Raw genomic sequence first — 136,950 nt, 5'->3', positions numbered from 1 at the left:
TTATAAGTTATCTAAATAGTAATCAAAGGTTAGACTTTATATATAAGCATCTAAGCTATAATTATCATATTTATCTTAAATCATATATTTGTATGAATGTTGATGTTTTGGATGAATGTGAGAGGTTGAACTTTAACCTAAGTAAGTAAAGTTCAATAGTATTTTTTAATATTATCTTGTATATATGCTAAGGTATATCTTCAATAATGGAAGTGCACAAACTACATGTATGCATTTTGATATATATAGCATTGCATTTAGTTTGCATAGTAATTGTTCTTCGCACTTGGTGATACTATTTTCTTGTTGCTCTAAGTATTTTCATATCACGTACATATTTTGCTTGAGTATTTATTCCTTCTCTTTCTTGTGCAGGACATATATCATGAGCGGTGACGGTAGAAGTGACAGGATATGTGTGCATTGTATTTTATTTCCTTATCTATGATACATGTAGAAGTACATCACACGTGTAACAATTTTATCCAATATGTAGTATAAGTCAGTTCTCTCATAACATCTATTAGTATTTGGTGGTAAGAAATGTAACAGAAATGATCGAATTGATTTGGTGATGATATGATACATATAATGTTTTAATATGCATACCTTTTATTATCTATTGTTTATTATTACAGGGTGTTTATTTCGTTCATTGACGAATTAATAGAAGCCTCACACCCTGTAGCCGTCTTTGGTGTCAGCCGTGTATATATTCGGGATAATGCCTCAGAAAACCAGGTTTCAGTAAGTGTAAAAATTACTGCAAACAGCTTCAGTAGCAGAGCCATTAGTGACGTCATTTGATTATGACGTCATGATCACCAATGACGTCACAATGGTCTGCAAAGCATTTTGATGCAATTTCTTTGCAGTGATATCTACACTGTAGATATCGCTTGATCTCACTGTTGGTGCCAGTTTTGGATGATAATAATAGTCAAACACATCCTTTCTATTTGTAAGAACACAGTGCAGCCTGATATAGAACGTTCCGTGCCTGTTATGACTTGAATTGTACATACTGGCCGTGTCATAATACTCGGTGACAAAATCTGATTTGACTTGTTTCATATATTCCCGTGTATTTGTTTGCGGTGAACATTTGACTAGCCTGTGCATGTGTTTGTGACTAAGGAAAGGGTTTTGTTTATCATTGTCAGGATTGTACTTTTGCCTCTTATCAGCAGATATGTGTTTTGATTATGAATATATTTTTTGATGTTTATATTTATCAATCGCATGCCGACATATCCATGCCAGTTTCTTTTTTAAAGAGACAATATCAAATGAAAAGTACTGTTTAATGTAAAGTGCCCAGTTCAGATAACCTCATACAACGAGAACAAAGGAAAAAATACAGGCTTTGTGTTCAAACCCAAAAGGTGTTCCTGCTAAATATGTATCGTGATGTTGTTAAAGACATTAGGTTTCAATACTCATTAAGATATTATATTCCTTCCCTTAAGGAAAATGAATGCAAAACAGAAAATGTTATTTCACATCAATGTCAATGGCGAGTTGACACATTGTGACAAAATTGCTTTGAAAAACAGAAATAATGTTCGGATGACAGTAACATACAAACACACATTGTAATCTAGATGCAATAAGCGACAGGAGACGAGTGACAAAGGTTTGTATTATTGCTCTCACGGAGATAATCTCTGAGTATGTCGCAAGAGGCTGGCATGGTTGATCAATCTACGTCGTTTAATCAAAATGATATAAATATACATTATAAATAAGTCATATATAAGAATAGTATAATGACACAATACCCTTTACTGAGGATATTTATCAAAGGGCCACCGCAACACTATTTTATGTTTGGAGATGCCAGTTAAATAATTGATTCCTGATGTTGATATATCAAATACTGTAATAATGAACGATTTCTCCGTGAGTGTTTTCAGGTGGAAGAGTATCGTGGAATGATCAGGAAATGATGCCATTTTTCCAATTTTTGTCGAGCATGATTATCCGTTATGTATGAAACAATTTATTCCTCTTTGTTTATACTACCGTCAAAACCTAAGGGAACTTATGAAATATTAGTGAAAATGCAATGACGATAAATGTCTATTTAATTAATATCGGGCGTGAAATATCTGGTGTGTCCACCATGTTGGGCGTTGCATCGCTGAAGATGATGTATATAATACTTTCATAATCAGCAATTTCTAATTAAAGGATATTTACAAATATGGGCAGGACACATCCATGTAATAATGTACGAGTACTCTTCTTTCTTGTATATTTAGTTTATGTAGTGAAGGTTTATATCTGTTATATTCTGGCTTACTATAAAAGAAAATCCGAATTAGTCCCTGTATGTGGACGATTTCGAATTCTTGAAACCCACAATGGGTAAGGTGTGTTGATGAAAAATTAAGGATAATAATCTGGAATTTAAACCCACGATCGTATGATTCAAAGTCATTTGCTGCGTCTGTGACGACAGGGATATATGTTTTCAGCATTAGATTTAAGATTGATAAAATATTCTTATATCGCAACATATGTGATTATATGTATTGTTTGGTGTACTTAAGTTGATCTTGATTTGGAATGACATTTACGCAACAACTGTGGATTAAATAAGTCTGGGGAATTTAGAAACAGAGCCGAGGATTGTTCTGATGGTTTATGAGACCGCCTCCGTGGTCTAGTGGTAGAGCGTCCGCCCAGAGTGCGGAAGGTCCGGGGTTCGATCCCCGGCCGCGTCATACCAAAAGACGTTAAAAAGTGGTACTTGTTATTACCCAGCCTGGCTCTCGGCATTTAGGGAATAAAACAAGGACTGGTTGGCTCGGATGTGTCTGAGGAGGGTATTCATGTCAAACGGCGGCATGGTATCTCAGTGAGCTAGCACTATAAATCGGCATCAGTCCGGACTACGTAGTACAAGCACACACACACACACACACACACACACACGCACACACACACACACACACACACACACACACACACGTGCATGCACCGCGCTATATAAGTGCAATTATGTTGGACGAGACGTTAAACCCCATTTCACCACCACCATCTGATGGTATATGAATATAAGTGTATTATTTAAAGGCAGTTGTTGTAAGGTTAATTATAAATTTCGTTTTCCGGTTGATTTGCATGAGAGCGTGTCACTGGCTGCTTATAAGGACACATTAACATCATACACACAAACCCAGATCTACACGCACTGTGTAGGGCTGCTTACAGCAACAACAAACTGTTTTCAGAACATGTTGTGTTTGTGATTAATAACACAAGATGGCACTGTTGAAGTTCATGTGTGTGGCATATCTGATATTGTTTTCTAAAGGTAAGATGACTTATAAATTATTGATTTCTCATGTATCTTCTTGTCATTTCTTGTTGATGTAATTCTCTTAATAGTAACATTTTCACACGTACTTTGGTGTCAATGGTTTATGCTCATAATATTTGCTGTTGAGATATGCGTTTATACAGGGTAGTAAAGCCATTTACAGGTCACAGAGTTTATTCTTTGTTGCAATAATACAACATAGTGCTCTTATTTTCAATTCAGGCGACCAGTGCAAGGACAACCAGCACTGTTCCGACTGTGACAGAACAGGACGTTGCCTAACAGACTGTGAGCCTGGGTATTTTGATCAGACCTGCAGCTCTGTTTGCAGCAAGAACTGCAAAAACCGCTCATGTCAGTTGTCAGGCTCTGGCTCAGGTGCTTGCACTGAGGGTTGTGTCCCTGGATATCAAGGTCCTGGGTGCAACGTACGCTGTGACAAGCCAGGAGGTACCTGTGCAACATGTCCAGGTGGTTGTGATGGAGGATATTGTCAGCTGGGCTCCTCCTGTGTGTCTGAATGTGTAGACTCCTACTACGGGACTGGCTGTAAGACGTGTTCAAGTAGATGTAAGTCCTGCAACAGGATGACTGGATTGTGCAAGGAGTGCCGCCCTGAATACTTTGGTCTCAACTGTGCGTATTCCTGTGATCACTGCCTAGGATCGTGTGAACATGGATGTGCAGAGGGCTGTCTACCTGGATTGCATGGCACTTTCTGTGACGAGAAATGCAGTGAAAAGTGTGGACCAGACCCCAACAAGCTTCTCCTTTCATCAAAGGCTGATTTACATGTTTGTCACAGGACGAGTGGAGATTGCATCCATGGATGTCGAGAGGGCTGGCATGGTCAACAGTGCTCTTCCCCATGCAGTCCTAACTGCGCCAAAAAACGATGCACGTCTACAGGTGACTGTGTAGATGGTTGTGTACCTGGACACTTCGGCAGAGACTGTAAACCCTGCCCTGTCAACTGCCTTCACAACATGTGTCACTCGGACAGCGGGAAGTGTACAGACGGATGTACACGTGGCGTCTATGGTGGACTCTGCCAGCACACGTGTGGAATGTGTGTTGATGGTGTCTGTGATCAAGATTGCAAACAAGGTAATACCCTGGAAGTAATAAGGCATCATCCTAAAATGCCTTGCTTTTCATTATGTAGTTATATTTAGGTCTCTGGTCAACTCTCATTCGTGTAATCTTGCATTTTAATAATATATAGTATTTTGCTATCAGGAAATATAATATGTAGTTCGAGTGTTAAGATGGTGGGGTGTTTCCAAACAAGTATGGCCGAGACCCTAAAACAGCCCCCACTGTGTTGCAAAACGATTATATTATCTAAACGTTACTTTTCGGCAGCATAATCCCTGGATTGTACACAGCAGACATGAGTTAAAATTAACATGTCGGTTTTATTAGTTTTATCAATATCAGTGAGTGTATGATGTCACTTGACTTTCTGGTCGATCGCTTTGTCTGGTTTGTTTACAGGCCGCTGTCGCATGGCTTGGGTACTGCCGTGCGGCGTCAGCCAATAAATACTTACTTGTTTCTGCAAATTGTGTGAATGGCGAGGACATGTTTACGCTGATCGAGAACAACTGGTGTCATCACTGATTTTCAGTGGTCCATTTATATAGTTGTCACAGATATTTTGCCCTCAATGTCAAATGGAATCTGTTTCCGTCGATGATCTACAGTGGTTATTCTCTTGCATTGACTATTTTTATATATTGCATTGACACATTGTGTTTTTTTGAAATGCTATACTATTTCAAGTTTAAATATTTGAATTATTCTACATTTCAGGTGATAGAGACAGCGGCATTGTCGACCTGAAGATTGGATTGTCAACTGCATTTTCACTTTTTGTTGTGATCATCCTGCTGGCCCTATCACTTTTTTACTGCAAACATTTAAGAACAATACGGTAAGTACATTAAACATATTTAAATAATTGAAATTTTTAAATCAATATCACATCCTCTTTAAAAAATGGTTCACATGACGTGTTATATAGCATGGCGTTACGTTTACAAGTGTATGTATATGGACTTAAACTTCAAGAATATATGTATGGTTCAAACAGCTATTCTATCACATATTATTTATACAGGTTTAAAGTTTGTTTTGTGCATGTCATCGTGTGGGACATCGCTCATAACAGATGGAAGAGATTGTATCATGTACTGGAGGTCATAATGTAGATTGACTTTTATTTAGCATGGCGTTAAACAGGAAACAAACAAACAAACCAATGCATATATTCTCTTCCACAGACAGCACAATGTACAAGGAATTATTCCACATGATGCACCAAGACATGACGACCAGGTATTGCCTGACTACTGTGACATCCTAGACGAAGATGTAGACATCATGTGTGAGCTGCCAGAGATGAACCAGAAAGAATCGGTACAAGGAACTGCCCCTTCCATGCCTGTTCTGGCTGAATGCTTTGCCCCAGCCTGTGACAGTGCAGACAACGATATTGCTACGTCATCTCGTTCTGCAGTTGACGATAACACATACTCCCACCTCACGCCACCGGTTGCTGTTGAAGGTCCAAAAATAGTAGTGAACTATGTATCTCCAATCGAGGACTGATACAATGTTGCCACGACATGCTTAGTTTACACCGGTTGGTTTATCAGATTAAAACTGCATGTGACTACAAAGATGACTTTGTGTTTTGATCTTTACACTGTGAAGGTCACGTGCTAGCTACAGTCGCAACGTGCTTGATGGACTACAGTCTCCCCGCCTCGGGATGAACGTTTTCCGCGAAACTTTTCTTTTGTGTATGCTGTGCCTCGCTGTTGATATAAATGTATTAATTTCCGGGTATGAGCAGTTGAATAACACTATTGATATGACCACGTGAGTACCTCGTCAACTGGTGCTGATTGATGTTTTGTCACGACAATAATGTGAGTGAGCAGTTGACATGTTTACCCTTTGCATTTTATTGTCGTCGCTATTTGCCAAATTTGTTACACAATGGATTTATTTGTTTTATTTTTAAATTGTTTTTGCTTCTTTGTTTGTGCTTTCATTTTATTTGTTGAGAACATTTCAACAGTGTAACTATCGTTTGATTTGTACAGGCTTTCTCTTTAAAACATGGACGAGACACGGACGGCATCAACAGTGACTATTAATTGTTAGTGAATGTCTTCATACTCCAGGTTAGTGAATGTCATCATAATGCAGGCTAGTGAATCTCATCATACTCCAGGCTAGTGAATGTCATCATACTCCAGGCTAGTGAATGTCATCATATTCCAGGCTAGTGAATGACATAATACTCCAGGCTAGTGAATGTTATTATACTCCAGGCTAGTGAATGTCATTATACTCCAGGCTACTGAATGTTATTATACTCCAGGCTAGTGAATGTTATTATACTCCAGGCTAGTGAATGTTATTATACTCCACTCTAGTGAATGTCATTATACTCCAGGCTAGTGAATGTCATCATATTCCAGGCTAGTGAATGACATAATACTCCAGGCTAGTGAATGACATAATACTCCAGGCTAGTGAATGTTATCATACTCCAGGCTAGTGAATGTTATTATACTCCAGGCTAGTGAATGACATAATACTCCAGGCTAGTGAATGTTATTATATTCCAGGCTAGTGAATATCATCATACTCCAGGCTAGTGAATGTCATTATACTCCAGGCTAGTGAATGTCATTATAACCCAAGGCAAAGCGAATGTCATTATACTCCAGGCTAGTGAATGTCATCATACTCCAGGCTAGTGAATGTCATCATAATCCAGGCTAGTGTATGTCATCATACTCCATGTTAGTGAATGTCATTATACTCCAGGCTAGTGAATGTCATTATACTCCAGGCTAGAGAATATCATCATACTCCGGGCTAGTGAATGTCATCATTCTCCTAGCTAGTGAATGTCATCATACTCTTGACAAGTCAATGTCATCATACTAACAGGCTAGTGAATGTCATTATCCTCCAGGCTAGTGTATGTCATCATACTCCTGGCTAGTACATGTCATCATACCCCAGGCTAATGAAAGTCATTATCCTCCAGGCTAGTTAATGTCATCATACACTATGCTAGTGAATGTCATCATACCCCAGGCAGGTGTATGTCATCATACTCCGGGCTAGTGAATGTCATCATACTCCAGGCTAGTGAATGTCATCATACTCCAGGCTAGTGAATATCATCATGCCCCAGGCTAGTGAATGTCATCATACTCCAGGTTAGTGAATGTCATCGTTCCCCAGGCTAGTGAATGTCATCATACTCAAGGCTAGTGTATGTCAGCATACTCCGGGCTAGTGAATGCCATCATACTCCAGGCTAGTGAATGTCATCATACTCCAGGCTAGTGAATGTCATCATACTCCGGGCTAGTGAATGTCATCATACTCCAGGCTAGTGAATGTCATCATACTCCAAGCTAGTGAATGTCATCATACTCCAGGCTAGTGAATGTCATCATACTCCATGCTAGTGAATGTCATCATACTCCAGCCTAGTGAATGTCATCATACTCCCGGCTAGTGAATGTCATCATACCCCAGGCTAGTGTATGTCATCATAATACAGGCTGGTGAATGTCATCATAATACAGCGTGGTGAATGTCATCATACTCCAGGCTAGGCTATGTCATCATACTCCAGGCTAGTGAATGTCATCATAATCAAGGTTAGTGAATGCCATGATACTCAAGGTCAGTGTATGTCATCATACTCCTTGCTAGTGAATGTCATCATACTCCAGGCTAGGCAATGTCATCATACTCCAGGCTAGTGAATGTCATCGTAATGCAACCTAGTGAATGTCATCATACTCCAGGCTACTGACTGTTATCATACTCCAGGTTAGTGAATGTCATCATACTCCAGGCTAGTGAATGTCATCATACTCCAGGCTAGTGTATGTCATCATACTCCATGCTAGTGAATGTCATTATACTCCAGGCTAGTGAATATCATCATACTCCAGGCTAGTGAATGTCATCATACTCCAAGCTAGTGAATGTCATCATACTCCGGGCTAGTGAATGTCACCATACTCCATGCTAGTGAATGTCATCATACTTCGGGCTAATAAATGTCATCATACTCCAGGCTAGTGAATGTCATCATACCCCAGGCTAGTGAATGTCATCATACGCCTGGCTTGTGAATGTAATCATACCCCAGGCTAGTGAATTTCAACATACTCCAGGCTAGTGAATATCATCATACTCCAGGCTAGTGAATGTCATCATACTCCAGGCTAGTGAATGTCATCATACTCCAGCTTAGGGAAAGTCATCATACTCCAGGGTAGTGAATGTCACCATACCCCAGGCAAGTGAATGTCATCATACTCCAAGCTAGTGAATGTCATCATACTCCGGGCTAGTGAATGTCATCATACTCCAGGCTAGTGAATGTCATCATACTCCAGGTTAGTGAACGTCATCATACTCCAGGCTACTGCATGTCATCATACTCCAGCATAGTGAATGTCATCATACTCCAGGCTAGTGAATGTCATCATACCCCAGGCTAGTGAATGTCATCATACTCCAGGCTAGTGTATGTCATCTTACTCCGGGCTAGTGGATATCACCATACCCAAGGCTAGTGTATGTCATCATACTCCAGGCTAGTGAATGTCATCATACTCCAGGCTAGTGAATGTCATCATACCCCAGGCTAGTGAATTTCATCATACGCCAGGCTTGTGAATGTAATCATACCCCAGGCTAGTGAATTTCAACATACTCCAGCCTAGTGAATATCATCATACTCCAGGCTAGTGAATGTCATCATACCCCAGGCTAGTGAATGTCATCATACTCCAGGCTAGTGTATGTCACCATACTCCGGGCTAGTGGATATCACCATACCCAAGGCTAGTATTTGTCATCATACTCCAGGCTAGTGAATGTCATCATACTCCAGGCTAGTGAATGTCATCCTACCCCAGGCTAGTGATTGTCATCATACGCCAGGCTTGTGAATGTAATCATACCCCAGGCTAGTGAATTTCAACATACTCCAGGCTAGTGAATGTCATCATACTCCAGGCTAGTGAATGTCATCATACTCCAGGCTAGTGAATGTCATCATACTCCAAACTAGTGAATGTTATCATACTCCAGGCTAGTGAATGTTATTATACTCCGGGCTAGTGAATGACATAATACTCCAGGCTAGTGAATGTTATTATATTCCAGGCTAGTGAATATCATCATACTCCAGGCTAGTGAATGTCATTATACTCCAGGCTAGTGAATGTCATTATAACCCAAGGCAAAGCGAATGTCATTATACTCCAGGCTAGTGAATGTCATCATACTCCAGGCTAGTGAATGTCATCATACTCCATGCTAGTGAATGTCATCATACTCCAGCCTAGTGAATGTCATCATACTCCAGGCTAGTGAATGTCATCATACTCATGCCTAATGAATATCATCATACTCTAGGCTAGTGAATGGCATCATACCCCAGGCTAGTGAATGTCATCATACTCCAGGCTAGTGAATGTCATCATACTCCAGGCTAGTATATGTCATCATACTCCATGCTAGTGAATGTCATTATACTCCAGGCTAGTGAATGTCATCATACTCCAGTCTAGTGAATGTCATCATACTCCAAGCTAGTGAATGTCATCATACTCCGGGCTAGTGAATGTCATCATACTTCAGGCTACTGAATGTCATCATACCCCAGGCAACTGAATGTCATCATACTCCAGGCTAGTGAATGTCTACATACACCATGCTAGTGAATGTCATCATACTCCAGGCTAGTGTATGTCATCATACTCCATGCTAGTGAATGTCATTATACTCCAGGCTAGTGAATGTCATCATACTCCAGTCTAGTGAATGTCATCATACTCCAAGCTAGTGAATGTCATCATACTCCGGGCTAGTGAATGTCACCATACTCCATGCTAGTGAATGTCATCATACTTCGGGCTAGTGAATGTCATCATACTCCAGCCTAGTGAATGTCATCATACTCCGGGCTAGTGGATATCACCATACCCAAGGCTAGTATTTGTCATCATACTCCAGGCTAGTGAATGTCATCATACTCCAGGCTAGTGAATGTCATCATACTCCAGCCTAGTGAATGTCATCATACTCCAGGCTAGTGAATGTCATCATACCCCAGGCTATTGAATGTCATCATACTCCAGACTAGTGAATGTCATCATAATGCAGGCTAGTAAATGTCATCATACTCCGGGCTAGTGAATGTAATCATACTCCAGGCTAGTGAATGTCATCATACTCCAGCCTAGTGAATGTCATCATACTCCAGGCTAGTGAATGTCATCATACTCCGGGCTAGTGAATGACATCATACTCCAGGCTAGTGAATAACATCCTACTCAAGGTAAGTGAATGTCATCATACTCCAGGCTAGTGTATGTCATCATACTCCATGCTAGTGAATGTCATCATACTCCAGCCTAGTGGATGTCATCATACTCCATGCTAGAGAATATCATCATAATGCACGCTAGTGAATGTCATCATAATTTAGGCTAGTGAATATCATGATGATGCAGGCTAGTGAATGTCATCATACTCAAGGCTAGTAAATGTCATGATACTCCTGGCTAGTGAATGTCATCATACTCCAGGTTAGTGAATGTCGTCATACTCAAGGTCAGCGTATGTCATCGTACTCCATGCTAGTGAATGTCATCATACTCCAGGCTAGTCAATGTCATCATACACTAGGCTAGTGAATGTCATCATAATGCAGGCTAGTGGATGTCATCATAATGCAGGCTAGTGAATGTCATCATAATGCAGGCAAGTGAATGTCTTCTCCATTAAGGCTTGTTTAATTCTCAAGTTTAAGTAGGAGGAGAGTATCAAGGATGTCTTTGTGGAAGGTGGTGCGGTAAGTCTGTGGTAAAGCAGTCCATGTATTTTCAAAGGCAAACCGTGAGCAGCAGTTTTAAGACGTCTCGATGCGCAAAAGGTTCATGTATTCAACACCACATGAAATGGTTTAAATCGTAATCAGAGCGGTGTTTTTATCACCTCAGTCACTGTGTCAGTGTGTGTGCTAATTTGCTATATCGTCGAGCTCGACAAGGAAAGACGTGCAGATGAGGTCACGCTGACTTTCAAATACCATCCTGCCAAATCCTAAAGTTGGTAGGTGACTAACATCGGTCACAAAAAGGTTTGTTGACAATATTTAGTGATGAATAAAGTTATTTTAGTATTTCTTATGTTTAATCTTAGTTGTTTTACTTGTTTGTTGTTTCAATGAGAGAATTGCCGAAGATAAGATATACCTTTTAACGCCATGGGCCTTCGTTAAGTATTGTCAACGCCTATGTCGACGGGGGATAAGGCCAGATTGAAGACGAAGAATAAGTTTAGATCAAGCTTTTTAGTCGGTAATAAGAGATACAAAAACAGTTGATAATAGAAATCAGTCAAGCGTAGATTCCAACTCAACTATTACAAGTCACGTCCAGCAAGCAGGCATAGCAGGCGCTGTCGGAATACCAGTCTGACTAACACTAAAGATGTAAACAATATATATACTCTACTATATATCCACACACTATTGGACAACAATGAACACACGGAGCGGGACAATGACGTGATGGATGTGATTACAGACACGAACCAGGATATACTTGATTAAGGCTATAGATGTCATAATATGAACTGCTGTGGCAATGGCGCAAACGGCCGATGTTACGCTTTGATTACAATGTCAAGATTTGCCTTAATGATATGTCGCTCAACACTGTACAAAATGTGACATAGTTCAGAAGCTATAATATATACATAAAAGAAAGTAAATTGTAAAGCCAGACTGCTATCAAGTAACTCTGTGACAGTATTGTCATCTCATAATCAAACCAGTCAGTGTTTAAAACCATCGTGCCAAAAGCAGATCTCGAACGATGTGGGTAATCGGCCGCCTTTCCTTATGTATCGATAGTAGGATTTCGATATACTAGTATTCATTTGCGCGGTTTTGTATCCGAAAAGATTCAATTTAAAAGAGGTATCAATCGGAACACTGATACCACGTTTTGGCAATCAGAATCAAGCATCAATCAATCAATGTCATAATGTAAGACCGTAACAGGCGACTATACTTGTAGTAAGAGGCGACTATGCATGTCGTAATAGGCGACTGACGCGATCGGGTGGTCAGGCTCGCTGACATGGTTGATGCATGTTATCAATCCCAATGGCGTGGATCGATGTTCCTGATGTCAATCACTGGATTGTCTGGTCCAGACTCGATTATTTACAGACTGCCGTCATATAGCTGGAATATTGCTGAGTGCGGCGTAAAACAACAAACCAACCATAATGTAAGATGTATCCCACCCCGCTACGTTCGCATTCCGACAGTAGCTGAGACCAAACACATATGAGTAGGTGTTTTGTAAGCGAGCCGTGCATAATAGTCAGTCAAGCCTCTCGCTACTTGAGAGCAAACATGAATGTATTATTAGAAGTGTATATCGAGTAATTCTTTGATCAACCATCTACCACATGTTTCAGGCATTGCTAACCTCGTTAATAAATACACAAAAGAACTATTACACTATCACTGAAGAGAATAGGGAAATATTTAAGAACATTTTCAATAAACTAATTCAGTGGCTGACGCTTAATACAGCAGACACAGGAACTGGTTGTTGTGTCAAGTTGTACTGTATCACCTGCATATATAATACAGAATACTAGAGACAAACCTACAAACCGACAAACCTAAGGTGTACAGTACCCATGATTTATGATTTCCCTATGCCTATTACAAAAACAGTAAGAGAAATAATATTTACCTCGCGTCCAGTCACGTCAGCTGTCAAATGTAAGTGGCAGTCCTCATATCCACACACACGTTATCAGGGACACACAACGTTCTGGAACGTTCTTTGTGTTACTTACAGCGTTACGAATTGACATAACTATACTTCTTCAGTCCGCTGATATAAATACCGTTTAGGAAAGGGGCGCAGGTGACATTCAATAGCCATGAATAAGCCTCGTCCTGTGTCACGACGATCTGGTTCACCTGACTTCCATACAACAACACGCAACACTAACAGGAGGTTATGGGAACACCCTTTATGATTTCCTTTCGTCATATATTTCTTTCTATTTTATTTAGACATATTGCATTCTGGTTTGGTGTGCTTCTGAGATTAATTAGAACAAAACAAATGAGCTGAGCATGAATGGGTGAGTATGGTTTTATGGCGCTTTTAGCAATATTACAGCAATATCACAGCGGGAGACACCAGAAATGGGCTTCACATATTGTACCCATGTCGGGAATCGAACCCGGGTCTTCGGCGTGACGAGCGAACGCTTTAACCACTAGGCTACCCGACCGCCTCAAGAGCTCAGCATGATGTGCCAGTAAGTCGGCTGTGGGAGACAAGAGTAGCTTCACACACATTTGAAACCCAGCTTGATGTGAAGGATGTCACTGCATTACAGAGTTGTGTACCAGGAACAAGACATGGGTGACTCACTTTGAGGAATATGTTATACGAATGTTTAACTGAGACTGAATCAAGCTGAAACTACATTTTTCTCCGATCTGTTTCCCTGTTTTTATGTTAATCTGTAACTGAAGATTGTAATATGTCCAACGTCGGACGACATACCAAGGGGCAATCCATCAATATTAACCTAAAACGCTTACCTAAATGTTTTATTTGACAATTAGGTTTTACCAGATTTTACAGACACTCAAACCCAAATAAATGTATGTTTTCTTCTCATAGCACGAATCCGGAGCACACACACGCTTGTATCATTATCTGTTATAAGTATACATAGGCATATGCCGGCATATTATTTACATGACAATTTCAACTGGTTATTATATAGTTCTTACAGGTGTCTGTCGACCTTCCACTTGAAAGTTCCTGCAATAAACGCAAGTCACCCATTCACACAGCCAATCAATCATTCAGGCTCAGCTAACTTAAGTGTACACTGTACATATCAACTTATATAATACCAATGTTGAATCTAAAGAAAGAAAAGTTGAGAGACAATATGATCAATCTCTGATCCATGACCAAGCTGAAGTAATTTCGTGTGAACTGAAGCTGAACGACTCCATTTACAGTGATACGCATATTTAATAAAATATACTCTTTGCGGTTTTGTGCTGTCGTTCCTAACGTCATATTAACACACATGAATAAACAGGTTGTTCATTGCCAAAGATTCCGTCACAGTTCCCGCATTCATCTCACACAAATGTTAATCGTGAGTAAGGACCGTCATAATGTATAGTGAGCAGTCAGCCTTTACATAACAGATTGCAAATCGAATACTACTTGTTAATGTTATGGTGTCCCTGTGCATTCTACTATGTACTGCTGACTCAAAATGACAGCTATATTCATTCCTTTGTCAAAAGTGAAATGTGTATGCCAAAGTGCGTGTGTGAATAGATGATTGTTAATAATAAAGAACGCACAATGGCTTTATATCTGGAAACATTTGTTATGGATTCTATATTTAACATACGCTGTGGTCACAACTTGGAGCCGAAATTGTTATATAACTGAAATACAAAAAAATCAAATTTATAATGGAATGAATACTCTTTCAGTTGATTTCTTTGTCCTTTGTTATTTTATTCTTTGCAGATGACTCACTGCTTGCGACCATATTGGGAAACATATGCAGTGTTGTTATAAAAACTGTTCAGTAGATGTTAGTGATATCTTAGATATTTATTCTAAACCCAGTCTGTCCCAGCCAGCTGTCCTCTAAAGTCTGGCTGCCCTACATGAACAGTTTGTAGTTATTCCCACTGACGAGGCCTCACATAACATAACCATTATATGTAAGCATCACTACATTAATTGTGATCAAACAACTTGGTATAAGTGACATATCAAATAATGCCACATATAAGGCCAGCATGGTAACTGAGGACAAAAATCTGTCAACACCCTGCACCGGTACCATAAATTGTTCACTTTCTCATCTATAAAGGATTCTGAAGTTACATAAAATCCGTACAACGTGTCTAGCAACTTGTTGTCAAAACATTTGCTTTCACAACTTTGTACACACGCTAGTCTGCATTTACTGGACTCGACTATTTACTAGTCAGATCATTATCATTCTGTCCTAACGTGTCAAAGAAAACTGAATCCTCACACAACTAAGGATCACAACTCTGAAGTAAGATTGCATCGCCAAGATCTCTAGATGTGGAACACGATTAATAAGATGAAAACATCTTGATCCAATAAGACAACAGTATCATGTGATGCAAACACCATGGTTTAAAAGATATTCCAACACATGTGACATGTATTTTGATAGTGTAGCATAGAGCATAAACATACTATCACTTCGGCCCATGCCGTTCACATCTGTTCATGCTGTGTGTGTTCCTACAGAAACACTATCACTGGGCCCGTCTCATTCATATCGATGTCTTGGTATGCCTGTTCCGATTCCTGGCCTGTCTCGGGTGCATCCATCTCTCCACGCCGTGGCTCCTGTTGACTTCCCAGCTCTCTCGCCTCGGTACTTTCTCTGAAGAAACAACGGGTACTTTGAGTTCACCACACACCTCAGTTATGTCTACATTTGTATGAACTGTACAACCTGTAAGTGTGAAACATACGAGATATATAAGTATTCTGTATTTAGGACGAGTCACACACAAAACATCTTCCAATTTCCTGGCCGTGGTAAGTGCTTGTTTTACTGATGTCCATATTTTAAGACATCCCGACTCTACACGGGTATGGTGCTAGAATAGTTAGGATCATCTTCAGAAACAATCGGAGATTCGAACTGAATAATTCCGGATCCTGACTCAAGAACTGTGATACAATGCAATATAACACCAATTTGTAACAAATTAACACAGGAAGAAAGACGGGGTGATGCTGGTCATTATGACAAACAAAGACACATGATAAGGCCTAATCCGGGATTCGAACCCGAGTTGCGGAGCCTCGACCGACTAGGTACACAATGTCATGCCTAACGAGATGCTAAAACTGGAAACTATAACGTCATGAATATGTACAGTACCTGTATCAACAGGAAGCTATGACGTCATGAATATATACAGTAGCTGTATCAACAGGAAGCTATGACATCATGATTATATGCAGTAGCTGTATCAACAGGAAGCTATGACATCATGAATATATACAGTAGCTGTATCAACAGGAAGCCATGACGTCATGAATATATACAGTAGCTATATCAACAGGAAGCTATGACGTCATGAATATATACAGTAACTGTATCACCAGGAAGCTATAACGTCATGAATACTCACTGTAGCTCTATCACAATGAAGCTATAATGACATGAATATATACAATAGCTGTAACCCTAGTAACCTTCAACGTCATGAATCTATACAGCACCTCTATCACTAGGCAGCCTTAACTTCATGAATATATACAGAAGCTACATAACTAGGAAGCTATAACGTCATGAATATATACAGTAGGAGTATCAAAAGGAACCCATAACTCCATGACTATCATGAAGGAGCTATAACGTCATCAATTTACACAGTAGTTATATCACCAGGAAGCTATGACGTCATGAATATATAGAGTAACTGTATCGACAGGAAGCTGTAACATCATGCATATATACAGTAGCAGTATCACAAGAAAGCCATAACTCCATGACTATCATGAAGGAGCTATAACGTCATCAATTTACACAGTAGTTATATCACCAGGAAGCTATGACGTCATGAATATATACAGTAACTGTATCACCATGAAGCTGTAACATCATAAATATAAACAGTAGCTATATCACCATGAAGCTATGACGTCATGAATATATACAGTAACTGTATCACCAGGAAGCTATAACGTCATGAATATATACAGTAACTGTATCACCATGAAGCTGTAACGTCATGAATACATACAGTAGCTATATCACGAGGAAGCTATGACGTCATGAATATATACAGTAACTGTATCACCTTGAAGCTGTAACATCATAAATATATACAGTAGCTATATCACCAGGAAGTTATAACGTCATGAATATATACAGTAGCAGTATCACAAGAAACCCATAACTCCATGACTATCATGAAGGAGCTATAACGTCATCAATTTACACAGTAGTTATATCACCAGGAAGCTATGACGTCATGAATATATACAGTAACTGTATCACCATGAAGCTGTAACATCATAAATATATATAGTAGCTATATCACCAGGAAGCTATAACGTCAGGAATATATACAGTAGCAGTATCACAAGGAATCAGTAACTCCATGACTATCATGAAGGAGCTATAACGTCATCAATTTACACAGCAGCTATATCACCATAAAGCTGTAACGTAATGAATATATACAGTAGATGTATCACAAGGAAGCTATAACGTCATTAATATATACATTAGCAGTATCAAAAGGAAGCTATAACGTCATAAATATATACAGTAACTGTATCACCAGGAAGCTGTAACGTCATGAATACACACAGTAGCAGTATCAAAAGGAAGCCATAACTCCATGACTATCATGGAGCTATAACGTCATCAATTTACACAGTAGTTATATCACCAGGAAGCTATGACGTCATGAATATATACAGTAACTGTATCACCAGGAAGCTGTAACGTCATGAATATATACAGTAGCAGTATCACCAGGAACCCATAACTCCATGACTACCATGAAGGAGCTATAACGTCATCAATTTACACAGTAGTTATATCACCATGAAGCTGTAACGTCATGAATATATACAGTAACTGTATCACCATGAAGCTGTAACTTAATGAATATATACAGTAGGTATATCACCAGGAAGCTATAACGTCATGAATATATACAGTAGGAGTATCACAAGGAAGCCATAACTCCATGACTATCATGAAGGAGCTATAACGTCATCAATTTACACAGTAGTTATATAACCAGGAAGCTATGACGTCCTGAATATATACAGTAACTTATCACCATGAAGCTGTAACGTCATGAATATATACAGTAGCAGTATCACAAGGAAGCCATAATTCCATGACTATCATGAAGGAGCTATAACGTCATCAATTTACACAGTAGTTATATCACCAGGAAGCTATGACGTCCTGAATATATACAGTAACTGTATCACCTTGAAGCTGTAACGTCATGAATATATACAGTAGCTATATCACCATGAAGCTCTGACGTCATGAATATATACAGTAACTGTATCACCATGAAGCTGTAACATCATAAATATATACAGTAGCTATATCACCAGGAAGCTATGACATCATGAATATATACAGTAACTGTATCACCATGAAGCTGTAACATCATAAATATATACAGTAGCTACATCACCAGGAAGCTATTACTATCATGAATATATACAGTAACTGTATCACCAGGTAGCTGTAACATCATAAATATATACAGTAGCCATATCACCAGGAAACTATGACGTCATGAATATATACAGCAGCTGTATCACCAGGACGTTCTAACGTCATGAATATACACTGCAACCGTATCACCAGGAAGCTATAACTTCACGAATATATACAGTAACTGTATCGCCAGGAAGCTATGACATCATGAATATATAGAGTAACTGTATCACCAGGAAACTATAACATCATGATTATATACAAGAACTATATCACCAGGAAGCTACAACGTTATGAATATATACAGTAGCTGTATCACAAGGAAACTATGACGTCATGAATATATACAGCAGCTGTATAACCAGGACGTTGTAACGTCATGAATATATACAGTAACTGTATCACCAGGAAGCTGTAACGTTATGAATATATACAGTAGCTGTGTCACCAGGAAACTATATCATCATGAATATATACAGCAACTGTATCACGAAAAAGCTATGACGTCATGAATTTTTACCAGTAAGTGTATCACCAGAAAGCTATGACGTCATGAATATAATCAGTAGCTTTTAAAAAGCAGGAGTATAACGTCATGAATATGTGTAATTTCTGTATCACTAAGAAGCTATAACGCCATGTATATAAAAAATAGCTGTATCACAAGGAAGCTATAATGTCACGAATAAATACAGTCACTTTATTAGTTGGAAGCTGTAACTTCATAAATATATACAGTAACTGGATGACCAGGAAGCTATAACGTCATGAATATATATAGTAGCTGTATCTCCAGGAACCTCTAACTTTATGAATATAAACAGTAACTGTTTCACCAAGAAGCTATAACATCATGAATATTGAGGCTATGAAGTTATGAACATACACAGTAGCTGTATCTCCAGGAAGCTATGACGTCATGAATATATACAGTAGCTGTATCTCGAGAAAGCTATGACATCATGAATATTTACAGTTACTGTAAAACCAAGAAGCTGTAATTTTATGAATATATACCAGTAAAAGTATCACCAAGAAGCTATGACGTCATGAATATATATAGTACCTATATCACCAGGAAGCTATGACGTCATTGATATGTACAGTAGCTATATCACCAGGAAACTATGACGTCAGAAAGACATACAGTAACTGTATCACAAGAAAGCTTTGACGTCATGAATATATACAGCAGCTGTATCACCGGGACGTTGAAACGTCATGGATATATACAGTAACTGTATCACAAGGAAGCTACGTCATGAATATATATGATAGCTGTGTCACCAGGAAGTTGTAACTTCAGGAATATAGAGAATATCAAGAGAAAGCTATGACGTCATGAATCTATACAGTAGCTCAATCAGCAGGAAGCTATGGCGTCATGAAATTATACAGTAACTGTATCACTAGGCAGCAATAACGTCATGAATATATACAGGAACTAATTCACCAGGAAGCTATGAGGTCATGAATATAATAAGTAGCTTTTTAAAGCAGGAGTATAACGTCATGAATATGTGTAATTTCTGTATCACTAAGGAGCTATAACGTCATGTATATATACAATAGCTGTATCACAAGGAAGCTATAATGTCACGAATAAATACAGTAACTCTATTAGTAGGAAGTTGTAACGTCATGAATATATATAGTAACTGTACCATCAAGAAGCTAAAACATGATCAATATATATAGTAATTGTTTCACAAGGAAGCTATGACGTCATCAATATTTGCAATAGCTGCATAACCAGAAAGCTATAACGTCATGAATATACACGACAACCGTATCACCAGGAAGCTATAACTTCATGAATACATACAGTAGCTGTATCAACAGGAAACTATGACGTCATGAATATATGCAGTAACTGTATCACCAGGAAGCTATTAACGTCATGAATATTTACAAGTAACTGTATCACCAGGAACCTACAACGTCATGAATATATACAGTAACTGTATCACCAGGAAGCTATAACGTCTTGAATATATACAGTAACTGTATCACCAGGAAGCTGTAACGTTATGAATAAATACAGCAGTTTTATCACCAGGAAACTATGACGTCATGAATACATACAGCAGCTGTATCACCAGGATGTTGTAACGTTATGAATATATACAGTCCCTTTATGAAGAGAAATCTATGACGTCATGAATACTTACCAGTAACTGTATCACCAGGAAGCTATAACATCATGAATATATACAGTAGAAGTATCACCAGCAAGCTATGGCGTCATGACTATACACAGTGGCTATATCACCAGGAAGCTATAACGTCATGAATATGTATAGTAGATTCATCACCAGGAAGCTATGACGTCTTGCATATATAGAGTAGCTATATCACCAGGAAGCTATGACGTCATGAATATATACAGTAGTTATATCACCAGCAAGCTATGGCGTCATGACTATACACAGTGGCTATATCACCAGGAAGCTATAACGTCATGAATATTTACAGTAACTGTATCAACAGGAAACTATGACGTCATGAATATATACAGCAGCTGTATCACAAGGACATTGTAACGTCATGAATATACACGGTAACTGTATCACCAGGAAGCAGTAACTTCATGAATATACTCAGTGACTGTATCAAGAGAAAGCTATGACATCATGAATATATAGAGTAACTGTATCACCAGTCAGCTGTCCCGTCATGACTATACACAGTGACTGTATCAAGAGAAAGCTATGACGTCATGAATATTTACCAGTAACTGTATCACCAGTCAGCTGTCACGTCATGAATATATAAAGTAGCAGTACCACCAGGAGGCTGTAACGTCGTGAATATACACAGTGGCTATATTACAGGTACTTTATCACCAGGAAACTATGACGTCATGGATGTACAAAGTAACTGTATCACCAGGGAACTATAACGTCATGAATATATACAGTAACTGTATCACTAGGAAACTATGAGGTCATGAATATATACAGTAACTGTATCACTTGGCAACTATAAAGTCATGAATATATACAGGAACTAATTCACCAGGGAACTTTAACGTCATGAATATATACAGTAACTGTATCACTAGGAAACTATAAGGTTATGAATATATACAGTAACTGTATCACTTGGCAACTATAAAGTCATGAATATATACAGGAACTAATTCACCAGGAAGCTATGACGTCATGAATATAATCAGAAGCTTTTTAAAACAGAAGTATACCGTCATGAATATATGTAATTTCTGTCTCACTAAGAAGCTATAACGTCATGTATATAAACAATAGTTGTATCAGAAGGAAGCTATAATGTCACGAATAAATACAGTAACTGTATTAGTAGGAAGCTGTAACGTCATGAATATATACAGCAGCTGTATCACAAGGAAGCTATAACTTCATGAATATATATAATAGCTGTATGACAACGAATCTCTGAGGTCATAAATACATACAGGAGATGTATCACCAGGAAAGTATAACGTCTTGAATTTCTATAGAAACTGTAAGCTCTAACTTCATGAATATATACAGTAATGTATCACCAAGAAGCTACAACATGCTGTATATATACAGTAATTGAATCACGAGAAAGCTATGACGTCATGAATATTTACAAGAAACTGTATCACCAGAAAGCTGTAACGTCATGAATATCTACAGTAGAAGTATCACCAGGAAGCTATGATGACATGAATATATAAGTAGCTATAATACCAGGAAGCTTTGACGTCATGAATATATACAGTAGCTATATCACCAGGAAGCTATGACGTTATGAATATATACAGTAACTGTATCGCCATGAAGCTATAACGTCATGACTATATACAGTAAAAGTATCACCAGGAAGCTATGACATCATGAATATATACCGTAATTTTATCACCAGCAAGCTATAACGTCATGAATATACACAGTAACTGAATCACCAGGAAACTATGACGTCATGAATATATACAGTAGGTGTATCACAAGGAAGCTATAACGTCATGATATATATGCAGTAGCTGTATCACCAGGAAGCCATGACGTCATGAATTTTATACAGTAACTGTATCAATAGGAAGCTGTAACTTCATGAATAAACACAGTAACTGTATCACTAAGAAGCTAAAACATCATGAATATACACAGTAACTGTATCACCAGGAAGCAATAACGTCATGAATATATGTAATTTCTGTATCAGGAGGACGCTATAACACCAGTATCACACAGTAGCTCTATTACCGGGAAAATATATCATATTTGCTCATACAAAAGAAAACATCTAAGACAACATTAAGTGAAATCATTCTTATCAAAGGATCCCTTAAAGTCCATTCCCTTGTGTGGGCGTTACACGGTTAGTTTACTACAAACCATTATATAACTGTGACGCTTACCCCTGTTGACGACCCATGCATATGTACTTAGACCACGTGTTACTGACCGTATTAGCTAGGATACAGAAAAGGTATACTGTGAATATCACTCACCTTAGCATCCTAACACGCCTGCGGCAATAGATCGTCACTGACACCACGCTGCCAACCACCAAAAACAACAGCGATGTCAGTAGGGTAGCTAGTTGTACGCCACTGTGTCTTCTACTGGTGTCCTCTGTAAGTTTTAAGAAAATGGTAGTAGTGGAGTTTCATATAGCATAATAACTGAACTGATTTTAGATTTAAACCACTGGTAAACCAGGAAGCATTGTAGTACTATAGTTACCTTGGTTGCAATGTTCCACTCTCAGACATTCCGCTATAGAGCAGTTGAACGTGCAGGTAGAATCACACGTTTGTCCAGTCAGGTGGCAGCCCATGGTACAGGTGCCAGTCTTCTGTTCACAGACACCATCAAGACAAACCTCACACGTGTGCTGGCAGAGTCCACCATACAAGCCACGTGTACATCCGTCTGTACACTTCCCGCTGTCCGAGTGGCACATGTTGTGAAGGCAGTTGACAGGGCAGGGTTTACACTCTCTGCCGAAGTGTCCAGGTACACAACCATCTACACAGTCACCTGTAGACTTGCATCGTCTGTTTACACAGTTAAGGCTGCATGGGGAAGAGCACTGTTGACCAAACCATCCTTCTTGACATCCATGGATGCAATCTCCACTCGCCCTGAGACAGACACGTAAATCAGCCTTTGGTGAAAGGGGAATGTTGTCAGTAGAACTGGCGGTGCTAGTAGAAATCTTGGGGTCTGGTCGACACTTTTCACTGCACTTCTTGTTGCAGAAAGTGCCATACAATCCAGGAAGACAGCCCTCTGCGCATCCATGTGCACAGGAGCCTAGGCAGTGATCACAGGAATACGCACAGTTCGGACCAAAATATTCAGGTCGGCACTCTTTGCACAATCCTCTCATCCTGTTGCAGGACTTACATCTACTTGAACACGACTTACAGTCAGTCCCGTAGTAGGAGTCTACACATCCAGACACACAGGAGGAGCCCAGCTGACAATATCCTCCATCACAACCACCTGGACATGCTGTACAGCCACCTCCTGGACTGCCACATGGTACGGTGCACTTTGAGCCTTGATATCCGGAGACACACCCCTTAATGCAAGCACCTGTGCCGGTGCTTGACAACTTGCATACCCGATTTCTACAGTTCTTGCTGCACACTGACATGCACCTCTGATCAAAATACCCAGGGTCACAGTCTGTGAGGCAACGTCCTGTACTGTCACAGTCGGAACAGTGATGGTTGTCCTTGCACTGATCGCCTAGAAATGATTTTAAAATAATATTATTTCTATATATTTGACATGTTAGCAAACATACTGTCATGTGACACTTTAATACACACATCATACATATACGACATGCCAAAAGAAGAAATGATGCTTTAAGGGCTGATATATCCTAGGTGTAGCAATAACATTCAAAGTACGTAGGTGTAGCAATAACATTCAAAGTATGTAAGTGTAGCAATAACATTCAAAGTACGTAGGTGTAGCAATAACATTCAAAGTACGTAGGTGTAGTAATAACATTCAAAGTACGTAGGTGTATACTGGTGTAGGTGTACACAGGTGTTGAACTACAGTTCACTGTACACAGATGTATCCTAGGTGTAGCAATAACATTTAAAGTGCGTAGGTGTAGCAATAACATTCAAAGTACGTAGGTGTAGCAATAACATTTAAAGTACGTAGGTGTAGTAATAACATTCAAAGTACGTAGGTGTAGCAATAACATTCAAAGTACGTAGGTGTAGCAATACCTTCCAAAGTACGTAGATGTAGCAATAACATTCAAAATACGTAGGTGTAGCAATAACTTTCAAAGTACGTAGGTGTAGCAATAACATTCAAAGTACATAGGTGTAGCAATACAATTCACTGTAAACAGGTGTAGCAAAACCATTCACTATAGCGGGTTTAGAAATACCATTCACTGTACACAGGTGTGGCAAAACCATTCAATATAGTGAGTATAGCAACACCATTCAGTGTACACAAGTGTAGCAAAACCATTCACTATAGCGGGAATAGAAATACCATTCACTGTACACAGGTGTAGCAAAAACCATTCAGTGTACACAGGTGTAGCAATATCATTCACTGTACACAGATGTAGCAACACCATTCATTTTACACACGTGTAGCAATCCAATTCACTGTACACAGGTGTAGCAATACCATTCACTGTACACAGATCTTGATCTACCATTCACTGTACACAGATCTAGCAATACCATTCACTGTACACAGATGTAGCAACACCATTCATTTTACACACGTGTAGCAATCCAATTCACTGTACACAGGTGTAGTAATACCATTCACTGTACACAGGTGTGGCAATACCACTCACTGTACCCAGGCGTATCAATACCATTCATTGTACACAGGTGTTGAACTATCATTCACTGTACACAGGTGTAGTAATACCATTCACTGTACACAGATGTGGCAATACCACTCACTGTACCCAGGCGTATCAATACCATTCATTGTACACAGGTGTTGAACTACCATTCATTGTACACAGGTGTAGCAATACCATTCATTGTACACAGGTGTAGTAATACCAATCACTGTACACAGTTGTAACAACACCATTCATTGTACACAGGTGTAGCAATACCATTCACTGTACACAGGTGTAGCAATACCATTCACTGTACACAGGTGTAGCAAAACCATTCACTATATAGCAGGTTTAGAAATACCATTCAAAGTACACAGGTGTGCAAAACAATTCACTATAGTGAGTGTAGCAATACCATTCAGTGTACACAGGTGTAGCACAACCATTCACTATAGTGAGTGTAGCAATAACATTCACTGTACACAGGTGTAGCACAACCATTCACTATAGTGGTTTAGAAATACCATTCAGTGTACACAGATCTGCAAAACCATTCACTATAGTGAGTGTAGCAATACCATTCACGGTACACAGGTATAGCAAAACCGTTCACTATAGCGGGAATAGCAATACCATTCACGGTACATAGGTCGGGCAAAACCATTCACTGTACACAGGTGTAGTAATACCATTCACTGTACAAAGGTTTAGTAATACCATTCACTGTATACACTTGTAGCAATACCATTCACTATATGCAGCTATAGCTATACCATTCTCTGTACGCAGGTGTACCAAAATCACTGTACACAGGTGTAGAAATACCATTCAATGTACAAAGGAGTAGCAATAACATTCACTGTACACGGGTATATCAATACCATTCACTGTTTATTAGTGTAGCATTACCATTCACTGTACACAGGCGTAGTAATACCATTCACGGTACACAGGTGTAGCAACACCATTCATTGTACACAGGAGTAGCAATACCATTCAGTGTACACAGGTGTTGAACTACCATTCAGTGTACACAGGTGTTGAACTACCATTCACTGTACACAGGCGTAACAATACCATTCAGTGTAGACGGATGTAGCAATACCATTCACTGTATACTGATGTAGCATTACCATTCACTGTACACAGGTGTAAAATTACCATTCAGTGTACACAGATGTTGAACTACCATTCATTGTACACAGGTGTAGCAAAACCATTCACTGTACCCAGGTATAGCAATACCATTCAGTGTACACAGGTGTAGCAATACATTTCACTCTACTCAGGTGTAGGAATACCATTCAGTGTACACAGGTGTAGCAATACCATTCAGTGTACACAGGTGTATTAATACCATTCATTGTACACATGTGTGGCAATACCATTCACTATAGTGGGATTAGAAATCCCATTCACTGTACACGGATCTAGCAACACCATTCACTGTACTCAGTTATAGCAATACCATTTGCTGTACACAGGTGTAGCAATACCATTCACTGTACACAGGTATAGCAATACCATTCACGGTACCCAGGTATAGCAATACCATACACTGTACACAGGTGTAGCAATACCATTTACAGTACACGGATGTAGCAATACCATTCACTATACCCAGGTATACCAATTCCATTCACTGTACACAGGTGTAGCAAAACTATTCACTATAGCGAGTGTAGCAATATCATTAAGTGTACACAAGTGTAGCAATACCATTCACTATACACAGGTGTATTAATACCATTCGCTGTACACAGGTGTACTAATAAAATTATCTGTATACAAGTGTAGCAAAACCATTAACTGTACACAGGTGTAGCAACACCATTCATTGTACACAGGTGTACCAATACAATTCACTGTACACAGATGTAGCAACACCATTCATTTTACACAGGTGTATCAATACCATTCACTGTACACAGGTGTAGCAATACCATTCACTGTACAAAGGTTTTGAACTACCATTCAACGTACACAGGAGTAGCAATACCATTCACTGTACACAGATGTAACAATGCCATTCGGTGTACACAGGTGTTGAACTACCATTCACTGTACACAGGTGTTGAACTACCATTCACTGTACACAAGCGTATCAAAACCATTCCGTGTAGACAGATGTAGTAATACCAATCACTGTATACAGGTGTAGCAATAACATTCACACTACACATATGTAGCAACACCATTCACTGCACACATGTAGCAATAAAGTTCACTATACAAAGGTGTAGCAATACCATTCACTGTACACAGGAGTAGCAATACCACTCACTGTATACTTGTGTAGCATTACCATTCACTCTATACAGGTGTAGCAATACCATGCACTGTACACAGTTTTTGAACTACCATCTACTGTATACATGTGTAGCAATACCATTCACTGCACACAGAAGTAGCAATACCATTCACGATACACAGGTGTGGTAAACCATTCACTTTACACAGGTGTAGCAGTACCAATTACTCCACACAGGTGTAGCAATACCAGTCACTGTACCCAGGTATTGCAAAACCAATCACTGTACACAGGTGTAGCAACACCATTCATTGTACACAGGTATAGCAATATCATTCACTGTACACAGATGTAGCAACACCATTCATTTTACACACGTGTAGCAATCCAATTCACTGTACACAGGTGTAGCAATACCATTCACTGTACACAGATCTTGATCTACCATTCACTGTACACAGATCTAGCAATACCATTCACTGTACACAGATCTTGAACTACCATTCACTGTACACAGATCTAGCAATACCATTCACTATAGCTAGTGTTCCAACACAATTCATTGTATACAGGTGTAGCAATACCATTCACTGTACGCAGATATAGCAATACCATTTACTGTACACAGGTGTAGCAATACCATTCACTGTACACATGAGTAGTAATACCATTCACTGTACACAGGTGTAGCAATACCATTCACTGTACACAGGTTTAACAACACCATTCATTGTACACAGGTGTAGCATTACCTTTCAGTGTACACAGGTGTTGAACTACCATTCATTATACACAGGTGTAGCAATACCATTCACTGTACACAGGTTTAACAACACCATTCATTGTACACAGGTGTAGCATTACCTTTCAGTGTACACAGGTGTAACAACACCATTCATTATACACAATTGTAGCAATACCATTCACTGTACACAGGTGCAGCAATACCATTCACTGTACACAGGTGTAGCAATACCATTCAGTTTACACAGGTGTTGAAAAATCATTCACTGTACACAGTTGTAGCAATACCATTGACAGTACACAGGTGTAGCTAATACCATTCACTGTACACAGGTGAAGCAATACCATTCAGTGTACACGGATGTAGCAATACCATTCAGTTTACACAGGTGTTCCAACTATTCACTGTACTAAGGTGTAGCAGTCATTCACTTTACAAATGGGTAGCAACACCATTCACTGTACACAGGTGTAGCAATACCATTCAAAGTGACACAGGTGTTCCTAAACCATTCAGTGTACACAGATTTAGCAATACCATTCAGTGTACACAGGTGTTGGACTACCATTCACTGTACACAGGTGTTGGACTACCATTTACTGTACACAGATGTAGCAATACCATTCACTGTACACAGGTGTAGCAATACCATTCACTGTACACAGATGTAGCAATACCATTCACTGTACACAGGTGTAGCAATACCATTCACAGTACACAGGTGTGGCAATACCACTCACTGTACACAGGCGTAGCAATACCATTCACTGTACCCAGGTATAGCAATACCATTCAGTGTACACATGTGTAGCAATACCATTCAATGTATACAGGTGTAGCAATACTATGCACTGTACACAGGTCTAGCAATACCATTCACTGTACATAGGTGTAGCAATACCATACACTGTACACAGATGTAGCAATACCATTCACTGTACACATGTGTAGCAATACCATTCACTGTACAAAGGTGTAGCAATACAATTCTTTGTAAACAGCTGTAGTAAAACCATTCACTGTACAAAGGTGTTGAACTACCATTCACCGTACATAATTGTAGCAATACCTATGTACACAGATGTACAAATACCATTCACTATGCACATGTGTAGCAATACCATTCACTGTACACAGATGTAGAAATATCATTTACTGTACACAGGTGTAGCAATACAATTCTTTGTAAACAGCTGTAGTAAAACCATTCACTGTATACAGGTGTTGAACTACCATTCACCGTACATAATTGTAGCAATACCTTTGTACACAGATGTACAAATACCATTCACTATGCACAGGTGTAGCAATACCATTCAGTGTACACAGGTGTAGCAATACCATTCACTGTACACAGGTGTAGCAATACCATAAACTGTACATAGGTGTAGCAATACCGTAAAATGTACACAGGTGTAGCAGTATTAGTCACAGTACACAGGTGTAGCAATACCATTCACTGTATACAGGTGTAACAATACCATTCACTGTACACAGTTGTAGCAATACCATTCAGTGTACACAGGTGTAGCAATACCATAAACTGTACAGAGGTTTAGCAATACCGTAAAAGGTACACAGGTGTAGCAGTATTAGTCACAGTACACAGGTGTAGCAATACCATTCACTGTATACAGGTGTAACAATACCATTCACAGTACACAGGTGTAGCAATACCATTCAGTGTACACAGGTGTAGCAAAACCATTCGCTGTACACAGTTGTAGCAATACCATTCAGTGTACACAGGTGTAGCAATAACGTTCACTCTACACAGGTGTAGCAAAACCATTCATTGTACACAGGTGTAGTAATGCCATTCACTGTACACAGGTCTTGAACTACTATTTGCGTACATAGGTGTAGCAATACCATTAAGTGTACACAGGTGTAACAGTGCCATTCACTGTACACAGGTGTAGCAATACCATTCACTGTACACAGATGTAGCAACACCATTCATTGTACACAGATGTAGCAATCCAATTCACTCTACACAGGTTTAACAATACCATTCACTGTACACAGGTGTTGAACTACCATTCATTGTACACATGTGTAGTAATACCATTCACTGCGCAAAGGTGTAGCAATACCATTCAGTGTACACGAACGTAGCAATATCATTCACTGTAGTAGTATAGGTAATGGGGGTTCTGGACCACTTCCACTGGAGCCAGATTCATATACCTATACTGCTACTACAGGTGGAATTTTTTATGCCAAAATGATTATGCGATTCAACGATAGTCATGAGATTCAGCTCTAGCTCACCAATACCTGGGGCCAATCATTGCTTTAGATGAGCCTAAATGGTAATAAAAATATTCTTCATTATTTTTATCGATAAAGCGATATTCAACATTTTTCAAGTTCTTCGTTCATTTTACTAGGAGACCAGGCTATATAACTACACTCTTCTCGTAAATTGATAAGAAACAATTGATTACCGTATTTGGTTGGTTTGACATCACTGATATAATAAAAACCTTGTGGTAATTCTCTCCATTTAATAGTTTTTTCCATTATTATATATATTTATGTAAGCATTTGTCTAAATGTAATCAAACGATAGTAAGCAATTTATTTTTAATCTCCAACCAGTTCTTTGGTTTTGGCACGGAATAATTGACGCGCTTGTTGCCTCCCCTGTTCTATGAACTTTTTTTTCTCATCCTCGCTAATACCATTGGTCTTACAAGATTTTGATCGAATCTCCTGCTTCATTTCATTGTATTTGGTGAGTTCTGACAGCACTAAATGAAACTCATCCTCGGATATCTTACAATCGGCCATTGCTGTCGAAATATGATCCTCAATGCTGTTCAACTTCGAGTATTCGAATCTTATCGTGTTTTAATGCTTTCTTTTGCAACCTACAAGAAATGAATTTTATCGCTATTCCTGCCAGTCCTGAGACTCCGGCGGTTATTTCCTTGCCGAGCACGATAGGCGCGGCGATTATTATTGATAGTAAACCGACACCGGCTACACCGAGTCCCATGCCAGCTACTACAAGAGCGGTGTCAACTCCGTCCAGAGCATTCACGGCTCTGCGATACTTTTTATACAATCCAAGTCTCAACTCTCTATCCTTTTCTATTCGATGTTTTATGTCGCTTATTTGATGTAATCGAAATCCGTCAACAGTTTCCATCTTTTCAATTGCTTCATCGAGCGCAGGATATAAACTCATAGTGTATATTACGAATATATAATAGTCTTTAATTGGTCTTGCTTAAATGTTTTGATAGTAAACATCAACCTTATCAAATGTATATTATACGGTAAGAATATCTTAGAAAGAGAAATTCTGTCACTTTTAATAATTTGAACCCCCTCGAGGGTTGCAACGGGTGATGCTCCGACATGAATAATACTGCAACGTTGACGCTCGTGTTTCTTGAGCCATTTAATCGATAGACCTGGTAATATTTCGAAGGCATCTACCTGTGCATCTCCGAACAAGACTTCAATAATAAGCGTAGAAATATTAGGTATTGCACTCAAGTTAACTCTAATATCATCGAATTCTGTAACCAAATTTAAACTAACATTTTGGATTGCCGGACGACTATATAACATATGACCTGGTTTTTCTGGCAGGGGAGTGACTAACACACTTTTTCGTTTTGACGGGATATAGGCCGCGATTACGATGCCACTATTTATTATCTTAGTTAAATTATGTCCCTTACCCATCATCGCATAAGGTGGGGTAATGACGATATTCAGTAGCCACTTGATGTTTGCTTCGACCATAGTCCATTTATTCTCACTGTTGTAAATAATATTGTACGGAGTGGTTTTAAGGAGTCTACTAACGTCGACATCACTTAAATCTTCTAGATTACCCGTGAATGTAACTTCTTTCCACTTGTATACATTATCGTGTAAGTGTAAAGCGTATAACTTACCATTGGTACCGGGTTTACCGAATCCTTCTGTGTCTCCGAGATTGTAAAGCGCAATTGTATTACATTGTCTTATCGTTCCAGGGCCTGATGCATCAACCATTATTTATAATATGGAGTGTTACACTTAAGTATCCTTTATGTACAGGTTGGTGTTTTACATCTAATACAGAAATTTTAAGGTCTGAAATAATACCCCGCTTTAATTTTTTATATTGTAATGTTGAAAAAGATTCCGTTCTACCGCTATTGTATTTTTCATCTTTCACTGGAACACTTGAGTAGAGTTGAAGGACTTTCTTGTTGAATATTATCCGTTGTACTGATTTCATCAAGATGGATGCAAAACTCTTTATAGGGAACTAAATCGGGTAAATTGAGTCCCTGATCTGATGTCTTGATTACTGTTATTTCTCCTACCCATCCAAGTGTGTATGCTAAGTTCTCGTAAAGCTTTACATCCTTTTTTCCAGCGTTTAAAATCAGAAACCCATTTGACTCATTTTGTGTTAGACTAATTCCATTAGGCTTAAAAAATTCATCATTGAGTGAGCATACGCTGTAATACCCATCAGGTATAATGTATTTTTGACCATTTATTTCTGTCTCATTATTATAACCCCTCGTAGCATTTATATTGGTCCACCATGGGTAATATGTTACATCGCATAGAGCGACTTCGAGTTGTCCATCCGAGTTATCGATAGTATGAAGCAGTTGAATAGACTGACCATTTGTTATTCCCAGGAGTGTAACATACATATCAAATATACAATGATACTATATCATAACTTAAATATGGAATCAATCATTATTTTTAATATGGAGTGTTACACTTAAGTATCCTATATGTACAGGTTGGTGTTTTACATCTAATACAGAAATTTTGAGGTCTGAAATAATACCACACTTCAATTTTTTATATTGTAATAACGAGAAAGATTCCGTTCTACTGCTGTTGTGTTTTTCATTTTTCACTGGAACAGATCTGAGCAGTGTTGAAGAACTTTCTAGTTGAATATTATCCGTCGTGCTTATTTGATCAAGATGGATGCACAACTCTTTATAGGGAACTAAATCGGGTAATGCATATATAGTTTTTTTTCCGTTTTGTGGTAATGTTTCTGATCGTCCAAATCCAAGTGTAATCCAAGTTCTCACCAATAATCATACCTATTTCTTCAGTGTATATATTCATTATCCCATTCGCCTCATTTTGTGTGAGCCTAATGGAATTAGACTTAAAAATTTCATCATTGAGTGAGCTTAAGCTGTAATACCCATCAGGTATAATAGTGTGGCCCCTAACAACATATTCGTTTTCAATTAACCTTATCTTATTAATACCTCTCGCAGCACTTATATTGGTCCACCACGGGTAATACGTTACATCGCATAGAGCTACTTCGAGTTGTGCATCCGAGTTATCGATTGTATGAAGCAGTTCAATAGACTGGCCATTTGTTATTCCCGGGAGTGTAACATACATATTAAATATACAATGATACTATATCATAACTTAAATATGAAATCGAGATACATTACTAATCAATCGATTATAGTAACTGCCTCTGGTGCTGAATTTTTAGTTAAATTCCCCGATATCTTTGAAAAGTACAGGGTCACGGCAACTAGCGATAAAATGGTGCACGATTGGTTTCACAATCCGATGCAGTTTTGGCAGAATCAGTTAAACTTTGCCATATGGTGTGCCACAACGGGATGTGGCGTATCTCTTTACGCTCCAGGATTTGAACTGAATAAGTCTATTATGTCATTTCACGTGTACTATCAGATTAGAAGTATACTTTTAGAAATTAGTGCTCCATTAACGCAGGATCGAGCATGGAATTCCACAAATAATAATTATGATAGGTCCGCGTATGAGCGTATTTGTCAGGAATTTAATGTTTCTACGAGTAAAGATTGGCGTATTAAAGGAGCAAACCATGGTCTAGGTGTTCCTTACACAGAGGAAAAAATATCTGTCAATGAAGAAAGCGATTATGTATATAGAGTACTTAATAAACTTCCAGTTAATTTTGGTAAGTTGTATAGTACCAGCAAACTTTACGCAAGAATATATGATCATTAGCACAAAACCGGTGATTGGTATAAAGGCTGGGAACTTTATAGTAACGATTGGAGAGGAGATATTATGAGTTTTAAGAGTGGTTTAATTTATATTGTTAAAAAATTTGTACAAATGAACGATGATGCATGGAATGAATTTCTTAATGATAAAACGGAAAATAATTTTACTAACCCAGGATTTGTAAGAGTTAATGAATCGATAAGAACTTATGTATGGGCAATTCTCGGAGCGCAATCGCAAACATGAACGTCCATTATCGGTTCTGGGACGGCGCTCGATGCGCAAAAACAGTTTGTCTCAAACGTGGAGGACGCCATTAATTCACCAGTTGACATACCATCGTCTATAAAGCGTTTTCAAGATGCATTACAGTACGCTCAATCCAAAGTGGACTTCGTTTATGCGCCGGGACTATACATGTCTCCGAGTAATATGGAACTTAAGATCGGTCAAGTGATAGGCTATAATAATAAAATTGTTATCGCTACCGATCAACAAAAACCAGGTATAAATTCAGATATGAACGTCGAATTAATAACGCAAACGATCACGGGTGAAAAGGGAATAGTCAAGCCACAAACACCATCTAATAACGCACAAACATCTACTGATGCACAAGTGTCACCGCATATTGCGGCTAAAAATCAACAACATATCGATGAAAAAACAGCGCTTGTAGTGGGTGGAGTCTCGGTTGGTTTACTCATGATTTGGTTAAATAGTCTTTAGCGAACACGTACAACAGCCCTGCAATTGCTACGATCAGCCCCCACAAGTTTTGACTAAGCCAAGTGGTGGTCTTAGCTAATAAATTCAATAGCCAGGAAACTATACTCCCTATTATACCGGGAAGTGCGGCCGTGGCTTTTTCAGGTAGCTTTCCCAGTGCTGAACCTAATGCTTTTAAATGCTTTTTTATCCACTTTTTTATCCCGTTTTTATCGTTAGGCGGTGATCCGCCACTACCACCTGTTAACGCGAGAGTCAAAGTCGATATAATAAATCCCAACGCGGTTAAAATACTGGTAATTGTTATTCCCTGTTCTCTGAACAATGTTTTAATTTTATCGGCCAGTGTAGTGTCATCGTTGAGGACTTGATCGATAGTTTCTCGAATACGACTGATTTGCGAACGAAGTGCCTTTCTATTACTGGAAGCTGCTTCAAGGCGGGCCGATCTTTCCTCTTCTAAGTTATGTAATCTTTCCGCTACGCGGCGTCTACTGAACTCATCGCCCGCCTGTTCGAGTTTTGTTTTCTCGTAAGCTATATGCTTGTCGATTTCGGATATCTTGGCCATATCATTTATCAGTTCTCCCCGCATTGGGATTGGGCTTTGTCAAGACCTCGTAATTCCCTATTACTAAACTCCGAGGATGGTACCTGTAACATGGAATTATCGTAATAGGTATCTAAGATTTCTCCGAGACCGTCCGAGGCCACCATCGAGGCTGCTTCCAAATCATCTGTATTAACGAGTTCTTTCCTCATAGTCTGAAGAGCCTTAGCAGTCTTCGCGGAAAGTTTTGGTCGTCGGTAGTAGTCCACAAACCCTAATTCATCACGAACAGTGCCGATGCCGTGTTTAGCAGCTATCGTAGACAAGGCTAGGGGCTTACGAGTACGAGAATGCATAAGATCAATATCCGGAGCGCCACGCAGTCGCAATATTCCTTTACTATCTATCGTAAACTTTGAATAGTCACGGCCTATTGGGTTAACATAATTTTTATCTTCTTTTAAGGTATCGTAATAATCATTGACGGTTGATTGTAAAAGTTCATCGTTAAGATTCGTGCCACCAAAGTTGGTTTCATCAGTATCTTCGATTGGGTTATCAAAGTCATCAAAGGTACTTAGATCAAAGTCATTAATATCAAAATCAGTCATTTTTATATTAAACATAGGGTACATGTTTTCAATATAACAATGTCTTCGCAATACGGACGCAAGTTAAACCCACAACGTAGACTTCGAGATCCATTAGGAGTCAAAGCAATTCGTCAGTCTGTTACTATAACTAATAACCCTAGTACCATCGATCAGAATCAAATGCTTCTGGTTCGCTTTCCTAATCTCGGCGCACACAATGTGTTAGTTCCGGGAACTGTCCGACTAGCATTTACGATTAGTTTGACTTCTACCGACATTAACAGGGAGCCTGTTCAGAACATAGGTCGTGCTATCGTTATGAAAATCGCTATTAAAATTAGCGGTAATGAGGTTTTGAGTATCGACGATAGCGATGTATATTAATGTTACATGGATCTCTGGAGAACGGATAAAGAGCGGGAAAACTTACAGTACCAAGGTATTTGTAATAAGAACACATTGAGACTGCGCATAGATGCTTCTAGTGGTGATGGTACTGTCGTAAAAGATCAGGCCGTTGCCGACGCATTAGGTAACCAATTCTATGTTCCCCTAGACTTTGAAGTACTAGATTCCCACATGCCTTTTTATCAAGCATCCTTAGGTGATAGGTTAGAATACGAACTCACTTTTAACGACTACGGTAGAGTAATCAGATCCGCTGAAGATGCTAGCTATTCCATTGACATTATCTCGCTCGAGTACGATATGATAACGGATCCCAAATTAGCCAGACAAATTTGTAACCAGTATTCGGGAAGTTTAGCCATTTTGTACGATCGCGTGCTGCGACACCGAAAGATCACGAGGGACAAAAAAGATACGATGTGGAATATCAATCTAAACGTCCCCACGCAGTCGTTGAAGGGTATTTTAATGTTGTTCGAGGACCCCTCCGATGCGTTTAAAAGAAATACCAAGAAGTTCTACAATCCCAAGATTACGAAAGTAGAATTGACTATCGAGGGCGTTCCTAATCAACTATATAGCCAAGGAATGCTAGCGTATCACCAGTGGGATGAGATTAAAAAACTTCCCTCTGTAAAACGTTCTCCGGAAGATAACGCGGTCATGAAAGATCTGTCTCTCGGAAGTGTATCGATGGGTGAATACCTCACCACGAAGTACGCGCTATGGCTCGACATGCGAACAACGGACGATGACCAACTACACGGCAGTGGGAGGAGAATAGAAAATGCTAGCGAGGGTGTCACCATACAGATAACGAAGCTCCAGGAATCAGCTGGTAAATTAAACATATATATGTACGTGATTATGGATGCGCAACTTAATATACAGAATGGCAATCTATTGATAATCTTTTACCTAAAGATCCGCACTGCGCTATCATATGCGGGCAAACGGGCTGCGGAAAAACAGCTTTTATTCTAGATATTTTAGAAAGTCATTATCGGGACGTTTTTGATCATATTATTATTCTGTGCCCAACTATAAGCGTTAATAAAACATACTTATCGAGAGATTGGGTAATGAATGACGACGGGGTACACAGAGTCGATCCGGGCGATCGTTTACAAGAATGTCTCCAAGTATGTCACGAAAAATACAAAGGAGAATCAACCCTTTTCGTAATAGACGACCGCAGCGCGAGTAAAGAATTAACAAAAAAGAAAGATATGCTTTCGTATTTAGCATTCTCCGGTCGGCATACTCAACATAGCGTTTGGGTACTTACTCAAAAATACAACTCTGTCCTGAAAGATCTCAGAGAGCAGACCAAAGTGGTAGCGCTGTTTCATTGCAAAGATAGAGATTCATTCGAGGAATGTTTACGCGAAAATGACGTCATTTATACCAAGGGTGAACGAGATAAAGTCAGAAAAGTGTTAGCGGCAACGAAGCACTGTAAACTCGTATTAAAAACCAATCAACCAGCTGCCTTTGCAATTGCTTAGCAAAATTGTAGCAAATTGTAGCAAAATATTAGCAAATATAGCAAAATTGTAGCAAATATAGCAAAATTATAGCAAAAATGTAGCAAAGTGAACATTAGCAGTTAATATGACATAATGTGGTTCGAAATCATCATTCTTTCTCAACAGTTCATTATTACGGGATGTATTGGATATGTCATATTATATTATGTTAGACTGAAATATCTCCTTAGGTATTACATTATGGAATGCGACGAACTCATCGAACAGATGCTCAAAGAATCTGATGTACATCAACATGCTGAAGTAGTTACAGATAAACATAGAGAAAGACTCGCGGCTTTGGTAGCCGGTGGAAAATGTTCCCAATATTTGGGGGAAAATTATACCATCGAAAAAATTGATAACATGACCGACGAAGAGATTAAAAAACTGTACGCGCGTTACGAGTCTAGACTGGGAGCTACCATGACTAAAACGATAGGGTCTTCTATATTACAACTATACACAGTCGTAGCTAGTACGTTTCTCCGCATCCCGGCAGAACATCGCATGTATTTATGCGAATCTCTAGAGAAAGACCCATTCATCGAACACGCTATAACCTCAGTGAGCTGTGAGTTTTATCATAGATTCGGAATGTTCTTAGCTCCGTTCACCACAGCTTTAATAACGGCTAGGTATTGTCAATTTAAACATACGTGCCCACTAAATAATAATGGAGACTCAACAGGTGACACCACAACAGATTGCGCAACCACAACAGATTGCGGAACAACAAGTGAATGAGGATGCATCACAAGTGAATGAGAAACAACCCAGAGTTACTAAGAATCCTTTGAAAATAGCTGCAGGAAGAAAGGGAGGGCTGGCGCGCAAAGCAAAATTAATAAATAATTCAAATCAGATTAAAACATGGGCACTAGTAGGAGTTGCTGGTATAGCGGCTGTATGGTTCTTTTATAAGACCGGAGAAGAGAAAACGTCACCCCCTATGCAACAACAAGTTCAATTAGAGGTTAGTCCTCATATAATGCTATAAGAAGCATGACTACTCCAGTTACAGACGGTAAAATGTTGGTAAACGCGACAAATCATTCAGCGGTGGTCACCGGCTTGGCCATTGGCTATGCTCGTATGGCTAAAATGATTACTAAAGCCACACCTCCCAAGCTAGATTTTAATGGATTTGATATAGGTATGATGGTTCTGGATATTGGATTGGCTATGGCAACGAAGGATATGCTCATCAAACAAGGACTTATCCCGGAAGACATAATGAAGTAATTCAACATTTGAATATTTTATATTATATGGCAACAATTGCGATGATGGTCGGTGGAGCTGTTGTTAATGCTCTAGCTTTTTCGGGGAGTAACTATTTATTTTCCAGTATGAGGGAATCAAACGCTAAAGAAGTTGAAGAGGAACATAAACGACATAACAAAGCTTTAGAACAACTCCAAGCAGCTCAGTTACAATATACGTATCATAGAAAGAAGAGATTAGACTTTATTAATGAAAAAATGATTAAGGAAGGACATTCAGTTCAAACGTTTAAGGATGTCGAATCCGCCATGCACGAATACTTCCTCGTTTATGGGAAAAAACTCGACCCAATACCGAGACCAACAATGAGTCAGTTTTATACACCGTCAGAGGAACAAAAGAACCGAGAGGTCACATTTGTGATTATGGGGTTCTCTGCTCTATTGATTTTCAGCTATACAATAGCTTCTCATAAATAACCACAGCTGTGGCTATGCATAAACCATGAGCGATCTATAAATAGCCTAATCAATAGTGTAGATGTGATTTACCTTTTAGACAAATGATATATGTGTATAACCATGAATCTATGCAAATATACACTCATGGGGAAATCGATTCAATGTCAGAAGCCATCGGTGGGTATTTACTGTGGCACTCACGCTTATAACATCAGAAAGGGTTTTAAAAATTACGTTTGTTCTGTATGTGGGATTGGAGTCAAATGTAGTTACAGTTTATGTAAGAGTCACGGTGCTGATAAGGTCAGGAAGAAGATTATTTATGCTAGGAAGAGAGATTACATCAATGAGAGGAACAGGTTGGGGAGAATACGTATTTATATATGAAAAACAACCATTTAGACAAATGAATCATTTTGTATATACCATTCAACCACAATGGTTTTTGTCAGAGAGTTGAAGGCTATGGCAAAGCAAAGTGGCCTACGTGGATATTCTTGTATGAGAAAAGCTGAATTGATTACCTTACTCGGTTTGGAATACAACAGACCACCCCAGACTGTTAGAGAACTCAAAGCTCGAGCGAGAAACAGTGGGCTGAGAGGTTATTCTCGAATGAGAAGAGCTGAATTGATCGCTTTACTAGATAATAATAATGATGATAATGATATCGATAATGATGATGTTGATATTGATAATAATCAACAACAACAAGAATTAATATTTGTACCCACATCCGCCGGCGTTGGTAAATATCTAAGAGGTTGGAAGATGGATATTCATTCCAACATGGATGTTAACGATATTAAGCCCATCATATCGAGTAAAATTAACGAGGAGTTAGATGATTTACATAGTATAAAATACCAGCTGACGATTAAAATGTCATTGAGTAAAAGTAACACAGACGATAGCGTCGAATATACCGAACCATATTTCCGTAGCAATCAAGAAGTTATAACCGAATCCGATACTATAAACGCATCATTAGATACATCAATTCAGAGGATACAGGAAACTTTAGAACGCTGGACTAATAGAGGTTCGGGTTGGGGTGTGGATAAAATCGATAGTTTATATTTAGATATAGCGAATTATATGCCTTTCAAAGGTGGATCTTATATAGATTTACCCCCGTATTATAAGAAGAAGAAAGCCATAATTAATGTAAAAAATAAATCCGATGACTGTTTAAGAATGATGATAAGATCTGCATTGTTCCCCGTAGACAAGCATCCGAATAGACCTTCTAGCTATCCCCAAAATGATGGACTCAACTTCGATGGTATAGACGAACCTACACTAATATCACAAATTGATAAGGTGGAAAAGCAAAATAATTTAGCTATAAATGTTTTCGGACATTCTAAAGGAATTGTTGTACGCAGGATAAGCTCCGCTCCAGAACATATTCCCAGAATCAATTCATTTCTGATCGAAAAAGATGGTAAATATCATTATACGTGGATAAAGAGTTTAAACAGGGTGCTATACGATCAAACAAAACATAAGGAAAAGAAATATTTCCTGCGAAAGATGCCTGCATGGGTACAGTAGACAAGATCTATTAGAAGCGCATAAAGAAGATTGTAGAGGTGTTGGACAGAATGCTATCAGGATCGATATGCCTAAAGAGGGAAAAAATATATTAAAATTTGAACATTATTGTAATCAAATGCCAGTACCGTACGCTGACTTCGAAGCGCTTATCAAACCCATAGAAAATACCAACCAAGATAATAATCAAAGTACGTACAAAACTCAAGAACATATTCCTTGTGGGTTTGGATATATAGTTGTAAGGTATGATGGGAAAACAAACACTCCCGTGATTTACAGAGGTCCCGATGCAGCAGGAAAGTTCCTAGAATATTTACAAAATGAAGAGAGAATAATCAGGGAAAAATTATCGTGTAAGAAACCCATGCGTATGACGATAGATGATTGGAGGGCCCACAAGAAGTCAACGAGTTGTCACGTTTGTAATAAACCTCTGGATGGGGATTCCGTAAGAGATCATTGTCACGTCACGGGTAATTATCGGGGAGCCGCTCATAACGACTGTAACTTGAAACTAAAAATGAATGCTCAAACAATACCCATCCCCGTTGTGTTTCATAACCTTAGAGGATACGATTCACATCTCATTATGCAAGCTATCTCAAAGACCGACGGCGGTTTAACGTGCATTCCTAATAATATGGAAAAATACATATCGTTCTCGTTGACTAAACCTATATATTATAGGGACAAGGATGGGAAATCTAGAATAAAGCAAAGTAATAGGCTTAGATTCATAGACTCCGTACAGTTTCTGTTATCTTCCCTGGACAATTTAGCTAATGCGAACAATCCCAATGACTTCGCGATAACAAATAAATATACCGATAAGATAACTCGTCATTTGTTGCTGAGAAAAGGTGTATATCCTTACGAATATATGGATGATTGGTCTAGATTCGAAGAAACTGAATTACCACCCGTCGAACGGAATCTAGAATAACAGATGCCGATTATGAACACGCTCTGATGGTCTGGGATAAATTAGGTTGTAAGAATTTAGGCGATTATCACGATCTGTACTTAAAAACCGATGTACTGTTACTCGCCGATATATTCGAGATATTTAGAAAGACGTGTTTAAAACAATACGGCTTGGACCAGGCATGGTACTATTCCAGTCCCAGACTATCATGGGATGCATTGTTGAAGAAGACCGGGGTAGAACTAAAACTACTCACAGATTATGATATGCACTTGTTTATTGAGAAAGAATTAAGAGGTGGTATATCGATGGCAGCAAAAAGGTATTCTAAGGCTAATAATAAATTAGTGGAAGGATACGATCCGAGTAAACCTGACACGCATATATCATATCTCGACGCTAACAATTTGTACGGATGGGCTATGAGTCAACCTTTACCCACTGGTGGTTTTGAATGGGCCAATGTGAATGATATCAATAATAATGATGAGAATAAAGGGTACATACTAGAAGTTGACTTGGAATATCCAAATTCCTTACATAAAGACCATAACAGTTATCCGCTAGCTCCCGAAAAATTAATGGTTAATAAAGATTGGATGTCGGAATATCAACGGTCCTTGATGGGTAATAGTAGGTTAGCTAACGTAGAAAAACTCGTACCAAATTTGATGGATAAGACAAAATATATAGTTCACTACAGAAATCTCCAGTTATATCTATCGTTAGGTATGAAACTTAAGAAAATACACAGAGTTCTAAAGTTTGATCAAAGCACTTGGATGGAGCCCTATATAAGGTTGAACACAGATTTAAGAAAGATAGCCACCAGCGATTTCGAAAAGAATCTATATAAGCTCATGAATAACTCGGTATTTGGTAAAACTATGGAAAATCTAAGGAAGCGTGTTGATGTTAAATTAGTCAGATCTAATGAGGAAGAAAGACTCAGGAAACTTATAGCCAGTCCGGCTTTTAACAGAAGTAAGATATTCGATAACGACTTAGCCGCGTTGCATATGCAGAAAAGTAATATAAAATTCAACAGACCGGTGTACGTCGGTATGAGTATTCTCGACTTGTCAAAACACTTAATGTATGACTTTTATTACAACGAACTTAAGAAGCAATACGGCGATAGATGCGAGGTACTATATACCGACACAGATTCTTTGTTGATGGAAATACAAACCGAGGATGTGTATAAAGATATGGCAGAAAAAAATAGATATGTACGACACGAGCGATTACCCAAAAGATAATCCACTGCACAGCGTAGTAAATAAAAAGGTGTTAGGTAAGATGAAGGATGAATGTGCTGGGACTCCTATAGCGGAGTATGTCGGATTAAGACCTAAGATGTATTCTATAAAAAGGTCCGATAATGGAAAGATAAGAAAAGCCAAGGGTGTTAAGAAGTATGTTGTAAAAAAGCATATCAAACACGAACAGTATAAAGAATCATTATTCAACGGTAGAACGTTCAAACACGAGATGAACTCTTCAAGAAGTTACGATCATAGGATATATGGATTAAGAATGAACAAGATATCATTATCCCCCTTAGATACAAAGAGATGGATTGATAATAATGGCGTAACTACCTATGCTTATGGTTATGGTGGTAATACCGTACCATCGGGAACTATGAACAACTCTTCTTGTACAAATGCCCTACCCGGTCCATCTTGAAGATAATAAAGAATAGGCTCTCCTTCTTTCGTAACCAGTCGACTAATGTTATACGTCTTAAGGGACCATATGGGATCGGTTGCGCGACGTAGGCCTCCTTCGAGTTCACCGGGCTGGTATAAATATCTTACCCTTACTCTATCCGGAAGTTTTAGTTCTTTGCCTCTCCTCGGTGCTGAAGATTCGGAAGTCACGGATTTCATTTTAATTGCATCGGATGGTTTCTTCCCTATTAATCTCGTTACTTCATTTTTCAGCGCTGATACAACGGCTGATAATCGTGTCACCCATTCGGTTGATCTCAATCACTCGGATTTCATTTCGATCCCATACTTATAGCCAAACAAACTTTCCGCTAGAGTCCGGTTAAATCTTTCAACGATAGCTTGACTACGGTGGGCCTCTCTTTCACCACGGACGATTTTGACGTTGTGCTTTGTTAACAGTTTAGTTATCGATCCCATAAACTCGCGACCGGGATCTACTTGAAATAGCTTAGGCCATTTTAGTGGTCCGCGTTTATATATGCGGCTCAGTGCATTAGCTACTTCTGTTGAAACTTTCGAGGTTAATGGCTCAGCCTCTTTGTATCGACTAGCCACATCCACTACTGTTAAAGCGTATTTATACGTTTTGCGTTTTACCTTATCGTGGGGAAGAAACAAGAGGTCAGCCTGATGAACTTCATTCGTTGTAGAAATATCAAACTTCTTCCTAGGTATATAACGTGGTGCCGGTAAATATATTTGCCACAACGCTTGTTTCTTTAACCAATCCTTGGCCACATCTTTAGATACCTTAGCCACGGTGGCTAATTTTTTTATTCCTCCTATACCTTTCCAATATCCTCGTGGGCTATAGTAAATTTTATTCATTATTAATTGATACTGATGTTTCGTTTAATACATCTCATGACTATCGTTAAATCGCATAATCATTTTGGCATAAAAAATTCCACCTGTAGTAGCAGTATAGGTATATGAATCTGGCTCCAGTGGAAGTGGTCCAGAACCCCAATTACCTATACTACTACTGTACACAGGTGTAGCATTACCATTCACTGTACACAGGAGTGGCATTACCATTCACTGCATGCAGGTGTAGCAATACCGTTCACTGTTCACAGGTGTAGTAATACCATTTATTGTACACAGGTTTAGAATACCATTCACTCTTCACAGGTGTAGCAATACAATTCACTTTACACAGGTGTTAAACTCCCATTCAGTGTACACAGGTGTTGAACTACCATTCACTGTACACAGGTGTAGCAACCATTCACTAAACAAATATGTAGCAATACCATTCACTGTACACAGGTTTAGCAATACCATTCCTTGTACACAGGTTTAGCAATACCGTTCACTGTACACAGGTGTAGCAATACCATTCATTGTACGCAGGATTAGAAATGACGTTCACTGTTCACAGTTGTAGCAATACCATTCACTCTAAAAAGGTGTAGCAATATCATTCTCTGTACACTGGTGTTTAACTACCATTTACTGTACACAGGTGCAGAAATACCATTCACTATAGACAGGTTTTGTAATACTGTTCACTGTACACAGGTGTAGCAATACCAATCACTGTACACAGGTGTAGCCATACCATTCATTCTATACAGTTGTAGCCATACCATTCACTGTTCATAGGTGTAGCAATACCATTCAGTGTACGCATGATTAGAAATGCCATTCACTGTTCACAGTAGTAGCAATACCATTCACTGTACACAGGTGTTAAACTACCATTCATTGTACACAGGTGTAACAATACCATTCACTGTACACAGGTGTAGCAATACCATTCACTATATACAGGTTTAACAATACCATTCACCGTTCACAGGTGTAGCAATACCATTTGCTTTATGCAGGTGTAGCAATACCATTCAATGTATACAGGTGTACCAATACCATTCACTGTACACAGGTGTAGCAATACCATTCACTGTACAGAGGTGTAGCAATACAATTCTTTGTAAACAGCTGTAGTAAAACCATTCACTGTACAAAGGTGTTGAACTACCATTCACGGTACATAGGTGTAGCAATACCTATGTACACAGATGTAGCAATATCATTCACTATACACAGGTGTAGCAATACCATTCAGTGTACAGAGGTGTAGCAATACCATAAACTGTACAGAGGTGTAGCAATATCGTAAAATGTACACAGGTGTAGCAGTATTAGTCACTGTACACAGGTGTAGCAATTCCGTTCACTGTATACAGGTGTAACAATACCATTCACTGTACACAGGTGTAGCAATACCATTCACTGTACAGAGGTGTAGCAATACAATTCTTTGTAAACAGCTGTAGTAAAACCATTCACTGTACAAAGGTGTTGAACTAACATTCACCGTACATAGGTGTAGCAATACCTATGTACACAGATGTAGCAATATCATTCACTATACACAGGTGTAGCAATACCATTCAGTGTACAGAGGTGTAGCAATACCATAAACTGTACAGAGGTGTAGCAATATCGTAAAATGTACACAGGTGTAGCAGTATTAGTCACTGTACACAGGTGTAGCAATTCCGTTCACTGTACACAGGTGCAGCAACACCATTCACTTTACACAGGTGTAGCAATACCATTCACTGTACACAGTTGTAGCAATAACATTCAGTGTACACAGGTGTAGCAATACCATAAACTGTACAGAGGTGTAGCAATACCATAAAATGTACACAGGTGTAACAATATAATTCAATGTACACAGTTATAGCAATACCATTCACTGTATACAGGTGTAACAATACCATTCACTCTACACAGTTGTGACAATACCATCCTCTTTACACAATTGTGGCAACACCATTCAGTGTACACAGGTGTAGCAATACCGTAAAATAAACACAGGTGTAGCAATATTACTCACTGTACACAGGTGTAGCAATACCATTCACTGTTTACAGGTGTAACAATACCATTCACTGTACACAGTTAGAGCAATACCATTCACTGTATACACGTGAAACAATACCATTCATTCTACACAGGTGTTGAACTATCATTCATCGTACACAGGTGTAGCAACACCATTCGCTGTACAAAGTTGTAGCAATACCATTCACTGTACACAGGTGTAGTAATACCATTCACTGTACACAGGTGTAGCAAAACCATTCGCTGTACACAGTTGTAGCAATACCATTTACTGTACACAGGTGTAGCAATACCGTTCACTGTGTAAAGGTGTAGCAATACCGTTCACTGTATACAGGTGTAGCAATATTAGTCACTGTACACAGGTGTAGCAATACCATTCACTGTTTACAGGTGTAGCAGTACCATTCACTGTTTACAGGTGTAACAATACCATTCACTGTACACAGTTAGAGCAATACCATTCACTGTATACAGGTGTAACAATACCATTCATTCTACACAGGTGTTGAACTATCATTCACCGTAAATAGGTGTAGCAATACCATTCAGTGTACACAGGTGTAGCAAATATATTCACTATAGCGAGTGTTGCAATATCATTCACTGTACACAGGTGTAACAATACCATTCACTGTACAGGGGTGTAGCACCACGATTCGCTGTACACAGGTGTAGCAATACCATTCACTGTACACAGGTGTAGCAATACCATTGACTGTACATATGTGTAAAAATACCATTAATTGTACACACGTGTAGTAAAACCATTCGCTTTACACTTGTGTAAAAATACCATTCAGTGTACACAGGTGTAGCAAAACCATCAACTGTACACAGGTGTAGCAATACCGTAAAATGAACACAGGTGTAGCAATATTAGTCAGTGTACACAGGTGTAGCAATACCATTCACTGTTTACAGGTGTAACAATACCATTCATTCTACACAGGTGTTGAACTATCATTCACCGTACATAGGTGTAGCAATACCATTCACTGTACACAGGTGTAGTAATACCATTCACTGTACACAGATGTTTAACAACCATTCACTGTACACAGGTGTAGCAATACCATTAAGTGTACACAGGTGTAACAGTGCCATTCCCTGTACACAGGTGTAGCAATCCAATTCATTCTACACAGGTGTAGCAATACCATTCACTGTACACAGGTGTTGAACTACCATTCAGTGTACACAGGTGTTAAACTGCCATTCAGTGTACACAGGTGTTGAACTACCATTCACTGTACACATGTGTAGCAATACCATTCACTGTACACAGATGTAGAAATATCATTTACTGTATACAGGTGTAGCAACACCATTCACTATACACAGGTGTAGCAAAACCATTCACTGTATACAGGTGGAGAAATACAAGTCACTGTATACAGGTGAAGCAATACCATTCAGTGTACACAGGTGTAACAATGCCATTCACTGTACACGGATATAGTAATACCATTCACTGTACACAGGTGTAGCAATACCATTCACTGTACACAGGTGTAGTAATACCATTCAGTGTACACGAATGTAGCAATATCATTCACTGTACACAGGTGTAGCATTACCATTCACTGTACACAGGTGTGGCATTACCATTCACTGCATACAGGTGTAGCAATACCGTTCACTGTTCACAGGTGTAGCAATACCATTCAGTGTGCACAAATTTAGCAATACCATTCACTGTACACAGGTTGAGGAAACCCATTCACTGTACACAGGTGTAACAATACCATTCAGAGTACACGAATGTAGCAAAACCAGTCACTGTATACAGGTGTAGCAATAACATTCACTGTTTACAGGTGTACCAATACCATTCAGTGTACTCGAATGTAGCAATACCATTAAATGTATATAGGTATAGCGATACCCTTCATTGTAGACAGGTGTAGCAATACAGTTCAATGTACACAGGTGTAGCATTACCATTCACTGTACACAGGTGTAGCAATACAATTCTTTGTAAACAGCTCTAGTAAAACCATTCACTGTACAAAGGTGTTGAACTACCATTCACCGTACATAAGTGTAGCAATACATATGTGCACAGATGTACACAGGTGTAGCAATACCATTCAGTGTACACAGGTGTAGCAATACCATAAACTGTACAAAGGTTTAGAAATACCGTAAAATGTACACAGGTGTAACAATATCATTCACTGTACACAGTTATAGCAATACCATTCACTGTAAACAGGTGTAACAATACCATTCACTGTACACAGTTGTAGCAATACCATTCAGTGTACACAGGTGTAGCAACACCATTCACTATACACAGGTGTAGCAAATCCATGAACTGTATACAGGTGTAGCAATACCGTAAAATGAACACAAGTGTAGCAATATTAGTCACTGTACACAGGTGTAGCAATACCATTCACTGTACATAGGTGTAACAATGCCATTCACTGTACACAGTTGTAGCAATACCATTCAGTGTAAGCAGGTGTAGCAATACCATAAACTGTACAGAGGTTTAGCAATACCGTAAAATGTACACAGGTGTAACAATATCATTCATTGTACACAGTTATAGCAATACCATTCACTGTATACAGGTGTAACTCTACCATTCACTCTCCACAGTTGTAGCAATACCATTCACTTTACACAATTGTGGCAACACCATTCCGTGTACACAGATGTAGCAATACCATTCAGTGTACACTGGTGTAACAATAGCATTCACTGTACCGAGATGTAGCAATACCATAAACTGTACAGAGGTGTAGTAATACCGTTTACTGTACACAGGTGTAGTAATACCATTTACTGTACACAGGTGTTTAACAACCATTCAATGTACACAGGTGTAGCAATACCATTCGCTGTACACAGTTGTAGCAATACCATTCACTGTACACAGATGTAGCAATACCATTCAGTGTACACAGGTGTAACAATAGCATTCACTGTACCGAGATGTAGCAATACCATAAACTGTACAGAGGTGTAGCAATACTGTTCACTGTGTAAAGGTGTAGCAATACCGTTCACTGTACACAGGTGCAGGAATTCCGTTCACTGTCCACAGGTGTAGCAATACCATTCATTGTACACAGGTGTAGTAATGCCATTCACTGTACACAGGTCTTGAACTACTTTTCACCGTACATAGGTGTAGCAATACCATTAAGTGTACACAGGTGTAACAGTGCCATTCACTGTACACAAGTGTAGAAATAACATTCACTGTACACAGATGTAGCAACACCATTCATTGTACACAGGTGTAGCAATCCAATTCACTCTACACAGGTGTAGCAATACCATTCACTGTACACAGGTGTAGCAATACCATTCACTGTACACTGATGTAGCAAAACCATTCATTGTACACAGGTGTAGCAATCCAATTCACTCTACACAGGTGTAGCAATACTATTCACTGCACATAGGTGTAGCCATACCACTCACAGGTGTAGCAATACCGTTCACTGTACACAGGTGTAGCAATACCATTCACTGTACACAGGTGTAGCAATACCATTCGCTGTACACAGGTATAGCAGTACCGTTCACTGTAAACAGGTGTAGCAATACCGTTCACTGTACACATATGGCTTCGAGTGACAAGTTGGAGGCAGAATACAGAATTTTTTTTGTCTTACCTTGTGCAGAAATTATCAAATATGCAAGACACAGAATCAGCCACACTGTCATCGTTATCCTGAAATGAAATAGATGACAGTAAACGAGTGCCTCGTAAGTGTGTCACTTGTGCCCAATCCATTGGATGGTTTCGCAGTATTTACTATAAATAGTGTATTTTGTAGAACTAGTACACAAGCTGTATGGTCTAACTGCTAACTTCACTTAAGATGCCTAACTTGTATTCTCTCGACAAGGAAGAAGACATCTCATGGCTGCATGGGCATTGTTAAAATAACGAACAGTTATCCTGAAACAAATATAGCAAGACCTTACGTGTAAAGATTTAAACAGTAGATGACACCCCAATTATCGAGACCCCCTCCGTGGTCTGGTCGTAGAGAGTGGAAAGTCCGGGGTTCGATTCCCGGCTGCATCATACCGAAAGACGTAAAGAGATGGTACTTGTTGTTACCCTGTCTGGTGCAAGGGATTAAGGGGCTATAACAACAGTCATAGCGACCTAGTGGCATCATGCGTTGTCTGTCGTCTGTCAATTGTTAAGTTTCAATACACTCCTCAGCAGTCGGCCTATGAAGTCGCACAGGAGCGGATAATGAGTTTTATTAATACTGGAAATTTGATTCATTTGTAGAATGGCCTTCACGGTGAAGATATGGAAAATGCCATTTCTGCCTAAATCTCTAAGAATGATTGTGTTTGTGCGCATCAGCAAAACATATTTCTAGAAGATTAGTGTAACACCTCAGAAATTAAATATGTTCAAATATTTGTATTGATTATTATTCTTTTTGTGACACTAACAATTTTACTCTGATATCTTAAAATCTTCTATTCTGACAAGTCCATGATCTAATGATGACCCGATCGACATGAACGGAAATATTTATTTGAATAAAGTGACAAAACGCTTTCAATACTCATAAGAAACCTCAGCCCGAAATAGATTTGATTGTCATGAGCATATGCTTATGGATCACGATCAAATAGTGATGCCACCAGGTGTTCGCGAAAAGGTGGGCGTATCCTGCTTGAGTGTATCTCAAAAGTTGTGAAATGTAAACAACAAAGACTGGCACCACAGGAATATTGCTCGACATGAAGGGACAGTTGATTATTGGACTACTTGATGGTCAATGAATGATATCAGACCATGCATGTACCCGAAGCTTTGTTAAACTTTTTGTTTTGATACCTTGTTTTGACAGAAATTCCGATACATATGCATAAAGAAACAGATCAGAAAAAGAGGAGCACAAATGGTGCCTTTGGGGATGCCTACTTCTTGTCCAAAAGTTATATAGATGTTATGAATGAGGGGGTCATGTATTGTCCTCTCAGTAAACCTCAGATGGCATTTGCTTTGTTTTTGAGAAACTGCCTCGAACCTCTGTAGATAAATATTAACTGTACCTATGATCACATTGGTTTGTAACAAAAGAACTATCGATCAAGGAATGCATTTAATACACACTGTCAGATTCTAGGTATCTACAAAATCATATTATATTCTATCACGTGAAAGAAAAGAAGGATAATTAGATTGAGAATCAAGAGCTTGAATATGTCCGTGTTAGATAATATGTTAGTCTGAAGAGTCCACTAAAGATTCAAACACCTTGCTTTTCATAATCTTTATACCATAGATATAGACCTTCAACAGTTTACTTTGTATTAATTTCGACATTAAAGCTTAATACTGAGGTAAGACCTACAGTTTAGGTTTGGGTTTGACAGACATGAAACTTAAATACATACCACTCGAGAAGAAATGTTTACACAGTGCTGTGGTGGTCACGACGATGTGTAAGTGTTCACGCATCGCCAACAAATCAAACTGTTTGACTACAGACCACAGGGCAAGGGGCGAAACAGAAACCAGCCAACGAATTTCAAATATGTTTGAGGAAATCTTTTTTTGTAAACATTGCCCTTAAAAGGCATTTTTGACTGGAGCAGGCTATGCTCTTACTCTGTTTTCATTTTCCTGCTGATGTTGTTGAACTGTTAGAGTCACGCATTACACTGTGTCTTTACATGGATAAGAAACTCCACCACACTGATCTGGCCACAGTCCGCCATTGTGCGATTGTCATAGACGAATCAGTGATGTGTATGTTAACCGACGGTGTTGATGTAAATATGATGAATATAAATAAATATGATAAATATAAAACTTGATGAGCAAAGTCTAACTTTTGCAAGATAAAACTCATAGTAGTAGTAGCAGTAGTAGTAGTAGTAGTAGTAGTAGAAGTAGTAGTAGTAGCTGTGATAGTGGTAGCGGAAGTAGAAGTAGAAGTGGTTGTAGTAGTTGTAATAGTAGTAGCAGTAATAGTAGTAGTAGAAGTAGTAGTAGAAGTAGAAGTAGTAGTAGTAGTAGTAGTAGTAGTAGTAGTAGTAGTAGTAGCAGGGTAGCAGTGGTGACACTGGTAGCTGTGTGGTGTGGGTGTGTTAGTGGCGTTTGTGTGTGTGTGTGTGTGTGTGTGTGTGTGTGTGTGTGTGTGTGTGTGTGTGTGTGTGTGTGTGTGTGTGTGTGCGTGCGTGCGTGCGTGCGTGCGTGCGTGCGTGCGTGCGTGCGTGCGTGCGTGCGTGCGTGCGTGCGTGCGTGCGTGCGTGCGTGCGTGTGTGTGTGTGTGTGTGTGGATGGAGAATTAGACGACCGGTCCTAAAATTAAAATGAATTTGGCAATCGAGGATTAACTGACAGTCCGATGAATTCAAATTTACAATCTGTAAATTTTTTTATTGGTGATTTTAACCTAGGGTGAGCGGAATGCTCCCGTCAAGACACGTCAATTGAGCGTAGGGAAACTGTGTTCACCTGCCAACAGTTATATATCAGTAAACTATGTGTTTTACTGAATATACCGTTAAAATATGCAGGGTATTCCAGTTTCATATAGAACATATAAGGACATAGGTGTATTCGCAAGAAGACTTGAGCAGAGCCCTTCGTCTTGCAATACAAGGTATAAAGTAGAGAGGTTGAACATGTAGAGGTCAAGAAGGCGGGGCACTGTTTACTGGAAGTGTTGTAAGGTTGGTTGTCCAACAACTATCAACACCTCATCAGCAGCTACAGAAACATCCATCATCTTCCTGCTGATAGTAATATCGTCGTCGAAACGTTCCTTGTCGCTATGAAGGAGACCATCGACTAGTACCGACAATCTTCCAAGGAGAACTAAACAGTAAGTTCTTAAACTGAATGTATTCTATTTCACAATAGAGCGCAAATGCGAAAATATAAATAACACTTTTCTGTAATAAGTATATTTATTTAACTGTCCTTTGTTTGCAGGTTTTCACATAATCTAAATGTATTTATACAATTTTATCTTAATTGTAGAGTTACCACGTGTGGGTATGTTAGCGGATCAGTGTGCACTTGATGGTGAGATGTCGAAAGGCCTTGAATGGAAGGTTGTCATTGATCCTTCAACTGGCCGCAGATGGTTTACTCAGAGCCAAGAAGAAAAATACCGCAGCTGGACGAGCGACTGAAAGAGGGCATCCTACCAGGTCTTCAATACGGGGATGCTGCCCCCCACCTTGTTGGGTTAAAATGACAAACTAAAACCCTTTACTGTGAACAGTTACTGTGATGTTTGTACCATTCATTCTGTTTATATTATGTGATGTTCTTTCTCTAACCTTATTGTACATATGCATCTGAATCTATGTGTCATTTCATAAAATGAATTAAGTGAATGTCAAAATATGCTTTATTTGTGTTACAGTTACAGTTATTGTCACACGAGTGAGTTCAGAAGTACATTGTGTCTCGAATGAGGCACGTGTTTCATTCTTGAATCCAGGAAACAGTTTTGGAAGCAGGCAGAAAAGTCGGTAAAAAGTATAAAAAATATACTGAATGCAAATATACAAATATTACAAATCATGTAACTATTGAAGAACAGTTGCAGCAGAATAATTTTCTAAACTTGTCGACCCTGTTGATATAGATATTATGGATGAGTAATTGGATGACATTTCTAATTTGTTTCTTATTTCAGTAAAGGACATAATACTGGTTATGTCATCTCTGTGTGGTATACCGGGTGGTATTCTAACTCTGAGTGACTGAGTTAGCCATCACCCCTATATTTTACATTTATACATAAAGAAAAAAGTTAAGCACCCCCTGTATATTTTACAATGACTGGTCCTACGAGCATTTGCATTGAAACCCTGATAACATAACAACATAAATACGAATGAGGTTTGCAAGAAGGCACCTCTGACAATAAGAAAACATAAAAAAATTCCACATCATGGTTCATGATAAAAATGTCATTTTCAGTCCAAAAATGACATTCATGACACAAATCACCAATAGTGGATAAACGTGCGACGTGCCCGGATGATAGCTACCAGCCTTCATACCATATCCCTCCAGTAAGTCGTCTGATCTGCATCAGTGTCGCCACACCATTATTCTGGAGAAGAGCTGTTACTGTTCGGGAACGATGTGGCCCAGCATTGTCATCCATGTTCACAGGTCGGGTGGCGAATGTCAAAAAGCGCCACAACAACTGGTTGCAGGGATTTATAGATATACCAATCAGCATTGAGGTTTCCTTGGATGGTGACAAGACCCAGCTAACAATCATGTGACAGGCAACCCAAAACCATTACCGAATCTCCAGCATATGGGGTTGTAGGTCCTATTGGACTTATTCGCCATGTCTTGAACTAAACACCATGTTATACGAATTCTCCAATGATGATCGGCAAGGAAGGGACGTTTTGGTGCCCTTCTAGACATCATTCCTGACAATTTCAGTGGATTGTTGTGTTTCAGGACAGGAGATTTTGCAAATGGTTGATGACGTAGAACATTCGTTTGCTCGTGTTTTCGTACTAGTCTGCTGGTTACCCTAGTTGACGTCCTATACGTGTGTAGCTCATGCCTGTCGAATGCATACCCATAATACCCAACTGTCGCGCCTCTGATTAAGTTAAATACCCACAATTGCAGTGTACAGATACGGCATTTTAAAAGACAGACAGACAGACAATCAGGCAGGTTTTTTGGCATTAAAGGCCACGTGACCTAAAGTACAAAACCTTTTACATCATAACTGGAGTTACCACATGAAGATATACAGGCTCAAATTAACAAAATTACTTATTAAGCGGAACCGTTCTTAAAAGATGTGACATTTTAATAGAAATGCATGTGTGGCATATCATGCTACGTTGTGACGTCACAGTTGCCATTGTACTGTCCTATCATTTCGACGATACACCCTTCTTGACATATTTCATCACGTAATTTGCAGTTGTTGCGAACGGGGAGATTTCAGTATTACATATTTCCAGAAGTGCTTAACTGTTGTCTTTGTGTGTATGCTACGTGTCTTCTGACTGGCCCTTTGGTCCTCTCTTTAAACTTCCTTTCTCACCTGCCCTCAACATGCATACTGCATGAACTGTTTATGGCGAGAGGACTCTTCCCCACAGGGCAGATCTATTTCAGTATTCTTTTTCCATCCCGTTAAAGAAATAAATACACTTTTTATTTAAGTAAATATAGTAGTTACATTATTATGTAATTTATTCTATGGAATGTATTAAAGAAATAGGTCAACTGGAGTATATCACCTACTTGCCGAATGTTATAGATCAGACGTAGACCTGCTATTGTATCATTTTACAGAAGAATTTGAATCTGGTACCTCCCCGGATATATGATATTTGATTCGAATAATACTAGGCTAGACATTGTTAAATCAGATGCGTTACCCGACTGGCATGGTACAGTTTGTTCAGCAGAAGGTGCAGCGCATAAACAACATTAATGAATAACTCACAGTGATTGATGGTAAACTCACCTTGCTGGAAAATATCCTGAAGCAGACCATCACAAGATTGAAAACGAAACTTTACTTGTCCAGAATTGTGTCTCAGCAAGCCTAGAACTTAAATCTGAAAGCACTAAAGAACGAAAGCGGCTGACAGCATACAGACTTCACTTTGTCAGAATGTGCTAGAATCAGTAGGGATGCGGATGATATATATTACGACGTAGACTCGCTGTACGAACAACAGAGGGATATGAAAGAGGTTGTAGTGGATCTCAAAGTGACATCAATGAGAGACAATCTCCTGTTTCATGGCTCACCGTAGATGATTGGTGAAGAGCCGAAAGGACTTCGTTAAGCGGGAGATGAAGTCTAACACAGAGATTAACCTTGTGACAGTTCATAGAAGAGGCCACGAAATGAAAACCACCCCGTACGATAGTGGCTAAGTTCTCTACGTCTGATCAGAGATGGAACGTTTTAACCAGTGTGAAAAACCTCAAGGACACAAAGTTTGTTGTTAGTGAACAGTTCCCACCTGAAATTGTTGAACGGCGACGAGAGTTTCTCCCTATGCTGAAAGAGGCTAAACGCAGAGGACTTAAGGCAAGTCTAACTGTTGAGAGACTGAATATTAACTATAGACGGTGTAACCCTGGTGATAATCCGTTTAAAGATTCGAGACAGTCGATGTGGTCACTCAGACCTTCGTATGCCAATGTTCTTGAACATTTCCTAGATAGACAACAACAAAAAACGCTACGAATCGAAGAGGATCATGACATTACACATCTCCAGGCATACAACGAACATAGGCCTAATACTGTCAATGCAAATGAAACTATAAATTTCTCGATAAATGTGCGTAGATAACACTGAGATGTGTATGTTACACATAACAATAATGTGTCATCCAACAACAAAAAAGCAAACGAATCTAACTGTGACCATATTCGTGTACATGCAGATAATGATATACCAACAGAGCAACCTGCGTGTGAGCCCTCGCCAACAGACGCTTTCATATCACGTAACAGTGATGGTTCTCATTTTAAACTGTGTGGTTGGAAATCTAGATTACTTTTATTCCTGAATTTACGAATTTTATTACAAAGTATGAAATGTTTTGTTTTGTTGAAACAAAACTAGATAAATGTGATTGTATTGACATTCCTGGATATGCAATGTTTTATAAAACCCAGAATTACAAGGACTGGAAGAAAATCAGGCGGTATAGCTGGCCATAAAGCATGAATACGTACAGCATTTCCATAGAATAGCCAAATCCTCGGAACGTGCTGTATGGTTTCTCGGTTCCCATGAAATGTTGAATGTATCTGGTAATGGAGATGTTTATATTGGAATCTCATATATCGCCCCAGAGGGGTTGCCATATTACTCTGGCGAAAAATTTCCAAAAATACACAATGAAATCGTGTGTAAGTTATCAGTAGATTGCTAAAATAGTATTTTTATTATTGGGAATTTCAATGCAAGTGTAGCCGGGTGGTGGTGCTAACTCTGAATGAGTTAGCCACATAAGTACCATCCACTTATAACCCCCTGGTATTCATTATATACATATATACATGTTCATCTATTATCACCATCACTTCATTGTGTGTTCATTATATGTTGTCCTTGTCTGCAGTTGAATGTCAGCCAACTAACATCAACCTTGATACCCTTTTGCAGCCTCTGTGATTTCTCCAGCTTAACCTGGACTTCCTTCTATCTATTTTTAGATATGTCCACCACTTCATGTCACTGTGAAGCATCTTGACTGCCTTTAATACCTGTCAGATGCTACCTTTCTTCTGATTGGCCCTTTGGTCCACTTCTTTAAACTTCCCTTCTCACCTGCCCTCCTCCTGCATTCTGCATGAACTCTTTATGGAGGGAGCACTCTTCATTACAGGTGAGAAACTTTTCAATACTCTTATCTCTTTCCATCCTGCTTTGGAAACAAATATATTCATAGAAAGGGTATCACAGCTTTTCATTAAAGTAAAATATAATTAATTGCACTACTATTTAATTTATAATTATATCTGAATATTTGCCAGTTCACACATTTTGTGTTACATTAATTGAGCACATGGTCTTCAACCATGTGCTTTAACCTTGTGCTTCCCCACTTATCCATATTAATTAATCTTTTTCCTTTTTGGCTTAAATTAAATTATAATATTCTTCATGAACTCTTTATGGAGGAAGGACTCTTCATTCCAGCTTCCCTCCCACCATCTGCTACACAGTAATAAACATCATCATCATCCAAGAACTGCCTCATACCAACATACCATGCCCGGCTACACAAGGACACGCACTTCATCAGATTTCATTACAACAAACACATTCTCTGTCAACGAAAATATATTCCCTAACGATTTTGTTGATTATGTGAATGATGTTGAAAGACTATCCAACCTCACATGGTTATAAGCTAGTTGATTTATGTAAAAACGATAATATATACATTGTCAGTGGCCGAGTTGGACATGGCAAAGGAGTTGGCAAAGTTACATGTGAAGGAGTAAGGTTGGTTGACTATATTGAAGCGAGCGCTTATATTTAATTCGAAGTCCTTGATTTTGAACCATTGTTCTCAGACATCCACTCACCTATCACTGTAACGCTAGCAAAAACATCGGTAAGCCTGTTTCACCCCAAGCGTTAAGGCCAGAGAACGACACAAGCCACCGCCTTAGACTATGGAATGGGACGCTTGCTGCTGAATATGTCGATTCCATTGACGAAGAGGTTATACAATCCATTGAATCTGGGCTACTTTGTGCTGATTATTGTAATCAAATCGATGTTATAACAAACGTAAATGACAAAATAAGTGATGTGCTTCTTCTTGCTGCTGGCAAAGTGTTCGGATTTGTTAAAAAGAGTAAGAGAAAATCAACATCCAACAAGCGCTCTAAAATTTGGTTTGGTAAACACTGTAAAATCGCCCTTGGAAAATTACTTTGAGGCCAAGAGATATTTCAAAATTACTCAAACATTCATAAAAAAAACCCGACTAGTTAATCAAGGTAAAAATTATAAAAACTGCATTCATAAATTTACAAATATGCATTTAAAAAGACTTCATGACAAATTTTGTAATGTTGAAAGAAATGATCACACACGTTCATTTTGGAAATTTCGTCAGCAAAGGCAGTCTGGCGATGAACACCTACCAGATAGTGAATCATTATTCAGCTTTTTTAAAACTTTAGATGAAGTTTCGGCAGATGACGACTTTGATATTGATTAACTACGTAAAGTAAACATGGAAGAAAGCACAATACTTGATGCAGCAAAAACAAGAGGTGAAATTATAAACTGTGCGCAGAATTTAACCAATAACAAAGCTGCTTGTCTTGATAATATGATTAATGAATATATTTGCTATCAAACCCAGTTTTAAGGGTTAAGTTGACCCACGAAACCCCGAAAATTACAGACCTAGGACCCTGCTGAGCTGTTTTGTTAAACTGTTTACAGTAGTTTTAAATAACTGTTTGCAAACATTCATCGAAACGAACTCCATACTGTCGGAAGCTCAGGCAGGTTTCAGAAAGGATTATTCTACCAATGATCAAATTTTTGCTCTATATGACCTCAGAGAATTATTAAAAGCTGGGGAAAAGAAAATATTTTGTGCGTTTGTAGATTTCAAAAACAATTTGCTATAGTTTGGCGATCAGGACTTTGGCAAAAACTATTACCAAATAACATATCTGGAAACTGTTTTAACGTTATTTATAATATGTACAAGAGTATCAAATCATGTGTTTCCTGCAATGATAATTCAACACGTTTCTTTTCATGTAAATCTGGAGTAAGACAAGGAGAAAACCTGTCGCCTGTCTTGTTTGCAATATTTTTAAATGACCTCGAAGCGGCACTTGTACAGTATTTATGTAAGGGTGTCAAATTGAAACCAGATGAATTCTATGATGAATCGAACATATTATCACACTATTTGTATTACTGTACGCAGATGATCCAGTGTTATTGTTCACAAATACTTATGATCTGAATCATACACTCTTCAAAAAAAGAAACGCACAGGTAGATATTTAGTAAATTTATTGTACCTCATAAAGTCAATATATTTAATTCAATATCATAGATCGGATATGCAATTTGGGAGCTCGATAGTCACATGTGGTCGGTGTACAAACGCATTGAAAACTGTTCATTATCATGTCACATAAGGCCACAAGGTTGCAACAAAATCAGTATCTCGTGTGACTGCCAGGGCAGCAATCACGGCTCTGCATGTCTTCGGAACTGACTGGACAAGTATACGAATTCTGCGCCATTCTGCTTGTAACGCGTTGGCCAGTTGTTGGGTGTCTGAGGCGTGTTCTGACGTTGACCTACACGTCGATTGAGTTCATCCCAGAGGTGTTCGATTGGGTTGAGATCTGGAAATCTCGACGGTCAGGGCAGGATGTTGATTTTGGCATTATAAAGATGATCTTTGGTGACACGAGCTGTGTGCAATTGAGTGTTGTCCAGCTGAAACAGCTCCCTCCGGCGGTCAATGATTGGAAAAAGGTGACGTTGAAGAATTTGATTCATGTAGCAGTTTGCTGTAAATTTGCTTGAACCACAACCAGGTCAGATCTCCTGGTTAAGGATATGGCCCCCTACACCATGACACTACCGGCACCGAAATTGTCTAATTCACGTACATAATGTGGGGCAAGATACTCATTTCAACGACGATAAACACGTTGTCTTCCATCTCGCTGGTGAAGAAGGAATCGTGATTCATCTCTAAACCACACTCGTCTCCAGTTTCTCAAATTCCAAGGCTGTAAGGCATGGCACCAACGCAAGCGTCGCTGTCGATGGATCTGTTGCATACAGCGACTATAACTGGTCTTCTAGGTCGGATTCCAGCCTCGCGAAGATGGTTCCTGACAGACTGGTCCGATATCCTCCTCAAACCAGGGATGCGTCCTGCATCCTCCGTAGCTGTGGCATTGCGGTGACGTAGGTGGAACAGTTGACTGTAGCGATCCTGTGCAGGGGCGGAAACTCTTGGTAGGTCGGTTCTCGGACGGTCTGCAGTGAAATTGAACTGTGTGCATGGTCACAACGGCGGCAAACGGTGCTGTGATGGACGTTTAAGTGGCGTGCAGCAGAAGACTGCGATTCCCCTCTTTGGATACGTCCTATGGCGATGTTCCGATCGGCAGCGCTGAGTCTCGGCATTTTCGAACTTGAAAACTGTTGACAATTGAATGACAAATTCATGGTTTATGCTTGCCTTATTATAGCTACTACCACGAGTTACGAATGCCATAACTTGCACGTGCATTTTGCTTTACTGTTTTCCTCCATGACATTTTTTGACAGATGGGAAATCAATGCCGTTTAAGACATTGCAAATCGACAATGGCTGCGTTTTGACGCACCGTTTGTCGAATATAAGACCACCAACATTATCCAATAACATACACTCAACAACAAACGTTCCTGTGACACCAATATTTGAGATATGAACATTATTCGTTGTATCAGCTTTTACTCAACTACTCCAGTGGAGATTTTGTCAGATATTGACTTAAAGCAAAAGTTTTAGTTTCGAATATTGAGGTGTAGAACTTTGGGGTTGGAAAATGTACTGCATTGGGCATGTGTATAACACACCGGAAGGGTTGTCATTAAGCTGGACTGAACGTGACTATGTGGTGATGTTAAATGTGAGGAGGTTGATCAAGAAACATTATATACACACAGAGAGAGAATCAATATGATATCAAACCTGGAAGCTAGTGAAATTCAGATTTGTAAAATGTCCTTCTTTGTATCACACTTCCTGGACGTTTTGTCTGTTGATCATTATGACGTCACAATAGCGGCGGAAATTTTTTACCCACCGACACGAAACCCTGAATTATAGATGATCTAAAGGGCCATTCTTTCACATATTGTTATAAACATATATATATTTCCCCAAAGCTCGCTGGTTATTTTTCTAAATATTGAATACCCTGTATCGTTTGTCCAGTAAAGTTGGCAATCGTGTTTGAAACCTACATATGTTGCTACTTCATTTAACTCGTATTAAGATATTTCATATAAAATGCTGGTGATAGTCTCTATATAATTGCTATCTGTATCTAACAAAGACAATAAATTCGTACTACAGTCAGCTACTGCTCTGTAATAAAAATAATATTTACGTTGCAATTTCCGATGTAATCATTAGCGAGGATCCAGTGTTGTTATGCTGATTGAAATGAAATATTGTCCGCGATTTGCTATAAAGCCATACCATGTAACAAATTAACGTCTTGCTGGTTGTGTTATGGTTTGACAGATTCACATTGCATTGATGGGTATCAAATAGAAATATAACACTCATAGTAAAAGCAATGCTTTATTAGGTAATGATGAAAATAAGCTCATTAAGAGGAACAGTAACATTTCATGGGGTGTAACAATACAACAATACAATTCAATACTCTGCATTAGGATGACATTCACTAGCCTGGAGTATGATGACATTTACTAGCCTGGAGTATGATGACATTCACTATCCTGTATTATGATGACATTCACTAGCCTCCATTATCATAACAATCACTAGGCTGCAGTATGATGACATTCACTAGCCTGCATTGTGATGACGTTCACTAGCCTGGATTATGTTGACATTTACCATCCTCCATTATGATGACATTTACTATCCTGGAGTATGATGACATTCACTATCCTGGAGCATGATGACATTCACTAACCTGCATTATGAGGACTTTAGCAATCCTGCATTATGATGACATTCACTACGCTGGAGTATGATGATTTTCACTATCCTGCATTAGGATGACATTCACTAGCCTAGAGTATGATGACATTCATTATCCTGCATTATGATGACATTCACTATCCTGCATTATAATCGCATTCATTTTCCTGCATTATAATTACATTCACTAGCCTGGAGTATGATGACATTCACTATCCTGCATTATGATGACACTCAATAGACTGGATTATGATGACATTCACTATCCTGGAGTCTGATGACATTCATCAAGCTGGAGTATTATGACATTCGCTATCCCGGAGTATGATGACATTAACTAGCCTGGGGTATGGTGGCATTCACTATCTTGCATTATGATGACATTCACCAGGCAGGAGTATCATGACAATCATTATCCTGACTTATGATGACATTCACTAGGCTGGAGTATGATGACATTAACTATCCTGTATTTTGATGACATTCACTAGCCTGCATTATGACGACATTCACTAAGCTGGAGTATGATGACATTCACTATCTTGCATGATAATGGCATTCATTAGGTTGGAGTATGGTGGCATTCACTATCCTGTATTATGATAACATTAACTATCCTGGCGAATGATGACATTCACTAGCCTGGAGTATGATGACATTCAATAGGCTGGTGTATGATGACATTCACTATCCTGGAGTCTGATGACATTCATTTGCTTGAAGTATTTTTGACATTAACTATCCTGGCGAATGATGACATTCGCTATCCCGGAGTATGATGACATTAACTAGCCTGGGGTATGGTGGCATTCACTATCTTGCATTATGATGACATTCACCAGGCAGGAGTATCATGACATTCATTATCCCGACTTATGATGACATTCACTAGGCTGGAGTATGATGACATTAACTATCCTGTGTTTTGATGACATTCACTAGCCTGCATTATGACGACATGCACTAACCTGCATTATGATGACATTCACTAAGCTGGAGTATGATGACATTCACTATCTTGCATGATAATGACATTCATTAGGTTGGAGTATGGTGGCATTCACTATCCTGTATTGTGATGACATTAACTATCCTGGCGAATGATGACATTCACTAGCCTGGATTATGATGACATTCATTTGCTTGAAGTATCATGACATTCACTATCCTGGAGTATGATGACATTCACTAGCCTGTAGTATGATGGCATTCACTATCTTGCATTATGATGACATTCACTAGGCTGGCGTATGTTGACATTCACTAGGCTGGAGTATAATGATATTGACTATCCTTCATTATGATTACATTCACTATCCTGCATTATGATGACATTCACTAGGCTGGCGTATGTTGACATTCACTAGGCTGGAGTATGATGATATTGACTATCCTTCATTATGATTACATTCACTATCCTGCATTATGATGACATACTCTAGGCTGGAGTATTATGGCATTTACTATCCTGCATTAAGATGATATTTACTAGCCTCGATGATGATGATGATATTCTCTAGATTAAATTATGTTGACATTCATTAGCATGTTTTATGATGTTATTCGCTAGCCAACATCATGCTGACATTCACCACTATGGATTATGATGACATTCACCAGACTGCATTATCATTAAACTCACTAGCCATTAGTAGTCCATAGAAAAACAATAGTCACTCTTGATGCTGTCTATGAATCGTCTGTTTAAAATAGAAAACTGTAAATCCTGTACAAGTCAAACGAGAGGTTAACTGTTGAGATGTTGTCATCCCTGGAACTTCAAAAACTAACAAACAAATGTAGCAATTAGAAAAATAAAACAAATAAATCCATTCTGTAACGTGTTTGGCACATAGCGACGACAATCAGTGGTGTAAAAATGCAAAGGATAAAACATGTCACATAATTGTCGTGACAAATCATCAGTCAGCACCAGCAGACGAGGTACTCACGTGGTCATATCAATAGCGTTATACAACTACTCATACCCGGAAATAATTATTAATATCAACGGCGAGGCAAAGTATACACAAAAGGAAACTGTTTTGGAAAACGTTCATCCCGAGGCGTGGAGACTGTAGTATATCAAGCAGGTTGCGACTGTAGCTAGCACGTGACCTTTACAGTGTAAAGATCAATAGACAAAGTCATCTTTGCAGCCACAGGCCGGATTGACTCTTCTTGTCAGTGACAATCAGTAATTAGGACTACAGGGGCTTGTATAGGGTATAGGAGGGAGGAGTTTGATGAACAATACCCAAAACGTCTGTCTAATGTTGATATATATGTTGATAATTATTGCATTTTGCTCAAGAAATGAAATGTCAAATAACAGTTTTAACAAAGTAACTGAACCAGCAAAGTAAAATGAAAATCATGACACGTAATTTTTCAGATTTTTCAAAAGGATTGACAGTATGATAAAATCAAACATTTCTTACTTGAAACATGGAACGCCCTTCTATATTGAACTGCTTCAAATAATCATGAGGAATAAATTATGATTGAGAGTTGTTTCTATACATGTTTGTTTTTTTCTATGTTGGGTTTTTGTCCAATTTTGATTAATTACTTCAGCTTTAACTTGATACCAAAATGCAAATCCGTTGTAAACTGAGCATGTAGTGGTTACATTGTATCACTCCTCGGTTGGAGGTTCATAGTTCACTACCGTTTCCGGAACATCAACAACAACCGGTCGCACGAGGTGAGTGTACGTGTTATCGTCAACACCTGGCTCCTCGGACGTAGCAGCATCATTGTCTGCACTATCGCAGTCTGGTGCAAAGCAATCAGGCAGAACAGGCATGACAGGGGCAGCTCCATTTACTGATTCGTCTCCTCTTATCCCTGGCACCTCACACACGATGTCAACATCTTCGTCTCTGATTTCACAGTAGTCTGGGGGTACCTGGACCTCATGACGTGGTGCTTCATGTGGAACTATTCCCTGTATTGTCTGCTGTCTGTGAAAGAGAACATATGCATAAGTTTGTTAGTATGTTTGCTGTTTAACGCCTTGGCCTTTCTCCGAAGAAACAAGGGATGCTTTGAGTTCACTATGCACCTCAGTTATATCTACATTTGTATAAACTGTACAACATGTAAGTGTCCAAGATACGGAAACAGGTAGTATCAAAACTACCAGAATTCTGTCTTTAGGGACACAAAACATCTTCCTGGCCGTGGGTGGTGCTTGTTTTACCAACGTCGATGTTGTAAGACATCCGGACTGTTAAGGGTATGGTATTGACATATATAGGATCATAAACAGAAACAATCGGGGATTCGAACAAACTAATTCCGGATCCTGATTCAACAACTGTGATAGTCAGACTTAGAACAATTTATCCATTGCAATATAGACTATATAATCAAAACGTAAATGTCAGTTTGCAATAGATACAAAGATGATGCTGGTCATTATGGAAACACCCAGATGATGCTGACAAACTAAGGCAAACCTGGGATTCGAACCGAGTTGCGGCGCCTCGAACGACTAGGGTACACAATGTCATGCCTAGCGAGATGTTACCAGGAAGTTATAACGCCATGACCATAAGCAGTATCAATATCACTAAGAAATTATAATGTTATGAATATGCACAGTAGCTATAACACTAGAAAGAATGTATCCATCAATATATACAGTTCCTGCATCACCAGGAAGCTATAACATCATGAATATGTACAGTAGCTATAATACTAGATGCTATAACGTCGTGACCATATACAGTTCCTATATCACCAGGACGTAAATATATACAATAGCTATAGCACCAGGAAGCTATGACGCAATGACAATATACAGTACCTATATCACCAGGAAACTGTAACGTCATGAATATATAATGTGATAAATATATACAGTAGCTATATCACTAAGAAGTTATCACATTGTACATATATAAATAAGCTATAACACCGGGAAGATTTTATATTATAAATATATACAGTTCCTGTATCACCAGAAAGCTATAACGTCATGAGTATGTCCGTCGCTACACCACCATGTATACAATAGCTATATCAACGGGAAATAATAACGTTCCTATATCACCAGCAAACTATAACGTCATCAATATATACCTTACCAATATGGCCAGAAAGTTATAACGTTGTGAATACATACAGTAGCTATAACACTATGAAGAATTTCTCCATCAATATATACAGTTCCTATATCACCAGGAAGCTATGTAATATTACATCAGGAGGCTATAACATCGTAAATATATACACTTACTATATAATGATCACCAGGAATGTTAAACGTCGTCACTTTATACACTATATATATCACTAAGAAGGTATCACGTCATGAATATATACAGAAGGTATATCACCAGAAACCTAGAATGTTGTGAATATATACAGCAGCTATAACACCAGGAAGTTATAACGTTAAGAATATATGCAGTATGTATAGCACCAGGGAGCTATAACGTTATGAATATATAGAGTAGGTGTATCACGAGGAAGCTATAACGTCATGAATATTTACAGTAGCTATATCACAAGGAAGCTATAAAGTCATGAATAAATACAGTAGCTATATCACCTGGAAGCTATTACGTCATGAATATTTACAGTAGCTATATCACAAGGAAGCTATAACGTCATGAATATATACAGTAACTGTATCACCAGGAAGCTATAACATCATGAATATATACAGTAACTGTATCACCAGGAAGCTATAACGTCATGAATATATACAGTAACTGTATCACCAGGAAGCTATAACGTCATGAATATATACAGTAGGTGTATCACCAGGAAGCTATTACGTTATGAATATTTACAGTAGCTATATCACAAGGAAGCTATAAAGTCATGAATATATACAGTAGATGTCACCAGGAGCTATAATGTCATGAATATATACAGTAACTGTATCACTTGGAAGCTATTACGTCATGAATATTTACATTAGCTATATCACAAGGAAGCTATAACGTCATGAATATATACTGTAGGTGTATCACCAGGAAGCTATAACGTCATGAATATATACAGTAACTGTATCACCAGGAAGCTATAACGTCATGAATATAAACAGTAGCTATATCACCAGGAAGCTATTACGTCATGAATATTTACAGTAGCTATATCACCAGGAAGCTATAACGTCATGAATATATACAGTAGCTATATCACCTGAAAGCTATTAAGTCATGAATATTTACAGTAGCTATATCACCAGGAAGCTATAACGTCATGAATATATACAGTATGTGTATCACCAGAAGCTATAATGTCATGAATATATACAGTAACTGTATCACTTGGAAGCTATTACGTCATGAATATTTACATTAGCTATATCACAAGGAAGCTATAACGTCATGAATATATACTGTAGGTGTATCACCAGGAATCTATAACGTCATGAATATATACAGTAACTGTATCACCAGGAAGCTATACATTCATGAATATATACAGTAGGTGTATCACCAGGAAGCTATAACGTCATGAATATATACAGTAGCTGAATTGCCAGGTGGATACAACGTCGGGAATATGAAAAGTAGCTTTTCAATCGGGGGGCTATAACGTCATGAACATAGAACATAGCTATATCACCAGAAAAGGTATAACGTCTTGAAAATATTAAGTAAATGCATCACCAGGAACCTTTTACATTATGAATATATAGAGTAGCTCTATCACCATGAAGATATAACGTCATGAATATAGTCAGAATATTTTGCATCGTGAAGATATAATGTCATGAATATATACAGTAGCTCTGTCACCATGAAGATATAACGTCATGACTATAATCAGAAGATTTTGCATCGTGGAGATATAATGTCATGAATATATACAGTAGCTCTGTCACCATGAAGATATAACGTCATGAAATATACAGTAACTGTTTCAAAAAGAATCTATAACGTCATGGATATATACAGTAGCTGTATCACCAGGAAGCTATGACGTCATGAATATATAGAGTACCTCTATCACTAGGAAGCCATAACGTCATAAATAAATACACTTTCTGTATCACCAGGAAGCCATAACGTCATATATATTTACAGTAGCTGTATCACAAGGAATTTATAACGTCATAAATATATACAGTAGCAGTATCCCCAGGGAGCTATAGCGTCTTGAACATATAAAGTAATTGCATCACCAGGAAGCTATAACGTCATGAATATATACAGTACGTATATTACCAGGAAGCTAAAACGTCATAAATATATACATCAGCTGTATCACAAGTAAGCTGTAACACCATTATTATACAGTAGCTCTATTACCATGAAGCAATATCATATTTGCTCATACAAAAGAAAACATCTAAGACGACTTTAGATGAAGCCCTTAAAATCCATTCTCTTGTGTGGCCATTATATCACTGTAACACTTACCCCTGTTGACGACCCATACATATCTACTAACACCGCGTGTTACTGTCCGTGTGAGCAAGGATACAGAAAAGGTATACTGTGAATATCACTCACCTTAGCATCCTAACACGCCCGCGGCAACAGATCGTCACTGACACCACGCTGCCAACCACCAAAAACAATAGCGATGTCTGTAGGGTAGCTAGTTGTATGCCACTGTGTCTTCTACTGGTATCCTCTGTAAGTTTTAAGAAAATGGTTTTATTGGAGTTTGATATAGCTTAATAACTAAACTGATTACAGATTTAAGGCACTCGTAAAACAGGAAGCATTGTAGTACTATAGTTACCTTGGTTGCAATGTTCCACTCTCAGACATTCCGCTATAGAACAGTTGAACGTGCAGGTAGAATCACACGTTTGTCCAGTCAGGTGGCAGCCTTTGGTGCAGGTACCAGTCTTCTGATCACAGACACCATCAAGACAAACTTCACACGTGTGCTGGCAGAGTCCACCATAGAAGCCACGTGTACATCCGTCTGTACACTTCCTGCTGTCCGAGTGACACATGTTGTGAAGGCAGTTGACAGGGCAGGGTTTACACTCTCTGCTGAAATGTCCAGGTACACAACCATCTACACAGTCACCTGTAGACTTGCATCGTCTGTTTACACAGTTAAGGCTGCATGGGGAAGAGCACTGTGGACCAAACCATCCTTTTTGACATCCATGGATGCAATCTCCACTCGCCCTGAGACAGACACGTAAATCAGCCTTTGGTGAAAGGAGAATGTTGTCAGTAGAACTGGCGGTGCTAGTAGAAATGTTGGGGTTTGGTCGACACTTTTCACTGCACTTCTTGTTGCAGAAAGTGCCATACAATCCAGGAAGACAGCCCTCTGCGCATCCATGTTCACAGGAGCCTAGGCAGTGATCACAGGAATACGCACAGTTCGAACCAAAGTATTCAGGTCGGCACTCTTTGCACAATCCTCTCATCCTGTTGCAGGACTTACATCTACTTGAACACGTCTTACAGTCAGTCCCGTAGTAGGAGTCTACACATCCAGACACACAGGAGGAGCCCAGCTGACAATATCCTCCATCACACTCACCTGGACATGCTGTACAGCCACCTCCTGGACTGCCACATGGTACGGTGCACTTTGAGCCTTGATATCCGGAGACACACCCCTTAATGCAAGCACCTGTGCCGGAGCTTGACAACTTGCATACCCGATTTCTACAGTTCTTGCTGCACACTGACATGCACCTCTGATCAAAATACCCAGGGTCACAGTCTGTGAGGCAACGTCCTGTACTGTCACAGTCGGAACAGTGATGGCTGTCCTTGCACTGATCGCCTAGAAATGATTGTAAAATAATATTATTTCTATATATTTGACATGTTAGCAAACATACTGTTATGTGACACTTTAATACACACATCATACATATTTTGAAGTGAAACATAACATACGACATGCCAACAGAAGAAATGATGCTTTAAGGGCTGATATATCCTAGGTGTAGCAATAACATTCAAAGTTCGTAGGTGTATACAGGTGTAGGTGTACACAGGTGTTGAACTACAATTCACTGTACACAGATGTATCCTAACATTCAGAGTGCGTAGGTGTAGCAAAAACATTCAAAGTACGTAGGTGTAGCAATAACATTCAAAGTGCGTAGGTGTAGCAATAACATTCAAAGTGCGTAGGTGTAGCAATAACATTCAAAGTACGTAGGTGTAGCAATAACATTCAAAGTACGTAGGTGTAGCAATAACATTCAAAGTGCGTAGGTGTAGCAATAACATTCAAAGTACGTAGGTGTAGCAATTACATTCAAAGTACGTAGGTGTAGCAATACCATTCAAAGTACGTAGGTGTAGCAATAACATTCAAAATACGTACGTGTAGCAATAACATTCAAAGTACGTAGGTGTAGCACTAACATTCAAAGTGCGTAGGTGTAGCAATACCATTCAAAGTACGTAGGTGTAGCAATACCATTCACTGTACACAGTTGTAGCAACACCATCAATTGTACACGTGTGTAGCAATACCATTCACTATACACAGGTGTAGCAGGCGTAGCAATAACATTCACTATGCAAAGGTGTTGCAATACCATTCACTGTACACAGGTGTAGCAAAACCATTCACTATAGCGGGTTTAGAAGTACCATTCCCTGTACACAGGTGTAGCAATACCATTCACTGTACACAGGTGTAGCAACACCATTCACTGTACACAGGTGTAGCAATACCATTCATTGTACACAGGTGTAGCAACACCATTCACTGTACACAGGTGTAGCAATACCATTCACTGTACACATGTGTAGCAATACCATTCACTGTACACATGTGTAGCAACACCATTCACTGTACACAGGTGTAGCAATACCATTCACTGTACACATGTGTAGCAACACCATCAACTGTACACATGTGTAGCAATACCATTCACTATACACAGGTGTAGCAGGCGTAGCAATACCATTCACTATACATAGGTGTAGCAATACAATTCACATGTGAAGCAACACCATTCACTGTACACATGTGTAGCAATACCATTCACTATACAGAGGTGTAGCAGTACCATTATCTGTACTCAGGTGTAGCAACACCCTTCACTGTACACAGGTGTAGCAATACCATTTACTGTATACAGGTGTAACAATACCATTCACTGTACACAGGTGTGGCAATACCTTTCACTGTACACAGGTGAAGTAATACCATTCACTGTACACATGTGTAACAATACCATTCATTGTACACGGGTGTAGCATTACCTTTCACTGTACACAGGTGAAGTAATACCATTCACTATACATAGGTGTAGCAATACCATTCACATGTGAAGCAATACCAATCAATGTGCACAGGTGTAGCAATACCATACACTGTACACAAGTGTAGCAATGCCATTTGCTGTACACAGGTGCAGCAATACAATTCACTCTACACAGGTGTAGCAATACCATTTACTGTACACAGGTGTAGCAATACCATTCACTGTTTGCAGATGTAGCAGTACCATTCACTGCAGACAGGTGTAGCAATACCATTCACTGTACATAGGTATAGCAATACCATTCACTGTACACATGTGTAGGAATACCTTTCACTGTACACAGGTGTAGCAATATCATTCACTGTACACATGTGTAGCAAAACCATTTACTGTACACAGGTGTAGCAATACCATTTACTGTACACAGGTATAGCAATACCATTCACTGTACACAGGTGTAGCAATAGTATTTAATGTACACAGGTGCAGCATTACCATTCAATGTACACAGGTGCAGCAATACCATTCACAGTACACAGGTTAAGCAATACAATTTACTGTACACATGTGTAGCAACACCATCAACTGTACACATGTGTAGCAATACCATTCACTGTACACAGGTGTAGCAATACCTTTCAATCTACACAGATGTAGCAATACCATTTACTTGAAACATGCATAGCAATACCATTCACTGTACACATGTGAAGCAATACCATTGACCGTACACAGGTGTAGTAATACCATTCGCTGTACACAGGTGCAGCAATACCGTTCACTGTATACAGGTGTAGCAATACCATAAACTGTAGAAAGGTGTAGCAATACCATTCACTGTAAATAGGTGCAGCAATACAATTCACTGTACATAGTTGCAGCAATACAATTTAGTGTACACAGGTGTAGCAACACCATTCACCGTACACAGGTGTAGCAATACCATCACTGTATACAGGTGTAGCAATACAATTTAGTGTACACAAGTGTAGCAATACCATTCACCGTACACAGGTGTAGCAATACCATTCACTGTACACAGGTGTAGCAATACCTTTCACTGTACACTGGTGTAGCAATACCATTCACTGTACACGGGTGTAGCAATACCTTTCACTGTACACAGGTGAAGTAATACCATTTACTCTACACAGTTGTAGCAACACCATTCATTGTACACAGGTGTAGCTGGTGTAGCAATACCGTTCACTGTACACAGGTGTAGTAATACCATTCACTGTACAATGGCATAGCGATACAAATTTAATCTACACAGGTGCAGCAACTCATTCACTGTACACAGGTGTAGCAATACCATTCAATGTACACAGGTGTAGCCATACCGTTCACTGTGCACAGGTGTAGCAATAAAATTCACTTTACAATGGCGTAGCAATGCAATTTAAACTACACAGGTGCAGCAACTCATTCACTGTACACAGGTGTAGCAATACCATTCAATGTACACAGGTGTATCCATACCGTTAACTGTACACAGGTGTAGCAATACCATTCACTTTACAATGGCGTAGCAATACAAATTTAATCTACACAGGTGCAGCACCTCATTCACTGTACACAGGTGTAGCAAAACCATTCACTGTACACAGGTGTAGCCATACCGTTCACTCTACACAGGTGTAGCAATACCGTTCACTGAACAGAGGTGTAACAATATCATTCACCTTAAACACGTGTACCAATATCATTCAACGTACACAGATGTAGCAATTCCATTCACTGTACACAGGTGTAGCAACACCATTCACTGTACACAGGTGTAGCAATACCATTCACTGTACACATGTGTAGTAATACCATTCACTGTACACAGGTGTAGCAATACCATTCACTGTACACAGATGTAGCAACACCATTCACTGTACACAGGTGTAGCAATACCATTCACTGTACACAGGTGTAGGAACACCATTCACTGTACACAGGTGAAGTAATACCATTCACTGTACACAGGTGTAGCAATACCATTCATTGTACATGGGTGTAGCATTACCTTCCACTGTACACAGGTGTAGCAATACCATTCACATGTGAAGCAATACCATTCAATGTACACAGGTGTAGCAATACCATACACTGTACACAGGTGTAGCAATGTCATTTGCTGTACACAGGTGCAGCAATACCATTCACTCTACACAGGTGTAGCAATACCATTCACAGTGCACAGGTGTAGCAATACAATTCACTGTTTGCAGATGTAGCAGTACCAATCACTGCAGACAGGTGTAGCAATACCATTCACTGTACACAGGTGTAGCAATACCATTTACTGTACACAGGTGTAGGAATACCATTCACAGTGCACAGGTGTAGCAATACCATTCACTGTACACAGGTGTAGCAATACTATTCAATGTACACAGGTGCAGCATTACATTTCACAGTACACAGGTTAAGCAATACCATTTACAGTACACAGGTGTAGAAATTCCATTTACTGTACACAAGTGCAGCATTACCTTTCACTGTACACAGTTGTAACAGAGACATTCACTGTACACAGACATAGCAATAAAATTCACTGTACAAAGGTGTAGCAACACCATTCACCCTACATAGGTGTAGCAATATCATAAACTGTACACAAATGTAGCAATACCATAAAATGTACACATGTGTCGCTATATTAGTCACTGTACACAGGTGTAGCAATACCATTCACTTTTTACAGGTTTAACAATACCATTCACTGTACACAGGTGTAGCAATGCCGTTCGCTGTACACAGGTGCAGCAATACAATTCACTCTACACAGGTGTACCAATACCATTCACTGTACACAGGTGTAGCCAAACCATTCACTGTTTGCAGATGTAGCAATAGCATTCACCGTATACAGGTGTAGTAATAACATAAATTGTACACATGTGTAGCAACACCATTCACTGTACACAGGTGTAGCAACACCATTCACTGTACACAGGTGTAGCAATACTATTTAATGTACACAGGTGCAGCATTACCATTCACTGTACACAGGTGTAGCAACACCATTCACTGTACACAGGTGTAGCAACACCATTCTCTGTACACAGGTGTAGGAACATCATTCACTGTACACATGTGTAGCAAAACCATTCACTGTTCACATTTGTTGCAATACCATTTACTATACACAGCCGTAGGAAAACCATTCACTGTACACAGGTGTAGCAATGCCGTTCGCTGTACACAGGTGCAGCAATACAATTCACTCTACACAGGTGTACCAATACCATTCACTGTACACAGGTGTAGCCAAACCATTCACTGTTTGCAGATGTAGCAATACCATTCACCGTATACAGGTGTAGTAATAACATACATTGTACACATGTGTAGCAACACCATTCACTGTACACAGGTGTAGCAACACCTTTCACTGTATACAGGTGTAGCAATACCGTTCACTGTATACAGGTGTAGCAATACCATTCACTGTACACAGGCGTAGCAATACCATTCACAGTGCACAGGTGTAGCAATACCATTCAATGTATACAAGTGTACCAATACCATTCACTGTACACAGGTGTTTAAAAACCATTCACTGTACACAGGTGTAGCTACACCATTCACTGTACACAGGTGTAGCAACACCATTCACTGTACACATGTGTAGCAACACCATTCACTGTACAAAGGTGTAGCAATAAAATTCACTGTACACATGTGTAGCAACACCATCAACTGTACACATGTGTAGCAATACCATTCACTATACCCAGGTGTAGCAGGCGTAGCAATACCATTCACTATGCAAAGGTGTAGCAATACCATTCATTGTACATAGGTGTAGCAATACCGTTCACTTTACATAGGTGTAGCAATACCATTCATATTACACAGGCGTAGCAATACCATTTACTGTACAAAGATGTAGCAATACAATTCACTGTACATAGGTGTAGGAAAACTATTTACTGTACACAGGTGCAGCATTACCATTCAGTGTACACAGGTGTAGGAATACCATTCAATGTTCACATTTGTAGCAATACCATTCACTATACACAGTCGTAGGAAAACCATTCACTGTACACAGTTGTTGAAGTACCAGTCACTATAAAAATCTGTAGCAATCCCATTTACTGTACACAGGTGTAGCAATACCACTCACTGTACACAGGTGTAGCAATACCGTTCATTGTACACAGGTGTAGCAATAACATTCACTATACACAGGTGTAGCAATACCATTCAGAGAACTTGAATGTAGCAATATCTTTCACTGCATACAGGTGTAGCAATACCGTTCACTGTATACAGGTGTAGCAATACCATTCACTGTACACCGGTTTACCAATACCATTCACAGTACAGAGGTGTAGCAATACCATTCAATGTACACAAGTGTACCAATACCATTCACTGTACACAGGTGTTTAAGAACCATTCACTGTGACATAGGTGTAGTAATACCATTCACTGTACATAGGTGTAGCAATATCATTTACTGTACACAGGTGTAGTATTAAAATTCACTGTACACAGGTGTATCAATACCATTCACTGTACACAGGTGTAGCAATACCATTCACTATTTACAGGTGTAGCAATACAGTTCATTGTACACAGGTGTAGCAATAACATTCACTGTACACAGGTGTACGAATACCATTCAGAGTACACGAATGTAGCAATACCTTTCACTGTATACAGGTCTAGCAATACAGTTCACTGTATACAGGTGTAGCAATACCATTCACTGTACACAGGTGTAGCAATAACATTCTCTGTACACAGGTGTAGCAATACCATTCAATGTACACAAGTGTAGCTATACCATTCACTGTATACAAGTTTAGCAATACCATTCACTGTACACAGGTGTAGCAATTCCGTTCACTGTACACAGGTGTAGCAATACCGTTCACTGTACACAGGTGTAGCAAATCCATGAACTGTATACAAGTTTAGCAATACCATTCACTGTACACAGGTGTAGCAACACCATTCACTGTACACAGGTGTAGCAATACCTTTCAATCTACACAGGTGTAGCAATACCATTCACTATACACAGGTGTAGCAGGCGTAGCAATACCATTCAATTTGCAAAGGTGTAGCAATACCATTCCCTGTACACAGGTGTAGCAAAACCATTCACTATAGCGGGTTTAGAAGTACCATTCACTGTACACAGGTGTAGCAATTCCGTTCACTGTACACAGGTGAAGTTACACCATTCACTGTACACAGGTGTAGCATTACCTTTCAATCTACACAGGTGTAGGAATACCATTCACTGTACACATGTGTAGCAACACCATCAACTGTACACATGTGTAGCATTACCTTTCAATCTACACAGGTGTAGCAATACCATTTACTTGAAACATGTATAGCAATACCATTCACTTGAAACATGTATAGCAATACCATTCACTGTACACATGTGAAGCAATACCATTTACCGTACACAGGTGTAGAAATACCATTCGCTGTACACAAGTGCAGCAATACCGTTCACTGTATACAGGTATAGCAATACCATAAACTGTAGAGAGGTGTAGCAATACAATTCACTGTAAATAGGTGCAGCAATACAATTCACTGTACATAGTTGCAGCAATACAATTTAGTGTACACAGGTGTAGCAATACCATTCACCGTACACAGGTGTAGCAATACCATTTACTTTACAATGGCGTAGCAATACAAATTTAATCTACACAGGGGCACCAACTCATTCACTGTACACAGGTGTAGCAATACCATTCAATGTACACAGGTGTAGCCATACCGTTCATTGTACACAGGTGTAGCAATACCGTTCACTGTACACAGGTGTAACAATATCATTCACCTTACACACGTGTACCAATATCATTCACTGTACACAGGTGTAGCAATACCATTCATTGTACACAGGTGTATCAATACCATTCACTCTACACAGATGTAGCAATACCATTCACTGTAAACGGACGTAGCATTACCTTTCACTGTACAAAGGTGTAGTAAGACCATTCACAGTACATAGGTGTAGCAATACCATTCACATGTGAAGCAATACCATTCACTGTACACAGGTGTAGCAATACCATACACTGTACACAGGTGTAGCAATGCCATTCGCTGTACACTGGTGCAGCAATACCATTCACTCTACACAGGTGTAGCAATACCATTCAATGTACACAGGTGTAGCAATACCATTCACTGTACATAGGTGTAGCAATACCATTCACTGTACACAGGAGTAGGAATACCATTCACAGTGCACAGGTGTAGCAATACCATTCACTGTACACAGGTGTAGCAATACCATTCATTGTACACAGGTGTAGCAATACCTTTCACTGTACACAGGTGTAGCAATACTGTTCACTGTACAAAGGTGTTGCATATGGCATGGAGTGACAAGTTCAATGCAGAATACACAATCTTTTCTTGTCTTACCTTGTGCAGAAATTATCAAATATGCAAGACACAGAATCAGCCAAACAGTCATCGTTATCCTGAAATGAAATAGATAACAGTAAACGAGTGCCTGGAAAATGTTTCACTTGTGCCCAATCCATTGGATGGTTTTGCAGTATTTACTGTTCAAACTATTAATAGTGTATTGCAGAACTAGTGCACAAGCTGCATGGTCTAAATGCTAACTTCACTTAAGATGCCTAACTTGAATTCTCTCGACAAGGAAGAAGACATCACATGGCTTTATGGGCATTGTTAAAATAACGAACAGTTATCCTGAAACAAACATAGCAAGAAGTTACATGTAAAGATTTAACAGGAGATGACACTCTAATTATCTGGACCGCCTCCGTGGTCTCGTGTAGAGAGTGGAAGGTCCGGGCTTCGATCCCCGGCTGCGTCATACCAAAAGACGTAAAGAAATGATACTTGTTGTTACCCTGTCTGGCGCACGAGATTAAGGGGCTAAAAGAAGAGTCATAGCGACCTAGTGGCATTATGCGTTGTCTGTCGTCTGACAATTGTTAAGTTTCAATACACTCCTCAGCAGTCGGCCTATGAAGTCGCACAGGAGCGGATAATGAGTTTCATTAATTCTGAAAATTTGATTCATTTGTAGAATGGCCTTCACGGTGAAGATATGGAAAATGCCATTTCTGCCTAAATCTCTAAGAATGATTATATTTGTGCGCATCAGCAAAAACATATTTCTAGAAGATATATTGTAACACCTCAGAAATTAAATTTGTTCAAATATATGTATTGATTATTATTCTTTTTGTGACACTAACAATTTTACTCTGATATCTTAAAATCTTCTATTCTGGCGAGTCCATGATCTAATGATGACCCGATCAACATGAAAGGATATATTTATTTGTATAAAGTGACAAAACGCTTTCGATATTCATAAGAAACCTCAGTCCGAAATAGATCCGATTGTCATGAGCATATGCTTATGGATCACGATCAAATAGTGATGACACCAGGTGTTAGCGAAAAGGTGAGCGTATCCTGCTTGAGTGTATCTCAAAAGTTGTGAAATGTAAACAACAAAGACTGGCACCACAGGAATATTGCTTGACATGAAGGGACAGTTAATTATTGGACTACTTAATGGTCATTGAATGATATCAGATCATGCATGTACCCGAAGCTTTGTTAAACTTTTTGTTTTGATACCTTGTTTTGACAGAAATTCCGATACATATGCATAAAGAAACAGATCAGAAAAAGAGGAGCACAACTGGTGCCTTTGGGGATGCCCACTTCTTGTCCAAAAGTTATATAGATGTTATGAATGAGGGGGTCATGTATTGTCCTCTCAGTAAACCTCAGATGGCATTTGCTTTGTTTTTGAGAAACTGCCTCGAACCTCTGTAGATAAATATTAACTGTATCTATGATCACATTGGTTTGTAACAAAAGAACTATCGATCAAGGAATACATTTAACACACACTGTCAGATTCTAGGTATCTACAAAATCATATTATATTCTATCACGTGAAAGAAAAGAAAGATAAATAGATTGAGAATCAAGAGTTTGAATATGTCCATGTTAGATTATATGTTAGTCTAAAGAGTCCACTAACGACTCAAACTCCTCGCTTGTCAGACACTTTAAAACATAAATACAGACCTACAACTGCTTACTTTGAATAAATTTCGACATTAAAGCTTAATACTGAGGTAAGACCTACAGTTTAGGTTTGGGTTTGACAGACATGAAACTTATATACATACCACTCGAGAAGAAATGTTCACACAGTGCTGTGGAGGTCACGACTAATGTAAGTCTTCACGTATCGCCAACAAATCAAACTGTTTGATTTCAGACCACAGGGCAAGGGGCGAAACAGAAACCAGCCAACGAATTTCAAATATGTTTGAGGAAATCTTTTTTTGTAAACATTGCCCTTAAAAGGCATTTTTGACTGGAGCAGGCTATGCTCTTACTCTGTTTTCATTTTCCTGCTGATGTTGAACTGTTAGAGTCATGCATTACACTGTGTCTATACATGGATCAGAAACTCCACCACACTGATCTGGCCACAGTCCGCCATTGTGCGATTGTCATACAAGAATCAGTGATGTGTATGTTAACCGACGGTGTTGATGTAAATATGATGAATATAAATAAATATTATAAATATAAAACTTGATGAGCAAAGTCTAACTTTTGCAAGATTAAACTCATAGTAGTAGTAGTAGTAGTAGTAGTAGCAGTAGTAGTAGCAGTAGTAGTAGCAGTAGTAGTAGTAGTAGGTAGTAGCAGCAGCAGCAGTAGTAGTAGTAGTAGTAGTAGTAGTAGTAGTAGCAGGGTGGTGGTAGTGACACTGGTAGCTGTGTGGTGTGAGTATGTGTTTGAGAATTGTCTTAAAATTAAAATGAATTCACTTATTGTCTGATGTGAAACGCCATTTCTTTGTCGTTATCTTTAGTGAATAATTACCAACATACATCAATAGACTGACTTACAGTCCCTAGAGTATTGCAGTAGCCACAAAGGCATGTCTGCACACCGTAACGTAAGGATCCTCTTGTAGAAGTGATTGTAACACTCACTCACAACTATCTCCGCTAAGCTGCCCTACATAACATACATAGCCCTCGTCGTACTCTACACCCGCACCTGGAGTGTTTGAATACAACTGGGTCACAGTGTTGGAGATTGTATTATGGGGACATGTTCGTGTTACACAAAACGCCTCCCTACCCAACGGTCTTTGTTCTGTTTTCTCGGCGTTGCTTGGATCAGAGACGGTTAAGGGAAGATTTGGGTGCTTGGTCGGCAAGCGGGGATAAACTAACAGTCCGGTGATTTCAAGTTTACAATCTGTAAATCTTTTGATTGGTTATTTTAACACAGGGTGAGCGGGATGCTCCTGTCCAGAAGGAAACTGTGTTCACCTGCCAACAGTTATATATCAGTAAACTATGTGTTTTACTAACTATGCTGTTAAAATATGCAGGGTATTTCAGTTTAATATAGAACATAAAAGGACATAGGTGTATTCACGAGAAGATGTGAGCAGAGCCCTTCGTCTTGCAATACAAGGTATAGAGTATAGAGGTTGAACATGTAGAGGTGAAGAAGGCGGGGCACTGTTTACTGGAAGTGTTGTAAGGTTGGTTGTCCTACAACTATCAACACCTCTTCAGCAGCTACAGAAACACCCATCATCTTCCTGCTGATAGTAATATCGCCGTCGAAACATTCCTTGTCGCTATGAAGGAGACAGTAAAAGTCAACCATCGACTAATACCGACAATCTACCAAGGAGAACTAAACAGTAAATTCTTAAACTGAATATATTCTATTTCACAATATAGCGCCTATGCGAATATATACATAATGTTTCTCTGTAATAAGTATATTTAGTTTACTGTCCTCTGTTTGCCGGTTTTCATATAGTCTAAATGTATTCATAGCCTTGATAGTTACGATATGGCTGAAATATTGCTGATGACAAAATTTTACCTAACTCACTCATACCTCATTTTACCTCATTAATAAATAATTAATATAAATAAATCAACAAATTATATGTCTTATGTATAATAATAATATTATGGTTTTCAGTTAGACGTTATAAAATGAGTGCATGTTATTGATTATTATCATCTTAATTGTAGAACTATAATCCTCCAAGGCAGATATCCAAACCGACACTGTACAGCTTTCATGTCATTCTGTAACTGATTCAGAACAAGGATCTGCTACCACTACCGCATCAACGACATCTACAACAAAACAACAAACAGGAAAGACTTCCTTCACCGTTTCGAAGACGAGAAAAGACTGTTTACCTTTTTCTGCTTTGATCTGAAGTGGTCGGGTACCTAGTGGTAAAAGCGTTCGCTCGTCATGCCAAATACCTGGGTTCGATTACCCTCTGGTACAATGTGTGAAGCTTATTTCTGGTGCCCCCTCCAGTGATATTGCTGGCATATTCCTAAAATGTGGTATGAGACAGTACTCACACATGCTACTAAGATCTTGTTTTCACTGACTTTGAGATCGCAGCTCAGAGCCGAGTTCCAGTGCCTGTCCAAGGGCCAGGTGACAGCTGTGGTCCCTCAACACTGCATTCCAAGACAACCAGCACCGCGTCCGTGGTCTAGTGGTAAAGCGTCCGCCCTGAGAGCGGAAGGTCGTTAAACGAAGACGTTAACAGATGGTACTTGTTTGTTGTCAGGCGCAAGGCATTAAGGGGCTAGAGCCTCGGAGTTAGTATACTGTGTCTGAGTGGGGTATTCATGTTAATCTGGTATCTCAGTGGGCAAGCAATCTAAATCTGCATCAGTCCGGACTAGTTCAACCAGCGACACCCCATTTCACCTCACCAAGACAACCCAAACATGAACCATTTGGTTACCCATGTTGCAGCTCTTTCACAATACAAGTCGGTAATATTGGAGACTTTCTGTAATCTGAATTAATAAACTCCATGATCGATAAAAAATAACAAGAAGAGGTTTTGGTGTGAATTATTATATAATCTAGGGAGGGGTAACAAATGATTGATCAACCACAGTTAGAATGAAGGTGTGCAATCACAGGTAATGTAAGCTCAAGGTAAACAATGGTGGGGTAAGAAATTTCATTTTTAAAATTTGTCTGAAATGTCACCAAACAATTGTCAGACACACTACAAGTTCATTGTCGATACAGTTGCCTTCAATAGCGTGTATGACCTCCAGCTGCCTCAGTGCATGCATGCATGCTCATCGATGACGTCAGTCTCCTGATGACGTGGACTGGAATCCGTTGCCACTTGTCTCTCAGGGCCTGCTGTAATTCTTGTCTGTTGATGGGAGGCTGATGGCGTGCTCTAATCTGTCTGTCAAAGATGGTCCCACAGATGTTCAATAGGATTCACATCGGGTGAGTGGGCAGGCCGGGGTAAAACGTCAACGTTCTGCTGGTTTAGAAAATTAAGAGTCAGTCTTGCAGTATGGGGCCTGGCATTGTCCTGTTGAAACAGTGTCCCCTGCTGTTGGTTTTGTAAGAACGGAAGCACAACTGGCTGCAACACTTGGTCTCTCTGTACTGCACAGCGTTCAGGTTTCCCTGTATAATCACCAAATCAGTCTTCTGATCTCCACAAATACCGCCCCACAGGTGTGCAATCACAGGTAATGTAAGCTCAAGGTAAACAATGGTGGGGTAAGAAATTTCATTTTTAAAATTTGTCTGAAATGTCACCAAACAATTGTCAGACACACTACAAGTTCATTGTCGATACAGTTGCCTTCAATAGTGTGTATGACCTCCAGCTGCCTCAGTGCATGCATGCATGCTCATCGATGACGTCAGTCTCCTGATGACGTGGACTGGAATCCGTTGCCACTTGTCTCTCAGGGCCTGCTGTAATTCTTGTCTGTTGATGGGAGGCTGATGGCGTGCTCTAATCTGTCTGTCAAAGATGGTCCCACAGATGTTCAATAGGATTCACATCGGGTGAGTGGGCAGGCCGGGGTAAAACGTCAACGTTCTGCTGGTTTAGAAAATTAAGAGTCAGTCTTGCAGTATGGGGCCTGGCATTGTCCTGTTGAAACAGTGTCCCCTGCTGTTGGTTTTGTAAGAACGGAAGCACAACTGGCTGCAACACTTGGTCTCTCTGTACTGCACAGCGTTCAGGTTTCCCTGTATAATCACCAAATCAGTCTTCTGATCTCCACAAATACCGCCCCACACCATGACACCTCCCCCTGCCGAATGAATGGACCTCTCGAATACGGAGCCAAACGTTCCCCTCTGCGTCGATAAACTCGTTCTCTGCCATCATTTCGAAACAAGTTAACCCGACTTTCATCAGTAAACAGCACTCGACGCCAATTTCTCACTTGCCAGCATCGAACCTGCCTTGCTGATCGCAGTCTCAGGCGTCGATGGTGAGCAGTCAGTACCATTCCTCGGAAAGGACGATACGCTCGGATTTCAGAAGCACCGTCGTAGTACTGTACGTTGGCTAATGGGATGTCCCAACGCTGTTGCTGCCGTCGCGGCTTCCGTTGCGAATCTGTTTTGCAGATGAATGAGCCGTATCTGACCGTCTTCCAGAGGTGTGGTCACTCGGAGTTGTCCGGTTCTAGGCCTGTCCTGTGTCCTCCCTGCCTGCCTGTACTGTTGAATCAACCTGGCTACTGTCAATGGTGTACAATCAAACCTTCTCGCAATTTGGACACCATTTCGGCCATACCGATGGCTCTCTCTCTCTCTCGCTGCTCCTGTGACAGTCGTGGCATTTCTTTTGTGTGCTTTCATCACGTGGGGTTATACCCTGCAGACGAACGCATTTATACAGCTAACATGCACGTGCAGTTTATGCCATAGGCAGGAGACCTGTTTCACCATGTTGTTGTCACTGCACGAGCGCCGTCAAAGGTGGCGCGTTCGGGTGGGGTGTTTTTTGGTACCTGTTCCTGGGCAGTCATATTGTCAATACCCACTTTCCACTAGTCATCTCTGTTATTTGAAAAATTACAAATTGCCAACCTATACTTTCCTTTGCTGCTTAGTTTATGTCATTTTATAAAATGAATAAATTGAATGTTAAAATATTCATTATTTGTGTTACAGTTACAGGTATTGTTACCTAGGTGAGTTCAGAAGTCCAGATTTTGTCATGGTGTCTCGAATGAGGCACGTCTTCTATTTCTGAATCCAAGGAAATAGTTTTGGAAAAAGCCAAAAAAATCGGTGTGTTCAGGTAGGTATCCCCTCTCATTGGGCAAATAGATAAATCACAAATCAGCCCGCAAAAGGTCTCGATTCGGCCTCGTCTCGTTCTTATATAGGGGAAAAGTGTGAAAAATGTACTGAATGCTATTATATAAATATTGTAAAATCATGTAAGTATTGGTGAACAGCAGAATCATTTTGTAAACGTGTTGACCCGGTTTGTATAGATGTCATGGATGAGCAATTGGATGTTTCATATTTCAGAAGGGGATATAATACTGGTCATATCATATCTGTGTACCGTATGGTATACTAGCTCTAACTGAGTTAGCCACGCAAGCGTAACCATCGCAGCACCCCTATAGACCTGTTACTGTATCATTTTACAGAAGAAGTTGACACCAGTAGCTCCCCGGATGTAAAGGATGTAGTATCCCAGTGGCTATACTAATCATAATAATTCCATTTTAATTATCAGTATTTTCTGAACATGAATTGAATTTGTTATTGGAAACAGTCTCCATGTGTGGACGGATATTTTTTATAAATTTTAGGATGGGTTTAGAAACGGTTATTCATTCATGGATAACCGTAATGCAGTTGTTCAGTCATGTCTAAATAAGACAAATGGTAAGCTTTATGTGGCGTTTAAAACGTTTTTGACACGATGGTTTTTTTCATTCCTGATGTCTCACCAGGGTGCTCATTTGTCCTCCTTGTTATTGGGCATGGGTTAACTCTGCAGAGTTGCGTACTTTGGGCACATCAAAAACCTATGTTTGTGGGTTCGAATCCAGGTTCGTCAGCATCATACCCGTGCTCGTGGGTTTCACCAAAGTGGTAAACGTCTTAGACCTGCATCACTTCAGGCTTTCCTCCCACATGAAGCTGATTTATGGGACGTCAATCAAAGGGCGGTGAAGTGTTCAGCAGAAGTTCATGTTATGTTAATTAGTTGTTAAGTGTATAGTGTCGTTAACCGGAAGTCTTGTTATGTGTATTGGACCTCGTTTTCACTTGTTTATCAAATGACCAGCTGGGAGTGTCGTATGGTGTCTTTGTTCATTGATGTCATAGTCCCGTCTTTCGTCCAGTACGGTCGCGTATTGTCCAAATAAAGAATACATTAATCTAAACACTACAGATAGAGAAATTCAATAATTCCGGAAATTCTCGTTGCTTCTTAGTGATAAGAGGTTGGAGAATTCGTATGCTGCAATTGGAAACAATATAATTGTTTTGTTTGTTCCCTGATCTGAAGTTCAAGTAAGCCTATGTCATTATTCAATGTTGCTCGCCTGTCCATCAGTCAACAGTAAATCTTCATGTTTGATGAAGCTGAAACTCTGCATGGGTGTCCCAATGATTATCTTCTATGACAAAGCATGAACGATTGCTGATTTGACTTGAAACATGGCCACCCGGACAACTAAGATGTTGAAATGTTGAATTTCACCATGTTGAAATATGTGGTATGTACAACATCATATAAAATGCGTGCGGGTTTTCTTTCTATTTCACTCTAATCCGGGTGTTGTTCCAAAAAAATGGCTGCAACAGAATTCCGATCCATTCTTAACATGTCCATCTGCCGGTGAAAGTGATAATCCCTTTTCTGCATTAATATCTAAGAGTAATTATATGAATAGTCTCCGTCGCAACAGCAAATTCTCGTCCTAGAAAACACTTGATTAGTGAAATAATGCCTTACTTACAGAATATGTCCTAATAGTGGTATGAATTATTCTTATTGTAACACTAACACGTTCACAATGATTAGTCCGAGTGTGATGTCTGATCTCCGTTTGACCACGATTTGACGGGTCACAATATCACCGCAAAAGTCAACAAGGCCCATTCCATATTCATAAGCAACATCTGAGTCGATTGTACGATTCCTGTATCTCATGAGCAGGTGTTTATGAATCAGTATCACATAGAGCTGATACCAGATGTTCACGAAATGGTGAGCTTATTCTGCCCCACCGGTGGCAGCCATCACAAACACATGCAAAGGCCAGTCAACTGTTCACCTAAAAAAACATGAACGTATGGTACAAGTCCACATAAACATTTGCATACGACATCATGTTTTGTCACTTAAGCATCAAATTGCACCCCCATTCTCTAGGTCTACCATAAATCTTTTTAAAAGCTTTACTAAGGCCTTCAATGTTGTAACCTTGATCAAACAACTTTTGAGCATGAGATGTATGACGCTGTTTCAAGTATTCATAGACGGAGCATGCTCGAGCTGCTTCTTTCACAAACCTAAGCCAAGTAGAAATACCGATTTGATTTTTTTTAAGTTGCAAGTTCTAGATTAAGCAAGACCAGTATTACCACATAATACAGAAAACTCGTACTGTGACGTTATATCTGACAAACCGGAATCACCACTGTCAGCTTCTAGGTCTCTATAAAGTCATACTATATTATAAGGGGCAAAAGAAAACAATTGAGGTACACAGCCAGAGCATCAAAAGTTTGAATGTGTTAGACTGTCAGAGGATCACACTGAGTATTTCACAATGAAATATTTCCTTCCTGAATAATTTGCAGAAACTAAACCAGACACCCGACTCATTACTCAGAGACTACAAATACAGACCTATAGCTGCTTACTTTGAATTAATTTCGACATTAAAGCTTAAAACTGAGGTAGTCCTTTAGTTTAGGTTTGGGTATGACAGACATGAAACTTTACAAATACCACTCGAGAGGAAATGTTCACACAGTGCTGTGGAGGTCACGATGATGCGTTGCTGTTCACGCATCGCCAGCAGATCAAACTGTTTGACTACAGACCACAGGGCAAGGGGCGAAACAGAAACCAGCCAATGAATTTCAAATATGTTTCAGGAAATCGTTCTTCTATCAATTTGTCAATAAAAGTTTTTTTGGACTGTACATTCCTGTTGTGTTTTCATCTTCCTCTTGTCTTTGTTAAACTGTTATAATCATGCATTAAAGAGACAGCTCGAGTCCCGTGTACTTTGTTCACAGAGCACTTTGAGGTTGTAGTGTACGCCTATGCAGAGTCACAATCTGTCCTGTTTTGTTCATCTCCTTCGTATACTACACACATATAATTAAGCAGCAAGACGTTGTAACTCCCACGCGGTGAGTGCATGCAAATACCCTACACGTTGCACTTCAATGTACCTCATACAAACCCCCCAGCCACTGCGATGATCATACAAGAATCAGTCCCGTGTTCTTGTTCACAGAGCACTTTGAGGTTGTAGTGTACTTCTATACAGAGTCACAATCTGGCCTGTGTTTTGTTCATCTCCTTTATATCCTACTCACATATAATTAAGCAGCCAGACGTTGCGTGCATGCAAACACCCTAACGTTGCACTTCAATGCACACCAGAATCAACAGATATCTTTAAACTCTTCGTGCGCACCATACAAACCCGCCACGCTGAAATAACAACAGCCACTGCGGTGATCATACAAGAATCAGTCACGTGTATGCCACCGGGGCGCTAATACAAGTGTGAATATGAAATGTTTATTTCTTTGTGAGGAGAAGGTATAACTCTAGGGAGCATCCATTTAATTTCTAGGGGAGGGTTGTGTGTTTGGTTTGGATTGGTTAGGTTTGTTGTTCAACGCCGCACTATTCCAGGTATAGTACGGCGGTCTGTAAATAATTGAGTTTGGGCCAGACAAACCAGTGATTAATATCATGTGCATCGATCCACCCAACTGGGATCCTTGACACGCATCAACCAAGTCAGCGAGCCAGACCACCCGATCACTGAGTGAGTGAGTGAGTATGGTTTTACGCCGCTTTTAGCAATATTCCAGCAATATCACGGCGGGGGACACCAGAAATGGGCTTCACACATTGTACCCATGTCGGAAATCGAACCCGGGTCTTCGGCGTGACGAGCGAACGCTTCAACCACTAGGCTACCCGACCGCCCCACACACAAAATAGGTAGACCTGACATTAACTCAACCAAATAAATCTGAATATATCAACTTATTCATCAACAAAAATATAATGGATTATGATACACCTACTTACAAATCACTGTCATTGGACCCAGGACTATCTCATCCAGATTACGGGGCGGTCGGGTAGCCTAAAGGTTAAAGCGTTCGCTCGTCACGCAGAAGACCCGGGTTCGATTCCCGACATGGGTACAATGTGTGAAGCCCATTTCTGGTGTCCCCCGCCGTGATATTGCTGGAATATTGCTAAAAGCGGCGTAAAACCATACTCACTCACTCACTCAGTCATCCAGATTACCTGATAACCGCTCTGTTTTCACAGCAGAAGTAAATGTCATAGTATCATCTCTAAAATATATCAGAAGTTTGTAATAGTCTCTTTGGTGCTCACAGGTTATACATAACATGGCATGTAAACATCCACTTTTAATCGAAGTTGTTGAACTGGATAATATTGCTACAGACCAATACGACATCATCAACTTCCTACTGGCCAATACATCATCTTTTGTTGGTTACCGTGCCATACTGGAATCACTGGTAACACAGCTGACAAGTCCGTGACACCACTTCTAATCCCATACAGCCACATCAACCCTGTAATTAGATGTTTCACCAGTGATCTAATGCAGAAGAGTGAGTGAGTGAGTTGGGTTTTTTTTACGCCGCTTTTAGCAGTATTCCAGCAATATCACCAGAAATGGACTTCACACATTGTACCCATGTCGGGAATCGAACCCGGGTCTTCGGCGTGACGAGCGAATTCTTTAACCACTGGGCTACCCGACCGCCCCTAATGCAGAAGAAGTGGGACACCCACGTAGGTATGAATAAATGACATCAAATCAAACCAACTATCGGTTACACCTACTTGGGTTGTCAGTCCAGATTCGAAGAGGTCATTTTACGACGATGTCATATTGGCCATTCTCGTTACACCAATGAGTATTTGTTGAAAGGTGAGGATCCTCCGTTCTGCATCCCTTGTGATGGGAGAATCACGGTCAAGCATGTCATGCTTGACTGCTTTCATTTGTTCATTAATAGGAACAACTATTTCAAATCATCATCTCATAAGGATCTTTTAAATAGTATTAGTTCTCATTTATTTATATTTTTTTAAAGCGTCGACGTTCGTGCTCGGGCGCTATTTTGTGGACTGAGGCGGTGAGGTGGTTCAAACAATGTATTCTCTGTACAAGATATTGATCTTCAAGATATTGATGTTCAATCGGGGGAGCAAGAACACCTTCCCTCGGTTGTGGCGTGACAAAAAGTGACATGTGAAAGTGTTCACGTCACACAGACCGCCTCCGTGGTCTAGTGGTAGAGCGTCCGCCCGGAGAGCGGAAGGTCCGGGGTTCCATCCCCGGCCGCGTCATACTAAAAGACGTTAATGAGATGGTTGATTGGGTGATTGACTCTCTCACTATATGGTTGATTGGTTGATTGACTTACTCACTAAGTGATTGATTGAGTGACTGACTGGCTGATTAAGTCATGGATTTGGTGTTTGACTGACTCACTAAGTGATTGATTGGGTGTTTGACTGACTCACTAAGTCGTTGATTGAGTGACTGACTGGCTGACTAAGTCATGGATTGTGTGTTTGACTGACTCACTAAGTGATTGATTGGGTGTTTGACTGACTCACTAAGTCGTTGATTGGGTGATTGACTGGGTCACTAAGTGGTTGAGTTGATGATTGACTCACTCACTAGTGAACCTTTGATATTGTCGGCACGTAGCAGTACCCGATGTTTAATGAGTCCATGAGATTCGAATCAGATCGAATGAATGACAATAATATTTGTTAGAATGTAAACGTAAGTTACTGTGTATTGATATTTTATGGACGTTTTATTTCCACTATTATATGCACGGGTGGCCCAGTCGTCTAAGGCGCCGCGATTCGCTGTGCAGAGTTGCGTCACTTGGGCACGCCAGAAACCTATGATTGTGGGTTCGAATCCCGGTTCGCCCCGATTATGTTTCTGGGTTTGTCAGCACCATACCCGTGCCCGTGGGTTTCACCGAAGTGGTAAACGTCTGAGACCTGCATCACTTCGGGCTTTCCTCCCACATTAAGCTGACACGCCGTGATATGACTGGAATAATGTTAAAAGCGGCGTTAAACCAAACTCGATCACTCGTTGAAAAGGTTAATTAAATCAATTAAGCAACTATTTCAACGACACTTGGGTCCGAGTGGTCTAACATACTTAAACCATGTCCACATTTATAGCACCTAAAATGCTAAAAAGACATTGTTTTGTTTAAGGTATCTTGAAAGCTATTGAGAAACTCCATGCTCAACTGCGAGAACACTGAGTCGGCCCCGCGTGAAGCTCGTGAAATATGTTCCCCGAGCCTACCGCACGTGCACCTCGCCTAAATATCACTTGCCCATGTCGACGGGCCTATTGTGGGCAAACATTGCCCTAATCAAGATAACAGTAATTTCGTTTCTATCTGCTCGTTTCGTTGAACGAAAAACTACCAAATCACAGGTACTGTACAAATACTAGAATGCATAGAGAAACATACTGTATAAAAAATGCATGAAACATATTTCGAAGTTCATAAACGGATAAGCAATTAGTCCTGATGTAACTAAATATTTAGTTGTTATTTTCACACATGTTTTCCCATGTCGCCGTTGCAGAAGACTACTTCCGTTAACCTTCCGTGCGGACTTCGCGGGTTCGAATCCCACTGGATAGTTCTATCATCAAGATGATACGAAAAAAGAAGGTCTGTCATTGCCAAGTGGTGTTGAACTAACAATTCAGCGGACTATTGAATGTATGTTCTGCTGAAAACGATTGACAGTTTCCTGCACACGTGATCCTGCCAATGCTGGTCGCGATGAGGTGAGGTGAAATTAGGTTTAACGTCGCATCCAAGATTTTTGCACTTATTTAGCGACGTGCATGCACGTGTGTGTGTGGCTGCTTGTACTAGTCCGGACTCATGCCGATTTATAGTGCTAGCTCACTGAGATACCATGCCGCAGCCATAGTATACTGACTCCGAGCCGACCAGTCCTTGTTTTAGCCCCTTAATCCCGAGAACCAGGCTGGGTAACAACAAGTACCTTCTTTTAACGACTTTTGGTTTGACTCGGCCGGGGATCGAACCCCGGACCTTCCGCTCTCCGGGCGCACACCCTACCACTAGACCACGGAGGCGGTGTCCGGGCGGACGCTCTACCGCAAGACCACGGAGGCGGTCTTGATCGCGATGACGTAAGCTAACACATGAATCATGACACATTATTACAAATTCCTCATGGTGTATTGTCAAATACATGTGTTCTTCAGCTGGGCGTCTTGCTTTATTGAAAAAAGCAAACCACTCTCCTGTCATGGTCGTCATAGAAATGAAAAGTGCACTCGTTCAGCCCACGCAGTGTCCAGCAGTCCTTGCTGTCAACACACAATGAGGTATCAAATATAATTTAACTCCAGATATAATGTCTCTCTTATCCAGACACAAGTAGGTATCAAATAATACTCAACTCCCGATATAATGTCTCTCTTATCCAGACACAATGAGGTATCAAATAATACTCAACTCCCGATATAATGTCTCTCTTATCCAGACACAATGAGGTATCAAATAATACTCAACTCCCGATATAATGTCTCTCTTATCCAGACACAATGAGGTATCAAATATAATTTAACTCCAGATATAATGTCTCTCTTATCCAGACACAATGAGGTATCAAATAATACTTAACTCCAGATATAATGTCTCCCTATGGCAAAATGAGATATCAAACATAATTCAAAATGGGTGGAGCGGACACACCTGGTGGTAGATACCTCAATGTACTTACTAGCACTTGGCCTGGGGGTGGAGTGGACACACCTAGTGGTAGATGCCTCCCTGTACTTACTAGCACTTGGCCTCGGGGTGGAGTGGACACACCTAGTTGTAGATACCTCTCTGTACTTACTAGCACTTGGCCTGGGGGTGGAGTGGACTCACCTAGTGGTACATACCCCCCTGTACTTACTAGCACTTGGCCTGGGGGTGGAGAGGACACACTCAGTGGTAGATACCTCCTTGTACTTACTAGCACTTGGCCTGGGGGCGGAGTGGACCAAACTAGTGGTAGAACCCTCCCTGTTCTTACTAGCACTTGGCCTTGGGGTGGAGCGGACACACCTAGTGGTAGATGCCTCCCTGTACTTACTAGCACTTGGCCTAGGGGTGGAGAGGACACACCTAGTGGTAGATGCCTCCCTGTACTTACTAGCACTTGGCCTGGGAGTGGAGAGGACACACCTAGTGGTAGATACCTCCCTGTACTTACTAGCACTTGGCCTGGGAGTGGAGTGGACACACCTAGTGGTAGATGCCTCCCTGTACTTACTAGCACTTGGCCTGGGGGTGGAGTGGACACACCTAGTTGTAGATACCTCCCTGTACTTACTAGCACTTGGCTCGGGGTGGAGTGGACACACCTAGTGGTAGATACCTCCCTGTACTTACTAGCACTTGGCCTTGGGGTGGAGTGGACACACCTAGTGGTAGATACCTCCCTAATATTTTCACTATCATTGGACATTCATGTACTCAATTCCTTTTGTTAAATTATATTGAACATGTTGAGGGTTTTATTATAAAGTACATAGGAAACTGTAACAACGGGAGATGACTCAGACTTTGTGTATGTAAATTACATAGCATTTTCAAGCTCAAATCATAAGTTTGCTAAATGCTAATTGGAGAATGAAGAGCATGAAAGAAGCATGACCAAAAGACTACAAACGTGTGCATGGGCCTTGACCTTATGATATTACGCATGCGCACGGACAGCGTCTAAAACGCGAGAACACGAGAGAACGCGAGATCGCGAGAAAATGAAATGTCGCATTCTCGCGTTCTCGTGATCTCGTGTTTTTGTGGACTAATTTGACAAGTCGAGATTGCGAGATTGCGAGATTTTTCACCATGTCAAAATGTTGCATTCTCGCGTTGTCGACTTTTGACAAAAGGTGCTTTGTACCAAAAACACGAGAATGCGAGATCGCCAGAATGCGAGATTTTGGCCAAATCTCGCGTTCTCGCGATCTCGCATTCTCGTGTTGTGGGCATATTTACCTCGTTTCCAAAGGTCGAGATCGCGAGAATGTCCCTTACAGTATTCCATAGTTCTCCCCACGCCATTGTAACACCTTAGACAGAACGTATCATGGAGGTAGAATCATGCATCTGGATGTTCACAGCGTCTCCCGTCATGTACATTTATAATTTACACCTGCATAAAAGTCACCATATTTGTGAGCTGTTACTTTTTGCACTTATAAGTTTTTTTGTGATGTAACTGCCATGATATCAGCAGACCATATCAGGTAGACCATATCACATAGACACCCTATTGCAAGACAGAAACGTCAGTAAAGTTTGTATAATCCACGGACATTGACCACAGCTTCAACCCTATGCCTCATACTCATTACAATTTGATGAATGCTTTTCTGAGGCCCGGGGGATCACGATGTCTGATTTTCCGGCCAAGAATGTCCCAGAGACGCTCGGATTAAGATCCGGACTACAGGCAGGCCAAGGAAGAGTGCCAATAGCTTCTTTACGCAAATAAGCCCAAACTGCCCGAGATCTGTGTGGTCTAGGATTGTCGTCCATGCAAACAGGTCTTGTCTGAAGAGGATGGTTGTCAAAATGAGGGACTACCACTGGACGAAGAACAGCATCTTGATATTGTTGGCCATTCAGGTTTCCACGAATTGTCACCAGCGGAAGTTTGCAGCCGAAAGGAAACACAACCTCATATCATGACAGACTCCCGCCACATGCTAAGGTCTTATGGATGTTCCTTGGTGCAAAACGAGTGTTACGTTGCCTCCAAACACGTTTTCGACCATCAACAGTTTGTAGCAGCATTCGACATTCGGCAGACCAATGGATCCTTCTCCAGTTGGCCAAGTTCCATCGACTACGGGCACGACACTATATCAGACGGTTCCGCATGTGCCTCTCAGTCAGTTTAGGACGTTTTACTGGTCTTCTGGCGTCATAACCAGCCGCTCTGAGGCGACGCCTTACTGTCATCGTCGAGAGTCTCTGATGGGTAATGCACTGCAGTCATAAATTTGTTGAAGTGGCAAATGGATTTCGTCTGACTATACTTTCTGTTAGAGGTCTTTCGTGGCCTACCAGACCAATGCCTGTCATTGACATCATTGGTTTGACCATGTTTGACAATCAAACGATTGATAACACTGTGATGACGACCCATTTGTCTTGCAATGGTCCTGCATGACATGCCAGCATTTTTCATGCCTATCACTTGCCATCTTTCAGCGTTCGTTAACTTTCTCCTCACCATGAGTGATTTTCAACCTCTATTTGAAGGGGAATCTCACACAGGAGCAAAATGCAACCACGTGTCTGAAACTTGAATTTCACTATTTATAGTGAGTTAGTGATTGAGTTGGGTTTAACGCCGCTTTTAACAGTATTCCAGTTATATCACGGCGTGTCAGCTTAATGTGGGAGGAAAGCCCGAAGTGATGCAGGTCTCAGACGTTTACCACTTCGGTGAAACCCACGAGCACGGGTATGGTGCTGACAAACCTAGAAACATAATCGGGGCGAACCGGGATTCGAACCCATAATCATAGGTTTCTGGCGTGCCCAAGGGACGCAACTCTGCACAGCGAATCGCGGCGCCTTAGACGACTGGGCCACTCGTACCCCCCTCACTATCTATAGGGAAGGGGAACTGCAGCAAAATGTAAAGCACGCTTTCCTTGTGATATCTGGACAAATTTGGGTTCATGAAACTATGGAAGCCTAATTCAGTCATACATCATCATATTTCGTATTTCTGATTCCCACACGTGAAATCAAGAGACTATGAATATGGTGGCGCTTACCTTTTGTGCATGTGTATATTATTACATTTGTGAGAATGTAGCAATCGCCTATTATAATTGAAATACATATTGCATGAGATCACATCCAACCAATCAAAACTTTAAAAAGTCCAACTTACTGAACACCACAAGCAGGATAATTCTCATGTCCATTGTGAGCTGTTGTTGCGTCTGTCGTGGGAAGTGTGCAGGTGTGACCCACACGTAACGCCAACATCGATAAGGACGCAGGTCAAGATTATCTGTAATCATTTACTCAGCCATGTCCCCCCCCCCCCCCCCCCCCCCCCCCCCCCCCCCCCCGATATATAGTTGTAAATTAAATAATTAAGCTTGTAGTTTTAATATAAATATGGTAGGACTGTAGCTGAAAGATAGCCAATCTTTGGTACGACCCCGACTACATCATGAGCACGTGTTTATGAATTAGTTTTAAATAGTGGTGATACCATGTGTTCCAGGGTGTATCCTGCCCGGTCGGTGGCACCAGTCACAAACACATGCAAGAGCAAGTCAATTAAGTATCCGAAAACACACGGGAACATATTGAACATGCCAAAATGTCCTCCACATATGTACCAAAGGACTGTATTGGGCAATTTAAAATCCTCGTCGAAAGAGCATGCCCGACTGCACCTCAAAAGTTGTGAATTCTAAAATGCTTGGCTATCAGATCCAAGGCGCTGGCTGTGTGTTCTCTGTCCTGCTATAGTATTGTAAGTCCCCACGGGCCCCAGTTAGGTGGCCTAACTTTGGTTGCTGGCGATCTCTAGCCCGTTTTTAATAATATATTGTTGAATAATAGGTTATTCTTTTAATTGTTCTAAACTAGTTTTACTTATAAACTGTGATATGCTAGTTGTTCTACTGTCCGTCGATGACAGGTGTTTTATTCTCATGTCAGTATTATAAATGTTCTCGTCACGATATGGCTGAAATATTGCCGATGTGACGTAAATCTTTAACTCACTCACTCACTCACTGTCCTGCTATAAAGTACACGTTTTAAGTTACGTCATAATGGACTGATGTCGTCGCGCTGTTCAAGTTTTGCCCCTTGTGACCTAACGTGTCCTTGGTAACATCGCTCTTTTATTACTGTCAAGCCAGATGGCGCATCCGCCTCAATCTTCAATGAAACTGTTTCATTAAACTTGTCGAATATTTGAATATTATTACGTGGGAAGAAATATGGCAAGATGATGTCAACCATCTCTAATGTCCTAGGCGTATGTAACAAAATTAAAACCACTGTGTCCGTGTGACGGCAGTCACAAATTTGTCCTTCTCTGAACAAAGAAATAAGCAATTGTTGAAAAGTATCATAACCACATGTTGTTGGCAGGGTATTGATTGTAGCTGTCATTGTTTCTGTTGAGATTCGGTAGACGTTCATTGCCTTGTGTTTGGACAGTGATTAGTTGTCAGGAATAAAGTACTGTTTAATGTAAGCAGTTTTTAGGAAGTTACTTTATTTAGTTGCTTGTGTGGTGTGTAAATTTCCGGCACACCGTGGACTAATGTGGACTGTTCTGTAATGTTCAAGTGCCGCTAGACTGGTGAGGGCACTGTGAAGAAATTTCCAGTAGCAATGTTACATTTGGTTTTTTGTTCAACACCGCACTAATCAATATTCCAGCTATATGACGGCGGTCTGTAAATAATCGAGCCTGGACAAGACAATCCAGTGATTAATATCATGAGCATCGATCCACTCTATTGAGATCGATGACATGCATCAACCAAGTCAGCGAGTCTGACCACCCGATCCAGTTACTCGACTTTTACGACAAGCATATCCACCTTTTACGGCACAATGGGTTGCTGAAGATCGATTCTACCCAAGGATATTTACAGGTCACTGCATACAAGGGACTGAGAGCGTGATCCTTGTCTCTTTCACGCATTTCATTACATCTAGACCAGCTTTCGTGTGAAGATCAATCATCACCCTGGATTCCCTGCCTTGAAGCTTGACCACTGTCGCCCCTGGGTGAATATACTATTATTGACTTTTGCTGTCACCACTGCATTTTTCATGTTTGTTACTAACCACTGCCATCATATTATATACTGTCATTCGACTCTATTGTGTACTGCCATTGTAATTGCTGCGCAGTAATTTGTGTTTGTTTGTAAACCTAGTTAATATTGTAATACAAGTGTGTATTGTATCCCATTTGTTTGTTCTTTTGCGTATTTTTGGGTTAACACATTGTTTTAATGTAGTAATGGACACGTAACAATGTACACCTGTTGCTCAGCGTACGGCATTTAGCAATACGTACTTACCGGCTGCTATTGCTCTTCCTCCGGCATGTTCGACATACGTCCATAGCACACCAAAGGCCGTCGATTCACGTCGGTTACGGTATCATGTAGCGCGACACCTCGGTGAGCACACTATGTCATGGCACGACTTGTGTGACAGACAACACCTCAACTCACTGTAACCAGCCACAGACAACCGGCACAGAAACGTCTACATTTCTTACATCTCATTGGGTGTGTCCACAGCAACCTGTCAGTATGTTGTTCGTAAAGACTTATTGAGTTGGTTGATCAAGGCTCAGTTGATGGCGTCATGGCATCTCATTGGGTGTGTCCACAGCAACCTGTCAGTATGTTGTTCGTAAAGACTTATTGAGTTGGTTGATCAAGGCTCAGTTGATGGCGTCATGGCATCTCATTGGGTGTGTCCACAGCAACCTGTCAGTATGTTGTCCGTAAAGACTTATTGAGTTGGTTGATCAAGGCTCAGTTGATGGCGTCATGGCATCTCATTGGGTGTGTCCACAGCAACCTGTCAGTATGTTGTTCGTAAAGACTTATTGAGTTGGTTGATCAAGGCTCAGTTGATGGCGTCATGGCATCTCATTGGGTGTGTCCACAGCAACCTGTCAGTATGTTGTTCGTAAAGACTTATTGAGTTGGTTGATCAAGGCTCACTTGATGGCGTCATGGCATCTCATTGGGTGTGTCCACAGCAACCTGTCAGTATGTTGTCCGTAAAGACTAAATGAGTTGGTTGATCAAGGCTCAGTTGATGGCGTCATGGCATCTCATTGGGTGTGTCCATAGCAACCTGTCAGTATGTTGTCCGTAAAGACTTATTGAGTTGGTTGATCAAGGCTCAGTTGATAGCGTCATGGCATCTCATTGGGTGTGTCCACAGCAACCTGTCAGTATGTTGTTCGTAAAGACTTATTGAGTTGGTTGATCAAGGCTCACTTGATGGCGTCATGGCATCTCATTGGGTGTGTCCACAGCAACCTGTCAGTATGTTGTTTGTAAAGACTTATTGAGTTGGTTGATCAAGGCTCACTTGATGGCGTCATGGCATCTCATTGGCGTGGATCGTTGCTCATAATATTCATGACTGGATTTTCTTGGCCCAACTGGAATATTTACAGATCGTCTTCACATTGTTAAAGTTAAGTGTAACGGGTTTGGGATGGAGGCGTGGTCTTCAGGATGTTTGATGTCCAATCCCAACATTCAGTTTCAAAGAGATATTGTAAAAAACTTATTTAAAAGAAAATTATAATAAATACCTATAATAAAAGTCAATGGAAATCTTTACTTGTATTTTTGTTGTTATTTATGACAGTTGCACTTGCAATATATTAATGATCTAACTGCGTACTCTGATTAAAGCTTGTCAGTTTTGACAGATAGATAATCAATTTCTACAAATTCTAGCTTTTCCTTAATTAATCTGCTAAAAAATCCAAGGTAATTAAAATAAAATCTGAGATATACGACTGTGGAATCATTAATAAAACTCACTTGGCCAAAAAACTATAAGTTGTGTCTGTTATTGCTGTAACTGATTTGGAAAGAGATTGTAATCCTGTTGACGTCACTTCCCGAAATACATGTATTTTTGTCGAAAATAATATTTTTACTTAGGTGTATTTAAAGCATGAAACAATCTCGGAATGAACTACACAACTTTTGATGACGTGAACGCCAGTGGATCGCGGGATTATTTGAGCCGATCTCTGAGCTATAACTGTTAAATGTTACGATGATGCATTGAACTACAATATACATAGACTTTACACGCAAGACGTGTATGTAGTAGTTTAAAAAACATATCTTGAACAGCTATTGAAACATTTTCATGAATGTGGCCGAAAACCGAAGGTCTCGATCGTTTACGACTGATAAAAAAAGAAATGCAACGACTGATGAGTGTACACACGAGCAACGCGGGCGGGCCCTTGGTGTGATACAGATGAGAGTCACCCATACCCGCATTGTTCGAATGTCTTGTTGATTTAACTAACCTGATGCTACGTTACAGACAGACCGTCCAGACATCAAACAGACACCAAGAACGTGCAGATCCAGGGTTAACGAAGTCCAACGAAGTCTGGTACTTTGCATCAGTAGAATAGATTCCTGACAGTGACGTCATCAGCGACCAAAGCCCTAATGCATATGGATAGTCGACAGCATCCAGGCGACTAATGGCTTAAGGAATTAGAGCTTTCAGACCTCACAGGACAGTTATTGACAGCACAACATCGACGTCAGAGATTGAGACGCGCCCGGACTGTACGTCATGGGCAATTGAAGACATCCATTTGACGTCCCGTCAGATAGCGTACTCGGGTTGGCCGTCTATTGATGACCGCTCGGACAACCAGAGCATGGCCATCAGATGATAACCTATCGGGGATCCATTAGTCGTCCCCTGACAGGTGACATCCTCGGCGTGGCTTTTAGTTGATGACCGCACAGACACCTATTAGTCGTGCCCTGACAGATGACATCCTCAGCGTGGCTGTTAGTTGATGAACGCACAGACACCTATTAGTCGTGCCCTGACAGATGACATCCTCAGCGTGGCTGTTAGTTGATGAACGCACAGACACCTATTAGTCGTGCCCTGACAGATGACATCCTCAGCGTGGCTGTTAGTTGATGAACGCACAGACACCTATTAGTCGTGCCCTGACAGATGACATCCTCAGCGTGGCCATCAGTTAATGACCGCTCGGGCGTTCAGACATTATAGGTCACTATCAGGGGCAGGTATAAAGGCAAATGCAACCAAACAATAGTTTTGGGAAGAATTTTGCCTGCCATCTCGGATGTAGAAATGGCGGACATTTCAAATGGAAGCTTTTCTAATGATAAATATTATTCTGTTATATACTCTTCAAACATAGAAATGCAAAGCCAGGTCTGTGTGAGGTAGGAAAATACATTTGTACGTGGAACCGTACAAGGTATTGAGCCAATGGCTGTGTCACCAAGAAACTATTACGTCATGAATATACACAGCGGCTATGTCACCAAGAAACTATTACGCCATGAATATACACAATGGTTATGTCACCAAGAAACTTTTACGTCATTAATATACACAGTGGTTATGTCACCGGGAAACTGCAACGTCATGAATATAAACAGTGGCTGTGTCACCAGGAAACTTTTACGTCATGAATTTAATAATTTAGAAGACCTATCGCCAGGAAGCATAAGTGCCAGAGATTGACAATTGACACTGAACTGCACATCTGATCAAAGTACCCAGGGTCACAGCCTGTGAGGCAACGTCCTGTACTTCTGTCACAGTCGGAACAATGCTGGTTTTCATTGCACTGGTTGCCTGGAAATGATAGGAAAATAACCTACTTCTGTATTGAGTTCTAATGGTGCTTGTCGATTTCATTCTTCCTGCCACGTGCTATACCTCAGAAACAACACAACAAGTACTTAGGGCTGCTTACAGATCACTATGAACCAGTGGCGTTACACAAGTTGTAAAGGCCTACTTCAAGTTGAGCAGTGCGGAATACAAGGAGAGATATACTGAGTTGGCTGTGGGCGAAATGTCAGTCTTACAACTGCAGCTGTTGTGTCAAGTCGTCTGTATAATGTTTAAATTTTGTTGCAACATTTTCTTTGCATTTTCGTATTGAATCTGAATCTTGCATCTAATACAGCAAAACCCCGTTAGCCCAGAGACTCAGCAGTATATTGCACAAAGGGACCATATTTCATACCTTGTTTTGTCTACGTTTACGGCCCAAAATGTCATTGTTTCACAGAATGTGTCGTCTGCATATATGGCACAAAGGGACATTATTTCATATCTTCGCTGGGGCGGTCGGGTAGCCTAGTGGTTAAAGCGTTGGCTCGTCACGCCGAAGACCCGGGTTCGATTCCCGACATGGGTACAATGTGTGAAGCCCATTTCTGGTGTCCCCCGCCGTGATATTGCTGGAATATTGCTAAAAGCGGCGTAAAACCATACTCACTCACTCACTCACTCACTCACTCATATCTTCGCTATGCAGAGTTGTGTCCCTTGTGCACACCAGAAACCAATGATTGTAGTTTCGAATCCCGGTTCGCCCAGATTATGTTTCTAGGTTTGTCAGCACTATACCCGTCTCACCGAAGTGGTAAACGTCTGAGACCTGCATCACTTTCGGGCTTTCCTCCCACATTAAGCTGATACTCCGTTATATAACTGGAATACTGTTAAAAGCGGCGTTAAACCAAGCTCACTCACTCACTCACTGTGTGATTGTGTACAGTGTGATGTCCCTTTAGGAAACTTCTGAACAAAGATTGGCGATGATTCTAATCACATTTCCTGTTAACGCCACTTCTGTCATTGTTTACATTTCACCGATGTGACCGATTATGTTTCTAGGTTTGTCAGCACTATACCCGTCTCACCGAAGTGGTAAACGTCTGAGACCTGCATCACTTTCGGGCTTTCCTCCCACATTAAGCTAACACTCCGTTATATGACTGGAATAATGTTAGAAGTGGGGTTAAACCCAATCACTCACTACAAATTAAAGCAGCATTATTTCATCTTTTGTTTCGTCAAAATATATGGTACAAGAGACAAATGTCACAAAAGGACAGTATTTCAAATATTGCCTCATCTACATATACGGCACAAAGGGACATTATTTCATATGGTGATGTTATATTATTGCTCCCCCTGTCAATGGGTCAGTGGGCACGCGGTTTTCATTTTCTTTCACCTGGTACCGGGTACCCATTCACTGCTTAGTGAACAGAGACATAATTCGAACAAAGGCACTTGGCTATGGAGACAGCAGATGTAGGGAACACGTGGTGACATCATTGAGTATCAGTGATTTGCCAATTTACATTTTACACCACATAACAACTATCAGGACGTGCAGGAGGCAAGCTGACAAACACGGACACCCATCCAAGGAGTCTCGGCGACCGACGTTGCTTCACTTCTCCTGCAGGACCTGTGCAGGACACAGTGAGAATACAGCTATGTTCTCTGAAAGCCCTGTACTCCACTATCGCTCCAATCTGAGACTGTGATCGAGCTATATGTAAACAAGTCTCAAAAGTGTACTCCAGGTGGCGGTGCATGACACAGTGACAATACAGTTATGTTCTACTGGGCAGTCTTGTAGTGAAGGCGCCGGTGTAGGAGGCTCAAATGACTGCCCAGGCTCAGACGTCTCTAGAGTTATTTGAGCCTAGTCGTAGGCTCAGATAACTCCCCATGCTCGAATGACTCCCCCATTTCTTTTGAAGAATACAAATGTTTTGACACTAATTGTGCAACAGTCTGGGAATGTCGTACACAAATAATATATTTTAGATGACACAGCAAAGTATTTTCGATGATTCCCCCCCTTTCCTTTTTTACATATTTCGTTTCGTTTAGACTTTTTAAATACTGTTAAACATCAGCAACTTGAGTGAGTGAGTGAGTGAGTGCTAGGCAACTAAGATTCCATTCCTCAGTTTATCACGGATACCCCACTCAGACACAGTACACTGACGATAACCATGCAGCTTAAAGACGTATTCTTCCTTGTAAGAAGGAAACACACAAGCCTTCAGTGAAACAGACATTTAGACCGCACTGTTTGTGTGCTCATTCTGCAAGGCATCATAGTGAGATAAACCTTGTCATTATCTTGTTTACATAAGATAAGTGTATCTGATGTTTACTGTGTGATTGGGGGGGCACGGGTGGCCCAGTCGTCTAAGGCGCCGCGATTCGCTGTGCAGAGTTGCGTCCCTTGGGCACACCAGAAACCTATGATTGTGGGTTTGAATCCCGGTTCGCCCCGATTATGTTTCTAGGTTTGTCAGCACCATAACCGTGCTCGTGGGTTTCACCGAAGTGGTAAACGTCTTAGACCTGCATCACTTCGGGCTTTCCCCCCACATTAAGCTGACACGCCGTGATATAACTGGAATACTGTTAAAAGCGGCGTTAAACCAAGCTCACTCACTCACTCACTGTGTGATTGTGTACAGTGTGATGTCCCTTTAGGAAACTTCTGAACAAAGATTGGCGATGATTCTAATCACATTTCCTGTTAAAATCTGCCCATGGCAGCTCTCGACATTTTACCACCGTTTCCGTTGTTTAGGGAGAGACCATTTAGTTTCCAGGAGGGTGTGTGTCATTGTTTAAATTTCACCGATGTGACGACCACTTTCGAGTCTCGAAACAGCTTGAATAATCTTTTCCTTCGCTCAGAATAACAATGGACGTTATTCTCGTGACATATACATTGCAAGAGCATACATGAAAATGCTAGAAAAAAACTTAACCACACATTCTAGCGTTTGTCAATAGTAATTACATGGTGTGTCCGCCCTGTTTGTTCGTCTAGTGGAGGCGGCCATTGTGTAGTCGTTGCCTGGGTCAGTGTAGCGCCAGCGCAGCATACCCAGGGAACCAGGCTGCGAACATCGCAGTTTTCCCAATTCTCAACCACGTGCTTTCAGCACAATAAATCGTTTTTTCCTACTAAGGGTGATAATTCTTTTAACACATGATCTGTGCAAACCACTACGAATATCTCGTATCATCGCTTTCTCCTACCGCTACAGTAATGACATATCAAAAAGTCTAGTCAGTGGTTTTGATATGCGTATAGCTGACTGTTTTTTTACCTTGTTACTTATACCATCAGGTTCAACCGCCTTAGAGCCATCGGCTGAAAGTAGGATGTCCTGTACTTCTTCATGATTCCATCTTGATATGTTGTTACACTTGTTATACTTATGATTGATTTATCAGGATCATTTAAAGGAGGTTGCGGCGAGAAATAATTATTAAAACTGTTTACATTATCATCGAATGTTTTACTTTGGTACATGATTACAGGAAACGTTATATTTTCATGTTTTTCTTTTCGATGGTATCAAACAAGCTGCCATGACAATTTTGTCCCTGGAGGTTTGTTTATTTGTTCGTCAAAATTTGTAATATAATTCTCTTTGACCAATATCAATATCATTAGTCAATATATGTCCCCAATTTTAGCCATTCAGTGAGGTGACAAGGTCATCGAAATCCATCAGCGAATATTGATATTTCCTAAGTCTTATTTGTGGGCAGTGGTTGTCCCGGACAGGGTCTGACACACCCGACATATACACTCTATCGGTACACAACACACATGTTACATCTATAAGAGTGTAGGATTGCTCTGTCATTGTCGTTGGCAGTATCATTAACTGACGAAATCCATATACTGATTTAATATAGTCAATTTTGGTGTGTGTTTTTTTTTCACTTAGAAGATTAATATTTAAATCCCCAGCAATAGTGGCATCAATATTGTTTTGTTTGTTTGTTTGCAGTACTCAACAATATTCCAGCTATATGACGCTTCTTACGACAGGCATGGTTTTCAGTGCAGATGTAGCTGTCTAGTAATGATTCTACAAATAAGGTGACAATGCTATTCGCTACAGGCCGTACGACGCTCCCAAAATTTGTATTTCCCGGTTATAGTTTAATGAACATTCTTAAAGAAATGTGCACGTCGGTTTCTTTCCATAAGAAGAATATAAAAACCAAATGTGTGACTAATGTCTTCCATACATTTAGTTTCGATTGCAGACGGCGAAATTAAAGGCCAGAAAGATTGTGTCAAAATGTTCGGGTGTGATTTCAAGATCTAAATTACTATTTTTTGTAACGTAATGTAATATATGTGTTTGGGTTAGTGACTGTGAATGTGTATATTTGCAGAAGTGTGTGTTCACGGTACTTCCATGGGTGTGTGAATATGTATTTTGTACATTTTGTGGTAGATACTGGTTTGTAAATTGGTTCATATGCTATTAACTGTGCTATTTATAATAAAAGATCCCCATCATATTACCGTGTCTCGTAAGCCAAAATGGTTGGTTGTATAAATAGTGACACACAAATAAACTCTTCTTCTTCTTTTTGTTTTGGTTCATATTAACGATGACGTGTATAACTTCCAAGACTGCTAACATATGTAATATTTGAATTCTAATCGGAAAATAAATTTATATCTCATTTAGTACACAAGTAATAAATGTACCACACGCAGAAAAACAAGCATGGAATTTTCTGCAATAATTTGGTTTGTTGACTTTGCAAACAATATTAGTCTGAACCACCAGAAATGTTTTAAACATTTAATTGCATTTTAAGCAATTTCGTGCCGTTTGGACAATATTCATACCAACAAATGTAACAGTGGTAAAAGTCAAACAAACAAAGATGGCGGATGCACTAAAATGTTGAAGTTACCCGGTCTGGGAACAATACTGCCACAAACGTGCAATGTCTGACCCTTTTCCCATGTTGAAGTTTATGGAGAAAAGCTGACCTTGTACTTACCTTTTGTAAAACATAAGAAATTAATAAAACATATAATGGGTCTTCGGATGCTGAATAAACATTCATAGTTTTTTTTCAAATGAACAACTGTAAAACATCTCATTCACTTATAATAGGCAACGTTATCATAAAAACAAGCCATCATTTGAGTATTTACAATTTCTGTGTGACGCTACACCCTTGTTTTCGTGCAAGTATTCATGATAGAAAAAGTGTAATGTCCGAAGACTTAAGATCCGACGATTGTGTTATGAATAATAATAAAGGCTTGTTTGGTGCTGAAAGCTCTAATCGAAAACAGAACAATCCGCCACGGTTGTCCTGAAAGACGATATTTTTAAGTACGAGTATTTAAATTTTTTTTTTATTATATTATGAAGATGATTTTTGTACCGTTTAAACAAGACGCGGTTTTCCGCGTTTCCGCGGAGATTTCACATCATAACAATATATACCCTACAATTAAACCGACAGTTCAGCACAAACCAAATTCAACACTTTTAAGTAATAATAATATGGCGTTCTTTTTCTGTGCAATCCACTCTATTGGCTAATCTGCTATGTGCACGAGGCATGTTACAAATCACAGACAGATTGTTTATAGACAGATTGTTTATTTGAGCCTCACCTCACAAAAACATTTACATAGATACATATAAAAGGACATAAAAGTGAGCCAGTTAAGGATTACCAAAGATTTGAAATATATCACAGTATATACAGCATAAATATATTGGCGTAAAATATGTATGTAAAGTTTTACAACCCATAACTTGCCATATAAAAAAAAATTATTCGTTGGCGAATTAAAAGCGGGTTTTGGCTGTAAAACATATATACTATTTAAAAAGAACAACAAGTTTTTTCCTTCTAAGGGAGATAAATCTTTAAGCACATGTTCTGTGCATACCACTAAGAATATCTCGTAAAATTGCTTTCTCCTACCGTTACAGTAATCACATATCAAAAAGTCTAATCAGTGGTTTTGAAATACGTTTAACTGACTGTTTATTGACCTTGTTACTTATACCATCAGATTCAACTGCCTGAGTGGCATCGACTGAAAGTAGGATGTCCTGTACTTCTGCCTGATTAAGGATAATACTATGTTACACTTGGTAAACTTGAATTTATGGTTGATTTCCGGCATCAATTAAAGACAATTGCAGCGTGAAATAATTATTAAAACTGTTTACATTATCATCGAATGTTTTACCTTGGTACATTATTACACGAAACGTTATATTTTCATGTTTTTCTTTCAGGTGGTATTAAACAAGCTGCCAAGACAATTTTGTCCCTGGAGGTTTGTTTATTTTTTCGTCAAGTTTCGTAATATAATTTCTTTGACCAATATCAATATCATTAGTTAATATATTCAATTTAGGTGTGTGTGGGTTTTTTTCACTTAGAAGATTAATATTTCAATCCCCAGCAATAGTGGCATCAATGTTGTTTTGTTTGTTTGTTTGTTGTTTAACGCAGCCCTCAACACTATTCCAGCTATATGACGCATCTTAAGACAGTGAGGAGTAGTGAACCTTCATAGAGTGAGGGCCAAACTCATACAGTGTTTGGCCTTCATTCTATGAAGGTTCATACTCCAATGAACTCACACAATGCGAAGGTCAATTCTTATAATTTTTTTATCACAATTTCTTCAAATGATGAAGGCCAAAAAAGCAATTATATTTAGTACGTGTGACTTCATGTTTACACTGACAGTCATACAACAACCAGCTATATCGCGGAGTAAAATAGTTCCTAAAAAAGAGAGGTGACATGGGCGTATGGATGCACAACTTGCTCTTCAGAAACATCTTTCACAGCACGTGTTGAAATCATATCCTCATTAGATGAGAAAAGTCTGTAAAGAACTACCTCAGTAAGTCAGTCACAATGACAGCGCGTCGTCATACATTTACATCAAGTACAAGACGTCAAAATGTCCGACACGATAAACGCGACGGGAGAGATTGCCGACGTTGTTAATGAACCTGTGGCGGTTACATGTGTTAGTCATCATTGATCAACTGGCCGATCATTGAAAGGTGAATAAAGATGCGTCAAACAGACACTAAGGTAAATTCATAGATTGCTGGAGACTGGCCACTGGCCACTGTCTGTCGACTAACCCTGTGACCTAAGGCATTTGTCGCCGATGACGTCAGTGTCAGGAAGCGATTTCGGAGGTGCATGGTACGCAAGTACCGGTCATCATGGGCGTTGTCACCCTGGGTCTGCCTGTTCTTGGCCTGTCAGCGGTCCGCCCTGTCTGTCTGTAACGTTGCATCAAGTTGGTAACGGCAACACGGGAGCTACCGAAGGTTAGTGCAATAGTGGCGTGGGTGGCCCCCATCTGTACCATACCCAAGGCTCGTTCACGTTGTTCGACTGTGAGTCGTGGCATTTCTCTTTGTGTTTTCTTATCACTGTTTTTATCTCTGGATGTCTGACTTGCCGTTGCAATCGTTTTATACCCTTACCCGCACGTGCATTTGCAGTTGTCCGTGGTGCACGTGTTTTTCACTTTTTCGCGTGTAACAGACGATTAACATCTTCTGCATACACTATTGTTAGTATTAAGGTTATGTGTTTTAGATAGACTTCATCGGGAAAAAAAATGATACTTTGTCTGAAATTTATATTTTCAGTAGGTAAAGTTTCTTTTGGACGTCAGTTTACTACTAAAATATTGCTCTCCTCCTTTAAACAACTTTTTTACTTTTTGCTCTAACTATGAAACATTTCATATCGCTTATTAAGTGTTGTATTTAACCTGAAAAAAATGTAACTGTGCTTCATACAATTTGAATGAACATGTTTATTCTAAAACTATACAAAGCAATACATATAGTCTGGAAGTTAATTTAAGGTACCGACGTTTACTACAATATCTGAACAACTGTCGGACCTACTCCAGTCAAAGTTGGTATGATATTATTAAACAGTCATACTTTACTGGATATTACATTTAAAGACAATCGGCGCATGAATAAAAAATCTGTCTATTTAGCTATCACTATATTTCATCAACAACCAGACCTGTTCGTCACGTGTGGTACGAGCATTCATTGTAACAGCCACATACATAATGCTTCGCCTGCGTCACAGTTGAACCATTCACGAATACGGTGTTAGCGTTGGGTGTCTCAAGCAGTTACTTAATAATATTTATCCAATTATTTTTGCATTTTTTTTCAGGTCAGCGTTATTGACTTGAATGTATCATTCCTTGCCACATTATTATATGTCATGCAACATGTTATTAGGTGTAATTTATACTACTCAAAATTTGATAAGGATCGTAGATATTTTTCTTAATAAAAAAACAAAATAACTGCATAACTGGCAATATTGTGTTCAAGTGAAATCAAAAACGTCTCCAACACACGTGCACGTGCATTTCATGCCGTGGGAAATGCTTTTCACATCACAGTTCATGCTTTTGCTACCATTGCACGATTTCCAATCAGGCAACGGTGTCTGATTCATTGTGAAACTGTAAACTCAATTGAGTGTTTACACTACGTTTATCTACGCAATGCCCCCTCAACGTGTAAGGCGTCGCCTGACGACAGAACAACTGGGCAGATGTATTGGAATGCTTGATGCTGGCTATTCACAACGTGACGTTGCCAATGCACTAAACGTCAGCCAGAGCGTTGTAAGCAGGGCCTGGTCCCGACAGCAAAAGTTTGGTACAGCAGCACACCGACATGGGGGTGGTCGTCAGAGGTCGACAACCCAACGCCAAGATCATTTTGTGGCTCTCCAGGCACGACGTCATCCCTTCTGGACAGCAACCAGCCTACGTAACGACCTCCTGAACGCCTCGGGGGTGAATGTGTCCACTCAGACGATACGGAATCGTCTTCACAATGCAGGTCTCTACTCGAGCAGGGCATGTGTCCGAATCCCCCTGACTGTTCGACACCGGCGGGAGCGATTGGAATGGGCTGAAGATCATGTCACTTGGACACGGAGCGATTGGGTTCCAGTTCTGTTCACCGATGAGTCCAGGTATTGTTTGGACTTTACAGACAGGAGGCAGCGGGTGTGGCGACGACAACGTGAACGTTTCCATGATGCCAACATCAGTGAACATGACCGTTATGGTGGTGGTTCCATCATGGTGTGGGGTGGAATCAACAGAGATGGAAGGACAGATCTCCATGTCCTGGAGAGAGGAACAATGACGGGGGTGAGGTACCGGGATGAGATCCTCGATGTGTACGTCAGACCCTACGCTGGTGCTGTTGGCCCCGAGTTCATCCCGATGGATGATAACGCCCGTCCTCATCACGCCAGGGTGGTTGAGCAGTACCTTGAGCAGGAGACAATTGTCCGCATGGATTGGCCAGCGCGCTCGCCGGACTTGAACCCGATTGAGCATGTCTGGAACACGCTGCAGGTTGCCCTTTCACGCCGTAGAGCACAACCCACGACTTTGGCTGAGCTCGGACATGCCCTCTTGGAAGAGTGGAACAACCTTCCCATTGGGAACATCCGGGTGCTTATTGACAGGATATCTCGACGTTGTCAGGCCGTCATTGATGCAAGGGGAGGTCATACTCGATATTGACACTTCATCGACTAAGTGTCATGATGGACTATCCCTCATAACTGTGTAATTCTTTCTCTTGTTTGCTGTTAACATTTTTTAATGAAATGCCTTTTGGTGTTTGCAGATTTCAAACATTCAATATTGATACAAGTTTCATTCATAACATGATAAAACACGTTTCTGAGTCAGAGTCATGTCTTTTGTTATGTTTGTGGTAACTTACACACATATCACCTAGTGATCCTTATCAAATTTTGAGTAGTATATTATACGTAGTTAGACAAATCATTGCTTTATGGTTTCGGGGAAAATATGTTAATATTTTCGTAGATGATTTTGATGAATAGGTCCAATAGTTTTTCAGAAATTTTAGGGAACGTCGGTACCTTAGATTACCTTCCAGACTATAGTCATGATTCATAATGTCAATGTGCATGTCAGATTGTTAATGCCCAGGCACAATTTGGATGTTTGCGTGTTTGTAGAGAGCATGAGCAAGCTGCACGTGTTGTAACGGACATTTTGAGTCCATGTAAAATTGCTGTACTGTCATGGCCGGCTGTTTCTCCAGACCTTCCCCACACAGAACATAGTCTTGGGTGAGATGGCCGATGTCAAGGACATGACTGGAAACAGCCAATAACGCGAGCTCAGTGTGTCTTGGTTGACATTGGGAACGTGCCCTGGCTGTCTTCAATGCGCAGACGCGGCCTCGCCTGTCAGTGATCACACCTGACATTGTTAATTGGGTTGTTGCACCATCACACTTTTAATCTGTGTCACTCTGTCTCCTGTGACCATGTATTGGTTTTGTCAATGAATTTGTTATGATAAAACATTCATCAGACGAATAACCAAACATTATTTTCAACTGTTTGTTTGTTGTTTAAAACTGCACTCAGCAATATTCCACTTTTAGGACGATGGTCTGGAAATAATCGAGTCTGTACCAGACAATCCAGTGATTGACATTATGAACATCGATCAACGCAATTGGGATACGATGATATGCATCAATCAAGTCAGCGAGCCTGACCATCCCACCCCAATACTTGCCTCTTACGACAAGCATAATTGCCTTTTGCTCAAGATGTATTCTATCCCGGATCTTCACATGACTATTTTCAAGTGGAAACCATTTACACCACTTTATATGAAGTACAGTTACATTTTTACGCAAGTACACATACATTTTCAAAATGTTTAAATACCATGGAGAGGGCAATAAAAGTGAATTAGTGTTAACGTCAATAGAAGCTCCTGATATACAGCTACGATGTTCTAAACATTAATGCAAATATGTTAATCCATTACCATGGGCTTATATACAGCAGATCAACACAGAGTATGATATCCATGAGTCCATGGTGGTATTATTTACACAAATACCATGCAAAGAGTTTTCCAAGTAAAAATGACGACTAGTATTATTTAACAAAAGCATTTCAAACATGCCTACAAACCTAACAATATCGCATGCAAATAATCTTTTCATGCACGGATTTCACTGTGCTTCACTATGAAATGGTGTGTCACCTGTATTATTCTGTACATTCACATCAGCCCCAGCCTTCAGCAACATATCAACACACTCTCTAGATCCCTGTCCTGCTGCTGCTGCTGCTTTATGAAGTGGTGTGTCACCTGCATTATTCTGTACCTTCACATCAGCCCCAACCTTCAGCAACATATCAACACACTCTCTAGATCCCAGTCCTGCTGCTGTATGAAGTGGTGTGTCACCTGTATCATTCCACCTTCACATCAGCCCCAACCTTCAGCAACATATCAACACAGTCTAGATCCCAGTGGTGCTGCTTTATGAACTGGTGTGTCACCTGTATTATTCTGTACCTTCACATCAGCCCCAACCTTCAGCAACATATCAACACACTCTGTAGATCCCAGTGGTGCTGCTTTATGAAGTGGTGTGTCACCTGCATTATTCTGTACCTTCACATCAGCCCCAGCCTTCAGCAACATATTAACACACTTTGTAGATCCATGTACTGCTGCTTTATGAAGTGGTGTGTCACCTGCATTATTCTGTACCTTCACATCAGCTCCAGCCTTCAGTAACAGATCAACACACTCTCTAGATCTCCGTCCTGCTGCTTTATGAAGTGGTGTGTCACCTGTATTATTCTGTACCTTCACACCAGCCCCAGCCTTCAGCAACATATCAACACACTCTGTAGATCCACGTCCTGCTGCTTTAAGAAGTGGTGTGTCACCTGTATTATTCTGTACCTTCACATCAGCTCCAGCCTTCAGCAACATATCAACACACTCTGAAGATCCCTGTACTGCTGCTTCATGAAGTGGTGTGTCACCTGTATTATTCTGTACCTTCACATCAGCTCCAGCCTTCAGCAACATATCAACACACTCTGAAGATCCCTGTACTGCTACTTTATGAAGTGGTGTGTCACCTGCATTATTTTGTACATTCACATCAGCCCCCGCCTTCAGCAACATATCAACACACTCTGTAGATCCACGTCCTGCTGCTTTAAGAAGTGGTGTGTCAGCTGTATTATTTTGTACATTCACATCAGCCCCAGCCTTCAGCAACATATCAACACACTTTGTAGATCCCAGTACTGCTGCTGTAGCTGCTGCTGCATTATGAAGTGGTGTGTCACCTGCATTATTCTGTACCTTCACATCAGCCCCAGCCTTAAGCAACATATCAACACACTCTCTAGATCCCCGTCCTGCTGCTGTATGAAGTGGTGTGTCACCTGTATTATTCTGTACCTTCACATCAGCCCCAGCCTTCAGCAACATATCAACACACTCTGTAGATCCCCGTCCTGCTGCTGCTGTATCATGAAGTGGTGTGTCACCTGTATCATTCTGTACATTCACATCAGCCCCAGCCCTCAGCAACATATCAACACACTTTCTAGATCCCCGTCCTGCTGCTTTATGAAGTGGTGTGTCACCTGTAACGTTTGAACAATGGTTCACACTTGCTCCTTTCTCCAGTAAAAACAAGACAACCTTAGGAAAGTATCCACATGAACTGTGAAGTGGAGTATATCCGTCAGATGACGTCATGTTAACAGTAGCATCCAGGTCAAACAACGTACTGATAATACTTAAGTCCCCCGCCTCACAAGCATTGAACACAGCATCACCGTCAACATGTGCTCCCCTGTCTAAGAATAAACGCACCATGTCCATGTTGAGGCTCTTACAAGCACGTCTAAGACCTTCCTGGTTGTCTACTTTACATCCTCTTCTCACCAGCAGTTGCACCACCTCTACGTGTCCATTTTGTATGGCAAGGTATAGAGGGAGGTTATGACAACTGAACCAGCTGTGTTTGTCTGATGACATATAATGCTTTTTAATATCCACGCCCATGTTAATCGTATGTTCCACAGCTGATGCAAGGCCATATTCGCAAAGGTAATGAAAGACAGTTTGACTGAGCAAGTCTCTTGCATACAGGTCAGGGTCAAGGGACAGAATCTGATTAACAAACTCGCTGTCCTGTGTTTGTGCTGCTAACATAAGCGGAGTTTCCTCCCAAACACCATATCTACCATTAATGTCAAGCTTCATGTGCTGACTGATGTAGGTCAGTACACTACAAGCAGCATTCATGCACACTCCATGTAAAATGTCCCTTTTTTCACTCTGGCTGAATGATATGTTTTCTTTCTCCATTATAAATTTGATGAGATGAAATGACTTGTTGCTAGGAAGTAATTCACAAAATGACTGTTCTGAAGATTCATCAGTTAGTTTCAGAATATCAGGAACATACATGTGACCTTGTTTTTTCACGCAGTCCATCAGCAACTCAACAAACTCTGCTGTACAACATGCCTGGTGTGATAAAACATGCAACAAATTGCTCCTTTCAATTTCAGTTGCAAATCTTCTTGCTAAATGTCTCGCACAGGTCCATGGTATGTTTGCAACAAGATCTGTCTGACCAGCAACGTTTTCCCCTGATTTTGAGAAAGGTTTAAGACGAATTCGCTGATGGATGAAAGTCAAACTACAATTCTCAATGACAAACTTTGTTTGTTTTGTACTGAGAATTAAAGCAACACTGTCGTATATAGATGGATGATCAAACATGTATGTGCCATCTTCTTTCTTGAGATAAGAACCAACCAATTCATCAGCAGCTGTTATGCATTTATACCCAAGGTTACTATCCTCCTCCAACTCTTGTCCACTAATCTTCCCATCTCCTTTAATCATAGCCATGAACAGTGAACGCTTTGTCTCATCCTGAAGAAACTTTTCCATGTTGTTCGTGAGGAATTTAAGAGGTGATTGAAAGAAAGCCACCGCTTGAGCTTGAGTCTGACCATGTTCATATGCTGTGACAAACATTTTACAGACATGGGGAAAGCCGTGTGGACAGTCAGCCTGACATATCCGAGACACAGTTGACTCATCAAAGTCTATGTGTTTTGTTTTGGCATGAACATGCCATATCTTCTTGCGCTCGTCTATGTCTCTCTGAGAGGTGACTTCCACCACGTATTGGGGACTGGATATGTAATCTGCCATCCTTCCTAAATCTGGCAATGAGGATTTCAGCACATAATCACGGCCTACGAGAATAATGATAGCCTTGCCTTTGTTTGGTCCTGTTTTTATCTCTGTTTGTTCATCGTCTGTTGTCTCTAAACCTTCTACAATTTCAGCAGACATGTTTCTGGGATTTGTTTGAGTACATTTGTCAGAATCGTTCACATCCACAATAGGTCGTAGACGTTGTCTCCATTTGGTCCACCCTGCTGCATCAAATTCCATATCACCGAAAATGTCATCTAACACAATGACAGGATCAGCCCAGGCTGTTATGACCTCCTTGAACTCTTCGGGTGACTCCACCTGATAAACTTGTTTCCCCTGACTGTGCTGATCTTTGAGGGTCATGTAGGCTATTGTAGACTTCCCCTCTCCTGGTCTTCCCTTGATTGTCACCCATGTTGCTCCTCTGTCCAGCTTGTCTGTCACCTTCTGCAGGGCTGCTGTATCCACCATGTCTTTAGTCCACGACTGTATCCTGGATTCCGTTCTTTCTGTGGCAATAACACAAATTAGATTTATGTATGTAATCCCACAGCACTACAGTTCACAGATTAAAGGTATGAAAATGCATCATCATAAGGAGAAACACGCATTTCAAAGTTGATTTCCTCACTTTGAGAGAAGATGTTTACAGAGTAAAATAAGCTTTTTGAGGGAATATAACGGTTATGACAAATACATAAGTAAACACAATGCAGAAAAGGGGACTGAACAAGAGTATCACAATGTACAATACAAGTACAAGTACCAAATCTTACCATTACATTTCTACAAATGAGTTCGTGTAGTGGCAATAAATAAAATTTTCAATATGTGCCTTGCTATCCATATTGAGTTTTTTTTTAAATGACCAAGTAATTGCTGTGCACATTGACATTCTGACTTAAAACTCTTGACCAAATTCATATGCTATCATTGTTGGGAACAAGCAAGTGGCGTTTTCAACTTCACTAGTTAGTGGTTTCAGACTGCCTCATCTGTTTCATATTTATATCTATACACAAAGATACACAGTGACAAAACATTCTCCACAAGACTGTATGACAAGAGGGATGACTCCAACATTCCAAAAGTCAACTTCCCCTTCATGTCAAGTCAGTGAGTGAGCATGGTTTTACGCTGCTTTTAGCAATATTCCAGCCATATCACGACGCAGGACACTGAAAATGGGCTTCACACATTGTACGCATGTGGAGAATTAAACCCGGGTCTTCGGCGTGACGAGCTAACGCTTTAACCCCTAGGTTCCCCCACCGCCCCACAACGTTTAAGATCGAGCATGCCCCATCTCCCTAGATTTCGAGGAGTGTAGACAACCCTTGCACAGAAGTTGTGTGATCAGGGTTACAACATTCAAGGCCTCAGTAAAACTTTAACAAAAGTTTATGGAGGACATTCCCACATTTGACACATCAGTGACAAAAATTATGTCCAATGCAATTCCCTGCAGTGTTCTCATGTTTTTCCAGATGAACAATTGACTTGACTTTGCATGTGTTTGTGACGGGTGCCACGGGTGGGTCAGAATACGTTCAACTTTTTGCGAACATCTGGTATCACCACTTGTGGGTTTCAAAAGTCAATAAACATCAGATTCTGCATTTTCTCACACACTGCTTTATTCTGTGATCCAAAGAGTCAATGTTCAACGTATACCATACGAAGCAGGATCAAGCTGAAACCATACGAAACAAACTTACTTGCATATCCTCATGTCCGAAACACAACTAGCTTGTCACAATACTTACTCCGTAATAATCCAAAAATACGGTAAATACGGTGATAACATGCACACATCACAACACGGTGGTAACTCTCAAATAATTCTGGCTTTAAACGAACATTATATTAAATTACACCCCTTTCATAAATAAAATATCAGGCATGCATATGCAATGTATTACTTACAAATTTCGTGGTAGAATCATAGCGTTGACAACAGCCGTACATCAGGTTATCACTCACGACGATGCACACTTTCAAATTTCACGCCACCCCGCATGCTTTTTCTCCTATACCCTCCACCCGCAGTTACCACCCCTGTCCAAGCCAAGCCATTCAACCGCATACCGCTAATTAAAGAACAGTGACTTTCTGTCATCTACACCACTATTTGATAGCGATTCATAACCACATGCTCATGATATAGTCCGAATTGTACAATGGACTCCGCTTTATGCAGATATTTCTATAGGATATGAACAGGGTTTTTTCCGCTTTATATAATTATTTCTGAGGAGACGCAGTTTCCAATAGTTGACAGACAAAAAGGCCATAACATAAACCCACTCGACTTTTGGGCTTCTGTAAAGTAAACATTCTTCCAGATTAAAATCGTCCTCAATGATCATCTTGTGGTCATCATTACATAAGGTTTCACTGAGGTACAAAATCATGATAACAAACCAATTAGAAGTCTCTCCATTGTACGATTCCAACTGTATCATAAATATTTGTTTATAAATCACTATCATATAGTGATGAAACCAGGTGTTAACGAAAGAGGAAATGTATCCTGCCCCAGAGTGGCTCCCAACACAAACACATGCAAAGGCATGTCAATTATTCACCTAAAACAAGTAAAACCAGGTACAAGGCAAAAAAAGTAATTGCATTGGACATGATTTTGGTTAATGATGTATCCAATTTGCATACCAAACTGCATATGAAAACATAAAAATTAGATATATACTCAACAACAAAAGTTCCGGTGACACCAATATTTTAGTGTATTTTTCAAACAAATAAAGTTTGGTTTTCAATATTGTAGAACATGTATGGAATCAAGTCACAAAAACGCAACTGCTACAGGAAAGCATGCATTCCATGAACAAGTTGACTTTTATGCAAGCCCCATGCATTTCACTACCCAAGAATGGGTATAAAAACATGTGCATTAACGTTATTCCATATGCATTGTTTAGCATCACGCTGACAACAACCACTTAGAAAAACAACAAAATTACGCAATTATTCAACATTACGAAATGCCACGCCTGTCCAACAATGAGCGTCTGCGAGCCATTGGTATGCTTGAAGCAGGATCGAGTCAACGTGATGTTGCAAGACAATTTAACGTCCACAGAAACACCATTTGGTGTTTATGGCAACGTTGGCAACAGACGAATGCAGTCAGAGAACATCCTCGGAGTTGCAGGCCACGCGTAACCAATAATCGACAAGACAACTGGATTCGAACAACACACCTACAAAATCGATTCCAGCCAGCAACAGTGACTGCAAGAAGCATCCCTGGCCTTCGACGAATATCTTCACAAACCGTACGCCGCCGTCTCAGATGTGCAGGGATTGTCGCCAGAAGACCCGCTAGACATCCCATTTTGACAGGAAACCACAGTCAAGCACGTCTACAGTGGCGCAGACAGCATCTACGCTGGACGGCCATGTAGTGGGGACAAGTTCTATTCACTGACGAGTATCTGTTTCACCTCAGCCACAGCGATGGAAGGATACGAGTGTACCGACGTCGAGGTGAACGTTACGTCAATCATTGTGTCATGGAAGAAGATCGGTTCGGGGTTGGCAGCGTTATGGTATGGGGTGGGTTTACAGCAAGACAGAGGACCTGTTTGATAGTGGTAGAGGGAAATCTCAATGGACGACATCATGGGCATGTTGTTCTACCGTTTTTGCGTCGTCATGGCCCAGGCATTACCTTTCAACATGACAACGCCCGGCCTCATATGGCTCGACTTGTACATGATTCTCTTCAACAAAACAACGTGAATGTCACCCCCTGGCCGGCTCGCTCCCCTGATCTCTCAGCAATTGAGCACATGTGGGATAAGATGGATCGGCGCCTTCGACGTCAACCACGTGTTCCACAGGCACTCCAGGAACTTCGAAACATGCTCCAGCAGATATGGACAGATATCCCACAGGACTTTGTGCGAAGCCTGGTCCATTCCATGAGACGAAGATGTGTTGCTTGCATCGCAACCAGAGGTGGACACACACGCTACTGATTTGTAAATTGACATTTTGGCATGTTCATGTTTTCTTTTATGAAATCACGCATTTTCTGAAGTCAGTATGGCAAATTAAACCATTTGAACACTTACAGGAGTCTTTTATCTGTTGCAGACCGAAATTGTTTCTGATTTGGTAAAAGACATAACTTTGTATTAAATTGTATTCAATGTCACAGGAACTTTTGTTGTTCAGTATATTATTATCCGGAGGTGTTAACTGATTCTAATTTTCTATTATGTCTGCGGTGCACAAGTGCAGAGATTCTTTTGCTTATAAGTAAAGATAAACAAACTACCCTTAGCTGAACGAACGTTCAGAGATCTAGAACAGCAAATAACTCACTCCTGATCTTCTGTGCTGCAGTCAGTGGTTCCTCCTCCGGGACTTTGGTATCTGTAACAGGAGCCATTTGAACTTAGTTTTCAGTATCTCAGTATCAAATATCTAACACATGTCATGAACAAATAAATTATGCTACGTCAGGCTTAAAACCTGGTGCTCAAGCAATGGCTTTTGGAAAAATACTTTGTACAATCTAAGGAGAGTTGAGTTGACTTTGGAATAGGTAGAGGAAAACAGTGTCCTAAACGTGTGTATCTCTACACACAATTTCCAATGTTGTAAATATGTTACTTATTCTTCAAAGTCATGATACATTAGTGTGTATTGTGAAAAGTCATTGCTAAAGTAAGCTGTTGCGCAGTGGAACTGAATATTTGAGCGTGGTTTAACTTAAAATGAAAACTAATCTTAAATTTGTATGACTTACCTTTTTTGAATGAAACAAGGAACTAAACGTGATAACCTTTTATAAAACTATGAAGATCTATAAGGAACTAAACGTGATTACCTGTTATTATGTGAAGAAAAGATGAATAAACCTCAAATGAAAGAAGATAAAAGCTAATTCTAACAGTTACTCCTAAAGGAGTCTTAACACTGTCTAACGTTGTGTCTAACACCATCTCTCTAACCATCTAACTAACCAGCTGTCTGACGAACTCTGACCAACTCCCTAACCATCTAACCACCAAACCACCCAGCTTTCTAACGAACTCTGACCAACTAACTAACTGATGCGCGCTACCGCCTTATATTTGCTCACAACCCTCACATTTCACGTGCAGTCACAGCCATACGCTGGTGTGTTCAGGCGATGCGATCGTTATGCATCGGGTGCGTTTTGGAGAACAGATTCTTTATTTAAAACTAACACAACTGCACGTGAAGCGCAATCTATTGGCTCCGGGTGCGTTTTGGAGCGCATTTTTAATGAACAAACATGTCTTCAGAACATAAGCAAGATGAAAGGTTTTTTTTCTATTGATTAGGTTTATGATGTTAATTTGTTCAGTATCTCGGACCTTTCCGTGACCTGCAAGAAGACTCGTCACCTTATCGATGAATGCTATGTGCAAAAATACGACAAACCAATCAGAATGCGCGTATGATTTCGAGTTCTTTGTCAAAAAATCCCCCTATTTTTTATTTTACATATGTCTTGTATCTAAAAAAATACCCAAGACACAGTTAAATGTGTTCAATCATACTGTATAATTCCGCATGTCCCGATGTGCTTTAAATTGCATCTTAAATATATATAAACTATATGTGAACCATGATGCAACGAGTTGACAATTGTTTTAGGTATGCCCCATTGAGCTAAGACGGAACCGAGTCGCAAAAATGACCATGAGAGGGGCACGAATCGCTATTCGGCTTGTCCCGGAATAACAGAGAGTTGGTCACGAATGCACACAATCTCCATGCATTAGATGCACATGTGCTGTGTGATCCTCCATGTTGCCTGCCGATTGTCACAGTCTATATGAAAATATGTTGGAGGACAATTTTTTCTAAGCCTCGTCACCTCGTCACTTCGTAACTGGAAGCATAATTTCAACGTTAATAGTTCGTGATGCAAACGAAACTTTCAGTGTGAAACGTTTAACGATATGACACTGACAAAAATTCCCTGTGATGCGAGCCTTTCAGAGTTTTTGTGTTCTTGCATCTACAGGACTAAACCCCAAAAGTACGAGAATCTGTACTTTACAAAGAAAGTGTTATCCCAAATATAACATTTGTTACATAGGTATGTGTTAGCTATCTCTTTTAATGATTTAATCCAATGTCATATGAGGAAACTCTATACAATTTCTATCACATTTCGAGTTCATGCATGTGCATGAGGGTAACAATCAGGTGTTGATGAAAAAAGTGTGCCCGGTAAAGTGCACTACACCCATTTGTGTTATTCTTTAAGTGTCGAGCAAAATATTGAAAATGTAATGTTGTATTATTTTATAACGACTACACCTGTCAAAGACACCACATCGGTGATATTGGCACTGGCAGACACACTGCTGTCAGAGACACCACATCGGTGATATTAGCACTGACAGACACACTGCTGTCAGAGGCACCACATCGGCGATATTGGCAATGACAGACACACTGCTGTCAGACACACCACATGGTAATAATGGCACTGACAGACACACTGCTGTCAGACACACCACATCGGCGATATTGGCACTGACAGACACTCTGCTGTCAGACACACCACATGGTTATATTGGCACTGACAGACACACTGCTGTCAGGGACACCACATCGGCGAAATTGGCACTGACAGACACTCTGCTGTCAGACACACCACATGGGTGATATTGGCACTGACAGACACATTGATATCAGAGACACCACATCGGTGATATCGGCACTGACAGACACATTACTGTCAGAGACACCACATCGGTGATATTGGCACTGACAGAAACACTTCTGTCAGAGACACCATATCGGTGATATTGGCACTGACATACACTCTGCTGTCAGACACACCACATGGTCATATTGGCACTGACAGACACACTGCTGTCAAACACACCACATCGGCGATATTGGCACTGACAGACACGCTGCTGTCAGAGACACCACATCGGTGATATTAGCACTGACAGACACAGAGCTGTCAGAGACACCTCATCGGTGATATTGGCACTGACAGGCACGCTGCTGTCAGAGACACCACATCGGCGATATTAGTACTGACATACACACTGCTGTCAGGGACACCACATCGGCGATATTAGTACTGACAGACACATTGCTGTCAGGTACACCACATCGGTGATATTAGCACTGACAGACACACTGCTGTCAGGGACACCACATCTGCGATATTAGTACTGACAGACACATTGCTGTCAGGTACACCACATTGGTGATATTGGCACTGACAGACACACTGCTGTCAGGGACACCACATCGGTGATATTGGCACTGACAGGCACGCTGCTGTCAGAGACACCACATCAGTGATATTAGCACTGACAGACACACTGCTGTCAGGGACACCACATCAGTGATATTGGCACTGACAGAAACACACTGCTGTCAGAGACACCACCTCGGTGATATTGGCACTGACAGACACACTGCTGTCAGACACACCACATCGGTGACATTGGCACTGACAGAAACACACTGCTGTCAGGGACACCACATCGGCGATATTAGTACTGACAGACACATTGCTGTAAGGTACACCACATGGGTGATATTGGCACTGACAGGCACGCTGCTGTCAGAGACACCACATCGGCGATATTAGCACTGACAGACACACTGCTGTCAGAGACACCACATGGGTGATATTGGCACTGACAGAAACACACTGCTGTCAGAGACACCACATCGGTGATATTGGCACTGACAGACACACTGCTGTCAGACACACCACATCAGTGATATTGGCACTGACAGAAACACACTGCTGTCAGGGACACCACATCGGCGATATTAGTACTGACAGACACATTGCTGTAAGGTACACCACATGGGTGATATTGGCACTGACAGGCACGCTGCTGTCAGAGACACGACATGGGTGATATTAGCACTGACAGACACACTGCTGTCAGAGAAACCACATCGGCGATATTGGCACTGACAGACACACTGCTGTCAAACACACCACATCGGTGATATTGGCACTGACAGACACACTGCTGTCAGACACACCACATCGGTGATATTGGCACTGACAGACACTCTGCTGTCAGACACTCTGCTGTCAGACACACCACATGGGTAATATTGGCACTGACAGACACACTGCTGTCAAACACACCACATCGGTGATATTGGCACTGACAGACACATTGCTGTCAGAGACACCACATGGGTGATATTGGCACTGGCAGACACACTGCTGTCAGAGCTCACATCTATTTTTTTGTTTTACTCTCGTTATATAAAACTGAAATGACAAAAATAATTATACACTTGTCGACTTCGAAAAATCATCTTTTGCCATGGCATACATATGGAGGCATTGTAAACTTTGTCGATATTGAAATAGAAATATTTGCTACTGAGGTCGGGCAAAGCGTGCCATGTAGGATTTCCGTGCGGCTGCTAGCATTACAACACAGGATCTGTATGTTTGAATATTACAAGTATTCAACCAAAACACATGAAATTAGAAATGTCGAAAAATAATAAGTATTTCATTGTATCATGTAGTTAATATAAACATGACAAGCTGAAATAATATGCTCATTTCTACATCTAACATGAAGACCTAAAAAAATTAGGTTTTTATTCTGTCTAACGTTTGCATAATATATTTACCGAAATGGTTCAATCCTTACCATTGCGATTTTGTTTGCCAATAAAAGAAATATGAACTTAGACTGAGTAAACTTTAAGATATCAGACATATGATTTTTGAAATTATTCAGCGCAAATTTATCAATCTAAACAGGTTCCGAATATGAAACGCATTCTACATTCAATCAGGTAAGGTCAAGGAAACTTAACAAAAAAACTATGTTCACTTTGGTCTTAGCCTCTGCATGTTTGTAATGGACTGTATTTGAGAAGGCTTTAGTCTTAGCCTCTGCATGTTTGTAATGGACTGTATTTGAGAAGGCTTGGGTCTTAGCCTGTACATGTTTGTAATGGACTGTATTTTAGAAGGCTTTGGTCTAAGCCTGTACATGTTTGTAATGGACTGTATTTTAGAAGGCTTTGGTCTAAGCCTGTACATGTTTGTTATGGACTGTGTTTGAGAAGGCTTTGGTCTTAGCATGTACATGTTTGTAATGGACTGTATTTTAGAAGGCTTTGGTCTTACCCTCTGAAATATTTGTAATGGACTGTATTTGAGAAGGCTCAATTATGTACATAACTTTTAATTAAGATTTATTAGTTAGTAGTAAGGTTATATGGCCTTGTTACCATTTTAACTGATTAGTTTATTACAATATTTACATGATAAGAAGATATTATTAGTTATAATATTAGTTATGTTTTATACCTTAGTATTTTATACCTTAAACATTCATTCCATAGCTCTGTAACATTAAGTAAGCTTACTCTCAGTCTAACTTCCACTAATTGTCACACTGCATGCTTTTGACTTACAGCACTCTTTGCCCCAGCGCGCCCCGGCCCAGTCTATTGTCTTGTTGATAGGCCAAGCTGGCCACAGCTACAACAATGTTTGTTGTTGAATTTTAGAAGTTCAGTTGCTATTTGTCACCTCAAGGAAAGACTCTGCGAGATTTATTGCTGCTTTCATTTCTATGTGAGGATTTGGATTTGTAGAAGGATTTATTCATATTTAAGGTTAGTTGGTTATTTATTTTATGATGTTGTATATATGGATGATTTCTAATTATTGTGATTTGAAATAATACATATTGTAGAATGAATTCTTAATTTGATTTATTAGAAACATAATGCATCTTGTATATATTTATAGTGCTTGATGAACTTACAGTTCAGTGAGTAATTATTATCTGTATAAAACAGTATTAAACACAAAACCTAAATATATATATAAACTAAGTAATATAAACCCCTCTGGACAGTAATGGAAAGTAAATGTATGTCTGTATGCTTGATGTATGTTTGAAATGAGTGGCTGTTGTACTATATATTTTATACACTATTTTACCATAGGATATCACTTGTATATAGTATTCTGCATTTGTATTTCTTTATTATGCAGATTTCTCAGTAGCAACGTTCACCGTTCGATCATTGTCACGGTATTACCAGTTCAGGTATCACCTATCTGGTATGTAATGTTCGTTATCACTCTATATCATATTAATATATTTTGTATCTGTGTATTGATGTATTGATGTATTGTACGGATACGTCTGACGTATTGTGTAATGTAAAGTAAATGCTATTCATTTTAATGGAAGTGATATATATATATATATATATATATTTTAGAAATTTAAAGAGTAACTATAAAGGATTGTATATATTTATTTCTATGTTATATTTGCTTATGTTGTACTTTTATTGTTTCAGACTGAAATTAAGTACGTACATTCGTACTGATTATAAAATAAACGTCATCAGCCTCACCCCCCACAGCTGTTTGTGATTATTTGGCCAGTAGATCACCTACTCCATTATCGGCCAACACAAGCACGGTTACATTTGGTCTTAGCCTCTGCATGTTTTTAATGGACTGTGTTTGAGAAGGCTTTAGTGTTTGTCCTTTGTAGCAGATACGGGCTTCAGGAGTGTGGATAATTCAATAAGAAAAAGAATTGCTTACTATTCAACCGCGATGAAAGAATACAGTATAAACAACAACTGTCAATTGTTCAATGAAGAGATTTCAAGCCATTATAATATATCTTTTATGAAAAACAGAATTTGTAAGGTGGTAATGCTTTTATCTCTACATTAACTCTGCTTTTAGTAGAGACTTCTGATGCTGCTGGAATGAATCTTATCGCTTATATGTTATGTACATTAAATGCAAGTAGGTCAATGACTCAATTAATTACATTCCATCCTAATCACAATAATTATTGCGTGAAATGAAGCAATATCTCCTATTTCTAGAGATTTACTTTCATTTCCAGCTGTAACCAAATAATATACAACCGACTGTCCAATAGAGGTAACTGTGCATAGCCGAGAAGTATGTCAGTCAATATCTACTTGGTGACATGGTTTGATTGATTTCTTGGCGCGTGTCTGAATTCCGCTGACGGGTTTCAGATCCAAATCTGACTTTTCCACAAATCTCGCTGCGGATCCTGGAGCAATAACAGACACAGTTAAACATCCAGCCTTCCTGAAGAAAAACCCTAGGTATCACGTGCGCCAGGGGAACGGACCGGCGTCATGTGACTGGCCGTTAATATGTGTACCAGGCGGAGCAAAATGCTCCATATATTTATTCTTGAAAAACTCAACTCATTTGCTGACACTTTCTGGATGCTGACCAAGTAATCAATTGCGCTGAATTTTCCGTCGTTTTTCCATCCAGTGCCCATAGACACAAAACCTGTGTTGCAGTCTCAACTAAGAAAATAGTATTGCTGTTGCTACAAGCACATACAGGAATAAAGTGGTGTATGGCTCTGAATTGATAGAGTAAGGGTGTTCACAAGCATATGACTCTCATTTGCACATTTACAGATAGACTCACTGGCGTCCCATGCATTAGCATCGATGTAAAGATTCATAAAGGGAGATATGAACATTGGCCGAAAGACTGACAGACCCAGTTGCCTCAGTCATATCAAATAGAAGAAACAGGAAACATTCCATGATAAATTCATGTGATCTTTTCAAATTGGAGATCAGATCGACCAGCAGTGGACTTACATATATATCTCGTTCTGTCTCCTTGTCTGCGTCTGCGTCTGAAAGGAAATTAAATTGTCAATGAGAGAGAATAACCAGCCTAGTTTTATCTGCTGAAACAGATTCCACTTGGCGTGAAGGGCAAACAGCTGTGGGGATTATTTGAATGGACCACTGAAAGTCAGTGATGACACCAGGTGTTCGCGAAAAGGGTAGCATGTCTGCCCCAACGGTAGCACCCACCACTCACTCAATTTGCATAAAAAAGAGTATTTATTGCTCGACAGCGCACAGCAGTAGTCCTGCCATGAGGCGTCAGCCTGTAAACAAACCCTACAATCAAGAGATTGATCAGACAACGTTTGGACCGCTTGAAGCTTGCCCGAGGGGGGAGGGGGGGGGGAGGCACGCATCACGCACGCACACACACATAGTAGTATCGTGGCTTGTAACGTGTATAAGGTGTCAGCCTTACGGTTGTCACTTTTCTCATTACTCATCAAGGAGGAAATGTAGAGAATTTCTTTGACTTTGTGTATGTTAAGTAAAGTTTCCGAGCCCAAGTGGTTTTCACCAAGATGGTCAGAGATCGGGCTCAGCACACGTGGAATGAGTGAAATGGCAAGAACCAGTTAGGGTTCACTGAATACGCCAGGTTTTCTAATTATGGCTTTGTAATACGGTGACAGACATATGCAACGTTGTGGCTCGTTGTGTGTGCTAGTGTGCACGGCCGGCCACCGGGGAGTCAGAGTGGCATAAAATACAGTACATAGGTACAGTGGCTAAGCGACACGGTACGCGAATGGTGAAGGTCTTATGCAACGTAAATAAAAGCTGTTCAGTAAATGCTGTAATTGTGACAGCAGCACAATTATTTATCAGGTATATAACTGAGAGAGGTGAGAAATTGTTTCAAATGATTGTAAATGAAACGGGCAAGGACAAATTATGTCATTAACTGCATATCATGGAAAAGAAATGGAAATCATTGAAATCCATTTGATATGTGTAAGGGTTATAACATTAATTGGTGCATGGTGTATACATGAAATTGTTAGGATGAATGGTGGCTGTTTGTTGCCAATTACTAGTTTAAATATGTATATTCATGGGTACTTATACCAACTGCATGTTTTCATCTTATAAATGGGGCGGTCGGGTAGCCTAGTGGTTAAAGCGTTGGCTCGTCACGCCGAAGACACGGGTTCCGATTCCCGACATGGGTACAATGTATAAAGCCCATTTCTGGTGTCCCCCGCCGTGACATTGCTGGAATATTGCTGAGCGGCGTAAAACCAAACTTACACACTCGTCTTATATATTAACACAATATAGTAATACGTCACATCGGCAATATTTCAGCCATATCGTGACCATAACATTACATTAAATGTAATCATACCACCAAAACTTCAATGTATATTCAGTACCAGTGCTGTCATGATTCCTTCAACTGAAGGTGATACCGTCGCCTGTAGCAAGCTTACCTTCTGTATAGGAGTATTCCCAGTATCACCAGGACCACCAGGGTCACCTGCTGCTGTGATTCCTTCAACTGAAGGCGGTACTGTCACCTGTAGCATGCTTACCTTGTGTACAGGAGTATTCCCAGTATCACCAGGACCACCAGGGTCACCTGCTGCTGTGATTCCTTCAACTGAAGGTGGTACTGTCACCTGCAGCAAGCGTATCCTCTGTGTAGGAGTATCCCCAGGACCACCAGGACCACCAGGGTCACCTGCTGTTGTGATTCCTTCAACTGAAGGTGGTACTGTCACCTGCAGCAAGCGTATCCTCTGTATAGGAGTATCCCCAGTATCACCAGGACCACCAGGACCACCAGGATCAGCTGCTGTTGTGATTCCTTCAACTGAAGGTGGTACTGTCACCTGCAGCAAGCGTATCCTCTGTATAGGAGTATCCCCAGTATCACCAGGACCACCAGGACCACCAGGGTCACCTGCTGCTGTGATTACTTCAACTGAAGGTGGTACTGTCACCTGTAGCAAGCTTACCTTGTGTAGAGGAGTATCACCAGTATCACCAGTATCACCAGGGTCACCTGCTGCTGTGATTACTTCAACTGAAGGTGGTACTGTCACCTGAAGCAAGCTTACCTTCTGTATAGGAGTATCCCCAGTATCACCAGGACCACCAGGACCACCAAGACAAGAGATATCACAAGAGAGATGTTGAGAGGCACGTGTCCTGTGTTTTCCTGAGGGTCTTTGTCTGCAACTGTCACAAACGTTTTTGTCATTCATGGGAGCCAGCAATGGGTCATGAAACACAGATGGTCACATAGTTTTACACCACATTTCACATCTTAACGCATGATATGGGGCAGGATGGAGTCCACACCAGATGCACTACGCTTCATAAGTAACCTCTTCTACTTCGGAGAAATTGTCGCAAAATAGTTCCACCATTAAAGGCGCTGAAATGCGGTATTATCGCTCCATTTTTGCACTTTCTTTCACTTTTGTGCCACTTTTAGGCACAACTCTTATGTTACATATCATACATAAACAATTCAAAGAGATTTCTGTTACTGGCCATGTCCCAGTTTGGGCACTGAGTTACTTTCTGTTGTATGGAACTCCCTACCTTACCCCGGGCTGTTTGTTTGGCATATCTGTCCTTCAAACAAAGGGGTCAATCTTTGGGTCCACGTAACAATTATTCGTGGTTCAACCAGGACAGCACCGGCCAGGTGGTAAAATTGACGATCTATCTCAGAGCAAATTCCTATGTGTGTTTAACATGGAGAAAGAGACAAGAATGAAGGCTTGGGGGAAGGCCATGTGCGTAAGGGGCGGGTCTGCGTTAGAGATAGGCGTTTCAAGCTCTGCAAAGCATTGTGTTTGCAGGCAATGTTTCCATTTTTGTTCGAAAATGCAATGGTGTTGGACAAGATAGGTACTGATGTGTTAATTTGAGAAGGTAACATATAAAAACACCCTACCGTCTGTGCAGAAGTCTCCAGTGTAGTACCCAGTACAGCCTTTAGTACAGTGTCCGTTATCTTGGTTACAGATGTTGCCTATGCAGATGCTGTGGCATGCCCAACTACAGAGATCTCCATGCCAGCCAGGAACACATCCATCATAACATCTCCCTGTGTCTTTGTTACAGTCCCTGACAGTCGACCCAGACTTCGGGGCACAGTTTTGGGGACAGGACTTGTCACATGATTTCCCGTAGTGGCCAGGGACACACTGAGTCACACCGTCAGCATTGAACACTGAAATCAAAATCGAACATATATGGTTTACTCAAAAATGGCTGTAAATTGTTTCAGAATATGGCGGTATATAGTGTTTCACTGCTTGTATCAGTATCACAGGATTAATTGTTTATTAAGAAGCTATATGTGCGTGCGTGCGTGCGTGCATGCGTGGGTGAGTGTATGCGTGTGTCCGTGTGTGTCCCCGAAATATGTCAAGCCTGAATGGTACACTCTGATCAAAGGGAGTCCAAAAGAAAATGCCCAGACAGGCGCCGTTGAAATGACAACAATTATAGCACTTAGTTCTACTATCTCTCGTAGATCTCCTTAAACCAGGAGATGGAATAGCAAAAGCCAGACACTATATATTCGGAAAGATGGTCGGCTGCTGGAATGCATCTAATTACAGCTACCAGAGAAATCCTTCCAATTTCTGAAAAAAACATCACCTCAGGACAAAATCAGAAATCAAATCAATACCAAAAACCCACTACATATTTGCACCCTACTCACACATTTGAGTCCCAGAGGGACAGGTCATCAACAATTGCGAAGCCAGTAGGTGACCTCTTAAGAACACGTGAGTGAGTGAGTGAGTGAGTATGGTTTTACGCCGCTGTTAGCAATATTCCAGCAATATCACGGCGGGGGACACCAGAAATGGGCTTCACACATTGTACCCATGTCGGGAATCGAACCCGGGTATTCGGCGTGACGAGCCAACGCTTTAACCACTAGGCTACCCGACCGCCCTAGAACACGTGAGAGAAGAAGAAGAGTTAGGGACACGGAGAGAAAGAGAGGTAAGATCCCACCCTTAGCCTAGCTTGGTTGAGGCAAGGTGCTCCCTGCCACATCACCACTGTCACGATGTGCTGATCTGGCACATGAGTGTTTATGATGTCAGTAAAACTCCGCTCTTAATAATTCTGTGTTGCTGTTGTCTCTCAAACCATTGGAGCATGCGCCATATTACTTATGTATGTCAGTTATGCATAAAACTTCATTATGTAATAATCATAAGTCATGGGTTGTCATGATATTTCGTTTCAAACTTCTTGCATTAATCTAAATGTGATATATAAAAACTTAACCAAAATCAACAAATGTAAGAATAATACATCCAATAATATATATTTGCATTAAAGAAAGACCCAACAGAGTGTCAAATAAAGAATGTAAAAACATGTAGAAAGGTAATGTACCCTCCTCTCCTGCACCTCCTCAATTTACAGATCTCTGTAAAATTGTTCCAACCTCACCTATAGTGCAAAAGTCACCGAAGATGTCTTTCTCTTTACAGCCAAAACCACAGCGTCCATTGGTTTGGTAACAGACGTTCTTCTTGCAGTTGCTACTGCTGCATGCCCGACTACAGTGATCTCCATGCCAGCCAGGAACACACCCTTCATAGCATCTCCCGGTGTCTCTGTCACAGACCCCGACAGTTGACCCAGGCATCGGGGCACAGTGTTGGGCACAGGACTTGTCACATGATTTCCCGTAGTGGCCAGGGACACACACTCTCACACCGTCAGCATTAAACACTGAAATCAAAGTCGAACATATATATGTTCTACATAAAAATGGCTATAAATTGTTTCAAAATATGGCGGTATAGTGTATAACTGCTTGTATTAGTATCACATAATTAATTATTTATTAAGAAGCTGTGTGTGTGTGTGTGTAGTGTGTGTGTAGTGTTTGCGTGTGTGGGGGGTTGTGTGTGAGAGGTGTGGGATGTGTATATGTGTCTGTGTGTATTTGTTTATCTGTTTGCAATCAAAATCAAACATAAACGCTTAACCAGATACCTTAAAGTCTAGCTACGACTAGTACTGCACAGCCTATCCGGAAGCTAGCGGAAATGCGTTCAGGAACGTCATCGTTGTCACATTGTTTTCCACGCAAAGGATATATTTCAAAATATATATGTATTTCTTAAGCTAATTCACATTACAACTGAGATTTTTTGGTGCCCTAAAGCATATCAGTGTCAGTGTATTCGATAAATGTGGTCATGCTTTGTCTTTGTCTGAGTGAGCAGAATGCTGCATATGTAAAATCAGCATAAGTGCAGATTGGGTTTGCAATAGCGGCTACTAACAGACAACAATGAAATCAGCATAAAAGATACAAATCCATTATGTGAAATGTTTGTATTATGAATTGGCATTTGCTTTGTAAATGTCAAGAAAATAGAAGGTTTGTATACAGTCAGTCGTCGGAAGGGTTACTCTGAGGGAAGCTCGAGACAAAGATATCATTCCATAAAATATCTAGATGGTCTGTTGTCCTTTTATATAATAAATAGAGAATCTCATCCTCGTGTCTTTTGATATGAAACATATCAACATGAGTTGTTAAATTGGAGAAAAACTCCGAGGCATACCGATATCTCATGTGGGAGCCAGTTTGGGATAATAAATATATATTCATAATCATAATCGTGGCCTGCCATTCCGAGGATGGTCTCTGACTGCATTCGTCTGTTGCCAACGTTGCCATAAACACCAAATGGTGTTTCTGTGGACCTTAAAGTGTCTTGCAAACATCACGTTGACTCGATCCTGCTTCAAGCATAGTACATATACTCAAACAAAACACCCCCAGCGCCAGCATTAAATCTTTTCACACAGTGGCTTAACTCAAACTAAACCTTACGAGTCTCTCCGTTGAAAAATTCAATAACACCTTAAAGGAAATCTCAAAATAGAAACCACAACAACCTACGCCTAAACAAATTTTATCCCAAAACTATAAGCCCTCTAAGTAATGGAAGGACTACACATATTACAGTGGAATGCCATTGGACTCGGCGCCCACGGCCACGAAATAAAAATTATGTTTCGGAAAAACCAGGGTCCTCATATCATATGCGTTCAGTAAACCCACTTCTCCCCAAAATCTAAATTCACCCTACCTAATTATAACTCGGTAAGACTCGACAGAGTTAAATCTCGCCCAGGTAGAGCAGGCGGTGGCCTAATCATATATATCAGGGAGGACATAAACCATAAAGAAATACCAATTAAAACCCAAAATCTAGAAGCTATATATACAAATAACTCATCATAACCCAAAAAGATACATTGTAAACATATACAACTGGGCAGTAAAACAAATTAAACCTGAAGACTTAGAAACCCTAAATCAGCTAAGCCATAAATCCACCTTCTCCTTAGGGAACTTCAACGCCCACCACCCCTCCTTAGGTGTTCAAGATAAAACAGACGGCAAGCTCATTGCCGAAAACAAAAACCTAATACTACTAAATAACAACCAACCAACTAGATATGACAAAATTAATCAAAATATGTCGGCTATCGACCTAACAATATGTACATGTAACCCTGATCTCGCCCAAAGCACTTAGTGGGAAGCCACTCGGCAGTGACCACTTTCCAATCCACATAACCATAGGAAACATAAATATCTAACACCAAATTAACCACAAGAACAAAAATTCAATTGCAATAAGGCAGACTGGGGCAAATTCAAAGCACTATGCAAACAGATCAACCCAGCGGATATCGAAAATATAGACCCCGAACAATACTGCCAAAACTTAACAGAATGCATAATTAACATAGCAAAAAAAATATCCTCTTCATAACACCAGTAACAGGCAAAACCACAGTACCCTGGTGGACCGAGGAAATTAAAAAAAAACTAGGAAAACTAAATGAGACATATCTAAAGATTGCACATAAATTAAACCATGAAGTACAAAGCCTAGTCAAAACGGCAAAAGCCAAAAACTGGAAAATATTCTGCGTAGAAATAAACCACCACACAGACACAAGGGCAGTATGGCGCAAAATACAGGCAATCCGTGGCATTAAACCAACCAAAATACACCAAACATAAATAACTCAACAACCCCTAAACAAAAAGCAAATAACCTGTCAGACCACTTCTTAGCCATTAGTAGTAATAGTAACTTCCCTGAGGAATTCCAAAAACAATTAAAAAAATCAAACTATATTCTTCAAATTACCCAAAGATGATAGCCTAGAAATTAACCAACAATATACAGCTCCAGGACTAGACCTTACCTCATACCAAATAATTAAACAGCTACCAACAAATCTTCTGGAATCACTACTAAAACTATACAATCTCATGTACCAAAACGGCCAGGTACCTACTTCATGGAAAGAGGCATTGGTCATCCCAATACCAAAGCCGAACAAACCGGCAAACAAGGCAAACTCTTACAGACCAATCTCCCTGACCTCAAACCTATGTAAAATCACGGAGACAATGGTCAAAAATAGACTCCAACACTATCTAGACCAAAACAATATAATAAACCAAGATCAAAGTGGATTCACGCCAGGCCGATCAACCTTAGACAACCTCACCCGATTAGAACAAGACATCAAAACGGGCCAACTAAACTGACAATACACAGTAGGCATATTTCTAGACTTCTCTAATGCTTTCGACATGGTATGGCATAACTGGCTAATACAAAAACTAAAAAAAGCAGGACTTAAAGACCAAATAATAAACTATATCCAAGACTTCCAAACCGAAACGCTATCGGAACCAGTGTCCCTTAGAAAATGGCACACCCCAAGGTAGCATTTTTAAGCCCAACACTCTTCAACATTATGATTATGACCTATTCGGGGGGATAACCAATAACATTCAAGCTTCCAAATACGCGGATGATGGAGCCTTCAGGATCCGCACCAGAAGCATAAATTTGGCTAAAATATTAGTGCAGAATGCATTAAATAAAATTCAAATATGGGCAAATAAATGGGGTTTCTCACTAAATGCCGAAAAACGTACAGGGATAGCATTGAAACACAGAAATGTGCATGCAAACACCCCCAAACTACAACTAAACAAAAAACTCATACAATTCCAAAAAGAAACCAAATTTCTTGGACTAATCTTGGATGAACACCTCACCTTGGGTTCTCACATTAAAAACCTAACAAATAGATGCACTAAAGACCTAAACACACTACGCTGCCTGACAGGTTCCAACTGGGGGGGGAGATGCCACATATACAACACCTTTATTATACTCCTCATTAAGCGATAAACTAAACTCAATTCAATATCAAGCACTCGAGATAATTACACGCACTCAGCATGGCACGCCGCGCATGTATTCAGGTACTAATAGGCGGAAATGCCCCCTACGCCGAGAACATCTAACAATAACTTACTGGGCCTCAACCCAACAAATCCTTAAAACTAACATAAGCCCAAGACTCCAAGCTCTAGCTCGCAAAAACCTTCAAGTAATACCAATCTCTCAACGCATAACAAATTAACTAAATACACACAACCTAAATAATTAAAAACTAAATACAGCACCAAATAACACCTCCACACAAACTCCAAACCCCCAAAATCGACCTATCTCTCTCCACCAGACTAAATAAAGAAACTGATCCAAATACCTATAAATCCACCACACTAGCATACATTAACGAAAAATGGCCTAATTGGTGCCACATTTACACAGACTGGTCCTTTGACCCTGGCTCAAAATTTGGTATTTAGATACAATGCATTACAGGACTCAGCCAAATAGGTTTTCTTACCATCATGGCAATATAACTGCAGCATCTGATTTAACCATACTTGTAAGTGCTCTTTATGAAACTAGGTGTGGATGATCAGCACAACATACAGTAATATAACCTTCTTCAGAAATCCAAGATGGTCTCATAGTCGCCATATTGTAATTTACAGATCGCAAACATCTAAATGAGTAAATATCTATTTATGAAGTCCTTTTGAAAACCCTCGTGAATATCATTTTATTAGATTATTAGTCCATTGTAGCCCGA

At 40.1% G+C, this 136,950-nt stretch overlaps 2 protein-coding genes and 2 pseudogenes across 2 annotated transcripts; 1 reads left to right on the top strand and 3 right to left on the bottom strand.

The window, feature by feature from the left end:
• The first annotated feature begins 3,270 nt into the window (after nt 1-3,270).
• Nucleotides 3,271-5,941, top strand: LOC139477261 (multiple epidermal growth factor-like domains protein 10; annotated as a pseudogene).
• A 9,815-nt stretch (nt 5,942-15,756) lies between these two features.
• On the bottom strand, nt 15,757-58,509 carry LOC139477260 (multiple epidermal growth factor-like domains protein 10). The gene is made up of 5 exons (XM_071259811.1): nt 58,417-58,509; nt 56,587-56,602; nt 23,422-24,435; nt 23,187-23,310; nt 15,757-15,901 (listed from the first exon to the last, which is right to left on the bottom strand). Exons 1-5 carry the CDS (start codon nt 58,507-58,509, stop codon nt 15,757-15,759), a joined length of 1,392 nt encoding a protein of 463 aa, XP_071115912.1.
• Nucleotides 58,510-65,957: 7,448 nt separating this feature from the next.
• On the bottom strand, nt 65,958-78,951 carry LOC139477259 (scavenger receptor class F member 2-like). The gene is made up of 4 exons (XM_071259810.1): nt 78,900-78,951; nt 70,034-71,047; nt 69,799-69,922; nt 65,958-66,285 (listed from the first exon to the last, which is right to left on the bottom strand). Exons 1-4 carry the CDS (start codon nt 78,949-78,951, stop codon nt 65,958-65,960), a joined length of 1,518 nt encoding a protein of 505 aa, XP_071115911.1.
• Nucleotides 78,952-113,177: 34,226 nt separating this feature from the next.
• LOC139477185 (serine/threonine-protein phosphatase 6 regulatory ankyrin repeat subunit B-like) lies at nt 113,178-130,061 on the bottom strand (annotated as a pseudogene).
• Nucleotides 130,062-136,950: the final 6,889 nt, after the last annotated feature.

This window comes from Haliotis cracherodii, unplaced genomic scaffold, assembly GCF_022045235.1.
Source record: "Haliotis cracherodii isolate W230 unplaced genomic scaffold, xgHalCrac1.p SCAF_32, whole genome shotgun sequence".
Classification (NCBI taxonomy): domain Eukaryota; kingdom Metazoa; phylum Mollusca; class Gastropoda; order Lepetellida; family Haliotidae; genus Haliotis; species Haliotis cracherodii.
This window is presented reverse-complemented; position numbering and strand designations above follow the sequence as displayed.

Bases quoted from the DNA above. Each gene is read 5' to 3' on its own strand.
- LOC139477260 (XM_071259811.1), bottom strand. From the start codon at position 58,509: ATGGAAAGAGATAAGAGTATTGAAAAGTTTCTCACCTGTAATGAAGAG. The intron at 23,311-23,421 runs GTAACTATAGTA...TAAAACTTACAG, and splicing joins AGTGGAACATTGCAACCAAG to AGGACACCAGTAGAAGACAC. The intron at 15,902-23,186 runs GTGAGTGATATT...TTGTTTCTTCAG, and splicing joins AGGCGTGTTAGGATGCTAAG to AGAAAGTACCGAGGCGAGAG.
- LOC139477259 (XM_071259810.1), bottom strand. From the start codon at position 78,951: ATGACTGTTTGGCTGATTCTGTGTCTTGCATATTTGATAATTTCTGCA. The intron at 71,048-78,899 runs GTAAGACAAGAA...AATCATTTCTAG, and splicing joins TTTGATAATTTCTGCACAAG to GCGATCAGTGCAAGGACAGC. The intron at 66,286-69,798 runs GTGAGTGATATT...TCTCTTTCACAG, and splicing joins GGGCGTGTTAGGATGCTAAG to ACAGCAGACAATACAGGGAA.